Below are 113,646 nucleotides of genomic sequence, written 5' to 3'. Positions count from 1 at the left end.
CCTCACAATACCCCATAACCTTAGGACACCTGAGACAGGCAAATTTTGGCTTTATTCACCAAGGCTTTTAGAGCAGGGAATTCTTTATTTTGTCCTTTGTGTTCCCTTAACCAAAACGCAATCATAAAAGTGGATTCCACATCAAGCTGCCTCTCAAGCATGTGATTTACAAAAAAATACATTGACACCGTTTGTATTATATCCACTTCTATAGCTCCTCTGGCGCAGGGAGTTTGTGCAACATTCTTCACCTGAGGACCACAACCCCTTGGGGGATCAAATGACCCTTTCACGGGGCTCACATATCAGCTGTTCTGCATATCAGATATTTACATTACCATTATATTATTACATTATTGCGTATTATTACATTACCATTTATATTACATTACCATTCACAACAGCAACATTGCAGTTATGAAGTAGCAATGAAATAATGCTACAGTTGGGAGGTCACCATGACATTAAAGGGTCGTAGCATTGGCAAGGTTGAGAACCACCGCTTTAGCAACTAGAACCTGATGGAAGGTGGTTTCTAGTACAGTGGAAGCTGCACAGGAATACAGGTGTGTGGGCCTGGCAGGCTCTGGTACAGCAAAATGGTGTGCACTTTCTGGAGTGTGTGGCAGAGGGAAAAGTCCTCTGACATAGGGTCCCTGCCTGAGGTTTTTCTTTGTTTACCTGAGGTCCTGCAGGCAGGTAAATAAGAGACAGATGTGAGATTATCAACATGTGTTTTGTGTGCATACTTTTTAAATTACAAGTTAGTTTACCCAAATAAGTCTTTTTTTAAAATTATTATTTCTGAGTGAGAGGGTGGAGGGGAATTGGGTTACAGGAAGGAGATCAGGGAAAGTGTGATAAATACCGGCCTGTGAATAACAACTTGTTATGCAGATTTAAGTAAGTGCCCTCTTCACTGATAAGAATGAGGCCTTTTCTAATGTAAATTTCCTTTAGAAAAGGAAAATTGGTTCCCCGCTGGGTGGCATGCCTTGGGGGTTGACTTCCTATAGCCTTTAGCTCAAAGTAGTCTGATTGTTGAGGAGACCTGTGTTAGCTGGAAAGTCCTGACACACACCTTTAACCCCAGCCCTGAGGCAGGCAGATCTGAGTCAGAGGTTAGCCCGGTCTACAGAGTGAATTCCAGGACAGCAGGGACTACACAAAGAAACCTGTCTAAAAACAAAAAGGAGGTGTGTGTTGTGCTGGGTGTGGTAGACATGGCTTTAACTCCACTGTTCAGAAGTCTGAAGTGGGAGTTTCAGGCCAGCCTGGGCTACATAGTGAGACCCTGCCTCAAAAATACAAATATAGAAGATAAAGCTGTGTATTTTGAGGGTTTATTGTAGTACAGATCTGGGTGGGAGATGGTTAATTGTGTAATGAGACTTGAAAGGCTGGCTTTGCTGGAGGCCTGGAAGTAAACCAGACCAGACACAATGTGCCTCAAATTTACGGTGACTCCTCTTGACTCAAGCCTTGCACATACTGGTTCAAATTTCTTGCCGAAGTTGTCTTCTGTTTCTGATGTTGCCACAGGGCGCTTTAAGGCATTTGGGAAACTTTGTACAGGGAGGCAAGTCTGAGGATGGACACACGGCTAGCTAAGACTGATTCCTCTTTAGTTTGAGGACACATTGAGGCTTCTCATTTGGACCAGCAAGGCTCTATGTATATCAAGGCAGAACTTAGAGTTGGGTCTGGATTCTGCCCTCTTGGATACCAGTCCTGACTGAGAACTTTGAGAGATGGTAATGAACTCTTAGTTTTTGCTTCTGAAAAAGCTTTGCAATGCTACAAGAATAAAATGGGTCAAAGGTTGTAAAATACTTTCAACGGTACCTGAACATCACAAGACATCCAAGTATATCACGTTAACTACATTAATTATCTCCTGAGCAGCCCTCCTATGACTTACATGACTTGTCGGTATGCTGTTCCAGATCTGGCCAGTAGATGGCACCAAAATCCCAGTGCTCAAAGTGTCCTGCCCACCTTAAAGAGAAGCCTTTCCTTTCTGTGAGCTGCCTGTCTAGCCCTGGTAAGGGGGAACACCAGGACTGCAGCTCAGGTGGCTCCCCAAGGTTTTTTTCTGGCCTCAAGGTAAGAATACTGGAATGTTTTGTTCCGGTATGGGAACAGCAGAATGCATTTGGGAATGGTCTGACTGGAAGTCACGGGCTAAAGTTTAGGCAAATGTCCTAACGCTTTTTGGTTGGGTTTCTGAACTAAGTTTCAGTCTCCCCTCAACCCTTGCTGATATTTGGGGAATAAAACAGAAGGAGGCGTAAAGAATTACCAAGAGCCTCACAAAGGAGCGGCAGCAAAACTACGGAGGGAAAGAGAGTGAAGCGAGGAGACAGAGACGCCAGGCAAGAGAGGGCGCAACAGCTGAGAGCGTTTGTATTCTTCCAGAGGACCAGAGTTCAAACTACAAAGCTCATGCTGGACAATTTAACTATCTGTAACTCCAGCTCCAAGGCATCTTACACCCTCTTCCTGCTTCTTCAGACATCCATACATACACTCACACAAAAACATAAAGGTAAAATTTCAAAAAGATAGCGGCATTCTGGCAAGGGAAAGGAATTAAAAGCAAAATCAGTGAAATGGGGCACAAGAGGACAGACAGATAGATTCCGTCTGATTCCTGTGGTATAGCTATACCCCTCTACTGAATTTCTCATCTTTGTGTCCTGTGTTGTCTCATCCGTTCCAGTGGTAGGGTAGGCCTGAAGAGGGGGAGGGTGGTGGCATAAACCCTTTGATAAAGGCATGAAGAATCTCCAGCACACTGTGAGAGTGTGTGTCAGCTGGGCTCTACTTCCTTCCCCAGCAGCCTCCTGAATGCCCTCTTGACATCCTTGTTCCTCAAGGTATATATGAGAGGGTTAAGAGAAGGGGTGCCCACGGCATAGAAGAGACCAAAGAACTTGCCCCTCTCTCGGGCATAGGGATTTTTGGGCTGCAGGTAGACAGCAATGACTGAGCTGTAGAAGAGGGTGACCACAATGAGATGGGAGGAACAGGTCCCGAAAGCTTTCCTGCGCCCTTTCGCAGAGTTTATCTTCAGCACTGCCCTGGCAATGGCACCGTAAGAGACAAGGATGAGGCTCAGAGGCACAACCAAGATGAAGACACTGGCAACAGCCATCTGGATCTCATTATAGGTGGTATCTCCACAGGACAGTCGAATCAAAGCAGGAACTTCACACACGAAATCATCAACCTGATGGTGGGGACAGAAGGGCAGGCGAAGCGTGGATGGTGTCTGAACCACTGACTCCACCAGGCCAATGATCCAGGCCACAGCTGCCAGCTGCCAGCACAGGCGGGGGTGGATGATGGTGGCATAGTGCAGGGGCTGGCAGACAGCCACATAGCGGTCAAAGGCCATCACCGTCAGGAGGATGCACTCAGTGGTTCCCAAGGAGAGGAAGATGAAGAGCTGGACAAAACATCCCAGGAAGCTGATGGTCTTTGTGGGGCCCCAGAGGTTGACCAGCATCTGGGGCACACAGGTTGTGGTGAAGCAGAGGTCCAGGAAGGAGAGGTTGGAGAGGAAGAAGTACATTGGAGAGTGGAGCCTGGGATCCAGTGTGGACAGCAGGAGAATGAGTGTGTTTCCTAGGAGCGTGAGGAGGTAGGAACACAAGACTACCACAAAGAGAATCTTTTCGAGGCGTGGGTGTTCAGAGAAGCCCAGCAGGATGAAGCCCACTGGGGAGGTGTGGTTGACCATGGCCTTTTGTGTCTAGTTGAAGGGATTGAAGCTGTCAGATCAGTGTGATATAAGGGGCTTGATAAAGACTCACTCTGTGTCCTTATCAGAACACACAAGGTAGACTGATGTTTCTCAGGCTCCCTTCTGCAGGTCCCAGGCAGATAAGTGTCTGGTAGCTGAGAGGAAGCCAGGACTGTGGTTGAGAACAGGAGAATCCTCATTGACTTTCTGATTGAGGGAAAAGAAAGCTGATTTCAATAGCAGCTACCCATCTGTTGGCGTCTTTGTATACACCTAGTGACTCACAACCCACTTTCAAGCATCAACTAATGTTCCTACCAGCTTTCTCTTTCTAATTCGGTTATTCTCTTGGCAGTTCCTTTACTCTCTTTAATTTCTTCCATTTGCCATTGTTCCTCCAATTCTGTGTCTTCCTGACTTTCTTTCTCTTTCTCTCTTGGTTTTTCTAGACAGGGTTTTTCTGTGTATCCTTGGCTGTGCTGGAACTGGCCTGGAATTTAGAAATCTGCCTGCCTCTGCCTCCTGAATGCTGGGGCTAAAGCATGTACCACTACTCAGCTGTCGTCCTGACATTTGTTGGTCTCTGCATTTTTTTTCTCTTAAACTTTAAGGTGTCCACATTGTGCTATAAGGACAGGGTTTGGTCATTTGAAGGGGGCCAGTGAAGGTCTGGTAATCATTCCCCCCTTTTTTTTCTATCAATACGTTACACCCGTGGAGTGTTTCCGTGGGCCAGTTGTGGTACACAGCTCTCTGAACATCTCATTTCCATAGTATTCTTTTCATGATCTTACCAGTTTTATCCATGATTGAATTTTCAGGGTAAACAACTGTTTCAGGTCACTTATTCAGCAGATATTAGGACCAAGATTCCAGAGAACATTTCCCAGAACTGATATTCAGAGAAATGCAGAAAGAGGATTCTTGCTGTGGAATTGTGTCTGACCATGGTCTGCTCCTGTTCAGATCTTGAAGGAATGAACGAAACTACATGACCTTCTGATTCAATAGGGGTGATAAAAATTCACCCTGTTTAGGTCAAGCATGGTGGCACATGACTTTCGTGCTATTAGCCAGGAGGCAGAGGAAAGAGGATGGTGAGTTTGAGGCAGGTTGGGTCACAGAGTGATACCTTGCTTCAAAAGCAGAAATGGAAGCTGAAGAGTTGGCTCAACAGTTAAAAGTGGTTGGTACACTTCCTAAGGGTCACAGTTCGGTTCCCAACACCCATGTCAGGCAGTTTACAAGATCTTATAGACACAGCTCCAGGGAATCCAACGCTCTTTTCTGGCTTCTGCAAACACTGATACATTAAATGAAGGTTTTTTTTTTTTTTTTTTAGAAACCTTCTCAAATAACAATGCAACGGCAAACAAATGAAATCCCCTGGTTCACTTGCCTTCTAGACGAGGCTTGGTTATTGAATACATATCTGATATTTCACAGAAGAGAAACATTTTACTTACCTTCAACCAGAGAATATCCTCTTTGGCTAGTAATTGCCTATCACCAAACTCTCAACAGGTGCCTAGTCATTGGGAAGAATTTGAATATAAGGAGATTACTAGGCTCTGAATGGGTGGCTAGATCTTTAGTCTTAGTAAGAATTGCTTGTATTCATTAGTAGGCAGTTTTCTGAGCACATAAATACGCAGTGAGTTAGAGCTAGCTCATAGCGCCTCTTGATAGTTCTCAGGTTTTGTGAGTTAGCTATTAAGCCTTTGTTAGCTAGACTCTTCCTTGTCAGGAACATTTACATTATGTAAATGGAGCAAGTACTTCAAACTAAGGCTCTGCATCCCTCTAGTCAAGCTTGTTACTAAACATGTGTCCACACACTTATGACTATTCCTCACAACTCCACATAACTGCACCTTCTTAACATGAGACGCTGAAGCAAAGAAGGTTTAGATCAATAAGACTAGGGAATATATTTGTAAGCAATCAGAGTCGTGTAAGCAACCACAATCCACTGTCTATTCTATCGCACACATCAGGTCAAGAGAAGGCAGAGACATCTTCACCATCAAGGTTTTTACAAATGGCTTTCTCCCTCAGTGCATGGAGAAGTTAGCATCTGTTTTAGGGGTCCTGGTGGTGGAACACCTGACACGGTATTTGGTGGAGAAAAGGATCCCAGAACTCCTATCCTATGGAAAAAACAGCTTATTAATTGAGTCGAGACCCAAGGGTTCACAGTCGCAGACAGTTAATTAGCTAGTAACTATGCTAGAGAGGTAGGGGACTCTGGAGGGAACGTGGCAGCAAATAGTCCCCACTGCATTAGCCAATAGTTCACCCTCTCTCTCAGAAGGACAGTGTTTGCAATAACCAGTAGTCAATAGTTCACCCACTGCCTCTCTCTCAGAAGGACAGTGTTTGCAATAACCAGTAGTCAATAGTTCACCCTCTCTCTCAGAAGGACACAGTGTTTGCAATAACCAGTAGTCAATAGTTCACCCTCTCTCTCAGTAGGACAGTGTTTGCAATAACCAGTAGTCAATAGTTCACCCTCTGCCTCTCTCTCAGTAGGACAGTGTTTGGAATAACCAGTAGTCAATAGTTCACCCTCTCTCTCAGTAGGACAGTGTTTGGAATAACCAGGGCCACCTCCATTCCCTTCCACCCAGCATCTGTTTTTGTGCAAGTTGTTCTATTGCCAATAAAGACTCAGGCGTCAGATATTGGGGTGAAAACCTAATAGATCAAAGACGTGGAGAATGAGTGAGCAGCTGACCTTCTCTTTCTTAATGGAGGCTCCGGTAGCAGCTCTCTCTCCACACGTCCCAGATTAAAGAAACAGGAAATCTCCAAGTCCCTCCCTGCTCCTTCTTGTGTCCTCATTGTCTCTATTCCTGACTTCTCTATGGCTAAGTCTGGTCAGCTAGTTGCTGGCTCCACCCTCGAATTCAAAGTTATCTTTATTAACACAGTTTCGGGCTGTCACAGTGATATCACAGTGAGATCAAGTATCCTGCAACAAGCATCCAGACATTCCTCTTAATTCTTTCACTTATCCATATCAAACTATACTTTTTCTTTTTTCCCCAAGACAAGGTTTTTCTGTGTAACAGTAGGATTGTCCTGGAACTAGTTCTTGTAGACCAGGCTGGCCCCAAACTCACAGAGATCCACCTGCCTCTGCCTCCCAAGTGCTGGGATTAAAGGCGTGTGCCACCACCACTCAGCTAGAACTATACTTTTTTTTTTAGAACTATACTTTTAACATCTCTCAAATTCTTCCCTTTCTGCTCAATTCTTCCGAAACATCCCACACTGTAATAATACAGGATGATGAAATCCTAGATTTGTAGAAGACTTAGAGTATTTGTCTACCCCACATCTAATGTAAACCAAACACCATAATGGTAATATATGTTCCATTATCATAGTTCAAATGAAGGTGGATGTATCAAGGCCATGGTTATACCTGGATCTTAGTTTTGAACTCTGAATATGTAATTCAGATGTGTGTATTAAGTAGTTGCCAGGATCCCCCAGTGGTTCTTTAGTGTGTTGAGTGACAGTTGTAGCAGAGGTAAAAGCCTGAACCTACATCCTCTCTACAGAGACAGGAGAAGAGTATTGTAATGTAAGACTATCACAGTGCAAAAACACTGAGCAGGATGCAAAGATGGTTGACCCCATTACTTTAGCCATGTAATTAGCTACTCCACTCATCTCCAAACCTAGATGTATCTCAGAGGTGATGGAATTCCACCAAGGAAACTAAGGGATAGCTCCAACGGTAGTGGCGATTCCTGGTTTTCATGCCTGAGCCCAGATCTGCATCACTTTCTTTCTGCATCATAGTCTTGTACTGACTAGGCTCTTTTCAATGCTATCATGACTGACTAGGCTCTTTTCAATGCTATCATGAAGAAGGACCAGACTCAGGTTAGATTTACAGGTATGAATGTATGATGTGGGACTCCCCTCTGTATGCTGGGAATACCATTGATTAATAAAGAATCTGTCTTAGGCCTGGCAGGGCAGAATAGAGGTAGGTGGGGAAAACTAAATTGAATGCTGGGAGAAAGAAGGTGGAGTCATGGAGAAGCCATGTAGCCCTGCCAGAGATAGACACTGGATGGAAACTTGCCTGAAAGCCACAGCCACGTGGCAACACACAGATTAATAGAAATGGGTTAAATTAAGATGTAAGGGTTAGCAATAAGAAGTTAGAGCTAATAGGCCAAGCAATGATTTAATTAATACAGTTTCTGTGTGGTTATTTTGGGGCTGAGCAGCCGGGAACAAACAAGCAGCCTCCTACTACAGATCTAAGTTCACACTACAGTTTTGCTTCAAGAGTGCATCAGAACTCTTTCATAACTGTGTCCCAATGGGACATGGACAGTGTCTTTTCCTTCTGGCAAGCCAGCCTGAGATAGAGCATGTAATATATATTACAGTATATATATTACATGCACATTACACGTGTATACACACACACATATATTATATTTGTACTTTAACTTAGCCTTCTTCCCACTGTCTGTCCTTCTGTCTATTCCTCTTTTCCATATCATCCTCTTTCCCTTCTTGGTTAAAGGGTCTCCCTCTGTATCCAGGGATGACCTGAAGCTTGCAAGTCTTTCTAATGCTGATATCAAAGATGTGCACAGCATGCTTGTGTGTAATACTTCCACTGTGGTCAATTTTTAACTATCAATATGGTGGGGCTATAGTGGAGCACAGGCAGATGGATCTCTGTGAGTTCAAGGTCAGGTTGATCTGCAAAGTAAGTTCCAGGATAGGCAAGGCTATGTAATGAGACCTTGTCTCAAAAACAAGATAAAACAACCAAAAACAGCTAACCAACCAAACGAATAAACAAACCTTTTGATATGGTATGTCATAACCACATTGAAGTGGAAAGAAATACACAGTTACACAGTGCTGTCAGTGCATGATATAATATTTTATAGTCTAGAAGACATGGATATAAATAGCCAAAGAGCATAAATAAAACAACTGGGAAAGCATGAGTTTAAATATTTATTATCTTTGTTTTAATAGAATTTATTTCAGTTTGAGTTTGTATAAATTAATTTCTTAATGCTGTTTGGATAGATTTATTATAATAATTCTATTCTTTTAAATAATTAAAATAAGATTTTTTTACTTATATGTATGTTGTGCAAGAGGGATGCCTACAGAGGCTAGGAGAGGATTCCTGATCTCCTGGGGCTGGAGTTACAGGGCATTGTGAACTGCCTAACGTGTGTGTTGGAAACAGAACTTGAGTCCTCTGGAAGAGCACTTTCAATTGCTGAGCCATTTCCCCAGCCTTGTGCCCTTTCCCTCCTCCTCTAGGACAGAGGAGTGATGTGGTAGTCTCAGGGCATCCAGTGTTTCTTCCAGCCTCTGAGGACTCCTGCACACACATGGTTTGCATATATACATTTTCTAGAGATTCCCTATACATATGCAGGCACACATACATGCACACACACATGAATACACCTATATTACATGAACCCATTGCATGAAACCAATAGCAAATTTTCTAACTTTTCAGAAACACATTTTCAATGATCCATTAATCAAAAAAGTTTAAAAGCTACACAAATATTAGTCCCCCTAATATTTCAAAGAGATTTCAGTCTATCCATTGATTCAACATGGTTTAAAATACATGTAGCGAAACTCATTGCTTAAATTTGATTTTAAATACACATTACCTAAAATACACATTATTGCTAAAAATAAAACATTTTACTTCTATTTTTAAGAGTGAAATTAGAAATAACACCCCAAGACTTATTTTAATAAGACTTGTTGATAATCAGCCTGTTTATAGTTTTCAGAACATTTCCTTCATGATGTGAAATTTTTGAGAATCTTATACAAAGTAATTTCAATCAGGATCTTCATCACTTGTTTGTAGAATTTGCCACAGGGAGTATTTTCACAGGACTTTGAAAGTATTAGCTACTACTGACAATTACCTAATCTTTAATCATGATTGAGTTTAACAACTGTTTTCTAGAATTCCAGAAAATTTAACCATCAACTTAATTGAAACTGTACTGGTTAAGCAGAATCAGCCAGGAGGGGAGTGTACAGGAGGCATTTATGATAGTTCAGAGAGTGGGGAATAAAACCCATAGAGATCTAGGGTGCCTCATAATTTTGAAATTGTTAGGGATCTGATAGTCTGGACCCTGACGTGACATCCCTTCAGAGTAAGGGCAAATTCTTGTGTTCACATTTAACACCACTGGTAGTTAATCTACTAATGCTTTGACCACAGGGGAAGCAGATTTCAGTGATGGGCTTCCTTCCTAGAACCACTTACTGCTGACAGACTGGACCTCAGAGCAGAAAAGGGCTGCTGTACCAGGGCATTGCTGCTTTGCACATCTGACCCACCAGGCTCTGGAGTGCTCAAGTATCAGTGGTGGGGAGGAATCCTTGGCCTCGAGAGTTCTTGGTCAAGGTTACCTCACAGTTGCAAGAAAGGTACCCATTGTTTCAGGCCTGCTAGTCACTGAAACCTGTTAGAGACAAGGCTCCCAACTGTGGGATATCTAATGTCCGCATGGCTAGAAATGTTTACCATGAGTGGCTTTCTGTCAAACCAACTGAAAGCTGCAGTAGGAGACTGCGCATGGCTACAACACCCTTCACTATAATCTTGAGCAGCTGTACATCTTGTAACACAAGCAGAACTGGAGTTGAAGCAAGACTCAGGTGCCCATCGGATCTCTCCTGTTGTACACATCAACTCATTCATGCTCCAATTACCAATTTCTCCCTAATGTTGTTCAACAAGTCTTAATATATCTACCGTGTGGGCCTGGTATTAATCCTCCTGCCGTAAGTGTTTCTCTGTTAGGTATTTTTGGAGTCCCCATTTTTCCCCAAAAGCCTCCAGAATGCCCTCTTTACTTCCTTGTTCCTCAGGGTGTAAATGAGAGGGTTGAGTGTAGGCGTTCCCACGGCATAGAAGAGGCCAAAGAACTTGCCCCTCTCTTGAGCATAGGGATTTTTGGGCTGCAGGTAGACAGCAATGACTGAGCTGTAGAAGAGGGCAACCACAAGGAGGTGGGAGGAACAGGTCCCCAGAGCCTTTTTCCATGCTTCAGCAGAGTTTATCCTCAGCACTGCCCTGGCGATGGCGCCATAAGAGACAAGGATGAGGCTCAGAGGCACAACCACAAGGATGACACTGGACACAGCTAACTGAATCTCATTAAAAGTAGTGTCCCCACAGGAGAGTCGAATTAGAGATGGGACTTCACATAAAAAGTCATCTATCTGTCTATGGGGACAGAAGGGCAGACGGAGGGTGGGGGGTGTCTGGACTATGGATTGAAGCAGCCCCATTATCCAGGCCACAGCTGCCAGCTGCCAGCACAGGCGGGGGTGGATGATGGTGGCATAGTGCAGGGGCTGGCAGACAGCCACATAGCGGTCAAAGGCCATCACCGTCAGGAGGATGCACTCAGTGGTTCCCAAGGAGAGGAAGATGACGAGCTGGACAGCGCATCCCAGGAAGCTGATGGTCTTTGTGGGGCCCCAGAGGTTGACCAGCATCTGGGGCACACAGGTTGTGGTGAAGCAGAGGTCCAGGAAGGAGAGGTTGGAGAGGAAGAAGTACATTGGAGAGTGGAGCCTGGGATCCAGTGTGGACAGCAGGAGGATGAGTGTGTTTCCTAGGAGTGTGAGGAGGTAGGAACACAAGACCACCACAAAGAGAATCTTTTCGAGGCGTGGGTGTTCAGAGAAGCCCAGGAGAATGAAACCCACTGGGGAGGTGCGGTTGACCATGGTCTGTTTCTGCTATGAATCCAACTGGAGTTGCTCTCCCATCATCATGGATCAATGTGTCATGAAGTTCTGCTATTTGGACATTTCTGCCTTTGTCTTCTTGGGCACATGTCCCAGCAGCTCCTTGTGTTCTCCTCCTGCCCCTGGTCTTCTCCTACTGCTCTGGACAAATGTCTAGGGATACCAAGGAAACCCAGAACAGATGAATCCTTGTACTAGATCCTCTGATTGTTTGGTTATGGGCAAAGAAGCTGATAAAAAACATAAATTCACTAATTAGTTTTCATTGTCACTACAGATAGTTCCTAAGCATATGTGATGATCAGAACACTGGACTGTTGAAGTTGTTCCTTCTGTGTGGTATAAATGACAATGAATTGTGTGGCTGATTGTTGATCTGATGATAAATATTAGCAAGGATTTATCCTTATTTTGTGGTCACATTTTGTTCTATTTAGTTCATATTGTTGAAGTTTTACCAGAGATTTATATATATACATACATATATATATATATATATATATATATATATATATATATATATATATATATATATTTTCTCATGCACATAAAATTAAATTTAAATAAGAGCAATCTTTATGGCTCATAAATCTGGAACAAATATTTTACCATTAACTGAAAACCTTTACCTCAACTTATCAATATACATATGTGGAAAAATTTAAGAAAAAATTGTTATATCTACAATGACTGTCATATGATACTATATGACATAATTTCTTAAAAACTGTAATCATGGGGCTGGAGAGAGGACTAAATGGTTAAGAGTATAAACTAATCTCACAAAAAATTTGAGTTGGATTCCCAGCACCCATGTTGGCCCACTCACAACCTCCCAGATTTCCTGTTTCAGGGGATCTGACTCCTCTGGGTTCCTCAGTCACCTGTACACATGTGTGCATACTCAAGCACAGACACACATAATTAAAAACAATAAAAATATTATTTTAAAATATCAAAAAGAAAAAAAGAGAAGATACAATCCTGGCATTGGTCTGTCTTAGGTAGGAGGGCCTGTGAGTTTGAGACAGCCTGGCTACAAACCGAAACCCTGCCTCACAAAATAAAACAAAAAAAAATGACCAAAAACCACTTGCAGTTTACTAATGAAAATCTAAAGTAGGTTCATTGAATTATTTTCATTTCATATAAGTCATAATTTAGTATCTTAAGTACAATTTACTCCTCCCTGCTTCCCTCACTCCTTCCTTTCCTCCTGGTCTCCCTCCCTCCCTCCCTCCTTTCCTCCCTCTTCCTTCCCTTTATTCTTTGAAATGCAGGGTATTGTTCCATTGCAGACTGATGTAAAACTGACTATGTAGTCCTGAATGAACTTGAACTTGAGATCCCCCTGTCTCAGCACCATAATGTTGAAATATGGGACATACAAAGCAGAGTTTGGTTTTGCATAATTCTTGGTTAATAGCATTCAGATACATTTTAAAATATTTTATTTTGAAGTAAGATTATGTATTCATAAAACTTACCTGAGTGTTTTCCTCTCACACCGTATTTCCAGAAAACTTTTTTTGTTTGTTTGTTTGATTTTTGTTTTTCAAGACAGGGTTTATCTGAAGCTTTGGAGCCTGGCCTGGAACTAGCTCTTGTAGACCAGACTGGCCTCAAACTCATAGAGATCTGCTTGTCTCTGCCTCCTGAGTGCTGAGATTAAAGGTGTGCGCCACCACCTGGTCCAGAGTCCCATTTTATTCTGAGTATTGAGCGCATGTTGCTGGCGTCAAGGTCCTTTCCTCCTCCATATTTCATTATGCATTGGCTACAACAATGTGGTCTCTGAAATAAACTGTACAGGAAGTGAATTCAAAGAATTTATTTTTTAAAGATATTTTATTTTATGTATATGAGTGCTCTACCTGCATGTATGATTTTGTGCTAGAAGAGACCACCAGAAACCCATTAGATGGTTGTGAGTCCCCATGTGGTTGCTGGGAGCTGAACTCAGGATCTCTGGAAGAGCAGCCAGTGCTCTTAACTACTGAGCCACTTCTCCAGCCTTGAATTCAAAGAATTTATCATTGATATAGTACTGTTACCTCACAAACACCCCATATTCCAAAGTTGTCCATTGTTCCAATACCTTTGGAGGTGTCTTTGTTAGGGTTTTCATTGCTGTGATAAAACACCATGGCCAAAGGCAACTTGGGAGGGCAGGAAAGGCTTATTTCAGCTTACAGCTCTCAGGTTACGTTTCACTGCTTAGAGAAATCAGGGCAGGAACTGAAGAAGAGACCATGGAGGCGTGCTGCCTACAGCAGGCTTGTTTTCTGTGGCTTGTTATTCCTGCTTTCTTATGCCATCCAGATCTACCTCCCCAAGGGAGAGGAATGCCTTTCCTCCGTTAATCAAGAAAATGCCTCATAGACTTGACTACAGGCAAGATGAGGGTGGCATTTTCTCAACTGAGGTTCCTCTGCCCATATAACTCTAGCATGTGTTAAATTAACCAACCCAAACCTAAGCAAACAACCAAACAAAAACCAACCAGGCCAATAGGATTTCTTTTCACATAGGATCAAGTCAAATATCACATACCATTTTTAGTTCACCAGGTTACTATAGCAGGCCACATTAAGTCACTAAGCTAAGAAACTGCTTCAAATATTGGACAACGTGAATAGACCATGTGCCAGAGCTCACAGGCTGGAAAGGTGAGTGGTCTCATGCATTTGAAAAATCCAACAAGGCATTCAGCATCCTCAGAAGCCATGTGCCATAGGGTAAAGTTACTGAGTCATGGAAAGGCAAAGCTATAGAGAGCAGTGTTGCGTCCTGAAGGAGGTGATGCTACTGTTTGGAAAGAGAGAAGATCTGAGGCACTGAAGCCCCCCGGAGAGGTGGCAGGCAGTGACAGCCACTGTGACAGCTGAGAGGCAATAGGTGTGACCTGTGGAGAGAAGATGGTTGGCTGTGTCTCCTCACGGGTCCCTTCTTGTAAGTTTAGCAGTTCTGTGCCATCTGGGTGTGTTCGTGCACGCCTTTAATTCCAGAACTCCAGAGGCAGAGGCAGGCATATCTCTGTGAGTTCCAGGACAGCAAGGTCTATAGAGGGAGACCCTGTCTCAAAGGGAAAAATATCTTTGTTGTCTTTCCTTGTCCAGCTTAACTGAATCTTTTTCTGCTTCCTCCTCTTCCTCCCACATTTCCTCTCTGAGGGAAGAGCTTTCAGCCAAGTTATCAGTGCTAATTGTTAATAATCATTGCAAAAGGCTGTTTAAGTTTGAAAAGCCCTTTGCATGCCTCTCCTGCTCACACTCACTTCCTACCCCTTAAGAGGCAATCACTCTTATTTATAATATGTTCTCCTGTGTTGTTTTGTAGCACTGCATTCTTGTGTTACTAAAAAGCAATTCAAGGACATCTTCCTCAGCTGTAAACCCTTCAGTACCCTTCCTGCATCCCTGGTTGTCTTTCTCTCCTGGTCACTTTGTGTTTATTATTTTCAAGCTTCTCAATGTTCACCATCCTTTGTCTTCCTGGTTGTTGTTGTGTTTCAAAACATTCCCCCTTTTACCTGATCTTCTAATTCTGAGACACCACCAAAACTCAAATACTACCTGATAGTCTTCCAGTTACGTCCATTTTCATGGATGTCTCCTTGTTTTTACTGATCACTAAAGACCTATTCATGTATTATAAAGTACATGGAATGGGTTGCCATATCTGCTCTTGATGGCTTCCACATCCCGACTCTGTTACCATGTGCTGAACGCTTTCTGCACATCTGGTCCCATGCTACATTTCTAGAATAATCATGGCAATATTCTCTCTTTACAGAGGAACAGTACCTGAGCATTGCCCAGCACTACACAGCCAATAAGACCAGGCCTGGACTCTGGGCCCTGTTTGGCTTTCTATTAGGTATCTAGTACTGTACATCAATTGTGCAGCCCAGATACAATGGCTGCATTCTGCCTTTGTTTAAGGATGAAGAGAAACACAGAGAGGTTAACAATTTGTTCAGGATAATACAGTGTGTGCCAGATGTGGCTCCACTCTTGAAGACATGGGGTATTTTGATGGACTATAGGAGAAGAAAAATCCCAGGACTTACCATGATCAAGTGAGAATCTTCTCACTTTTGACACCTAATGCTTCTTCATGATGAGGAACTTCTGGTCTGAATGGAGTATCCACTTAATAGTCACAGCCTGAAAACTGAGAGCAAATTGATGGCTTGTGCTCCTTTGAACGCACTGGCATTATGGCTCAGCCGTAGTGAGCTGCGAATGCCATGCTGTTCTTCAGAAAGTACGTTACATCAACGGCATTACATGAATACAACTACCATGTTTTGCCTTTGATTTCCAGTGAAGAGATGGATGCACAGACAGGCTAAGCAATTTAGTCAGGATAATATAAAATGAGTTTACACTTGAACCAACAGAGAAGGCCTCCAGGATCTGTCACTCACCACATCTCACCACTATTCAGCCAAAGTCAGGAAGTCGCCTTCCCTTTCACTAGCACTGGAGGTAGAAGGAGAGATCCCTGGACTCCCATCCCGTAGGGACACCTGCTCATTAGTTCTGCCAGGACTCTGGGGCCTCTGCCCACTGATGATTAATTAGCAGCTATTGACAATAATAGTTAAGAGTGGAGTGGGTGGAGGTCAACATTCCATTAGACTATTCCACCCTCTGCTGCTTTGTATCAGTAGGGGGCACGATGGCATGATTTTATCTAAGTTGTCCTCTTGCGTGTCCCATTATTTCTCCTAAGTGTTGCTTCCGCCCTCTCAATACTCAAGTATTCTATTTTATTTTTTATCTTTGTTAAAATTCAAGTACAGTTTACATAAATGAAGTACTTAGGTTAAAAAAATATTATCATGTATTCATTTGTACATTGAGTTACATTATATTGTGTTCACACATGTGTGGAGGCCCCAAAAATGTGAGCCTATTTCCACTTTGTCTGAAGGCAGAGAGTTTGAGGTTGCTCAAAATTGTTATTAATCAGGGCTATGCATTCTGACCTAGGGTGTGGTTACTTGTTTCTTTTGACATTAAGATGACCCATACAACTGGTGGTGGAGGCACATGGTAAGGTTTGCTGAAGGAGGCAGAGGCAGGAGAATCATGAGTTTGAGGCCAGCCTGGGCTGTTAGGAATTTTTTTCCTAACACGAGCTCTCTGCAGATGCATATTCCCAATCAAGCCAAATCAAAACAAGCCAAATTAAGAAATATCCAGGTTTAATGGGATTCCTGTGCTCTTGGGTGGCCTCGAGGGGGAACTGGGAGGCCACGAAAGGACCACCAGGAGGAAGGAAAAGGGACCACGTGATCCTCTTTTAGGAGTTCACTTAAATGCTCTTTGGGAGTGGCATCCTGGTATTTGGAGTCCAGACCAATACAACTCTCAGGCCCGGGGGCTGGGGGCTTTGCTTCCAACTTAACTTAGGCTACATGTTTTTGCCAGGTGATGGTGGAGCATGCCTTTAATCCCAGCACTCTGGAGGCAGAAGCAGAAGGATCTCTGTGAGTTCGAGGTCAGCCTGGTCTACAATAGCTAGTTTCAGGACAGGTTCCAAAGCTACAGAGAAACCCTGACTTGAAAAGCCAAAGAGAGAGGTAGGGGACATATATGTAGATCCACTCCACTCTGACCAATGTTCAAGATAGTCAAACATACTTCTCCTTCTTTTGAAATAGAAGGCTTGCCTTGGGAGTGGCTGCCTTCAGGATACTTGATCTATGGTGGGTTCACTGCATCAACAACAGAGTGCTAATGACTTGATGTCTCAAAGTACTGAGCACATAACTGTTCTAGTTCTTTTTTGTAGCATGTTAAAGCAGTCTTTTCTATTCTTCCCCCTGTTGTAGTGGGGTATAAAAGTGTATGGGAAATTAAAGGCAGGGGAATTTCAGTATTCACTAGACTCCGTCCTGGAACTATTCTATGTTTTCTGTTTATTATTTTCACTCCTGTCTTTGTTCTCTTTGCTATTTTTCTAACCCCCAAGCCTTACCCTGGTAAGTAGTATTTTTGTCGAAGCTGTTCTCCAACACATATGTACGCAATGTATTTTGATTATATTTCCCTCTGTTACCTTCTCTTGTTCCACTCCTTCCATTTTTCTCTTCTTTTCCCCATCTATTTTCATGTCCTTTTTTGGTTGTAACACAGTGAGTTACATTAGGTTTGCTTACAGCATGGGCCCCTCCTCTGTGGCTACACAATTGAAGGCAATGTCTCTTTTCTCCTTCTCAGTCTCATTATATATAAATGAGCTGTAACAGCAGACAGTTTATTATTTATATACTTCAAAAAGGATGGCACTGAATCAGAAGTATATGATGGCAATAGTGTAGATATAGCCTCTGTATTGTCAGGAGCTGTGGGGTGTAGGCCAGAGATGCTGCCATGCTGCTTCCTGCAGCAGCCTGTGGAGATCTTTTCACAGACTTCTACATAAGTGAAGATGGGATGAGTTTGGTGAAGGCAAGAAATTCAGGGAGAGCCAATGTGAAGCAGAGCTTGATTTTCTGAGGAAGAAACCCTCTACAGACTCAAGCATCGGAGATGGGGTACTCAGAGCAGGGTAGAGCACACAGAAAGTGTGTGTGTGGACTTCTCAAGAGAACCCTCTACAGACTAGAGTGTTGGAGATGGGGTACTCAGAGCAGGGTAGAGCACACAGAAAGTGTGTGTGTGGACTTCTCAAGAGAACCCTCTACAGACTAGAGTGTTGGAGACGGGGTACTCAGAGCAGGGTAGAGCACACGGCAAGTGTGTGTGTGGACTTCTCAAGAGAACCCTCTACAGACTAGAGTGTTGGAGACAGGGGTACTCAGAGCAGGGTAGAGCACACAGAAAGTGTGCCCTCTACAGACTCAAGCATCAGAGATGGGGTACTCAGAGCAGGGTAGAGCACACAGCAAGTGTGTGTGTGGACTTCTCAAGAGAGAGTTCCCCTTTAGTTTCTCAGTAGTTGCTATTATTTTGGCAGCCCTCAAATATCTCATAAGGTTTCGAAGAATATTTCCCCCGTCTTTTTGGTTTTCACTGCCTAGGGGACCAACCTCCTGCAGCACAGGGCTCAAAGGGAATCCGCAGATTTGATGTACTATTATTGTTTTTTATCTGAGGGAGTAAGGGGGAAAGACACTCACACACTCTCTTGATGGTTTCCTTCAGACCTTTTCTACCTTATTCTTTTATATTCTCTTCTCTATTCTTATCTCTATCCAGATATGTCCATTCTATCTCTTTTGATATTTTCCTTCTTGCTTTCTCAATATTTTCCTTCTTATTCTCTCATTCTTGATGTTTTCTTCTCATTTTCTTGATTTTTCCCTTATCGCTCATATACCCTAACAAAATCTTTCAAGCTATATAGAAATTACAATGTGGTTACATTCTGTTCTTCAAGTAAATGATAACAAGGAATACAAGTAAAAAAACATGTTTTCCATACATCTTAACGTGATTAAACATTTTATGTATTACAGGGGAAAACCAAGTTGTCCCAAGGTCCCATGTGCATTCATATACAAGCAGCTTTCTATACATTGACAGAGTGCAAGCAAGCAAGGTGTTTCTTCTCAGCCAGTTCTTTTCCTGGCAGACTCCAATTTGTGATTACAATTAAAGGATGAACCACTTTATTAATCATCTTGAAAGGTAATCTTATAAGGAATCTCAAATCTAAACTTTTATATATGAAAAAGAATCGGTCAGCTCTACTTTATACCTTTAGGGTGCATGAAGAAGGACTCTTATAAGAAATCCCACACTAGCTCAGAATTGAGAACAATAGAGGGTTATTTAATTAAGGGTAGACTCACAGATCTCAATCCACTGCTGGAACGGAGAACAGCAACTGAATCCCGCAGCAGGGAAAGAGGCTGGAAGCATGCTTTCTGTCGGCATATATAGTATAAGAGGCCACGCCCAAGTGGGCAGGTAACTAAAGGCTACTGTACTGGTGGTAGGAATTCCTACAGCACATACACACTCATCAATGGCTTTTTATATCAGGATATTGAGGGCAGAAATGGGTATAAGGAATTAATCATCACCTTTGGTATCAACCAATCCTAGCAAGAATTCCTTACAGAATTCCTCACTCAACTATGTGCCTTTCTAAAACTTTAGATTATCTTCTTGGGTTTTCTCTTCAAAGCTATTTAACAAACACATCTTAGTCTAAGTTTTGGTTATTTTAAAAGCTTTGTTTCAGCTGTGATGCACTCTGAAATCTGTAAACATATCTCTCAACATTAAGATTAAAAGAATTTAAGCTATCTGGACTGCTGGTACTCAATTGTTTTCCTTAATCATTAACCTAAGCCACAGTCTCTGGGGCTCCTCAATAGAAACTCATGTGTTCTAGCTGTGTGGCACTTCCTTGTTTTATATGTTATCCTCAAAACTCTATTTAAACTAACATTATTATTATCAATCAGACAGTACAACTTAGGAAGAAACCATCTTCATAATAATCCATAGGTTGAAACACCCAGCAGAAACAGGATGTATCCACGAGATAAACACACTATACTGTAGACACTGGAGGTCTCCCCACACCCATTCACACCATGTTAGACACCAGAGAAAGATGGCAGCGGCAAACATGTAAAGGCACAACAGAAGCTAAGGACATTCTGGAGTCTGTGGTTTCTGGTCTTGCCTATCTGAGATTCACCCATCAGGGATTTGCCTCCTGGTGGGCTGACACCTTGAGCTTTAATCTCCACCTGCTGCTCCTCTGGCATGGCCACTGGCATTTGTTCATTGAGATTATAAGCTAACTCCTCCTTAGGAGTCTTGGGTAGGAATACAACCTGATAAGACGAAAGCACATGTGAAAAGGGTTGTTTAGGGGCCTAAGACCTGTCTTTTATGACAAATGGAGGTTCTTGTGAGATTCCTAGAAAATTGCAAGTTTATAGCTGGGAGAGGAACGTGGTTCCTGAAAGTAGTGTGTGCTTAAGCCACGATTCATTGCTGTTTTAACATTCATATTTGAAACTTCTCTCTATGTAGACAACGTTCATAACACATGTTAACCATGCTCCAATTCTGGATTCTCAGCTGGCAAAGGCTTCAAACTGATTCTGGGGTAGGGACTTCTTTCTTTTCCATTTCCCTCGATTTTCTCAGTCTGTCTATTCTGTTCTAGTTTTAGTGACTTTTGCTGTTGCTAGAACCATAACCTGACAGGAATCAGTAAAAGGGGAAAGGATTTATGCTCATAGATTGAGGGGATGCCATCCCTCATGATGGGCAAACATGGTAGCAGGGTATGAGCGACAGAGCAACACTGGATTCACAGACGGAAGCAGAGCGAGGATAAACTGTGGCCGTGGCTCTGTAAGCTCAATGCCTGCCTCAGTGACCCACTTCTTCCACATAGGCACCAGTTCCTAAAGGTTCCATCACATCCCCAAACATTTCCTTACCTCTGGACCAAATGTCCAGATGCATGAGCTTATAGTGGGCATTTCACATTCAAGCCACAACCTCTGTCAGGGGAGAAACAGTTCCTGGTTGCAGATAGCTCTCATCATGTTGCTGTATCCTAATGTTATGGGGCAGTAGGCCTCATGCTCTTCCAGAAAGGGGAGTCACAAGGAAATGTCTCATAACTCCAAGAGACAAACATAGACGATAGATGACAGATAGATAGATAGATAGATGATAGATAGATAGATAGATAGATAGATGGATAGATAGTAGATGGATAGATTGATTGATGTTAGATAGATAGATGATAGATGATAGGTAGATAGATAAATGATAGGTGATGGATAGATAGGGGATAGAAAGATCCATGATAGATGGATAGGCAGAGATGTAAGAAGTCACTAGATTATCAATTCTCTTCCATTGTAAGATGATCAAAGGGCATCTTTTTAAATTTCAGATTTGTTATAACCTAAGGCTTTGCTTGCATGGCACATGCTGATATACAGATGGAACAGCTTTGGAGAGAAGATAAATCAAGAAACACCCAAGTTAGAGTTTGCAAATTTTTGGAAACAAATGAAATAAAAATAAGATGGAAAAGGGAGGAGGAAATATCAAGAGTTGATAACGTTTGAGCTTAAGATCTATTAAAAAATGCATGTATCCTCTCTCTTCCTCCCTCCCTCTCCACAGTCACACCGTTCTACTACAGTGGCTCAGGTGTGTGGCTTTGGAAGTTGATCACTTAATTTTTTCCAAAAGTGTATTTTCATTGAAATAGAATTATATTGATTTCCCCTCCCTTTTCTACCTCTAGCTCCTACCAGATTCCCTCTCTTCATTTCTCCTCACAAGTCTTTTCTTTCTCAAGTTGACAGCTTCTGTTTCTTTTATTATTCTTGTTACATAATATGCACACACAAATATATAAATACAACTTACATATCATGAAGAAACTTTTTAATTCAGAAAGCATTTTGCCCTCAGCTCTCCCCAGATTCCCCATCCTTCCCCAGCAGCCTCCAGAATGCTCTCTTGACCTCCTTGTTCCTCAGGGTGTATACAATAGGGTTGAGTGTAGGAGTGCCCACTGCATAGAAGAGACCAAAAAACTTGCCCCTCTCTTGGGCATAGGGATTTTTGGGCTGCAGGTAGACAGCTATGACTGAGCTGTAGAAGAGGGTGACCACAATGAGATGGGAGGAACAGGTCCCAAAAGCTTTCCTGCGCCCTTTTACAGAGTTAGTCCTGAGCACTGCCCTGGCAATGGCACCGTAAGAGACAAGGATGAGGCTCAGAGGCACAAGCAGGAAGATGACACCGGCTACTGCTAACTGAATCTCATTAAAAGTCGTGTCCCCACAGGAGAGTCGAATTAGGGATGGGACTTCACATACAAAGTCATCTATCTGCCTATGGGGACAGAAGGGAAGTTTGAGGGTGGGTGGAATCTGTACTATGGATTGGGCTAAACCTATAGCCCAGGCCACAGCTGCCAGCTGCCAGCACAGGCGGGGGTGGATGATGGTGGCATAGTGCAGGGGCTGACAGACAGCCACATAGCGGTCAAAGGCCATCACCGTCAGGAGGATGCACTCAGTGGTTCCCAGAACCATGAAGATGAAGAGCTGGACAGCGCATCCCAGGAAGCTGATGGTCTTTGTGGGGCCCCAGAGGTTGACCAGCATCTGGGGCACACAGGTTGTGGTGAAGCAGAGATCCAGGAAGGAGAGGTTGGAGAGGAAGAAGTACATTGGAGAGTGGAGCCTGGGATCCAGTGTGGACAGCAGGAGGATGAGTGTGTTTCCTAGGAGCGTGAGGAGGTAGGAACACAAGACCACCACAAAGAGAATCTTTTCGAGGCGTGGGTGTTCAGAGAAGCCCAGCAGGATGAAGCCCACTGGGGAGGTGTGGTTGACCATGGCCTTTTATGTCTAGTTGAAGGGATTGAAGCTGTCAGATCAGTGTGATATAAGAGGCCTGATTAAAACTCACTAAGGAGTTTCTCAGGACATACCAGGCAGATATTTTCCTTCTTCCTCTGGTCTCCCAAGCTTCTTTTCTAGGCTCATCACCAAGTAGGTCCTTGTCTTTGCTTGTTTCTCTTGGTCAAACATTGTCTAGTGGCTATGAGGAAACAGAGAATGTGGTGGAGGCCAGGTAGGTCCTTACACTGCTCCTTTGACTTCCTGGTTAGGGGTAAAGAATGCCAATACGAGACTGGTTAAACAAACCATTCACTCATTGGCAGAAATGTGTTGGGTGCCCTGTGTTCTCAAAGCTTTTCTGTTTTTTCTCTGTGTTGTCTCATGCCTAGCATCTCTTGGAGGAACTAGTTAAATACTGTGTTTTAGGGCTATGGATGTGCCTCTGAGGCTGAAAACCGCCAACCATGGACTGTGGTTTAGACCTGTAGTTTACAAACAAATAAGTAAATAAAGAAATAAAATAAATTTAAACTAATTATTTTTAATGAATTTTCATTAAATGTATCTCTGTAAGTTTCACAGTATCATCATATATGTGTTGACTTAATGAACACTTATGGGCATAACTAGAAATATATTTCATTTACTTTATGCATCTTCTTATGTAAGATAGTTTATCAGAGACAGAATGAGTCTTTTTGTTTGTTTGTTTGAAATACAGTTTGAGGTATAGGCTGGCCATCTACTCCAGGCAATCTTCCTGTATCACTTTCTGGAATGCTGAGACTATAAGTCTGAGCCACCAAATCTGGCTCAGAATGTGTTATGTATATGAGACATTTTCTTTCATTTTAGGAGACTCCATTCATACATAGCAGATAATTTCATTTGTCTTGGCTTCTTTACGATCTATTATTAAATAGCTGCCCTGGCTAGGAAGTAGCTTTGGTCCAATCACTCAGTCCTCATGAAAGTTAACAGCAGGAGGCAAGAGAGACTTGTTAAAAATTGCTGTGGCTCACAGTTGCATTATCAAAAGACTCAGATATAAATACCAACCATGCAGGTGAATGAAAGTGCCAAATTTATAAAGGGAAGGAAAATTTGGGGAAAATTTCACCTGCACAGACTCCATCAGTGAGGGGACTGGAAATATTGGAGCATAGCTGGCCGGATCATTGATAGATGAGGGAGGTTGCAGCTCCTCTGGAAGCTGAAGTGAGGACACAGGGTTCTCTGCCCTGGCAGATGACAGGAAAGCAATGGGTGGGTGGGGCGCAGTCAGAAGTATTCTAAAATGGAAGAACACCCACGGGGCTCTCACTCACTGCACCGACATTCCTTCCATAACCTGATTTCCTTTCCCCTTTGTTTTTGCATCTTCAGAGTATGTTTCATTATTATTATTTTATATTCAAACCAAAGTATAAACAAAGAAAATTTCTACAGTATAAATAATAAGGAATTCAACCTCTAATGTATCCAGTAATCAGGTTAAGGTTTTAAACAGACATTCCAGGTATCTGTGAGCCCCTCCCTGGCTTCCCATTTTCCACCCTCAAAGATGGAAACTTTATCAACTTTACATGAACTTTTTCCTGTCTTTTCCTGTCTTTTGTTGCTTTAAAAATACATTGCACAGCGACAGGAGAGAGAGAGAGTTCAGCTGTTAAAGGCACTTGCTCTTTTGCAGAGGACCCTATGTCAGTTCCCAGCACTCAGATGGTGTCTTACAACCATTCCTAGTTCCTGAAGATCTGATATCTTCATCTGATCTTTGTAGGTGCCAAGCCATATACTGAACATACACACATGCAGGGAAAATACACATATATGTGATATAAAATAAAAAAAAATCTTATTAAGATTCATTGCATTCATTTTTGTGTGTGTGGGGGTGTGTGACACCATTTGTGTGGAGGTGAGAGGGCAGCTGTGGGAATTGTTTTCCTTCTATCATGAGGATACATGGGATCAAATCCAGGTCATCAGGATTGGTGGAAGCTGGTTGCCTGAAGGGGTAGTCATCTTTCCTTTTTGCTATTAGTACTTTACAGCTGTGAAGTGCATCACTTGTGCCAAGTATGGTAAACAGCTTCCTGAACATCTGGTTTCCATAGTAGCCCTGCAAAAATCTTATCAATTTTACCATGAATTTTTTACAGTGAACTGTCTCAGGCAAGTAAGGGTTCTCAGGTCAGCCACTCAAAAAAATGTTGAGACCAAGAGACTTCCTGAGGGAAAACAGGAGAACAGACTGTGGCCTTTTCCTATCCATGAGGGAGTGAGGCCACCAGATCAGCATCATTTAATGTGGTTGATAAAACTCACCCTGTTTTGCAATATCTAATGCCTATTATCTTGGCAGTCAAGAGGCAGCAGTGGGTGGATTTTCTTTGGGATCAGCCTGGGGGTACACTTGCCTTAAAAGCTAAAATCAACCCCCAAAGTAATCGATAAATGCAATCAGATAAAAGCCCCTCACCCATTTTAACTTCCCATCTGGGGCTCTATTGTTGAGGACACATGGAAACCAGCATTTCATGAGAGAATAGCAAGTATTCTACTTACCCTCATCTGGTTGCCTGCAATTGCCCATGTTGAAATTCTTAATTGGTGCCTAGTCTCTGCAGGGGCATCAAGAAGGAAACTTGAAATTAGGGAGAAAGGTGGTCTCTGAAGGAGCAACTAGATCTCTGGTTGTAACAAGAATTGCTAAGCTTTATAGCCAGGCTCTCTTTTGAGCACACACTCATGTGATTTGTTAGAACAATCTTATCTGATTCTTAAATCCTCAGATTTTATGAGAGAGCTTTTAAATAATAATTACCTAAAATCTTCCATGGCGGGAGTGTTTGTACTATGTAAACGGAGCAAACACTGTAAATGAGGCTCTGCATTCCTTCATCCAAGCTGCTAATCATTTATCCACACACCTCTGATTGCCTTTTATAACTCTATGTATTAGTGTCTTCCTTTTTACATGAAGACATCAACAAGGAACGTTTAAACCACTAGGCTAACTCAATATAGTGGTAAACACCGGAGCACATGTGTAAACACTAATGAACTGACCTTCCAACAACCATTGCCTTTTCTATTGGGTAGATGAAGCCAAATAGGGCAGAGGCATCTCTTAACTAGCAAGCTTTAATCTGTAGAGAAGTTAGCATCTCTTTTAGTGGTCCTGGTGGTGGAAAGCCTGACGAGGTATGTGATGGAGAGAGGGATCCCAGAACTCCTATCCTATGGAGAGAAACATCTCGTTAATTCAGCTGAGACCCAAGGGTTCCACAGCCCACAGACAATTAGCTAGTAATTGTGGTAGAGGGGGCAGGGGACTCTCGGGAGAAAGTGCGCCAGCGATAGCCCTTTCTAGAATAAGTGACAAGGTCACCCGTTCCTTCTTTGTTAGTAGAAGTGACAAGGATCACATCTGCTCCCCTCCACCCAGCATCTAAACATTCTGATTTACCCACTCAAGTCCACATTGCATGTGTTTGTGTATACGTGTGTGTGTGTGTGTGTACACTTGTGTATGTGTAGACAGGCAAAGACATCTATTTACCCCTCATTTGACATAGGCAGGTATCTATCAGTCATCAGAGTTAGGATATGGTGTCCACATCCTCACAGATGGTTCAGATCTTTGGTCATACCTGACAGTCATCTCAGCCCTCTGGATGTGTAATTTCAATATTCATATTTTCTTAGATTCTACATTCTCTCCTCCACTGTGGCAGGAAATCCAGAACAATGTTATAACTCAAGGATATTGCAACGAAAAGATTGAGTGGATGCTATCTGTAAAAGATGGAGGCTTGGTTGTCCCTGTCAGCACCCATGTAATTATCCATTCTAATGAACACAAAAATTTGATAGATCTTGGAGATAACTGGAATCACACAAATGGAGTCAGGAAATAGCTCTAACCCTGGCTATCATGTCTCATTATTATGGATCCGCTGTGATCAAAAGATAGACAAACCTTTATCCAAACTAGCTAAAAGGCAGAGAGAGAACAAACCAAATTAACAAAACCAGAAACAAAAAGGGGGTATAACAACAGATGCTGAGGAAATCCATAGAATTACAAGGACAGATTTAATCAAAACCTATAAGCTGTCAAATTGGAAAATCTTAAAGAAATGGATAATTTTCTTGATAGATACCACTTACCAAAAGTTAAATCAAGATCAGATAAATAAATAGACCTATAGCCCTTAGTGAAATAGAAACAGTCAACCAGAACAAACAAACAACAAAACAAAACAATAACAAAACTAAGGGCAAGATGGTTTTAGGGCAGTTTCAAACAAGAGTTAATGCCAATACCCCTCAAATAATTGCACAAATTATAAACAGAAGAAACATTGGCCAATCCATTTTATGAGTCCACAGTTACTCTGATACCCAAACCACATAAAGACTCAACAAAGAAAGATAATTACAGACTAATTTCTCTTATGAACACAGATGCAAAAATACTTAAAAAAAATCATTCACCATGATCAAGTAGGCTTCGTCTCAGAGATGCAGGGATTATTCAATATTTGAAAATGAGTAAATGTAATTTACCATATAAACAAAATAAAAGAAAAAATCCATATAATCATCTCATTCAATGCAGAAAAGGCCTCTAACAAAATCCAGCACCCTTTCATGATAAAAGTTTTGGAGAGCTTAGGTACACAGGAACACACCTAAACACAATAAAGGCAATTTATAGCACCACTAAAAAATGAATATTATAGTCAGCCTTCACCTAATGGATGACAACCTCTGATATTTTGTGCTTATTTGTTGAATTTCTCTTGTGGGCAAATTCTGTAAAATTTGTTTTCTTTGCTGTGTGTAGCTATTGATAGCTCTACTTAGAGGTAACTCAACTTCTAAACATTATTTTATATTTTTATTACTGGAAATTGAGCCTAGGGTCCCAAGCATGCTAAGCATATGTTCTATCTATCGTGAGTTTACACTCTCAGTTTCTATTGTTTACTTTGACACAGAGTCTCTTACATGTATGAACCACCATGACAAACCCAAATTACGTTTTTAAGGTGGGCTTCTTATGGATTTCCCCAGGGAAACAAAGCTAATTTTGATCATTCGGTTGTTGGTTGGGGGTTTTGTGCATAAACTCTCTGAACCAGTATGACTTCACCCTTTTCTGGTAGGCTTACGTGTAACCTGGGAAATGCTTTCCAAGTTCAGGCAGCTTACAAGTCTTTAATGGTTTTTCATCAAGATAGACTGCACAAAGTATTTAGCCATTCCAGACACCAGAGTTATGCTGAGCTGGACTAAAGCTTTGGTTGACTTATTAGAACTTGCTGTTTCATGTCTGGCTGACTTACCAGTCGGTCACTTGATCACAACAACCCTGCAACCTCAGATCATCTCCATGTTGACATTTCCTAGTTGTTCTCACTGAGGTGCTGCTTTTGTTAACCTCCAAGTATGTATTGCCTTTTCCCCCCTGTCTGTTCCAAATAAAAGCAGCTCCATCCTCACTAGAACTTCTGACCCCTGTGGTCTGCCTGAATAACCTGGTTTCATGTTGTCCATGGAGGCATGTTGGGACCAGCTCTAGACTAGCATGTCCGAGGCTGTTCTTTCTCAGGTTCAGGAGAATTTTTTTTTGAGTAAGTAGAATTTATTATATTCCTTTGGCTTATTTTTAGTGTCTTGAATTGGTGGGTTTTACTTAGTTTAGACATATTGATGATTTTCAGGGAGATTTTCCAAGATTCTCTCCCAGTCATTCTGTCTCCACTGAAGAGAGGATCTGGCTTCTGCATGCACTTGCACACACTTGTGCATGCGTGTGCATGCGCGCGCACACAGACAAATACACATAAATAAAAATAAAATAAATATTAAAAAGAATTCACTGTAGGTTTTAAGCAAAACATTTATTTATTAGATTGTGTGTGTTTAAAATTTATTTGTTCTTATTTTGTTTTTATGAACATTGACTGAATGTATGTAAATACACTATGTGGGATCCTGGTTCCTAGGGAAGCCAGAAGAGGGTGTAGATTCCCTTGGAACTAGAAACAGTTTTTAACCACTAGTGGGTGCTGGGAACTGTACCTGGGTCCTTCTGCAAGAACGTCCAGTGCTCTCTACTGCTGAACCATTGCACCAGCCCCCACAGTAGAGTTTATATTGAGCTTGCTTTGCATTTCTAGAACATTCTCACTTTCAAACCTCCTACAAATTCCCTCATGAACCTTAATTCCTGGAAGAAAGAAGGCTTTTCTCTAGGGAAGACATACTGGGTGGTTTGACAGCATCTGGGATATTCCATCAACTTGGAGTAGGATAGGAGGTGCAAGGATTTCTATGCTTCTCTTTCCATCTCCGTAACCCACCAAAATTCCTGGAATCGAAGTACTACTTTATCTGTTTTTTTGTCTTTATTTATTCTAGAAAACAAGATGAGGAAGAGTTATGATCCAGAACAAGATTATCCCTCTGGCTCTTTCTCAGGAGGAAAGGATGTCATTCTCAAGGAGAGCTCCTTTCCAAAGTTACCAGTTAGGACACTGGGGTCTCTGAAATAGTTCTATCTCTGGTTTGACCCTGAAAAAAATTCCATGTAGGGAAGGACAAGAGGAGGGAGAGAAATCACATTCTAGATGTGTTTATCCCATTTCTAAAAGCAGTACCAATTCCCTGAATGTTCTTGTCTTTGAGTAGGAAAGTCTCTGGATTAGGGTTTTTCTTGTTGTTATTTTGTTTTTTAATGGGATTATTCCTGGCTTCTTTCTAATTATACAGTGGAGAAAACTCCAGATTCTGGGGGTTATGTCTGTGTTAAAGCAGCATTTACCCAGTACGTGCGAGACAGAAGCAGAGGGATATTGTGAGTTTGATGCCAGCCTGGTCTGCATAATGAGTTCCCAGTTAGCCATAGCTACATAGTGAGACTCTGTCTTGAAAAAAATAAAAATAAAAAATCAACAACCCCCCCAAACCACCAAATGAAGTATAAAGTAATGATAAAGACAATTAGAAAAAAGTGGACTCAGAGAATTGAGAATCTACAAACAAAATAAAGGCAATTAAAAACTGAGTGGAAAAGGAAATAAACGTAAGTAAATAAATATTAACCATATTTTGGATATAAAATAAAGATGCCTCCTCTATCTCTATCTGTCTGTCTGTCTGTCCATCTGTCTGTCTACCTTTAGCTCTGTCCCCCTCTCTTTCCTCTCCAGAGAAATGAGAATAAACCCTAGATAGGGCACCAAAGGTAGGGCAAACAAATTATTCCACCCAAGTCCAGCTTGGTCATCTAAGGAGTTTATTGTGGTTTCTTACAGAGCAAGGGAGATGTATTACAGCTGTAGCTCTGCCACTGAAAGCCTCATTTAAGCATGGATAAGGACTCATGTAAGTTGTCTCATTGGGGTATGGTGTATAACTTGCTTGCTGCTGGGTTTCCAGAGAGGTTTCTGTCTTCCAATTGTTTACAGGTTGTGTCATCTCAAGGAGGAGTCACTGGAGTCCTGTAAGTTTCATGGCCTTCCTGGGTTTTGTAAAAATTTTTTCCTTTTAAATTTCTTGAGCTGCCTCCTTGATCAGTCCAGGTAGGAACACTTCAGTTTGGAAGAAACATCTAACACTCTTCCTCTTCCTCTTCGGCTTCTCTACTTCTTACTCGCTAGGCTCACTATTGTGACTTGGATAGGTTTGAAAGAGTAAGTGGACTTGGGAATTCAATTTTTTTCACCAAGGCTCAAATTCGTTTTAATTTGGAAAGCATGCTATTTCTCCCTCAGCTCTCCCCAGATTCCCCATCCTTCCCCAGCAGCCTCCAGAATGCTCTCTTGACCTCCTTGTTCCTCAGGGTGTATACAATAGGGTTGAGTGTAGGAGTGCCCACTGCATAGAAGAGACCAAAGAACTTGCCCCTCTCTTGGGCATAGGGATTTTTGGGCTGCAGGTAGACAGCTATGACTGAGCTGTAGAAGAGGGTGACCACAATGAGATGGGAGGAACAGGTCCCAAAAGCTTTCCTGCGCCCTTTTGCAGAGTTTATCCTCAGCACTGCCCTGGTGATAGCACCATAAGAGACAAGGATGAGGCTCAGAGGCACAACCACAATGAAGATACTAGCAACAGCCATCTGGATCTCATTATAGGTGGTATTCCCACAAGAGAGTCGAATTAGGGATGGGACTTCACATAAAAAGTCATCTATCTGTCTATGGGGACAGAAGGGCAGTTTGAGGGTGGGAGGTGTCTGAACTATGGATTGGATCAAACCTATAGCCCAGGCCACAGCTGCCAACTGCTGACACAGGCGGGGGTGAATGATGGTGGCATAGTGCAGGGGCTGGCAGACAGCCACATAGCGGTCAAAGGCCATCACCGTCAGGAGGATGCACTCGGTAGTTCCCAAGAACATGAAGATGAAGAGCTGAACAAAACATCCCAGGAAGCTGATGGTCTTTGTGGGGCCCCAGAGGTTGACCAGCATCTGGGGCACACAGGTTGTGGTGAAGCAGAGGTCCAGGAAGGAGAGGTTGGAGAGGAAGAAGTACATTGGAGAGTGGAGCCTGGGATCCAGTGTGGACAGCAGGAGGATGAGTGTGTTTCCTAGGAGTGTGAGGAGGTAGGAACACAAGACCACCACAAAGAGAATCTTTTCGAGGCGTGGGTGTTCAGAGAAGCCCAGGAGAATGAAACCCACTGGGGAGGTGTGGTTGACCATGGCCTTTTGTGTCTAGTTGGAGGGATGAAGCTGCCGGACAGTGTATCTCACTATGTTTTGTAGCATCTTACTTTGTGTACTTGTCAGCACACTTGAGGTGGATGCTTCTCTTCTTCCTCTACTCTTCACGTTCCTTTTCCTGGCTCACCATCAAGTCCTTTCCTCTTCCCTCGTCTTCCTGGTCAAATGTTTTCTAGTGCCTACGAGGAAACCAGAGATGTTCTGGAAAATGGATGGATTCCCACACTGACCTCTGGCTTCTCAGCTGAATAAAAAAAAGAAAGCTGATGAAAAACACGAATTAATTAATCACTGAGTTTTCATTGTTTGAATAAACATTTATTGACCACAATGTATGATCTGAACACTGTGTAGATATTGACTTTGATCCTTATGGGTATTGGCAGTAATGAGGAACTATGTGGTTGGATCAATGATTTGATGGCAAACAGTGTAGAATTGATCTCATTTTGTTTGAAAGGCTGATTTTTTTTTCATGTGTCTTTCAAATGTCTCAAAGATTTAAGCCTTACTATTCTATTCTAGTTGTGGGTTACTATCTGAAGGATAGATGGCTTCTTTGTATCTTCTTTTTATCTAATAAACATTTTTCATTTATTTTACATACCAACCCCAGTTTTCCCTCTCTTCTCTCCTCCCATTCCTCCCCATCTTTTTCCATTCTCTCCCCCTTTCTTCCCATATCCTCCCCTGCCCATTTCCTCTATCCCCTGCCCATCCACTCCTCATGGTCTTATTTTTAAAGTGTGGACATGGATTTGTTGATGGCTCATATTCTGTCTCCAGTACACTTTTTCAGGAGATTCACTCAGAGGTCTGTCCCGTGGTTGAGATTTTTCCGTACATGAAATGACTCAATTCCCAGAGAGATCAATCGATTTATTTTATTCATTATCAGAAATGATAGGAAGGTGAGCATCCAAACAGCCTAGGCTCCCATAAAGCCAGTACATGCAGTAGGTTCAAAACCCAGTGCCATTGTCCTTGACTTCTCAGCAGCCCTCATTGTCCACCATATTCAGAGAGTCCAGTTTTATCCCATGCCTTTTCAGTCCCAGTCCAGCTGGCCTTGGTGAGCTCCCAATAGATCAGCCCCACCGTCTCAATGGGTGGGTGCCCCCCTCAGTCTTGACTTCCTTGCCTGTTTGGATGCTCACCTTCCTAGACCTGGATGGAGTGGGGAGGACCTTGAACTGCCCACAGGGCAGGGAACCCAGACTGCTCTTCAGACAGGAGAGGGAGGGGGAGGGGAATGGGCCGTGGGGGAGGGGGAGGGAAAAGGGAGGCGGGGAGGAGGTGGAAATTTTTAATAAAAAATTTTTTAAAAAATAATAAATAAATAAAGATGAAAAAAAGAAAAAAAGAAATGATACGCACATTCATGGTGGTATGGCTGTAGACTGATTTTACCCTTTAAAAGAGGTTTTTATGAATTATTAAATTGAAAGCAAATGTCTTCTCCTCACTTGAAAACCTCTGTCCTCAACATTTTATCTCACAAATGTGGAACAAGCCAGGATAAACACAGTGTTGCTTCTATGTGACCACTGCCTACTTATGTAATTACACAGTTCCTTAAGGGCGTAGAATTCTAGCGCTGGACGGGCTCAGGAAGGAGGAGCTGTGAGGATGAGCAGCCCGGTCTCCGTAATGAGGTCATTTTTTTAAAAATTAAAACAGTAGAAGCTTAGAAATAGAGAGTTGAAGTAGCTGTGTGTTTAGTAACTTAAACACATGATTTTTCTCTCTTTGTTTTGAGGTAGTGTTGCATTGCTCTTGGTACTGATCGCATTTTGACTATGTATCCCAGGCTAGCCTGGAACTTGGTACTGATCTCATTTTGACTATGTATCCCAGGCTAGCCTGGAACTTGGTACTGATCTCATTTTGACTATGTATCCCAGGCTAGCCTGGAACTTGGTACTGATCTCATTTTGACTATGTATCCCAGGCTAGCCTGGAACTTGGTACTGATCTCATTTTGACTATGTATCCCAGGCTAGCCTGGAACTTGGTACTGATCTCATTTTGACTATGTATCCCAGGTTAGCCTGGAACTTGGTACTGATCTCATCTTGACTATGTATCCCAGGCTAGCCTGGAACTTGGTACTGATCTCATCTTGACTATGTATCCCAGGCTAGCCTGGAACTTGGTACTGATCTCATTTTGACTATGTATCCCAGGCTAGCCTGGAACTTGGTACTGATCTCATTTTGACTATGTATCCCAGGCTAGCCTGGAACTTGGTACTGATCTCATTTTGACTATGTATCCCAGGCTAGCCTGGAACTTGAGATCGTCCTGCTTCTTTGTTATTATGCTTAATTTACTAATCCAACCAGAAGCACACACTTCTGGTTTCTCTTAATTCTTGGCTAATTTCACTCATATTAAAATTCAAATCTTTTATTTTGAGGTAGGTTCAAATTTACAATCAGGCTGCAAGATAGTTGCAATGAATCCTGTATCACTATCATTGCCATTAACAAATTTTTAGTGTTTTTGTTCATTTGTACTCTGATTTCACCCCCACCTGTCTTTTAGCTTTTTCAGTACAGAGTTTCTCTGTGCAGCCCTGACTGTCCTAGATCTCACTCGTGGCCTCAGACTCAGAGATCCACCTATCTTTTCCTCTTGACTGCTGGGATTAAAGACATATACCACTGGTTTCTCTTAATGTGTTTATATATTATTTTTATTTAGCATTATTTAGGAAACCATGCTGTTTTCCTCCATCATATTTCAGAATGATTTGCTACAAGATAGTCCCTCAATGCAGTAATTGAATTCAAATAGGACAATACAGTGTGTGCCAGACATGGCTCCACTCTTGAAGCATTTTGGGGCATTTTGAAGGACGGTAGGAGAAGAAAAATCCCAGGACTTACCATAGTCAGTTCAGAATCTTCTCATCCCGTGGCCGCCAAGGTTTGCTCAAGATAAGGAACTTCTGGTCTGAGTGGAGCCTCCACTTGATTTCACTGCATGAAAACTGAGAGCAAATTGATGGCTTGTGCTCCTTTGAAAGCACTGGCATTAGGGCTCAGCAGTAGTGTGCCTGGGAATGCCACGCTGTACTTCTCAAAGCACCTCGCGTCGGTGACGTTACCTGGATATAACTACTGCAATTTGTTTTGGTTTCTGATGAAGAGATGGAGACACAGGCAGGTTAAGTAATTTAGTTCGGCCAATATAATCCGAGCTGAGCCTCGAACCAAAGGAGACTGACTGTAGTCATTCCACACACACCATTTCCACCAACACCGTTCTGCGAGAGTCCAGGGAGTCAGTATCATTTTGGTAGCACCGGAGACAGAAAGGGCAGCGTGGCAGGGATCCCTGCACTCCCATCCCAGAGGAATACCAGTTCCTCATTAGTTCTGTGAGGACTCTGGGGTCTCTGCCCACAGACAGTTAATTAACCACCGGTGTTAATGATGTGTGAGTGAAGGAGAGGATCTAGACGAAATCTGTTAGCAGGCTCACTACCCAGTGTTAAACAAAGAGGTTACCATTTGTTCCTCTCTGTCACTGGATGGTACAATGATATTGTTTCATCTGTGTGACTCTTTTGGGTGTACCACACGCTTTCCTTCATATCAATTCATCCTACTTCATGCTAAAGTGTCATGTTTTCTGCCTGCCTTCCTTCCTTCCTTGCTTCCTTCCTTCCTTCCTTCCTTCCTTCCTTGCTTCCTTCCCTCCCTCCCTCCCTCCCTCCCTCCCTCCCTCCCTCCCTCCCTCCCTCCCTCCCTCCTTCCTTCCCTCCCTCCCTCCCTCCTTCCTTCCTGTTTCAGCTGTATTTCTAATCCATTCATCAATTGGTGCTGTTCTTGTCTTTAACATCCTAATTGCCCTTTTGAATTCTGAATTATCATTTTCAAAAGCCAAAGATTCAATTAATATTTGTCTGACTTTTGGATCCTATACTATTCCATTTATAGCTGAATTCAATCTTGGTTTAAAAAAATGTGTGAAGGCTTCTTTTGGGCCTTGTATAATTTTAGTATGTGACTGAGACATATTTTCTGATTTTCAACCTTTTCCCAAGCATTTAAGATTGCTAAATGACAAGGTGCCAAGGTGTGAGCATCAAATCCACACTGCCTTTGTAAATCAACACACTGACCTTCACCAAACAACTGCTCTTGGGAAATATCAACACCTCTAGCCCTATTTTGTTGTTCTATGACCCTAGCTTCCTCTTTCTTCCATATTATCCATTGTAATTGAGGACCAGCTTCCAATATTGATGTCTTAATTGGGGCTTAATTCTGTTTTGAGTTGTCCATGAATCTGCTTTACATTGGGTAAATGCATACTGTATAAAATGATTGCTTCCTTAAATCTAATATTTCTATAGGATTCCATTTAACTTCTGCATAGCCACAGGATGCCTATCATCTGCTAGTCATTCTTGTATAGTAACTGGATAAAATTCTAATAACCTTTATGTATGTGTTTGTTTTTTAGGCTCTTTTATCATTTTGTAAATTCACCCATATTATTTTGTATCAATTCCGTTAATCATTTTAATTACTGAGGATTATTTTTTTGTTTAAATATATTGCGATTTGGGGATGGAAAGATGGCTCAGCAGTTTAGAGTGGATGCTGTTCTTTGAGAGGACCAGAGTTCAGTTCCCAGAACCCATATCTGGTGGCTCACAACTGCCTGTAAGTTCAGTTCCAGAACATCTGACACCCTCTTTTGAACTCTGTTGGTATCTACATTTATGTGTACATACCTACATGTAGCCACTGACACATAAATAAAAATAAATCTTGAAATAGATCACAATTTGTTTATCCATTCATCCGCTTGTTGGTGGATATTGCTTTCTCTGATTTTAACATATGTTCCTGTTTTTTGAAGTTTTTCCTTTCATAAGATATTTTTTTTTTCTGTCCCTTTGAATGTGAACTGTATTTAGTGATCTAATATTGTACTGGGGGGTTTTGTGCATCACACAAAGACACAAGCTCTAGAGTCATCAGAAGAAGGAACCTCAGCTGAGGAAGTTCCTCCTTGAGATCCAGCTGTAAGGCATTTTCTCATTTAGTGATCAAGGGGAAGGGCCCAGACCATGGTGGGTGGTGTCATTCCTAGACTGCTCACCCTGGTTTCTATAATAAAGTGGGCTGAGCAAACCATAGGAAAAAAGCCAGTAAGAAGCCCCCCTCTATGCCCTCTGCATCAGCTCCTGCCTCCGGATCCTGTCCTGTTTGAGTTCCTGTCCTGAGTTCCTTTCGTGATAAACAACAGTGCTAAAGTGTAAGTCAAGCAAGCCCTTTCCTTCCCAACTGCTTTCTGGTCCTGGTCCTTCATTGCACCAGCAGAAACCCTAACTAAACAATTCTGACTCATAGAATGGGACAGAAATGGTGATGTGTGTCATCCAAGATCAAGCTGAGTAGGGCTGTGACACCCTCCTTGTTCTTTTAATTTTTAACTAAGAGAAATCATTCTAGTGTTGAATAGAGAGATGAGTTTTGAAAAGAACTAAAGCTATTTATTAACAACAAGCAGAGTGTATCTGGGACATCTTGTAACCCTCAACCAAGTCTTAAAACTATTCAGCCTTGTCCAGGCTTTCTAAGGTTGGCAAGTTGCTGACTTTGTGGCCCAACCTCTAGAGGAACCCTAACAACACATAAGTAGCAGTAGCTTCAAGGGCAGAAATGACATGTTAATCTCAATAGACACAGAAGAAGCTTTTGACTAAGTTTAATAACCATTCATGGTAAAAGCTATGCAGAAACTAGGAATAAAAAGAACATACTTCAACATAACAGAAGTTTTATATGACAAACTTAGAGCAAATACATTTAATGTGTGTGGGGTACTCAAAGCATTTCATCTAAAATAAAAATGAGACAAAGGTGCTCACTCTTCCTACTCTTAGGCAATATGATATTTGAAGTCTTAGCTAGAGCAACAAAACAGGAAGAGTCATAAAAGATACAAATAAGAAAGGAAGAAATAAAATTATCCCTATTCCTAGGTAATATAAGCCTATATTTAAAAGACCCTATGCACTCTACTCTACCAGAAAGCAAATTTGGTATGCATGTTCAGCAAAGAAACAGAAAATCCAGTAGTTTCCCAGATCTTGAAGCGATAAAGTTACTAAAGGAAAATCTTGGTGGCAGGGTCGACCAATTCCCTATGAGATGTTGGTCAGGGAGGCTCTGGGACCTTCCTAGCAATACAGTAATACAACAATACAGACAATTGCTATTGCTGGTTTGTGTTTATTTTTTTCAACTAAAACAAGAAGATAAGACTGCATTAGTAAGGATACCACACTGGTTACAAGCCATAGAGGAACTGAGCTGAACCTGAGTTGGAAGCTACCTTCTTGCTGGCTAGCCCTTATAGTGATAGAAGACTCCATGCAAACTAGTTTTTTTTGGGGGGGAAGAGGGTCAAGACAGAGTTTCTCTGTAGCATTGGAGCCTGTCTTGGAACTCACTATGTAGACCAGGTTGGCTTCAAACTCACAAAGATCCACCTGTCTCTGCCTCCCAAGTGCTGGAATTAAAGGTGTGCACCACCACTGCCGGGCCCCCATGCAGACTATTGAGGGAGAATTGTTATCAACAGTCTTATTCAGCTGTGAACCCTGCATGCTACCCTTCTGCCAGGCAAGATGTGTCTATTTGTGCAATAGTGGCAGGAGGTTTATTATCTAAGTAAACTAACCACTTATTTTCAGAGTTGAGGTACATTTCCACAGGAGGGAATTCATAGTGATTCTATAAACCTCAAAAGCCTGTGCCTGGAGACATCACAGGCCCTCATGGAGAAGTAACTGCTATTGGCGTGTTAAATGGTCATGATGTACCCATTTTATTACCTTTTATATAATTATGTTTATGCCTATGGAATAATGCCAGCTTCTTTTGGCAGTAGGCAGCTGTAACTGTTGAGACTCATAACTGGTCAAAATGCTGAGAATAAGTGACTGTTGAATGCTGCACTTTTTTTTTTTTAGCCAATTTTAGCTTTTTTTGCTTTTATATAACAATGATCAACTCCCCGTTTGGTAAGTAAAATATTAGTTTCCTGGTCATGATGATGCACATTTGTAACTGCAGCACTACGGAGGCAAAGGCAAATGGATCTCCATGAGTTCAAGGCCAGCACTGGCTACATAGTGAGACCTTGTCTTAAAAAATCTTTAGTGGGACATGCTTATTTTGATGTAGGGAAAGCATAGAATCACAAAAACTAACTTATATATAGGTAGTGAATTTTCTTTTTCCTTTCTTTCTTTCTTTCTTTCTTTCTTTCTTTCTTTCTTTCTTTCTTCTTTCTTTCTTTTTTTCAAGACAGGCTTTCTCTGTGTAACCCTGGAAGTCCTGAAACTTGTTCTGTAGTCCAGGGTAGCCTTGAGCTCAGAGATTTACCTGACTCTGCCTCCAGAGTGCTGGGATTAAAGGGGTGTACCACTCATTGTGGGTACTACTAGGAAGAACAAATGATGGCCTTTAAGGAGTTGACAGAAACGTTGAGATTTTATAGACCAAGGAAGCAAAGCTGCAGCTGTGACAGCGGCAGAGGAGGTGAGATTGCTCAGGTAGAGGTGTTGATTATAGCCCTGATTCGTCAGCGGGTTCAGGGGAACTTAGTTCTCACGGGGTGCAGCCTTGGTATCACAGCTGTCAGCCTCATTCAGAGCATGACGTCACCCTGGGCTATTTGCAAGGCTTGCTGTAGCACAAAAGTAGTTTCAGTTTCTCTACATAAAGATATTTATCGGTCAGTCCTGTCCTTCCTGGAATCCAACTTCTTACCAGAAGAAAGTGACTCAGGAGGAAAGAAAGCTAAAGAGGCAAACATAGAGTTAGTTAAACCCACAGCTGTTCCCTTTTCCACATTTAGTATGATATATACACTTTAAACATGATTTTTTCAGTTGCTTTCTCTCTATGTATTCATTACTTCAGTTATCTTGATATGCTTTGCCTTCACTTTTATTACAAATAATACCATATAAGTATCTCTTGTTTCATATATTACTAATATTTGTATGGAATTGCTAATAATAATATAATAATAATAGTATAGGTTAGAAGATCTGTACATAAATACATTTAAATTTAGTTTTATCACAAACTTTGATACCATAAATAATATATGTAACAAATTTGTAAACTTTAAAGAATATTAATATCATAGTGATATACCTATGCTTTTCAGTTTCTTTAAAAAGAGTTACTTTTTTTTTCATTTTTTATTATTTTTTGAGACTATGATATAAATTTCACCATTTCTCCCTTCTATTTCCTTTCTCCAAACCCTCCCATACACCTCTCCTTGATCTTCTCAGACTCATGGCCTCTTTTTTCATTACTTGTTGTTATCAGCCTATATATATATGTGTATCATATGTGTTTCTATATATAGTCTTCTCAGTCTGTATAATGTTACCTGTATCTCAGTTTTTATTTGGTATTTGATAATTGGTAACTGGTGTGTTCTTTTCTGGGGAGGATGACTTCTCCCACTCTCAGCATTTCTTAGCTGCTTGTAGTTCTTGGTGTAAGGCTGAGGCCTGATCTCTTCTCCGTCCTTTATCAGCTCACGTTTCGGTAGTCATGTTGATTAGATTTTATGGGTATAACTTCTGACATTACTCAGAGACACAGTCTCAAGTAAACTCTGTGATCTTCTGACTCTTACAACCTTTCTGGCCTTTCTTCTGCAATGTTACCTTAGCCTTACATGTAGCTGTTTCATAGATATATCCATTGGGGCAGGTTTCCACAACTCTGTAGGTGGATTGGTTCTGTTTTTCTATTATTGTCTCTGTCTGTTTCAAAGAGAAGTTTCCTTGATAAGGAGTGAGGACTGCACTTATCTGTGGATATAAGAACAAACATTTAGAATGTAGTTAGGGATTATTCTGATTTAGTGAAGTGGTGGTTGTTGGTTCTTCTCTGAGATCCATGATTTCATTAGCTTTGGGTAGTTGGTTAGGTTACCAGTTCCAGGCACCATCTCTATCTTGTTGAATGGGTCTTGTGTCCAACTAGAGGGCTGCTGGCTACTGCCAAAGGATACCATGGGAGGACCCTGAAAGCTCTACTGGTGGCAGAGAAAGAGGCAAGAAGGAACCCTGGTTCAGCATGACTTAGTTAGCCAAGCTGGGTCAAACTTCTGGAGTCTGAGTCCAAGTAGTTTCTTTTTGACATATGTAAACATAGAACAAAACTTTGGGAAAAGATATCCTCATGACAGTAATTACAATAAAGCTTAGGGCATGATTATATCAAAACTCCTTTACAAAACACATATCTTTTGCAAAGTACCCGTGATCTCTTCCACAAGAATCGTTCTAGTGACTAAGAAACAATATTCAGAATAAGAGTTGTGGTGGTTTGAAAGAAAATGCCCCCCAAAGGGAGCGGCACTATTAGGAGGTGTGGCTTTGCTGGAGTAGGTAAGGGTTTGTTGGAGGAAATTTGTCACTGTGGGGATGGGCTTTGAGGTCTCCTATGCTCAAGCTACACCCAGTGACCCGATTCACTTCCTGTTGCCTGTGGATCAGATGTAGAACCCTCAGCTCCTTCTGTAGCACCATGTCTGCCTGCACCCACCGTATACCACCATGATAATAATGAACTAATCCTCTAAAACTGCAACCTAACACAATTAAATGTTCTCCTTTATAAGAGTTGCCGTGGCCATGGTGTGTCTTCATAGCATAAAAACCCTAACTAAGACAGAAGTTGGTACCAGGGACTAGGATATTTCTGCGATCAGCCTGACTGTGTTTTTGTTTATAGGAATACGGACCTTGGGACTGTGGGTTAGAAAAGCAGTCGAATGCTTTAAGTTCTAATTAATGGGCCATCCTAGTGGGAGGATGGGAGACAGTGGTGCTGAGTGGGATTTGATGAACTGTGAGTGTCTTGCTCAAGAGGTTTCAGAGAAGACTTTTAGAATGCTGCCTACAGATTATTCTTGTAATATTTTGGTGAAGAATGTGGCTGCTTTTTGCCCTTGGCTGGAGTCTGCCTGAGCCTAAAGTGAAGAGTTTTGGATTAATTCCATTGGCAGAAGAAAATCTCAAAACAGCCTAGTATAGACTCTGTTGTATGTTTATTACTGTGAACTTTAATGAAGATATATTATAAAAAGGAGCAAGATGAGCAAAGAAAAAATTAAAAATGTAAAATTTGAGGAGAAAAGGAGCACCAGGAAGTAGAACGGAGCTAAATCCTGTGTTCAAGGAGATAAACAGATTAAGAAATGGAATAAAGAGAGTGGTGACCTCAGGGCAAGATCCCACCCAGCTAAATTTCCAACTTGTAAAAAGGAATTAAAGAAAAGCTTAGATCTGGGTGTGGTGGTCCATATCTTTAATCCCAGCCCTACGAAGGCAGAGATTGGTAGATCTCTGAGTTTGGGGTCAGCCTGGTCTATAGAGCAAGTTCCAGAATAGCCAAGTTTAGTCAGTAAAGGAAACCGTTGAAAACAGAAAGCTGGTGAAAATGTAATTGAATAAGTGGGCCATGTTCCAGACCCAGCAAGCAGCAGAACTTGGCAGCTTTGACTATGTGGATCTGACTTTGGTGTCAAGGGGAAACTAAGGAAAGCTGCTGAGGCCAGGTGTGTGTCAGGGATGTCCCCGAATGGAAGCCTAGAGAGGCCATTATATGAAGCTGTGTAGGTGAAGCCCAGGTGGCCTTGGAGACCCCAAGATGTTGGAGATGCCAGAACTGTGGGATGCCTGCCGAGGAGAACTGCTAACAGCGAGTGGAGCCAGCACAAGAGAGAGAAGTGTGTTGTAATCAATAAAGCTGAAAGAAGTTGGGCATCTGAAGATTGTTTTGACATCAGACTTGGAGATGCAGAGTTTGGAGTTTGCCCAGCTGGGTTTTGGTCTTGCTTTGGTATAGTATTTCCTCACTATGGTCCTAAGGTCATTCTCTGCAAGAGCAGTACACACTCTTAATTGCTGAACATCCCTCCCCAAATTTATTTTTAAGTTTTTAAGACCAGCTCTCACTGTATAACCTGGCTGGCCTGTAACTTACTATGTAAACCAGAAGGTCTTGAACTCACAGAGATCTCTTGTCTCTACTTCTGAAGTAATGGGATTAAAGTGTGCCACCATGTCCAACTACTTTTTTTCATGTGTTTTTTTATCTATGTTTTTAAATAGTCAATGTAATAAGAATTTATTTGCAAGACTAGGGCTGGGTAGGTAGTGGTAGAATAGTTGCCTGTTTATAGGAATACATGAAAGTGGAAAAAAATAGCAGAAAAACTAAAAAATAACAAAATTCCTGAAGAGAATCCACCTAATTCTCACTGTAGCTTTTTATTTTCCTGTTTTTCTATGGAGGGGATTAGTTCTACATGTGTGAATGTTAAACAAGAGCTCTATCACTGAGTTGCTCACAGCCTCTGGGCATCCTCTAGCTTGTACCCACATGTCTAGGGGACAGAGAGCGTCAACAGCATGTGCCAAGGGAGTGGACAGGTTTACTTTTCTTTGTGTTGCATGTTGCTCCAAAATGTTATGTTATCTAATCAGTCTGTGATAATTTCACTTCAGAATACTTGTTTTAAATCATAATATTACCTATTATAAAATTAAGTATACATTATATTTTTTGAGACAGGGTTTCTCTATAGTTTTAGAGCCTGTTCTAGAACTCTCTCTGTAGACCAGGCTGGTCTCAAACTCACAGAGATCTACCTGCCTCTGCCTCCTGAGCACTGGGATTAAAGGTGTGAGCCACCACTTCCTGACTTCATTATATTTCTTAAGCAATAGACTGCTTTAAAAACAGTAAATTGGTTATTGACAATAGCTTAACTCTGAGTAGAATAAGATGAGGAAATGTCAGCGTGACTTGGAGGCTTTTATTTCCTCTTTAATGTCTTCAAGTAACTCATAGCATTTAGATTCAGCTTCACTTCTGTTAGGGGGACACAGCCTGACTTTCAGAATATTTTGTCTCTTTCTCTATTTTAGGTATTATAGTTTTTCATGTTTTTTTTCATACAGTCTTTTTGGTCTTGTGCTCTTATCCATGAAATCTGATGATAAGAAGGAAGTGGTGGAGCTGGAGGGGACAAGAAGAAAAAGAGAAGGGGTCAGAGTCCAAATTTATTGTTTGTATTATTTGAAAAGGCACCATTTCTCAGAATCTAAGTGCTCTGGTGGGAAACTCCCAGGGTAGCTTCCTCTAGGAGTGTCCCAGATTTGCCTTCACAGTCTGGAAACCCCCAGCTGCAATGGGTGTTTTCTCTGCTCTTTCCTTCCTTTGGAGACAACAATAATGACTGGAAGCCAAGGACTACAGTGTCAAAGATGAGCACTGAAGTCTTACTGACTAGCTAGTACTTGAATGACTTTAGTGGGTTGGTGCTATTTATCCCTAAAGATACCAATACGTCACCACAATATGGAAGCAACAAATGAGATCATGTTTAATAATCTTAGGCAAGTTTCTGAAACATAAATTCTCACTAAATATTACTTTTTGTTATTAATTTACTAATTTACTCACACACTATATATTTATTAAGCATCTTTCTGTGCCAGATAAGCTGGGCATACAAGTGAACTAAAACACAATCATGGTCTTCATGAGTTACTGGGGATGTTAGACAAGCAGATGATCCTATTGCTAGATGAATAGGCTTTAAAAGACTTTAGAAGCAAGAATGGGAGGATAACCCAGAACTGGACAGAAGGAGTAGGGTCTCCTAGACCTAATAAGAGCTTCAATATACTTTTCATTAGGATTTCAAAGTATTTGAGTCAGCTTTTGGATAGCCTTACTATACACAGGTACTCTGTAAATCCAAGTTATTCAGAATGGAACCTTCTAGAATAAAATGAAATGGTTTAAGATCTTTCAGTAGGAGAAGGGGAATGATCCCACCCCTAACTAAGAAGCTATATGCAATTGATACTGCCCAACAAAGAGAAAAACCAGTTTTTTCCAATGGAGTCTCATTGGGCAAATTAACCATACTTTAACACAGGCAGACCCCATACTCAGAAGTAGTTTGCACACACAAAACTAATTAATTGGTATTTTTGTGGACTTTTTGCTTCATTTGCTTTATTTTGGCATATTCTGTCCCATTGGTCTTTTGCTTATTTGCTTTGATTCTTGTTTTTGTGTTGTTTATTTTTGTGAGTGTGTGTGTAGTAATATGGAGCGGCGGCTGGGCTGCGTCCCCAATACCCCAGCCGCCCGGCTCCGGCTAGCTTATGCCCCAAATAATTACACGGACACTGTATTCTTTTAAACACTGCTCTGGCCCATTTCTAATCATCTGTGTAGCGCCCCTAGGTGCGCTTACCGGGAAGATTCTAGCCTAAGTCCATCCTGGGTTGGAGCTTCATAGCGTGCGTCTTCCCTGGAGCAGGTAGCATGGCGTCTCTCTGAAGGCGTCTGCTCTGGAGAGGAGAGCTGCAGAGTCTGACCTCACTTCCTCTTCCTCCCAGCCTTCCCTTCTGTTTACTCCACCCACCTAAGGGTGGGCCTATCAAATGGGCCTAGCAGTTTCTTTATTGCTTAAACAATGAAATCAACAGATTGATATATGACACTCCCACATCACTTCCCCTTTTTCTGTTTAAACAAAAAAAGGAAGGCTTTAACCTTAACATAGCAAAATTACATATAACAAAACAGTTATCAAGTAAAAGTTACATCAGAAACATTTATACATATAACAAAATTGACCTTAAAATCCATACCAATGCAAATTATTCATACCTATATCATTTCCCCCTTTAAATGTAAAAGAACATTTATAAACAATATTTTGGGAACATGGGCGCAGGTTTTTCTCTCCAAACTGCTTCCTGCTGAATAGGGGCGTCGTTAATGATTTTAGGGTGTAACCTGTGTGCCAGGTTTATCTCAGTTGGCAGTTGAGCAAAGCAATTTTCTGAAGATGTTCACAGCAACCCTTCAGGAGGACGTGGTCCATCATACCAAATCGGAATAGAAGAAATCCATAGAGTCTCATCCTCTGTGAAAACAAAAGAAGACTCTCTCCAAAGCATCATATCCTTAGACCCAAATTCTGAAATTGTAATACCCTTATATCCATTCTGGTTTAGCTTGGCAGCCAATATAATGAAATATCTCTCTGTACTTAGCTCCTTCACAGTCAAAAAATTTAAAGAAAACACAATGTACATAATCCAGACTCTCTGTGAATTTTTTATCTTTACGCGGCTTATTTTTATTTATATCTATAACTATCTGTACTCTCTCTTTAAAGACTTTACTTTTACTTTTTTCTTTTTAAACCATTAACTTTATTCTCTATATTCTTTTTCTTCTCTCTCCCAAGCCAACGTACATTCATACAACAGTGTGATTCGTTTAGTGGTCTGAATCTGTCCTATTGTGAATCTGCAATTTTTTACTATCCAGGAGCACTTTTGATTTGTGCCTTTAAATCACTAGGCGCTAAGCTGCGACATTTCTAGGTTAACCTTTTGCTTTTTGAGCGCATATCTTTGACCTGTAATAACCCTGTAGACCAGGCTGTCTTTGAACTCTCAGAGATCCGCCTGTCTCTGCCTCCCAGGCATTGGGATTAAAGGCGTGTGCTACCACACCTTGAAGTCACAGAGGTCTATCTCCCTCTGCCTCCCAAGTGTTGGGATTAAAGGTGTGTACTAGGACACAAAACAACTCTCTTCCTTTTTTGTTTTTTGCTTTAAGAACTTCAACTTTCAGCTTGCATATATTTTTAACACACAGTAAATCATTTAAAATTTTGCTTTGTCTTTGACGCTCTCTTTACTGTATATCTCTCTTTTTCTGACCACAAGAGCCTTTAGTTTACCAAGCAATATTAGTAGGACTAAAGGCGTGGCTTTGCCGGCTGGATCCAGCCCATTCCTTAGCTTTCCAGCCTCATGGCTGATGTACAGGCTGCAGCCATGTTTATAGCATTTCAAGGTCCCTGCCAGCCAGCGAGCTACAACAGACAACACTCAAGTCCTCACTCTGTAGCCGGCCCTCCTGCCTCAAACAGTCAGAGTTTGCCCTGGCAGGATGGCCCAGAAAGCCGGCATTTTTAAACGGCGCAGCTTTTTTCCTGCTACGCCTGAAAACCGAAAAGCATGCGTTCAGCTTTTCGTCAACACCGTTTAAGTGTTTCGTGGCAGGACCTCTTAATGAGCTGCAGGCTTTGCAGCTAAAGCTGAGTCAGGAAGCCTCTTGGGGCTACCAGGTAGGAGCGGCACTCAGCACTTTAATTCTGAGACTGAGCGTGCAGCACAGAAATTCTTTTCATCCAAGTTACGTCCAAATCTGACACACAGAGCACTGTGCAGTCTGAAAACACGACTCTGTATGGCGGCAGGAATCCGCCACGCTCTTCCGCCTGCCTAAACCTGATTCTGCCTTCTGCCCAGGAGCAGGCGGGGAGCTCTGAGTCATCGTCAAGGTCTCAGAGCACTCTCCTTCTGATCCCAAGTGGGAACACACACATAAAGCCAGAGTTTGCACTGGCGGCACAGCCCCAGGAAGCCACGCTTTAAAATGACACAGCGTTTTTTCTGCTGCTGTTGCCGAATCAGGAAATCTCTCTACAGCACGCCACCAACAAACAGCAAAAATCTGTGTTAAACTCTCTCTCCATTATTTTTAAGACTTCTCAGGTTTTTTTAAGTGGGTTTAGTTAGCCACACGTCTGGGCGTCATTTGTAGTAATAGGGGCGGCGGCAGGGTTGCGTCCCCAAACACCCCAGCCGCCTGCCTGGCTCCGGCTAGCTTATGCCCCAAATAATTACACGGACACTGTATTCTTTTAAACACTGCTCTGGCCCATTTCTAATCATCTGTGTAGCGCCCCTAGGTGCGCTTACCGGGAAGATTCTAGCCTAAGTCCATCCTGGGTTGGAGCTTCATAGCGTGCGTCTTCCCTGGAGCAGGTAGCATGGCGTCTCTCTGAAGGCGTCTGCTCTGGAGAGGAGAGCTGCAGAGTCTGACCTCACTTCCTCTTCCTCCCAGCCTTCCCTTCTGTTTACTCCACCCACCTAAGGGTGGGCCTATCAAATGGGCCTAGCAGTTTCTTTATTGCTTAAACAATGAAATCAACAGATTGATATATGACACTCCCACATCATGTGTGTGTGTTATGTATGTGGGTATATTTTTTGAGAGACACACAGATAGAGAAAGAACATAAAGTTGGATGGGTAAGACGTGAGGAAGAGGATTTGGGAGGAACTGAGGGAAGGTTTCTCTTATGATCAAAAAAGAAGACAGAAAGAGAAATTTCAGTGGGTGAAGGTACAGTAAGTACATAGCCTCAGCAAACACAGAAAAAGGGAATAACTTTGAAATTTTACAGAATTCTTTGAAAAAAGCACTTTTAATAAACAATTTTGAAAATTTATTCCATGGAATGTCCTGAGAATTCAGTGACAAACTTGGAATATTCGGAGTGATTAAGTTTCCTGAGGACACACAGCTCAGTCCCATTCTTGATCTCGTTCAACCAAATCTCGAGAGCAAGAGAATGAGTGGCACCTTCATGTGTCTCTGAGCATCCAAGAATCACGGTGGGGAAACCCAGGAACTGTGGTGTGCGTATGGAAAAAAACGGGAGTCAGAATTTAACTATGGGTTTTGGATTGTTCTCAAGGAGAATGTTTGATTTGCAGGTCCTGAGTCAGGATTGACAATGTATTAGAGAAGAACCAAGAACCCAAAAAGTGTGTGTGTTTAAAATTTTGTAAGAAAGGTTTTTTAGAGGTAGGGAGACATTAGGAATGGCCTACACTTATCTAGTTTTATAGACCTATGTTTAAAGAGGGTAGCATATTTCCATGTTATAATGTATGTAGCAAGTGGTACCCCAGGACACCAAGTCATGACTCTGCAATCCAGGCTCAGTTTCTGCTGTATCTCATGCATGTGGGTTTCATACAGTCTTCCCCTTTAGTGGGAAAAGGCTCCGGACAGCCTGGTCAGTCAGCACCAATCCTACCTGTCCCCTCTGGGTATCCTTGTTCTTAGAGAGGCCCAGCACTCTTAAACGCAGTGAGAGAGGGCTACCATACATCATGAATTATCAAGCCTATGAGGGTCTAGGTTAGTGGCTGGGCAGTAACAAGGCAGGGTTAGGAGCCCGTATTATAAAGGAGTTATTTTATGTTCAGACTCTGGAGTACAGATGGAAAAGTTAAAGGGAGAAATCTGTATACAAAGAGTGTTCATTAGTAACTCCACCCCGGTGAAAGTGAAAGGGAAGTCTTGAGAACAAAGGTTGTTGCTAAACTGGACAACGCAGCAGTTTTGGGGATTTCCAGCCCAGCTTCTCACATATAAGCGGACCCGAGGACTCTTTTCTCACTTCGCCTCGATAGCAGACATGGCTTCCTGCATCTGTGTAAGTTGGGGTCTGGTAAAAGAATGGGAAGGGAAAGTATTTCCATGCATTGGGAATATAGTTCCACAGTGCTGGAAAGGTCAATGCCTGAAAGGCGAGGGGGTTGGGTGGGCACCATTTAGGAGACAAGGCAGCCATTGATGATTGCACAACAGAAGGAAGTACTCTAGAGAGAGGTTGGTTATTTGGCTTCTTAAACATTTATAATATTGTATGTATGTATTTATTATCTGAGTGCATGTACACTCAGGGCCAGGGTCAGAAGGTAATCTGCCATAGTTAGTTCTGTCCCTCTCCCTCCTAGGTCACAGGGCTAAGCTCAGGCGGTGAGGCTTGGTGGCAAGGGCCTTTCCCAGATAAGCTATTTTGCCAGCCAAACTGGAGAGAAAGGTGGGCATTGTGCTTCAACAAGGCTGGCAAGATGTGAACTTAGGGAAATAATTCAGAGTTCTCAACCTCAAGCTTTTCTCTCTTTTCAAAGAAAAATTTCACAAATCTCATTTGTTTTAAATCATCAGTGATCAAACACATTACCTTAAACAAAAATATGTCCTCATGAAGAGAACCTGTAACCAGGGCAGTCCCCAACAAGGATGAAACCTTCACTGAAGGAGCGTCTGAAACATCCAGGTTGGGAAAATGATTCTGAATGGAGTATGAGGAGGTTTGCAGACCTGATTTTCCCCATCTTCCAGAACTCTGCAGTGAATGAAATTAAACTCAGCTATACTTCGATTGGGATTCTGTTCTAATTAAAAGAGGATATCATGCTCTATAACAATAGTAATAAAAATACAAAATCACAGATTAACAACATTAAACACAGCATCACCACAACATGGGCGTTATCAGAAATTAACAGGGACATTAATAAGGTGGAGATTATGATTTAATCAGGGTTTGTTCTGAATTAGTCACAGAGGGTATCCTATGAGGTTGAGAGTATCCTATGAGGGTGCCAAATCTTGAAAATCTGCTTTGGAGTTGTTTAGGAACCTGTGTACATCCTTTGAAGCCCTGTAATGTCTTTACTTTTAATATCTGGCTTAGGAAAGGCAAGTTAATAAGGTAGGAAATTGATAGTTACATTGGAGATATATTGGATACATATCTCAAGAGGAATGAGACTAATGTTCTAATTTGTGTTATAACATGGGAATTAAACAAAAGTTTCAAGAGAGGGGAAGCTGCAGATTGTTGGGCAGGAGCTGGAGAGCCAAGCAGACAGAACAATGAAGGTGTGGAAAGGTAGCAAGCTTTCTGGCTGACTCTCTCTGCTTTCTTTGCTTAGATTGTCCATTCTGAGCAATGGCCATCAATGACCTTTGACACCACCGAGAGCGACAAAGTGAAGAAGATAAATGAACATATCAGATCCAAAACCAAGGTTTCTGTGCAGGACCAGGTCCTTCTGCTAGGCTCCGAGGTCCTCAAGCCCCAGAGGAAGCTGTCATCTTACGGCATTGACAAGGACACAACCATCCACCTCACCCTGAAGGTGGTGAAGCCCAGCGATGAAGAGCTGCCCTTGTTTCTGGTGGAGTCAAGCAATGAGGGGCAAAGGCACCTTCTCCAAGTTCGAAGATCCAGTTCAGTGTCCCAGGTGAAAGAGATGATCGAGAATGTGACCGCCGTGAGCCCCAAGACTCAGGTTGTGACCTGCAATGGAAAGAGGCTGGAAGATGGAAAGATCATGGCTGACTACAACATCAGGAGGGGCAGTTTGCTCTTTCTGACAGCGCACTGCATCGGGGGGTGACTGTGGATAGGTGGCGAGAGGATCCAAGCCCACTCCCCTTAGCTCTTACCAGTCACACCCTTTGATGATTTCCGAAAGCTAATGAGAATGAAATAAAGATTGGAGATGAGTGGGGTGGATCAAAACTATTTGTCAAGCCTGTGATTACTTGTTTCTGACAGTTCATTGTGTGGCAGGATTGCTGCCAAATGAAGAAACTGAAAGGTTAGTTGGGTGTGATGGTACAGACTTTTAATTTCAGGACTTGGGAGGCAGGGACAGGTGGATCAATGAGTAATTGTTGAACCAAATTGATTTCTACTTATAGAGATTAGAGAAGTAATGTGTTATGATTTTTTTTAAAACCCCAACAGCATCACAGACTAATAAATGATTTAGAAATTCATTCAATCATTATCCCCTCTTCTTATTTAAAGATAATTGGTATGGAATAAAATCTAGTACCTCCTCCACCTAACACCTAACAAAATGTTCATCTCTGGGTAAGGAGGGGAAGGGGTTAACTTCTGGTTTCTTCTGACGATAGAGCTTCCTTTGCTGTAGGATAACTTTCCCATCTTCTGTCTGTTTTCTCCTCTGTCTCTATCCTGGTCACATGCAGGTTTTTCTCACAGCCTGACCATGGCTGTCTTTACCTTCACCAAGTCTACTCCTTTCTTTTTTAAAACTAGTTAAAACTAGTTCACAAGCCATGCCATGCAGCTGGGATTCCCATCTTAACCAGGCCTGACACAATCGCCTTATACTAGCATATTTTTTTTATAGTTTTAAGTATCGAGTGTTCTGTGGTGGGCATTGGTTACCTGGCTAGTTTTGTATTAGCTGGGTTGGCTCCCCAAGAAGGGAAACCACATTCTGTTTCTGGAAGCTCTCTATGTAAGGTAAGACACTGGCCTCCTTGTTAACTTGAGGGACTGCACCTGATGGCTGAGCCATGGGATTTCTCGCGGTCTTTTGTATGGAAGGCTGAAGGTCAGCACTAGGTGTTCATCATCTTATCTCCATGCGAATTCTTCAGGGGTGGTTACAAAGTCTCCCGAGGATGAGGATGGCCCCCTCCTTTATCATGCTTCCCTTCAGTAGAAAGGCCTGGCATCCATTTACCCCATCACTATATATGTGTGTTTATGTATTTCAGGGATTTCCCCTCAAGAATCCAAACCTTAGCCGGTAAGAGAAAGAGATCTCCCTCTTTCTAATCCTGGACTCCTCGAGAACAAATTTGCAGATTCTCATGCAAAGGCAAACAATATGGGCATCCTAGTTCCGGTACCCTGCGCCTTTCCTAGTCCTCTCAGTGCCGGACCTGCAGCCTCCCCAGACTTCCCAAGAACCTCAGGGCTGCCCCCTTCACTTCTTTGTTGCGCAGTGTGTAGATGAGGGGATTTAGCGCGGGTGTGACTACCGTATAGAAGAGCGAGACGAACTTGCCGCGGCCCTGGTTGTAACTATGTGTAGGTTGCAGGTAGGTGTAGGTGGCCGAGCCGTAGAATAGGCAGACGGCGGTCAAGTGAGAGCCACATGTGCTCGCTGCTTTCCGCCGGCCCGCGCGGGAGCGCATACCCCAGACCGAGCGGCCCACGGCGGTGTAGGAGGCCAGGATGACCGCAGAAGGCACCAACAGGATGACCACCCGCGCGGCGAACATCTGGCGCTCGGTGGCGCTGCGGCCGCCACGGCAGGCTAGCTGCAGCAGCGCGGGCAGTTCGCAGATGAAGTGGTCCAGACGGCGGGCGGCACAGAGCGGGCGCGCGGCCAGCAGGGCGGTCTGCGCTGCGGAGTTGGCCAGGCCACCGAGCCAGGAGGCGCTGGCCAGAGCGCGGCACAAGCGCGGTGAGGCGAGGGCGGCGTAGCGCAGCGGGCGGCACACGGCAGCCGCGCGATCCAGCGCCATAACGGCCAGCAGCACGCACTCGGCGGAGCCCAGGGCCAGAGATGCGCACAGCTGAGCCATGCACCCGCCGCGCGGTAGCTGCAGCACCGGGCCGCACAGGCTGACCAGCAGCGGCGGCACCACACTGGTGGTGAAGCCCACATCCACCAAGGCCAAGTGGCAAAGGAAGTAGTACATGGGTGTGTGCAGGCGCGGGTCGCGAATGGCCAGCAGCACCAACGCCGCGTTCCCGGTCAGCGTTAGTAGGTAGCAGAGTAGGACCAGCGCGAAGAGGACGGGTTCCAGCGAGGGCCAGTCTGTGAAACCCAGCAGCAGGAAGCGCTCCGCTGAGCTGTGGTTAGCCTGAGGGGAAACTCCAAGAAAATTCGGAAGGATGAGACAAAGAAGTTTAATGCTAGTGGGCTTAGAGATTCAGGCCTTGTGCTCAGCAGGCAGAGCCTGGAAATCTTGGTGAGTTTGAGGCCAGCCTGGTCTACATAGTGAGTTCCAGGTCAGAGAGCTACACAGTGAGACCCTGGCTTATTGCTGTCCACTACAAGCAAGAATTTCCAGTGTGGGATAAACGGGGTAAGAGAGAAAAGCCCATGCCTAAATTTTAGCTTCATTACATAGCTCCATGATAGTATTCTTCACAAGTGCCTTCAAGGGAGGTAATGCCTCTGCTTAACAGATGAGCCAGTTCAAATTTTAGAAAGTCAAGTTGTCCTAAGTCCATTGCTAATCAGGTCTGCCTCCCTCGCTCTGGCTGCACCTCCAGGAATTAAAGAAGAGATTCAGTGTCTCTACCAAGGGCAGCTATGAAGGTATTGAAGGACAAATTCCGCTCTGATCTTTCCTCCCCCGTTTTCCTTAAAAATCTGCATGGTCTAAAAGTTGAGTCTGAATGAGACTAGATGGAGCAACATTGCCTTTTTTGTTTGTTTATTTATGCAACAGTTAAAGCTGAAGGTAGGAGAACCCAGAGCAGACAAGCCAGTCACACTTCACAGGTGAACCTAACTCTGCTCCATGTGCAAACCAAAGCGGAAGTGTAAATGTCTATTATGTAAAAACAGAATGTAATCTCAGCCAGTTAGGAGCAGCCAACAGATATATGTAGCTATAGACTTTTCACTGGAATAGACCAAGTATGATAACTGTAGTCATCAAATATTTTCTTTTACTTGATCCCTCTTCCCTCTCTTCCTCCCTCCCTGCCTGCCTCTCTGTTTCCTTTCTTCCCATCCTGCCTGCCCCCTCTCTCCATCCGTTTCTTCCTTTCACAGGCTCTTCAGTTCTGTTTGTAGCAGATGGAGCTCTTGAACTCCTGACCCTCTTGTGTCCAGCTCCAGAGTGCTGGGGTTACAAGCGTGTCCTTGACTTTCTAGAATGTGACCCTGAGTTGCAAAACCATTTATTCTTAGAGCAATGTAACAGACTTACCTTCATGTCTAACCTCTGGCCCTGTGTTTAGACCTCAAATTTAAGCTGGTGTCTTGCTCATGTTCTGGATTCCCTGGGTTTGAAATGACAGAGGGAAAGATCAACAAAAGACCCAAATATTTGTCTGTATTGGTTGCTGGAATGAATACCTGAGATCAGAGCCAGGCGCCTCAGGTTGAAGACAAGGGGTGGGTGCCATCCTGTTCAGCAGAGAGAAGATGCCTAAATTTGTGGGATTGCGGTACCGAGGCAGAAATGGGGACTTTACTGGAGAGTTCTGTAAGGGGCATAAACAGGTCAAATGCTTGTCTTGTTGTGGTAGCCAGTTAACCTTAGCTGGTGATTGCACTGAAAATATTCTTTTAAGATCTAATGGGAGAGAGAAAAATTAAGACTGCTGACACCTTCTCTCACTAGAGAAGAAACAAGAACCTACTTTCCCTGCTACTTAGAAGTGGGGTGAGGTGCTGGGGAATCTGTGTCCCACTCCCATAATTAGCCCTTCACGTGGAAGTGTCCAGAGAGACATTCCCCAGGGTGATGGAGAGGGAATCCTGGAGAGACTATCCCTTCAGGGTACCAGTCTCTTGCAGGCTCTGGAGGCTAGAGACCACATAATTTCCTCTTCCTGTTATTTCTAGTCATTCGCTGACTGACCTGCCAATCCTCAGCAAATCTGTTATGTCTGTAAAGCAGCCCTGATCTACTGGGGACACTGCAGATTTAAGACACAAATAAACAACATTTTAATGTATAGCCCAAGCTGCTGGGTGCCAGGATTCCTGGCATTGTTCCTCTCATCAATATCATCCTCAGCTGAACACTGGTTTTTATCACCTGCTACCACTGTGATTGCTGTTAACCCCTCCATCCCTTCGGCTCCTCTTTATTCAAGAATATATTATGTTTGGCCCACTCTTCACTCTTACTATAAATCTTAGTGAATAATTATTCCCACAGATCAAAACTTTGTCTCCTTCCATTTCCACGTTCAGTGATCTGGAAATTTGCTGCAGTTCCTCATCTTCCTCCTGTCTCCATGTCTCCCAGCCCAGACTGCCATCAGCCATTATAATTACGTCTTTGGGGCTGGCAAAACAGCTGATTGTCCCAGGACGGACATGGTGGAAGGAGAGAGCCGACTCCTGCAGCTTGTCCTCTGACCTCCACATGTGGGCTGTAGTATACACACACCCACACCTCACTACCACTGCACACACAAAACAAATGTAATAAAAGGTTTGAAAATAGTAGTTACCTCTTTGTAAACTCTAAGCAATAGTTTCACTTTTTGATATTCTCTTGGTTAAATTACTACCATATTTAAATTAAACTCTAATTTGATCCATTACCTATGCTTGTTTGGTTGGTAGTGACCAGAGAGAAACAGAGGTTTCACTTCATCCTGACTGTGAAGGGCAGGGACAAAAGCCATCTGGTAATGTGTGTGTGTGTGTGTGTGTGTGTGTGTGTGTGTGTGTGTACATGTCTATATGTAGTGTAGTTGTTTTTTTTTCAAGATTGGACCATCCGTTAAGGAGGATACAGGGAAACTCACATGGCTCATAAAAATTTACAAGCATCAAAGAGCCACATCTGGAGGCTATGTGGGCAGTGGCCTTGGTGAGGACGGGAGACTCCTCGGTGATGCAGCTGTCCCAAAGGTGTATAGGGGACTTCTGTGAGTCCTTAACCCATGCTCAGGTGGGTTTTTCTGAGGTGTGCAGTCACCCATAGCCCTGTAAATAAGCCCACCAAGGGGCATTGCTTCAATAAACTTCACTTGGGTGGAATAATTTCTTTGGACTGTTGTTATTCTTTCTATCTGGGGTGAATAAAATAGAACACCTAAGAAAAACTATGGAATGAACTGTTGCCCAAATGAAGATGGAAGAAAACCAAACATGAGTTTGGGAGGAACAGTTGCGTGGCTTCTACCACGGTAAGACAGGCAACTGGAGCTGATCCATCCAAGTGTGGAGCATCCTTGAGGGGAACACAAAGGTTGTTAGTTTATTTTATATAGTATAATATGTCATGGTTTTTGGTCAGGATTGTAGTCAGACTATGACTGACTACTTAGAGTCTACTGTGGTTGTTAAGACTAGCAACTGAGGTTGACCTGTCTAGAAAGAACCCACCCACGCAAGGAAGGAATCATAATGTGAAAACAGGGATGATAAGATAGGCATATTGTCCAGTCATGTTAACATTTCTCTCCAGCAGGCTTTGAGGAAGAGAACAAGTTAGGTCTGTGGTAAGAAGAGCCTTGCCTGGGATCCAAAATCTTGGAACTTGTGGAGAGTTAGACAGTAAGAAGAGAGAAAGCATAGAAAAGTGATAGGAAACATCTGAGGTTCAACCATTAATACAGAGGGTGGCAAAAATCTATGATTCAGAAAGCAGACAGGGCCTTGGTAATGACTCAGAAAAGGAAGCTTGTTTTCTGTCATTTATCGAGCCAGAGAATGGGAAGGAATGCTGGGAAATTCTCTTTTCTGGACATCACCTGGCTGTCGCACTTAGGAAATCACAGCAGTGGGGGTTACTTGAACAAGACCTGCAGAAGGCTGGGCCTATTAACATTCCTTGATGAAAGGAGGAGAGAGGCTCATGAAACCCCACGCCACCCTGAGGAGTTATAGGCAGCTAATGGCTGATAGAGGAGGGAAGTCATATTCCATAGCTCTGTAGTGCTGGTAAGCTGACCTAGTTCAAGTAATAGGTCCCTACCTATGTTCATGTAAGTGACTCTAATTAAATGTGATAAAGTATGCACACATGAAAAAGACATGAGGACTAGAGAGATAGCCCGGCAGTTAAGAGCACTGGTAACTCTTCCAGAGAATCTGGGTTCTATTCCCAGTACCCAAATGGTGGCTAACAACTGTCTATAACTGCAGTCCCAGGGGATCTGACACCTTCTTCTGGCCTCTGCAAGCATGTGGCAAGCAGGACACACAGATGTAAAAATAGACAAAATACTTATATACATTAAATAAGTAAATAAATAAAAAGATGAGAAAAAGTATTTGGTAAGAGGGGCATAAGAGAGGACAATGGAAGGGAATGAATTCAAAGTACATTATATGTGTTTATAAGAAACTGAAAGACAAAAGTAGAGACCAGATTTGGTACTATTAGAGTGATCTGGTCACCTTCCCTGCAGCCCCAGGCCCCTTTCCGTCTATCATTCCTGCTTCAGCAAGGGCAACCCCTGCTTTATGAGCCCCAGGTACAGTTATAACCCTGGTCCTTGTTTTCTCTGCCTTCCTGACTTCAGGCATATAGCAACCCAAAAAAATTTGAGTTTGTACAAAGCCATACATTGCCTTAGATCACCCACCCTCTCTAGAAACCTATAGTAAAGAACTCTCTTTAGTTGGGATTCAGAACAAACCCCTATTGCAGTGACTGATGTTACTAAGCTGTCCTTTCTACCTGAAATAAATATCAGCTCCTATTTATACCAAACTGGAATAGAATGCTTTGCTCATTTAAAACATCTGGGTGATCAGAAAATTAAAACCGAACAGAAGCATTTCTTGTCTTCTGTGGGACCAGGCAGACCAGAAACAGGAAAGAGTGATGAGCAGGAGAGGGCTGTACGGGCCACGCTTTCTTCATCAGAGCTTAGAGTTTCAGTGGAGAGAGTCTCAGGTGGTGATAAGGCCGGAGTGAACAGTCTCTCTTTTAGCCTTTCACCTGGAGACAGGCTTCCTGGGATGCAGTTCCTCTCATTGTCCTATGGACTCCTATAGTGTTTGTTCCCTGAATGCAGCATTTTTGCCTAGTCACTGGCTGATATGATAGTGTTTGTTCCCTGAATGCCTAGTCACTGGCGGAGGAAGAGCCATTGTTAAACGTGTGGTGGAGAGGGCCTTTTCTCTTAGATGACTTATTTGGACCAAACTCACTTTGTTGTGCTGTCTTTGGGATGCATTTAAAGTGACGGTTTACAAAAACTTTTACCTGATTTTTCGAGTCCAACAATTTCCTTTAGGCTTCTCCAAATCCTACTTCTTTATGAGTCTCTTGCCGGTCGGCAGTATAGTAGACGCGTGCTGCCACCATGTGGCTAAATAGTGCAACGACACATTTTACAGTTCTGGAAGGCTGGCTGTCAGGTCCTGAAGCTCAGCAATATTCTCTTGAGCTCAGTGACGCTCAGGGCAGTAATCGTCAGAGTTTTATCTGAGTTGTACTCATGGAATTCCTGAATAATCTTACGATTTTCATGTATAAGTTCTCTGGTGCTGATGCTGGTGCTGTCCTGATAGGTCCATAGTATTGATTCAACTGCCACAGACTCTGCCTTCCTCCCTGTAAAAGTTGATTATACTGTTGAAGAGATGGCCTGTCTCCCTGCAGGGCAATTATTCAAACTGTCTATCCCCCCTTTGTCATTAGGAAGGCTCAAAAGAGCCTGGGGAAATAATAAGAAGACACGAGGCTCTCTGCCACAGTTATCTTGTTCACTGGGTACAATGGGAGCATGGGCAGAGTTAGACTTGGTTCAGTTCTAACTTTGCAGAAACCCTTTCTGCTTTCTTTGCACCTCTAGCTATTCGTTTTTTGGAGGCAGTCTGTGATCAAAGTCTTGTCATGCTTGTTTTCCAGATCTTTCTCCCAAGCTAATGGTTTAAGCAATGAATCCTTTGAACAACTTAAAGTAAAACATGATCTGTGTTACAAATGTGACGCGTAAATCCAACTACACTTAATCAATAAAAACCAGGAGACAGATATGGGGGTAAAAACCTGGAAGACCAGAGAACTGGGAGCAGTCGCCAGTTGCTTCCTATGCGTTGTCTCCTTTCTGCAATTAAAAGGGTGAGATTCTGTCTTGTCCCACCTTGTCACTTCCTCTCTCTACCTCCCAAGTGCTGTGATTAAAGGCATGAACCACCACCACCACCACCACCACCACCACCACCACCACCACCACCACCACCTCCACCACCTCCACCACCACACCACCACCACCACCACCACCACCACCACCACCACCACCACCACCTCCACCACCACCAGGCTTCTGTTGTTAACTAGAGATTAGCTCCACCCTGGATCTCCAGACCAGTTTTATTTGTCAGAACACAAACAAAATGCCATACAACACAAATGGAAGGATTTTCATGAGTCTTTCAGAGGGGTATTTCTCACTTGACCAGACAACAGAGCTGATTGATTAGATCAATCAAATCATGCCTGATTTGTAGACCTACTATGTCTGGAGGCTGCATTCTAAAAGTCAGCTGAGGAGCTACCGTGTGTGTGTGTGAGTGAGTGTGTGTGAGTGTGTGAGTGTGTGTGTGTGTGTGAGTGTGTGTGTGTGTGTGTGTGTGTGTGTGAGTGTGTGTGTGTGTGTGTTACACCCAGGCATTGAGCTGAGACTGCTGTCTCAGAGGAGTTTCCAGATTCGAGGTAGGATGCTTAGGTGTAGCTCACAGACATGAGAGAGACAAAGAGTAGGAAACACTACATTCTGAAAAGAGGAGCCATCTGATGTCTTATTCTCTTAACTCTGATGGATCTTGATTACCACAAGACAGCACCTCCCTGGGTCTTAACTTGTGGATGTTTATTGTCTGCTGGAAGTCTATGTGAACCCAAGAAACAGAAACCTTTCTCCTTGCCTTCTTTCCTATCTAGGATCAGAATGAATATATTTAGGAGGTTTTTTTTTAAGGATTTATTTATTTCTTTATACAGTGTCCTGCCTGTAGGCAAGAAGAGGACACCAAATCTCATTATAGGCGGTTGTGAGCCACCACGTGGTTGCTGGGAATTGAACTCAGGACCTCTGGAAGAGCAGTCAGTGCTCTTAACCGCTGAGCCATCTCTCCAGCCCAGGACTTTTTTAAAAAAAAAAAAACCCTTTATTGACTTGTGTTTACTATGGAATCACATGGACAGACTTAAATTTGGCTCAGGACACATTCAGCATTTTCATCAGCAGGTGGGGGAATAGATTGAGGTCTCATGGGACACTACTCAGAAATGAATATGAATGGGCTGCTATACACCATAGTATGGATAAATTCAAAAGAGTTATATTGGGTTAAAGTAGTCAGACCAAAAAGACTATTCATGTAAAACTCTAGTAAAGGCAAACTGATCTGTAATGACGGACTGCAGAGGAAAGAGCGGGGAGTGAGGAAACTTTCGGCTGTGTGTGTCACAATTGCCAATAGATTCACGGTGCCTTTATATGTCAACACTTATCAGACTATATGCAATTTATTATATGTCAATGATGACGCCATAAATGATAAGAAAACAGTTATTGCCAACAAGGTGTGGTGGCTTTGTCTTTAATCCCAGCACTCACAAACTGTGAGTGCAAGACCAACCTTAGTTGTACAGCAAGACCCTGTCTCAAAATAGAAGGTGTTGAGGGCATCAGTAAGTCTGTGTTCCAAGTCTCTTCTCCTTTGATCCTCGGTAATTAGGAACCTGGAGTTCTGTTCAGGAGTCATCTCCCGCTCCTTGTCAAATCTCCGAGGGCCCCATTTTCTGGATACTTCTTTTTAGAGCGGCCTTGACATCAGCATTCCTCAGGCTGTAGATGACAGGATTGAGGATGGGGGTGATCACAGCATAGAAGAGGGACAGCAGGGGGTCCGTGGCTGGGTCGTAGCTGGCCTTAGGGCGGATATAGATAAAGATGGCAGTACCGTAGAAGAGAGACACCACTACCAGGTGGGAAGAACAGGTGGAGAAGGCCTTGCGGCGACCAGCAGCTGATGGGATGCGGAAGATAGTGACCAGAATCCGCCCATAGGAACTAAGGATGAGGCCAAAGGGACACAAGATGATGAGGGCGGCAGCCAGGATAATCTGCAGCTCGTTGAGCGAGGTGTCTCCACACACCAACTGCAGCACGGGCTGAATCTCACAGAAGAAGTGAGGGATAGCGTTGGGGCCACAGAAGGGCAAGGAGAAGATGAAGGAGGTGTGGCCCAGCCCCACTAAAGCCCCGCAGGCCCACGCCGCACCGGCGAGCTGCACACACACCCGCCTGCTGAGCAGCATTTGGTAGCGCAGGGGCTCACAGATAGCAGCATAGCGGTCATAAGCCATGGCAGCTAGCAGGCAGCACTCGGTGGCACCAAAGAAGAGGAAAAAGAACATCTGCAGAGCGCAGCCGGAGCGCGGGATGTGGCGCCGACCAGTGAGCAGATGGTGCAGCAGCAAGGGGACGGTGACCGACGTGTAGCAGATCTCCAGGGCTGAGAGGATGCGGAGGAAGAAATACATGGGGGATTGCAGCGCTGCGTCTGTGGAGACTAGCGCCACAATGAGGAGATTGCCTGCCACCGTGAGCAGGTAGACAGCCAGGAAGAGGGAGAAGAGGAGGCCTTGAAGATGGACCAGACGCGAGAAGCCCACCAGTACAAACTCAGTCACCAGGGAGGCGTTGGTGCCCATCTACCACAGCCTATGGCCAGGTAGAAGGGGAAGGCAAGAAACGCTACTGTGTGTGCTTGGAAGCAGGCAGAGATGACCTCTTTGCCTGAGAACTCCTTTTTTTCTTAAGCTATCAGGGCCTTTGAACGGAGGTGTCCACGCACAAGCCCATGTTACACCCTGGTCACCCTAAGAATGCCCTGGGTGTATATTTGTCTTTGATCTCTGCGCTGTCCCCACCCTCAGAAATAGACCTTAAATTTAGATTCTTCTGCTCTGGCTCCGGGCTGTTCTGCCCTCTCTCCCATTCTTCCTTATATTTTAGGTTTCAATTATATCTCAGGAAAACCTAGAACTCACTGTATTCCAAACCGGTCTCCAATTCATCTTGATCCTCCTGCCTCAGTTTCGTGAGGGCTGGGATTACGGTAAGTAAACACCACATCCAGCCGTTTTGTATTTCCCAATTTCCCATCCCTGCTGAGGTGGACATTTCCTTCTCAGATGAACACGATTTGATTCACATTCCTAGCGGGACAAATCCTACTCCAAGTCAAGGAGATTTCCTGTCCTGTTAAATCCTTTATCTTTCCTCCTCCAATACATTTCTTTCTTTTCTCCTCTCAATGCATCTCTTCTCTGATCCATTCTTCCCCACTCCCACCAGCCTCTCTTTACTTGCTATCATCTTACCTCACACAGAGTTCACAATCTCCATTTGGTAGAAAAGACTCAAAATAATCATCTCTTTCAGGCAGCTGCAGGAAATAAAGCTATTAACTAGTCAGCGGAGTGAAGATCTCTGTAGTAAAAGTGCGGTGGAATACGAGGCCTTCTTCAGCTGCTCATCTTTGCAACTTGGTGCACTCAGACTTGTCCTTTTGACTCTGGAGACAAACCTCATGGACGCATACAATAACATGTTACACTTCTAAATCTAAGCATAGAAGAGTACGCTAATAAACTCAGAAGCCAGATTCATCCACGGTCACAAATGTATCATATTATATGTACATATACAAACATCATTACAAACAACACTGAAAGAGACTACCTATAGTAAAAACATAGACACCCAAAAAGACAAACTTAAGTGGATACATACATTCAATGTAAATGTTCTTCAGAGCCACGAGCCCACACATCGGTCCTGTTGCAGTGCAGTTCTTTTTTTATTTCACCCTGGATCTCCCAGCATTGTCCTGGACATCATCTGTGCAGTGTTTTCCTACTTGGGAAAGTAGTCATTGATAAAGGCAGATAGTACCTGACGCCTGGCTTGTTTTTTCTTCCTTCTGCAGCATGGGTCCCTCACCAGGAGAATTTTCTTTACGTCTCTGAGGACTTGAGTCTCCTAGTACATTCTGCTTTCCAATTGGGAGAGTCTCAAACAATTAACTCACAATAATGACTAACGTTATTTTGGAGTCTTTTCTTAGATGGCAAGAAGCAGAGGCCGAGAACTTTTCACAGACAACATCAAGGGTTGTGGGTCTCCTTCTTAGCTCTCATGTACTATTTCTGGTCATTCATTTTTATTTCCTCTTTCCCATCGTTGTAGATGTCACTACATCCACAAAACCAGTAATTCTACTATTATTGATATAGTCCAATAATGAATTTACTGTGTGTGCTTGTGTGAGTTAACTGCATGTGGAGGTCAGAAGTTGATATTGTTATTTTTGTTTTGTTTTTACTTTATTTTTGTTTGTTTAATGGAGGAGTTACTTTCATTGGTTAATAAAGAAACTGCCTTGGCCCATTTGATAGGCTAGCCCTTAGGTGGGTGGAGTAGACAGAACAGAATGCTGGGAGAAAGAAGCCGAGTCAGGCAGTCGCCATGATCCTCCCACTCCAGACAGACGCAGGTTAAGATCTTTCCTGGTAAGCCACCTTGTGGTGTTACACACATTATTAGAAATGGGTTAAAGCAAGATGTGAGAATTAGCCAATAAGAGGCTGGAACTAATGGGCCAGGCAGTGTTCAAAAAAATACAGTTTCTGTATAATTATTTCGGGTAAAGCTAGCCGGGTGGTGGGAAGCGGCCTGCCGCTCTTATTACAACAGTTTATTGAGATATAACCTCACTGTATGGCTCTGGCTGACCTTTATAGACAAGGCTGCCCTTAACTCTTCTGAGGCAATTCACCACTACCACACCACTGAACAAACTAGAAGGGCAGGGAACCTCTTTACCAGTGTTTGCCACCAAAATTTCAAACCTCCTTCTTAAACTATATTTTTGCGGCATGCTAGACTTCCTTTGGCCTTCTTTCTTTTTTTCTCTCTCAGTCCATTCCCTTCATTTAACCCCAATTTCCTCTTTTTCCAGCCCAGGCTGCCTACAAATTCTTTATGTAGCTGATAGTGATCTTGAACTCTTTTCTGATCAAAGCCTCCACCTTCTAACTATTGGGAGTTTAAGCATTCGCCCTTATGCTGGGCTTCAACAATCTAACTTTTTAGTGTGACAAATATTGACAGATATAATCCACAAAGATTTCACTCTTAGTGTGCCTTAACTCGTTGAGAGTTGTGTGAGGCTCTCCTGACTGGAAAGCAGAATGTGCTGGGAGGCTCAGGCCCCAGAGACTTAAAGAAAATCCTCCTAATGAAGGACACATGTTGCAGAAAATAAGCCGGTCATCAGAAACTATTTCCTTTATCAATGGCCGTTTTCCCAAGCAGGAAAACACTATACAGGTGATGTCAAGTAGGGAGTTTGTATTACTATCTCAAAAGATACAGTTTTGAATGTCATAATCACAAAAGTTTAAATCTTTAAAATATAATTCTGGGAGTATTTTAAAATTGCTTTAAAGACATTTATTTAGATTTTCAAGGGAGTATTTATTCAGGAAACATAAAACATGGGAAAACCGGCTACTGTATCTCACCAGATAGGCAAATGTGTACAAATTTTTGCATGCATAGCACTCAGCTCAGGTATGCTCATGAAGCATAGATATACCAATTATGAGTGCTATATTAAGGACACTAGTCAATAAGCAAAATTATGAACATACTTCAATATGGCTGGCAGCTGTGCGCATGGGGTTTTATACCCACAGTTACCTGATGAAGTTTATGACTTTCTTAGACAGTAGATGAAAAAGTACATGGGAGTGTGAAGTCCATCCAGGGCCACAAGGAGCATGACAAAGGTATTGCCCAGAAAAGCATAAGGAGACAAGGAGGAAGAGGGAGAAGAAGTTGGATACATCACAAATTATAAAAACCACGGAGCAATGAATTCTGCAATGTTGTTTGTAACCAAACCTCCATCGTTCAATTTTACCAATAAAGACTCAGAAGCCAGATGTTGGGCTAAAAGCCTGCTGGCTCAGAGAGGCAGAGAAAGCACCCAGCTGTCCTTCCTCCTCTGCTAACATCCCAGAGAAAGAACTTTTCTCCTACTCCATCTCAAACAAGACTCCTCAAACTCAATGTCCCTCCCTTCTACTTCCTGTGCATCTCTGTCCATTCTCCTGAATCCCTCTTACTCTCTTTTTTTCTCCCATGAATTGGTTGCTTGCTTTGCCTCTTGACCTACAGTTGACTTTATTTAATTCTGTTTATAATATTGAAGCAGAACGCTCTTGGATTAAAGGTGTGTGTCTGAGTCACACTACAACTAGAAATAGGTTTTTCCAGTAAATAATACAATCTTGGGGTTCATAGTGCTACCAAATATCTCACAACATTCCTCGTTTTGACTAAAATAAAAGGTTTAAACACAGTAAAACTATTTATAATAACGAAGCTATTTCTGCCCAGCTTTCCACAGTATCCAGCTTGGTTATACTTAGCAGTCTTAGGATTAAGTATTTTTGAATTCAAAGTTCTGTAAAATGTACATGTCAGTCTCATATGAACTCAGCAACTCAAATGCCCTGAGCACTTTGTAGTCTGAAGTTGATCTTTGGGTGGTATTTGTTAGCTTAGTGGCAATCCTAGCTAGGCAGAATGCAGCAGTTAACCAGAAGGTGTACAGTGTTTGTGCAGAACAGTGGTAGTTATCTGGTGGGAAGGGGCAGTCACTTGGGCAAAGATGGTGGCACGGGTACAGGCTCTAGTCTGTGGATCTGAGCTGGGATTTCAATCCAGTCAACTGGAGGGGGGCAATACCCCTTGGCCAATTTACTCTTTTTCTTGGGACATTGATGATCTGTCATTTTTCTTCAGATGTTTCACTTGTCCAATGTTCTCCAGATTCCTTAGTGGGATTTTTTTTTTTATTCTCCTGTAAAGACAAAAACAAAACTGCCCCAACTCCAACTTTGGGGAGTTTTTTTTTTTTGGCTGTCTTGCCTATATGATGCTGTGGAACAATGGTCTTGTCCCCTATAAAGATTTGTCACTTGTATTGGTTTAATAAAATGCTGATTGGCCAGTAGCCAGGCAGGAAGTATAAGGGGGTAACCATGCAGGAAATATAGCTGGGGTGACCAGAATAGGAGAATTCTGGGAAGAAGAAAGGCTCAGTCTGTAGTTGTCATCCTGACACAGACGATGCAAGATGAGAATGCCTCACTGATAAAAGGTACCAAGTCACATGGCTAATACAGACAAGAATTAGGGGATAATATAAGATGTTAATTAATAAGAAGTCTGAACTAATAGGCCAAACAGTTTATAATTAACGTAGGCCTCTGTGTGTTATTTTGGGGACTGAACAACTGCAGGATTGAGTGGGAAAGAAACCTCAGTCCACAATATGAGCTATATTGATGTCTTTGTAGGTTTTGCTAGATTATGCCATTTCCATTCATGCCCCCTATTACAGTATATCTTTGCCACTTTCCTGCTAGTTAGGATAGAGCAGAGTCAGGTGAATTTGTTGGTGAGTTACTGGAAAGAGACCGGGAGTTGATGGTAAGATTGCCTTGGGGAGTGCAGAGTATTTTTCCCTAAGGGGATGGAAAGGAAGATTTCCTGTAGCTCTTTTAGTTTTTGCTCCAGTTTTGGTCAAGCCAACATTCAGGAATTCTCTAATAATGATGATGATGCTACCCCGCAGTAGGCTGCTTCATCTTGTTCATTTAAGGTTGCCCTGAAGTAAATCTGTAATTTGTTCTCAAGGGCCTCTTCTGCCAGCCTTCCCTTGTGATAAAAGGGCTCACAGTGAAAGGGCAGGACGATTGGGAGCTAGAAGAGGGCATGAAGGTCGGAGAGAACAGTTTAGAGATGGAGAGAGGCAAGGTAGGCGTTTCTAATCAAGATCCTGTATTATTTCAAGTTGAGCTAAAACCTGAAGGGGCTGAAGTTAGGAAATCCAGCCATTCTGAAGTCTTCAGAAAACCTTAGCCTCTCTTCTTTAGCTTTGTCTGGAGAGAACAAGCTGTTCTATAACACTTCCCAGGTAAACTTCCATTTCTGTATAAAGTTTCCCAGATTTGTTCATAGACCTTTAAAAAAGCTAAAAGGTTGGTTTTGACAGCTGTTTTCCTCTAATTGACCTAGAGAGCCCAAAAGTCCCTTTGTGGCAAGCATTTCAGGAAATCCTGTTTGATTCCTTCAAGATCCTGGTGTTGAGGTTTCCTTCACTGGATCCTTACAAGATGATTCCAGTCTCTCCCTGTTTCCCTGGTCCTTTACAGAATGGGGTGGGCACTCCTGCCCCCAGGCTCTGGTTAGTGTCCTACGATAGACACACAGCCAGTGTTCTCACCTTCATTCTCATGTATGGGAAAACTTAAATATGCTTAAAATTGTATGATTTTTTAAAAAGTCTTTGAAATGTATCTATCATTTGACACTCATAAAAATAAAATGTTTAGCAGATATTATAAAATATATAATAAAGTAACATTTTCTTGTTTTAAAGATAAGTTACAAATTATAATTTAGCATACATTTCTTTAAACACGTGTACTTGGATGTTATTCGAATTTATTTGCCAGAAGTGGTGATGGTTTCAGCTGAGGGCTCTCTGCTGCCTCGGAGTCTGTGTAAAATGGGAGCTGCAGCTCTAACCCAGGGTAGTCTGGGAGTCATTGCTCATTAGAAAATTGGACAGATATTTTTCAGTATTCTCATTTTCCAATAAGTTAGTAAGACCAAAGTAATCTTGATTCTAAAATTGTCCTGCATACATTTTCTAACTTCAGAGTCAGCCATCCTCCCATCCTGGAGGCTGTACAGCGACAAATTCTTTAGCTTATGATAATTCCTGTTTCTCATTTCTCACTCCCTTGCCTCTGCTATGTCTGTCTCGCTTTTCTGCAGTCCTAGAATCTCACTACTCTCCTCTTCTTCCTAACTCCCCACTCTTCGAACAATAGGGTTGGTTATGCCATCTTCTGAAAACCCTAATGATCTTTTTTTTTTCTTATATGAAAGCAGACTTCAAGTGGAGAACTCTTTCTCCCCCATTCAAGAGATTTATTGGGAGAGAAGAATCCAGGAGAGTGAATGCCTCTGCCTGGGCAGAAGAAGAGCAGCCCAGGTGGGAAACTTTTAAACACTAAATATCAGGATTGTGCGACCTTGTTTGGGTTGGTCAGTATCCTTACCTGTGTCCTGCTCAGGGACAGCATAGAGAGATTGTAAAGTACAGATTTGTTTTAGTGCAGATAAAATAATCAGGACGTTACAGAGTGAGTACACAGAATGGCAGATGGAAAAATGGGCAGGGAGGGTCCTGGGGCAATGAGCAGCAACCCCAATAAAGGGCAGAACCCCAGACTGGTGGAGCCACAGATGTAGGTCAGAGGAGAGGCGGTTTTACATCTCAGATCTTTGTTGTTCACTATGGTAGATTGAAATTTTATCTCCTGTAGGGTGTGTGGTGGGTGTATGCTTTTAATCCCAGCACTTGGGAGGCAGAGTCCATCCTGGTCTACATAGCAAATTCCAGAGAAGCCTGTGCTGAATGCACTTGCTTTGGGGAGAATGGAAATTATAAACATAAAACCTGTGACTATGTCTTTACATTTCACTATCATCTAGGTGAGTTCTCTCTCTTTCTCTCTCCCTTCCTCTCTTCCCCCCGCCTCACTCTCAATTCTCATTATCTTGGATTTAGGTTTTCCTGATGCTGTCGTCTAACTTCATGGGGACCCTGTCACCATACCACTCTCTGTCTTAAAAGCCCGCGCTCAGCCAGGCTTTGAGGCCAACAGGGCGGAGTTGTAGATACAGCTCGTGACCAGCAGAGGGGGCCATGTTCCATTGCTGCCCTCCTCTCTGTTTTATTCATCTGCTTTTTAATCGTTCTCAACCTTCTTAATGCTGCGACTCTTTAATGCAGTTACTTATGTTGTGGTGAATCCCACCCTCACCATAAAAATCATTTTTGTTGTTACTTCATAACTGTAACTTTGATACTGTTATAAATCTTAATGTAAATATTGGATATACAAGATATCTGATATGTGACCACTTGTGAAAGGGTTGTTTGACTTCCCAAGAAGACATGGCCCACGGGTTGAGAACCACTGTTTTGATGCTCCTTCAGAGATGAACTTCCTTGATCACCCTTGGCTACTTAACTCTGCAGCCTCTTTTTCACCCTCACACACTGTAACATTTCTTGCCTCAGAATCTATCCACAGCTTTTTATCTGGAATACCCTCATCTCCCTTACATTTTCCTCAGCCATAGCAGGCTACTCAGCACCTCTTCTCGCAGAACTATTTCATTCAGGTTTAATTTACCAACTTCCTCTCCATGTGCTGCAATCGCCTGCTGTTGTGTGCACCTGTTACATAAGGTCCTTAAAGCCTGGTTTTATTTGACTGGGAATCCTAAAGATTTAAAGTAATATCCTCTATATAATCAATATATGATTACTAAAGAGAAGAGTGGCTAGTCACGGAGACCCCGGGGGAGACATGAAACTTAAGCTGTGCCTCTCTATCTCTGAGGAGGTAGCACTAGTGTTACACAGAAATAGAAAATGTAATTCCATGCAATACACAGATTTGGCCTGTGGCAAAGTCACAAACATCATGCAGTCTCCTGAGCCTCTTGGCCCCGAGTCACTCAGTTTCACCCTCTTAGACAGCTGTTGTAGGGCATTTGTGTTAAACAATTTCATGTTATAATTGATACGTACTTTTATTACTATTATGGAGTAGAAATGGTTTAAATCCTGTGAGAATACGTGTATGGCTTGTTCTTGCTTTCTCCTCAGCCATTCTCCTTCATCCCCAGACACCCTACATCTACTCTCTGCAGTGAAAGCATGTGAAGAAGTCCTGCCTGCAGGACAAGGATCTCTTCAGCTCTTCAGAAGCACTGTGCTCCCTCAAACCTCTGCATCCACAAGCTTTTACATCAGGGTAACATTGCCCACTCCACTGTCTTTTGGCTGGCCCACTGTTATCTGGCCTTCAAAACTTTGTTTAATATAGGCCAGTATCTTATAAGACAGTAAGTTAAAAGCTACTGTCTTCAGGAAGCTGCCCCAAACTTATTCTCACACCATCTATCCCACAACTTGAGTCTGGGTTTCTTTTCCTTCTGCTCTCACAGATCCTACAACTTCTTGATCACCATCATCTATTATACCACAACCAAAACCTCTAGTCATCTAAAGAAATTGTACTTACAGAGGTCATTTTGATAAACATTTCTAAAAAACCAGAGAAAAGAAGGGCCATCATAAACACATAGGAGTGGAATATAGAGGAAGAAATGCTAGGAAATTAACAAAATTGATGAGGAAAGTGACTGTGTGAGGAGACCAGAGAGGCTGTTGAAGTAAAGATGACTAACCTTTACCACAGGATTCCAGCAGAACATTCCAATCTTCTGCAGCATTGTTGGCTGTGGTTGTGAAAGGTAAAAGTTTGTTGTTGGAGGACACGCACGGTGGTCACTACAGAAAGTTTTGGTTTTTATTGAAAATTTAAATATGGATAAGCTCTCCTAGGCCATTAGGAATATGCTACATTTAAGAGCATGGGAAAGGAAGAGCCAAAGTGGAAACAACTAAAAGAAGGGGAAGATGGAGACTCGTTTGATCCCTCCTCATTTTACGCACTCTGTCATCTTGTTTCAGCCCTATCAATCTTAGAATTGCAGCAGACCACAGAGACACACTAGAATTTCTCTAGCTACTGTCAAGTCAAGCAGAAAACTGAATGATCCCATGGAAAGTGTCTCCACAGGAAACCAAACTGTCACCGAGTTTGTACTTCTTGGCTTCCATGAAGTCCCTGGGCTGCACCTCCTGTTCTTTTCTGTTCTTACGATCATCTATGTCTCCATCATCACAGGGAACATGCTTATTGTAGTGGTGGTGGTCAGCTCCCAGAGGCTTCACACGCCCATGTATTTCTTTCTGGTGAACCTGTCCTTCATTGAGATCCTCTATACCTCCACAGTGGTGCCCAAAATGTTGGAGGGCTTCCTACAGGAGTCTGCCATCTCTGTGGCTGGCTGTTTGTTCCAGTTCTTCATCTTTGGCTCTCTGGCTACAGATGAGTGTTTTCTTCTGGCTGTGATGGCGTACGATCGCTACCTAGCGATCTGTCACCCTCTAAGATACCCAGTCCTGATGGGGCCTCGATGGTGTCTGGGGTTGGTGCTCACAGTCTGGCTGTCTGGATTCATGGTAGATGGCCTAGTTGTTGCTCTGATGACCCAGCTGAGATTCTGTGGCCCCAACCAAATTGACCACTTCTACTGTGATTTCTCACCTTTGATGGTCCTGGCCTGCTCAGACACTGGAGTGGTCCAGGGGACTACGTTTGTTCTCTCTGTTGTCTTCCTGACTGTCCCATTTGGGCTGGTTCTGGTCTCCTACGCTCAGATTGTGGTGATTGTGCTGAGAGTTCCCTCTGGGGCCAGAAGAGCAAAGGCTTTCTCCACTTGCTCCTCCCACCTGGCTGTGGTGTCCACATTCTATGGAACACTCCTGGTCTTGTACGTTGCGCCCTCTGCTGTCCATTCCCAGCTCCTCTCCAAGGTTGTAGCCCTGCTCTACACAGTGGTCACTCCAATCCTCAACCCTGTCATCTATACCTTGAGGAACCAGGAAGTGCATCAGGCACTAAGCAGGTTTCTCTACTGCAAAGCACCTGAAATGTGACCTAAGGGGGATGAAGATTTCTTACTGGACTTGACTGAAGTCTCCCACAATGGGCTAGAGATGAGAACTTTGTTCTTTCCCCAAATTTCCCTTTAGATCTTCTGAATTATGCCCAAGGGGAAGATAATGGTCTAACAATTCTCAAATGCTAGTGTTGTGGTTTGAATGTCAGTGGCCACACAGGCTCATAAATTTGAATTTTGGTCATCAGGGAGTGGCACTATTTGAAAGGATTAGGAGGTGTGGCCTTGTTGGAGGATGTGTGTCACTGGGGGTGGACTTTGACCTTTTGAGAGCCTAAGCTAGGCCCAGTGGCTCTTTCTCTTCCTGCTTCCTATAGATCTGGATGTAGAACTCTTAGCTACTTCTCCAGCACCATGGCCAAGTGCACTGCCAGGCTACCTGCCATCATAATGGACTAAATCTCTGAAATTGTAAGCAAGCCTCTTTGATAAGTGTTGCTGCAGTCATGGTGTCTCTTCACAGAAAGGGAACACTGACTAACACAGTTAGTGTAAGAGATTATGTAAACTAATATGGGTTTTTGAAAATTGAACATGCCATAAATAGTGTGCTGTTTTGATCATCAAACAGGGTAGACATGTACTGATGTGTTACTCTGTAGCCCATTGCTGTATATAGTGCTACTACTACTGATTAATGAAAAGACAATTAAAGAAAGAAAATATCAATACTGAAACAAATTTAGAATTAATCCTCACTTATATTACTGTAGTATGACATTTAAAGAGTTTTTACTCTTGGGTGTGTGTGTGTGTCTACAGCTTGTATAGTAGAATTTGCAACTTGTTTTCCCACTGAATAATACATCATGAACAAATCCTATACTAACTATCATCCACTTCTTTCTTCTTTTAAGTTTCTTCATATGGCTAACCATAATGGAATAGTTTAAATAAACTTCTGTTGTTAGGAATGTTTGGCTATACTCAGCTTTTAAAAAATATCTCAACTTTTTATACATCTATGTTTTTTATAATAAATTTTAGAATATAAGTTGCTAGGTCTAATGATATGTGCATTTACAAATATTAAAGTTGACTTTATTTTACTTATTTACTTTGTGTCTTCTTTTTATTATAGAAACATACATAAAATAGTGTACAGTGTATTGGTAATGAATGCATAATTACTGTGAACTTTTAGGGCTAAGGATTATGCTATTCATAAATTGTGTATATATTTCACATACAATTTTTTTTATTATACTTTCCTATTTCTATTGACAGCTTTTCACTAGGCTTCAATGGATGGTTTGATATCCATGATCATCACACAGACCCCCTTGGTTAAAGGCTCCAGTGTGTAGACCCATACCCTTAGTCTTACAAACTACCTTGGTTAAAATCTCCCATGCATAGCCTATGCCTAAAGTCATAAAGACTGCCTTGGTTAAACTCAGTGGGTCTCAAAACAAAACCAAAAGACATGATTGTGGGAAGTGGATTTGTAGGGCAGAGAAGGGGCTAATGGGGATGGGAATGAGATAAGAGATAAGAAATGAGAGTAATTAGAATACTTCATACACAAACGTGAATTGTAGAAAAATAAATTTAAGTTGGAATATAATTTAAAATGTAAAGATACACACAAAGAACAACAATAAAAAGACAGTTTTTAGAAGCATGCCCAATAGGGGCTTGAGAGATAGCTTAGCAAAATGGTTACCTTGTAAGCACAGAGACTGGAGTTCAAGCCCCCAGAACCTGCCTAGAAAAATCCAGTGGTTGTGGTACTGTCGTGAAATCACAGCAATGGGAGATGAGATAGGCAGACTCCTGGGGCTTGCTGACCAACCATCCCATCTTATCTGACAAGCTCCTGGTTAGTGAGAGCTCCCTCTCAAAAGGTAAAAGAAAGACTGGTTTTCTGCCTGCACCGTGGCTGCTCCGAGTCTGCTGCTGCTTCAGCCCGTAACTGCAGTTCCACGGTTACTGGCCCAGATGTCCGGCAGTGGCCAGGCAGGACTTTTACGTTTCACCAGGTTTCCTCCTGCCACTGCCACCAGATGTTTTTAACTAAATCTCTATTGTTCTATTTACCAATAAGAATCGGGAGTCAGAGACTTGGGCGAAAACCTGCTAGCTTAGAGAGGTTGAGTAGCAACTAGCTGACCTTCTTTGCCAGCTTCTCTGAAAGAGAATGAGTGTCCTTCCTCTCTACCAAACCAAAAAAGACCGCCACACCCAAAAGCCCTCTCTATTACTTCTGTGTGTTTCTCTATCCATGTTTCTAGCTCCTATGGACTCTCTATGGCTAATGTTGGTCAACCATTTGCTGGCTCCACCCCCTGATCCAAGGTTAATTTTGTTAATGCATTCTTGGGGTTTCACAGTGTCATCAAATTCTGTCAATAGAGGACAATGCCTGAAATATGATAATATGATTTCTGGGGTTGTCCTCTGGCTTACACATAACTTGCAAATAAATATGCATACGTGTCTGCATATCCATGAACACACACACACACACTTGCAGGGGTCTCTCCAATGCTCATGGATTGACAGAATTAATATTGGTGAAATGACTGTATTATTGAAATCATTGGAAGTCTCCATTCAAATCCTAATGTTTTTATTCACCAAATCAGGAAAAAAAATAGCATTTGTATAGAGGCACTAAAGTTCATCAATAGCCAAAGCAGTTCTAAGCAGAAGGAAAAATGCTTGAGACACCATTAACACAAGAACTCAAATTATATTACAGAGCCATAGTATCAGAAGTAAGAGTTATACTAGTATAAAACAGGAAAATGCAATAGAAGAGGACACGCATGTGCTCCTTCACATATGCAAATATGCACACTAAAAGCACATCTACCAGGTATGTTAGAATACATAACATAATTTTCAATATTGCCTTCAGGACTGTTTATACAATATAATTCCAAATTTCTCTAATGATATTTAAGCAACCTTAATTAGTACTGAGACAAAACACCTCGTGTTAGTGTGGTGTTGATGCTTTTTTTGAGACAAGGTTTCTCTGTGTAGCCCTAGCCACTCTAGTCTAGAGTTCTAGACTAGCCTTGAACTCACAGAGATCCACCTGCTTTTGCCTCCCAAGTGCTGGGATTAAAGGTGTGCACCACCACGGCCCAGCAGCCATGTACTCTTTTAATACCTGACAACAGGTACTTAGTTGTGACTCTTAGAGGTCATACATGTAGGACTTATCCCAATCTTGTTCCTTTGTTAGAGCATTCTTAGACTATCAGATCTACCTTTTATTTTACTTTACACCATAGTCCTAATATGGAGGATGCCTTCTACTGTTCTGTGAAGTATTTATGAAGGTTTAAAGCCAATGTTTGTCTCCATCACAAGACAATATGGACAGTATGAAAGAAACTGAATGTGAATTTCTTCTCCACAGTACATCTGGTGTTCGACATAAAAAAGGCAGCAAACATTCATCATGAATTAGATAAATAAGCTAAGGGAGACTGGAGCAGGTGTGGGCAATGCCTTGTCTTCCTCTGTGGTTCCTTTCCATTCCAGCATTTCAGGTGTGACCGCTATTCTTGGTTGTCAAGTCACAGACTTGACTATGTCTGGAGTTAGCTAAAACACAAGTAGTTGGGTATACCCATAGAGATTTTTCTTTTTATTTTTTTATATTTGGTTTTTATTTACTCTATATTTAAAAAAAACAATCTTTTTTTCACAATTTTTTATTTTCGAACCTCACCTTTTGCTTGCCAAGGTTTCTTATCCGCTGACCTTCGGGCAGGGACTTTCTCTGCTTCTCTATACTTTCCCGGTGGCTACTGTGTTACTTTTGCCCCAGCCATTTCTGAGGACTGGAATGTTTTACAAGAAATAGCTTACACAAGACACAAGATGGAGGCGGAGGACACGGTGAAGGAACTTTCACTCTTTAGTTTGATGCATTACAGATCCATAAATTCTGTTTGTGAAAAAACAGGCTGATGATCGAAGGAAACTGTTATGTCCCTATACGTAAGGTTAGGTCCCTTGGTCATGTAACTTACAGAGTTAATCACAGGCCCCGGTATACACCTTGAAAAAAAAAACATTGTGAAAGATAATTAAATGACCCTATTGTGTGTAAAGAAAAAGAGATGACTAACTGACTGCTTGTTTAAAGTGTTTTTGGAGTAGAAATAGGATAAGAATCTACTACACAGAAATGGCAAGCACCTGCCCTCCAGTACAAAGGGAAATAATTGAAATATACTTAGCTTGCTTAAAACTTTGATATATATCTATATTGCTTTAGGGTGAAGAGAAATGTTTAACCTCTTGTGGACTTCTAAGAAAAACAAGTAGCTTGTAATAATAAAGTGATTTCTATCTGTGTAAAGATTTTAATTTGTTTTTGGAAAATATGTAACTTGTGGTTGTGAGGTAATCTTTTCTTGTATAGAAATTTTTGTCTTAGGCCGGGCGGTGGTGGCGCACGCCTTTAATCCCAGCACTCGGGAGGCAGAGGCAGGCGGATCTCTGTGAGTTCGAGGCCAGCCTGCTCTACAAGAGCTAGTTCCAGGACAGGAACCAAAAGCTACAGAGAAACCCTGTCTCGAAAAAACAAAAAAAAAAAAAAAAAAAAAAAAAAAAAGAAATTTTTGTCTTAGAAGGTATAAAAGGGATAAGAAAAAATAAGAGAGGTAAAAGGAAAACATCAGGAAAGACATAGAAGGTAAACATCAGGGAAGATATAGAAGGAGGACAACTGGGAAGAAAAAGGAAACATCAGGGTAGAAACAGAACAGAAAAACAAAAACAAAATAACAAAAGAGAGTAGGAACAAGCAACAGAAAGAGAAAAGTAAAATGAAGAATTAAGGTTTTGCTCTCAGCAAAGTCTCCTGAGCGTGCATGCAGTTGCACAGACTCCATGCCTACTCTTCATGCTGAGGGCGGGTCCCATGGCAGTGAAGTGTCTTCGTTACTGTTCTATTGCTGTGATGAAATGCCATGACCAGGTAACTATAAAAGGAGGCATCTGGTTGGGGCGTAGCTTACAGTTTCAGAGAGTGAGTCCGTGATCATCATGATCCAGAGCATGACAACAGGCAGACAGGCATAACACTGGAGCAGCAGCTGAGAGCTAACACCCTGATTCACAGGCAGCAGGCAGAGAGTGAGACACACACACGCACACACACACAAGCACACACACGCACACACACACAAGCACACACACACAAGCACACACACGCATACACACACACACACACACACACACTAGGATGCACGCACACATACACACACTCTGGAGTTTATATACCTCAAGGCCCATCTCCTACTGACACACCTCCTTCAACAAGATCACACCTCCTAATTTTTTCTAAACTGTTCACCAACTGGGAACCAGGCTTTCAAAGCTATGAGCCTGGGGGGGGGGGCATTCCTACTCAACTCACCACAGGAAGTCGCGAAGTGAACTGCTCACAGCCTGACTCCACAGTCAGGAAATGAATGCTGCTGCCCTGTTCCCTTTTACTCTCTTAGTTCAGAGCCCCAGCCTGTGAGCACTAAGTACTCACACTCAGTCAGGTGTTCCTGCTTAGTAAAACCTTTCTGGACATACCCTTCACACACACATCCAAGGTGTGTTTTTATGGTGATCCTAGATTCTAGCAAACTGACAATGAAAATTATTGCAACCCTAAAGCCTGTAACTCAAGCACATCACTTGAAATGGCATTCCATCTCTGTTCCCAGTGTTCATCTCATAATGCAAAATTCAGCCCAATTTCACAAGCCACACAGCCTCTAACACTGTCAGTGACATTCAAATTCAAAGTCCAAAGAGAGCCTTTATAAACAGGAAAACAAGTTATGTATTTCCTACATAGAATGGCACAGAGTAAGGGTCCAACTGTCTCCTAAGGGAAGAATAGGGGCACAGAAAGAGAGGCTGGCTCCAGTCAACATTTCCCCAGCAGGTGTCCCACAGTCCGGGCATCTCTAATATCCCCAGGTCTCCATCGTAAAAGGCGTCACCTTTGACCTTTCAGGTTCTACTTGCAGGCATTGTGGCCCTACCTCACATTGTTCAAATACAAAGAATGTTATCAAACATCAATGTGAACTCAATCTAAGCTCACAATCCTGCATTACCTGAATGTCTTTTCATGGGTACAAAAGCTGAGGTCCCACTGTGGAAAAAGGTTTGACTTTTGTTGCTTGACTAATTGTGTTGTTACAAAATATTCAGATAGATAGAGAAGTTAGAAACTTTCTTTATAACAGAGTGCTTCTCAATAATCAGAATTGACATATTATATATATATATACCAATTGAAATATCACACATAAGTCAGAAATTATTTGCTTTGCTCTGTTCCCAATTGCTCTTCAATATTTGAGGTGTGGTGCAACACCAATTATGGAAATAGATAAATATACAAACAAATATATGTGTGTACATGTATATATATATATAGTATACGGATTATCAGACATTGTGTTTGATACTTAAAACTAAACAGTACATATTAGATTTATGTATGGAAAATCTATGGTTTGAATAGGAATAACCTAAAAATTTCTGCACCCCAATAAGCCTCTCCACTGACTCAGTAATCCAAATCAGATTGAATCAAACTGAATTGGAGAAAGCCCAGGTTTAATGGATAAAAATGCTCCTGGACAATTTTCTTGATCCCCAGAGAGGAGATGGGGAAGGAAGACTGGAAAACCACTGAAGCACAATTAATTAAAACTCAGAGACAGAAATTGGGGTTCAACCTGAAGGTCTGAAAAACAAAACAGCCAGCCACTGACTCTTACCTCTACCTCAGTCCTAAATGGTGATCCTGCCTCCAGCAATCCCAGAATGAGACCACGATTTAGAGTGGCCTCCTCCCATTTTATATTCCTCTTAAGGGCTGGGAGTAAAGGTGTGTGTTACCACTGCCTGGTCTGGAAGGCTGGCCAGTGGGACTGTTTTATTCTCTGATCTTCAGGCAAGCTTTATTTACTAAAATACAAATGAAATGCCACTACAGACCATGTGTCTGTTTTCTGGGGAGCAATTTAAGTATCCTGTGGGAGTGGTCTTAAGCATCTCTGGGGGAGGATTCATCATTTGGCAGGCTTTCTGAGATGCAGCAGGGTTTGAAGAAAGATGGGGGGGGGGCGCTTGGGACATAACTTCCACATGAACATTCAGGATTTGGGGTATGTGGATGCCAGGGGTTGGGGTGAAGCTTGCACCAGAACATAACATTCAGTGCAGCCACTGAATAATCCCTTGCACAGTTGTTCTGACTGACAGCCCAGGGAGACAGTACAAAGCCTATCTAAGGGTAGCCTCCTCCTTTAGATGAGTATATATTTTAATATTAATAATGGGCAGTATGGGTAAGCTCAAATTCTTACTCCTAGTAGCTGTGGGAGCAGTAAATAGTATTAAATTTTCCACTTATTTATAGTTGCTACTAAGTGGCCAGTAATAAGTTATGGATTTCTTATTCTCTAAGTAAAAAATAATCACCTCCTCACAGAATAATTATGAATGTTAAATATGGTCATTCATTCAGTGTGTAAGATTTTACATAGTATACAATAGTAAAATGGTTGATATTATTTTATATATGTGACTTTTGCTAACCTCTTAAATAGTAAAGTGCGAAGAAGGAAATGCTATTCTATCTGTTCACACAGAGGTGGAGCAAACCTGATTTTGCACATGCTCTAGGGATCAAACCCAATGTCTTATGCTTGCTAGTTGAATGCTCCATCGCTAAAAACATTTAGAAGCATGTATCAGATATAAAACTCTCAACCCAACAGACAGGACCAGTTCCATATTTGTAGATCAAGCAGCAGAAGAAGGATAAAGATAAGCTTTAAGTGGGTGACGTTGAAAGCGCAGGGATCGTACCACAGTGTTTTCTAGAGCTGAGAGCCCCAAAGCAGTCCTTGTCTCACAAGCCATGGCAGAGAATGGAAAGTTTGCATAAATCCTTCAACCCTTGCTTTCTTATGGTAGCACAGGGAATAATTTTAGTATTTCTTTCATTAGGTTTTCCTGAAAATTAAATGGGTGAATGCATGTTAGGAACTAAGCACAAGAACTAATGCATAAGAAACTCAAGGAGAACATTATTTGTATTATATTTTGTGCTTATAAAATATTGAAGGCTGGTTAATGTGTGACAGCACTCTTAAGTACACAGGAACAAGAATGAAAACACAATAAAATGGACAAAATGTTTAATTTTTATCTGTACTTAGACTCCTTCCATAAATTGCTTATGTATATGCCTTATATTAACAAACTGATTTCCTTCTTAAATAAGGGCTATAGCAAGAAGTGAGGGGCACATTGTAAAAACAAACATCATGTCCCTCAACATGTAAGCTCTGGCATCTCAAAATGAGAGTAAATAATTTAGTGTTGTTATCATCAGTGGAGAGTCAGTCTAAAAGAAATAAAAACGTGGATAGCATAGAAATACATGAGTGGAATATAAAAAAAAAGGATGACCTTTCTGTCCTGTCGGTGTGACATGAAATTGACTAATTTTCGTCTCCAACTTTTCCTTTCACTTAAAATTCCAGGGAGCCCTTAGGAACAGGCAGTGAAGTCCCACCTCTATCTGAGGAAATGAAGGGAAGTATGGCTAAGAAAACTTATTAAGCCGTGGAGACTTGGATTGCCCATTGTTCTCAATTAAAGACTGATGATAATTTAAGAATAAGAAGCACAACAGAAAAATAGTGTTTTCATAAGGCAGCTACTGATTACTCTTGGAGTAATTCTCAGCATCAGGGGACAAGCTCTCTCAGGGCTTTCATTCTTAGTCCCATGATTTTTGGAGCCAACAGATTTTTCAGATGGTGAGGAAGGATTTTCAGACAAATAATTTATCCTTTTGCTGAGCCCATTTGTTTAACATGAATATATTTCCTATTATTTACAATCACGAACAGCAGGGCCCTGAAAATGCCTTTCACCTGTCCAGTCAGGTAAGAAAACGAAACCAGAGACAGGCTGGGAAGTTGCCCATACTTTCTGTGTAGTGACCTGTCTCTTGCTGGCATGTGAAAAAGCTGTTTAATATTTAGAACCAGTTTCCTACTTTATGATGACACATTCCCTGTTGTCGTTAAAGCACATTCTTTCCCATAGTTTTACTGTCATGTTCTATTTTCAGTTCAATATGCCTGATTATCTAGGTCTCATCCAAGACAAATCTGTACTCTCTAAATATTAAAGCAATAGTGAAATAAACCATGTCAAAGAGAGAAGTGTGGCAATCAGTGTTCTCTGAAACCCAGAAAAAAGTTGGTATCTTGTATGTTTGATTGTTTCTTGATTTTTTTCCAATATATTTTTGATGCAATTCTATTTTGTTGGTCAGAAAAACTTAAAGGATGGTTAGTGTTTAGAAGACTATTTGTATTTTAAAAAAGCAGTAGCAAGGATTTTAAATATATTATGCCTAGCTACCAAAGAAAGTTACCCTGATTGTTGGAAGGAGGCCTTTTGTGAAGGTAGAGTAGGGATTAGTTCTAAAAAATCATCTCCAAAGTAAGGCTAAAAGTGCCTAGAAGTTTCCCTAGTTCATTTCCTTTTCCATCTGGTCACATCAAATCTACTTCCTCTTAGAACTCCAATCATTTAATTTCTCAGGAGGTGACTCCGCGTAGGTCAGTGTCCTCAGATTTCCTTCCTATCTTATTCTCTGCCTGTGCACCCCACTCTTCAAGAGTCTTACATACCTAGCTTAACTTTCCTAAGATGTAAATACTGCCCATGGCACCTATCTAAAGAAAAAGAGCAGAGAGGGAGCTAGTCACCAATCCTATCTGCCGTTGTCAGTACGGCCAACGGTAATGCTGGAACCTTGCTAGGAGAGCAAAAAGAGTGCTTGTGGGGCAGCCATCAGGGCAGATTTAGTTCTAAGACATGTCTTACAATGAACTGCTCATTTATGACTTCTAAGTAGTTAAATCATTCACTGAATTAAATGTTTTTAGGTCAATTCAACAAAAATGAAGACAAATGTATTTCCTTCCTAGAAGGCAGAGTTTCTTGCTATGGAAAGTAAGGTGAAATAAGGCGAACACATTTTATAATCCAGAAGAGAGGCAGCTTGTGGCAACTTTGAAGAGAGTTGGTACGAAGCAGACAGACAGATTACTATGGCATGATATAACACAGATGCCAGAGGCCTACCAGAGGAACTGTAATGAAGGTGAGTTCAACTTGGAATATATGTACATAGCTGAGGGGTGGACTTATTTCTGGTTAGATAAAATGATCCAAAAATCAAAAATATTATTAAATAAAATTATTTACACTATACCATTAAACAAAGTAGAATTCTGGAGACCAAAGGCATAGACAAGTTTTGATGAAATAAGGAAGAAACTTGAGCTTACAGAAAGCAGAAGTTTTGTGTTTAAGGATCTGAGAAGAAAGTCAGAACACAAGTAGACAACAGACACATAGCAACTTTTCTTATTGAAGATGCCATTTGATTTCCTGTTTGAGGAAATGTTCAGGTTCAAAGTATTGTAAGACAGTAAGTTCTTCATCTACCATAGCAATAAAAATTTCAAAATACCTCAGATTAACACAGATTATTTAGTTTTGTTCTTCCCTCCCACTTCCCATCAAATAGGGTTCCTTGACTTTATTGGGTATGTGGGCCAGGAAGAGATGAATAAAATAGTATCTTCACATTAGTAATCTAGGGACAAGTGATTACTGCTATTTTAGGGCTTTTCTACTTCTTCAGAGACTTTATGATAAAATTGTTTCATTCCTGACTCTTATTCTTAAAAAAATTCAAGAAGTATCTCGTTAGAGAAGCCTGATAGAGCAAAATTTTAAAAAAGCAGCGTATCACAGAGATGACTTAGAGATGAAAGTTTTATTGGAAAGTAGATGTTCATAGCCAGAGAAGACCATGCATGGACAAAATGCTGCAAACCTCTCAGAGAATAAAAGTGTTAATGAGGAATCAAAATTTTAAAAATAGTTAAGTCACAAACCACAGCTGTACAAGATCCAAACATCCAAACATTCTACAGGATCTGAGGCTGGCTTATGCAAAACAATCATTCTTCGTCAGACATCTTATCCTCCTCCTCCTCCTCTTCTTCATTTTGCCAAGTAAATTCTAATTGAGAAAGGTTGATTGATATCATGCCAGGTTGTGTTCCACAAACTATGTCATCTTTTTTTTTTTTTTTAGGTGATGTCAAATCAAACCTCTGTCACTGAATTTTTCCTTCTTGGAGTGACAGACATACAGGAACCACAACCTTTTCTCTTTGCTGTTTTTATCACCATCTACTTTGTCAATATAACTGGGAATGGAGCCATCCTGACGATCGTCATTTCAGATCCAAGACTCCACTCACCTATGTATTTCTTCCTGGGGAACCTAGCATGTCTAGACATCTGCTACTCCACCGTGACAGTGCCGAAGATGCTGGAGAACTTCCTCTCCACAAGCAAAGCAATTTCCTTCCTGGGGTGCATAACCCAGCTGCATTTCTTCCACTTCCTGGGTACCACAGAGTCCCTGCTGCTGGCAGTGATGGCATTTGACCGCTTTGTGGCGATCTGCAAACCACTTCACTATTCTGTCATCATGAATCGCCAGCTCTGTGTCCTGATGGCTGTCGCCATCTGGACCATTGCTTTTCTCCACGCTCTGCTTCACTCTGTAATGACATCTCGTCTGAGGTTCTGTGGTTCAAATCAGATTCATCATTTCTTCTGTGATGTTAAGCCTTTGCTGGAACTGGCCTGTGGGAACACTGAGCTCAACCTCTGGCTGCTCAATACTGTAACAGGCACCGTTGCCTCAGTCCCCTTCTTTCTGACGTTTCTCTCGTATTTCTACATTATCACGTATCTTTTCCTCAAGACCCGTTCTTGCAGCATGCTCCACAAAGCACTGTCGACTTGTGCCTCTCACTTCATGGTTGTTATTCTGTTCTATGCTCCTGTTATCTTCACCTACATCCGTCCCAGCTCAGGCAGCTCTCTGGATCAGGACCGGGTCATTGCCATCATGTACAGCGTGGTCACTCCAGCTCTCAATCCACTCATCTACACCTTGAGAAACAAGGAAGTGAGGAGTGCGCTGAATAGGAAGATGAGAATATGGCTCAGACTTGACAAAATCTAAAGAACTCTTCTGAGGCATAAATAACCAGGCAATGAGAAATTAAGATATATTCTAATGTAAAAAAGATGTACACATATATAACTGAACCAATTGAGTAATGGAAAATATATGGGAAAATATGATCTAGTTATATTAAACTATTACAGTAAGGGAAACTTGAACTTGTGGGGCTTAATCATAGACTCTGGTTGCTGAATTTGCTTTTGGCATATTAGTTGATAACCTTGACTTATGACATACTCTAATACAACTTGTATGGAACTGGATATAGAAATATGTGCATGCTACCCATGTTTAGAATAAATAATTGGTACTTATGGCTGTTTATCCGTCAGCACATATTAGTTGGGTGATTACCATTATGCTCTCTTATTCTGAGGAATTATTAAAATTAAGGTTACTCAGTTGGCAAAGTTAGCTGCAAGTCACAATTGAGTTACAGAAAGACTTCAGAGGCAAACTGTTTTTTTTAAAAACCTGATCCTGATCTGCTAATATTAGAATTTTTAAGGTTGATGGGTAAGGTTTTAGTTTTTAAATTGTATTATTTATTATTGTTTTTGAGACAAGGTCTCCTACAGCCTGGGCTGGCTTTGCATTCCTTATGCCATTGCTACCTACCACCTTTCAGTTGCTGGGCTTATAGGTCTATTCTATCACACCCGGCTTTCAATTGCTGGGCTTATAGGTCTCTTCTACCACACCCGGCTTTCAATTGCTGGGCTTATAGGTCTATTCTACCACACCCGGCTTTCAATTGCTGGGCTTATAGGTCTATTCTACCACACCCAGCTTTCCAGACAGTTTAGACAATATGTTACCAAGTCAACATACCACATATATATATCAGCATGAGGATGTTTAAATTCTTCAAAATCAGGGTAGCAACTTTTTATATTGTCCGAGCAACATTTTGAATGCTTAATAGCCTTAGCTATCAGTCTTCACTAAGTGATGGGATAAAGTCAAAGGTGAGAGTGCTTCTTGTGTTTAGAATTATTTCAAACAGATTTTCCTTTATTAACTATTTTATTCATTATTCATGGATGCATATAATGTGTTTGGATCTAATCTCCCCCCATTCCTCTTTCTGCAGCTCCTCTCTGTATACCTTCCTGCTTCCCACCCATCTTTATGTGCTTTCTCTGATGAGGAAGCAGACTTCTGTAGAAAGACAGTGTTGGCTGGATATTAGACACTAGAATGCAGTTGCACACATGAGCTCACAATGGCTGGGGCTGCACGCACAAGATCTCACTTGAACAAGATCAAACCAAACAAAATTCCATGAATTTCCACCCCTCTCTGAGGAGCTTGGACAATTGGTAGCTACTGGGAGAGGGAGAGTCACTTTCTTCAGGAATGTGGGCCCTGAGAAGATATCCATGCTCTAGTGTATGAGCCCGTATCTATGCACAGAAAGGCAGTATGAAAAGGATTCAATGTGTATTCAATCAGATTTTTTTTCTGGAACCTTGTATTTTTCCAGAGTCCATGGCCTTGCCCCTCCAAACTAACTAACTAACTAACTAACTAACTAACTAACTAACTAACTAACTAAGCAAAGATACTTTAAAATGATAAATTTTATGATGGAAAATATCTTTGTTTTTGAACAAAGCTGAAAAGCTCTCTCCCTCAGTTCCTGAAACTGGAGCACAGGCTGTAGAAGCTACAGCTGAGTCAAGGAGGCCCTTTGCTGACAAGCTAGGGCAGGTCCCATGTCACCACTGTGAGCTTCTCACAACCAGCGAAACCTTCCATGCTGAGCCTGAACTCTCCACAGCTGTAAAGATTTGAGGCATTTCTCAGAATCATTAAGTGAACATGCTTTGCTGTCCTGCTTTCTGGTCATTTCTGTTTGGATCTTGTGCAAGGAACAAGAGCTGATTCTGACTAAGAGGTTGCACCCATATTAGAATTTCCTTTTCAAATAAGTGCTATCCATTTTTTTAATAATCTTTTTAAAGGACTGGGGAGATGGTACATTGTTTAAAAGCACTGACCGCTCCTACAGCTGAATGTGTTTCAATTCCAAGCACTGACGTGGTTTGGGTTTTCCTAGATATCTTAAGGGACTCACTCATTTGCTCCAATTGTTTGTTTATGTTTTCCTGGATTTCTTTAAGGGATCTATTCACTTTCTCCCTAAGGAGCTTTACCATCTTGATAAAGTTGGTTTATGGTTGTTTTCATTTGCTTCAGCTGTGTGACTACTCAGGGCTTGCTGTAGTATGATAGCTGGACTCTAGTGGTGAGATATTGGCTTGACTGTTGTTGACTGTGTTCTTATGCTGGCCTCTAGGCATCTGAATTTGGAATGCTTAGGTGTTGTATTAGTCAGAGTTCTCTAGAGTCACAGAACACACTTCCTCCAACAAGGCCATACCTACCCCAGCAAGCAACATTTCCTAATATTGCCACTCCCAAAGAGCTTATAGAGGTCAATTACATTCAAACTATCTCAGGTGCTGAATTCTGAGTTTGTTTTTGTTCAATGGATGTTTTCAATCCCTTCATTTCTGTTTCCTCTCTGGTCTTCTGGCCTGAATGGCATGTGGTTCTGGTAACCAGCAAGACTTCTGGTCTAGTAGGGTGCCTACATGACCTATGGGGTTTGGGGTGTCAGCCTTGCCTCTGGGGTTTTGGATGACAGCATTGCCTCAGGGGTTTTGGGAACTGGTGTGGCCTCTGGGGTTTCTGGTACTAGTGTGGTCTCTGGTAGAGCAGGGAAAATTTATTTATTTATTTATTTATTTATTTATTTATTTATTTATTTATTGTGAGGCTGCCTGGTGAGTTGGGTACCTCTACTTACTTCTCGGGGATTCCATGTGGTTTAAATTTGCCCATTTTTGGGAGATTTCTGGGTGGTGCAGGATGCACATCTGCATACTGTACACAGTGAAGGAGTAGGTACCCCGGAGTTTCTTGAAGAAGTTTGTTCATATTGTCCTTTTTACTAAAAGATATATGCATGATTTATATTTACTGTGGCCAAGACACTCTGGTGCATAGCTTTCGTTGTTCTGTGAAGTGATTACAGCAAAAATGAAACCTAGAAAGGAGCTATGGGTGAGGTGGGGAAGATGTTTAAATGGAGCAGGAGGCAAGAGTATGTAACGGGAGAGGAAAGGGAAAATGTCGCATATTTTATCTCATAAGTACTATAATTAATTATATATACATGAAAGCAAAAGGAAGGACTCTTTGGGAGGAGAGAGGGACCAATAAGGGAGGTGATTGGGAGTGGTGTAAGGGATGTGGGGGACAAAAAGTGAGGAGATATAATGATATATATGTATTTAGTTGTCTCTATGAAACCCACTTTTGGACTCTAGGGAGGGGAGGCTGTGGTCTGGATGTCTGAGAGAAGAATAAAGAAAAAGAAAGAAAATGTGTTAAAGAAGACAGCTGATTATGGGAGAAGCTCAGCTATGTACTTTTTAACAGCACTAGTGTGAAAATGGCCATATTTCCCAAAGCCATGTACAGAGTTTGTATAATTCTCATCAAAATCCTAGGGGCATTTTTGGCGGAGATAAAAGGAAGGAATGTCATATGAAGCTTGAAAAGACCCCGAAGAGTCAACAAGGAGAAGAAAGAACAGTGCTGTGCTCCAAACTGCAATATTATGAAGTAATTGCTCAGCTTTCTTTCCATGAGTGACTTATCAGAGCCAGGGGTCCTTGGTAAAGGTTAAACTAAGATTCAAGACAATTTTGGCATTATTGCTTTGCGAATAAGTGTCTGTTCTTTGCTGTAGACTTTGCTAACTCCCTTTCTGGTTACATATTTGGGGATTAATCCCAACAGTTCAGAACTATTTCCCCCTAGTTACATGTGAAAACAGTTGCGCATTGCCAGGCCTTCATTCCTCTCTGTTAGGTACGTGCAGAGATCTGCCCTCCTGAAATTATCTTTATCAGCAGGCATTGGTCAGTGCTTAGGGCTTAAAGATGAGCATTTCGTCTATGATATTCGCAGATAACCAAGGACGTAGAATTGTACTTGCCCAAGCTGCTGCTTTGGTTTTACCCCATGACCACAACGGCAATAATAACATTCCCTGGAACTGATAAGACCTAGGCCCCTTCTTTGTTCTACCACCCAGAGCAAAACTCCAGACCTAGGCTCATAGGAACTACAGTGTCTATGTGCTATCTGATCAAAAGCCATGACTTCTCCCTGACTGTTTACATAGGTTGCTTGGTTACCCAATTCTATGCATGCTGGGAGAAAAGAAGTGGCGTGCTGATTTAAACAATCTATGCCCTATTCATAATTTTACTGAAAATAAACCTTTTAGCTTTTTCTAACCACCTAAAAATGTGCTCTAACCTCCTCTCTATAATCCTCCGAGGATTTAATTCCTTTCTTAACTAACTTTCTCCACTAAGGAGTTCACCAGATGTGCACTAGACTCTCCCACCTTTGAACTGATGATTATGGATCTGTATATGTATGTGAAAACCCTTATCTGATTTTTATGGGGCAAAATAATTCCTGCCCTGAAACCTTCTAGTGCTGTGGAACTGCTGGTTTTAGGGATATGTATGACTGGGAATGGGTAGAACAAGAAAGAGCAAGGGAGAACAAGGAAGAGCAATGGGGAATAGAGAATAACAGAGAAAAATCAAGAAACATGGACAGATGTATTCTGTTGTGAGTATACTTCTTTACCCTCAGATTTTTAGCCCCCCTTTAGCTTATTGTGGGGTTTTTAGTTGAACCCTGAACAGAGAAGCCTTAAAGGCTAGAACTTTAAGGCTGGGGTAATGCTGGAGGTGTTACAATGTTTGATTCAAGCTACTCTCTAGAGAATTAGTAGCAAAGAAGTTACCAACACAAAAACAGAGTCAGATCAAGGAAATATAATTGAGGCCACAGAATTAAATTCACACAGCTACAGACATTTGGTTATCTTCCTTTTTTTGCACACATGTATAATACATGTTTGCTTGTGTGAGGTACATGTGTCTTTGTGTTTGTGCTTGTGAAGGCTTGAAATTGACATTTGGTGTCTTCTTCAATTGGTCTCCACTTTGTTGAGGCAAGACCTTTCACTGTACCAGAAGCTCTTTGATATGGCTGGTCCAGTTAGCCAACTTTTCCAAGGGATCCCATTTTTGCCTCCTGAGTGCTGGCATTTTAGGCTGTCACCGTGAAAGTCTCACTTTGAGGTGAGTCTTGGGAATACGAACTATGCTTCTCATGCTTCCACAGCAAGTGCCTTATCCACTGAGCCATCTCTCCAGCCAACACTGAAGGTACCAAGACAGATGTTGGAGAACAGAGAGACCATTTAATAAGTGATGCTAAGGAAACAGGATATTCTCCCATAGAGGATTACTAGATCCCCACTCAGTCATGATGGTATATCTCTATATTTCTAGAACTTGGGAGATTGAGGTAAGAGGGCAAAAAAAAAAAGATTATTCAATAACATCATCTCTTTGCAAAAACCAAAATGATAAATCTGACACTCATTAAAAAATCTTTTATGTACAATTTTTCTTCAATTAAATGACAGAGCATTTCTAGGAAGTTGCCTACGGGAGGGAGTGAACTCAAAACTCTAAGGAGATGAAAGAAAATTGATTATGATAATATACAAGGCCACCAAGACCTGTGTTGCTCATGTACCTGAGACTAAGGAACAACAAAGGGTAAGAAAACTGGAAGAAAGAAAACAAAAGGAGCATAGAAGAATTGTCCAGGGACTTTCTCCCCATTGAAGGTGGGTGAAAACACCCTGTTTATTTTCACATCTATCCTGCTCAGCACAAGGGACATGCTCCCTCGGGATTTTTATGTCTACAGCTCCATCTCTTTGAATCTGGCAGGATTTCAGAATTTCAGAGAGGTTTTCATAGATTTATAGATGAAGACTGCAAGACAGAGGCACAACATGAACTGTCACTTCAAATGCTTCACAACCTGTGCAATTTCTGGACATGCTTCTGAAAACTGTTTTTTGCTTGTTTGTTTTTTGTTTTTGGCAGTCAGTCAGGTAAGAGAATGAATTAGGACATTAGGACTAGAGTTTCCTGTTATTCAGGGGTGGTCTGCCAGTTGGCAACATTACCAATAGGCAGGATTAAGGCTGGTTTCCTCTCTTCTGACAGACTCCTCACTGTGTGTGAGGATAATAAAGGTTCTTCGGCTTCTGTATTTCATGTGTCTCATCTAATTTCATTGTACTTGGTTCTCTAAATGAACACAAATCTAAAAACTCCAAATATTGAAAGTGTAGTGAAAAAGTCAGTTCTGATTGTACAAAGCAGTTAGAGTGATATTTTTCCTTAATTGATAGGTAAATATTTTCGCCATAAATGTTTTGGTGCTATTTTGATCTCTGGTTCAGAGAATTATAAATTAATTTTGCTATGGGGCTAGATTTTAAATAGGAAAGTCTGTTGTGTTTATAAACACAGAATATGTATCACTATCAAACAGGCCTCCCTGATTGTTTGAAAGCAATGTCTCGCAGAAGTACACTAGCAATTGCTTCATTTCTCAGACTGTCTTCCAGCTATAAAGCTTAGAATCCCATAGGATCCTTAAATTTTTCCTCCAGTTCATTAATTTTGTTTCTTTAGTGTTACAAATTATTTTCTTCCTCTAATGATTTCTCACAGCTTGAGTAATTCCCATCTTGTAGGGCTCACTCCAGTGTCAGCCTCTTTCCTACTCGAGTGCAGCCTGGGGGTTCTCTCAGTGCCTCCCAGCAACACGGGCCTTCCTCACACTGATTTTAATTCTTCTGTGCACAGAGTGAACCCAGCACATCTTTAAATAAAAGGAAACAGAGGAAACTACTTCTCATAGCTATGTCTGCTCTGACCAGTGTACCTTAGAAAATTCATGTACTTTGCTAAGAATGGAGAAAGCAACAACTCAAAAAGTCTTTTAGTATACTTTGAAAGTGTAGAAAATATTAAACTTTTTACAATTAATTTATTCGTAATTACTTAAGAATTTTACTTTCATTGAAAGAAGGACTATTATTTTAATTACGCAATTAAAAAGAAAAGGACACAGTCCTTATAGAAACAGGACTTTGAAAGAAAAGAATTGAAGGATTATATTTGAAGAAAGGAAGATAAATAAATAAAGCATGTTTTTGATGAGAGAAGAGCTGTACAGTTTCAGCATGTGGGGAGAAATCTGAGATGAGGCATACAGACTTCTGGGATCACAGAAGACAGCAGTGAGTGAGTCTCATTGATGGAGCTAGAAGAGAAGAGGGAGAAATCTCTGTAATATCTGAGCAGTGAGCTTATTTTAAGGTAAGTGGGAAGAAAAGCCCAATAATTAAGATCACAAGAGAAGATAGTATTTCCAGGGTACTAAAGGGCATTCAGCAGTCTCTTCTAGTGAAACGAGGGAGGGACTACTAAGCACATGACTGCTCTGATCCTGGGGCTCTGGGAAAAAACAAATCCAAAAAATAAAACTCACGGCATCTAGGTGAATAGAAGAACAATAAAGCATAATTTATGCCCCAAGAAGTATCTTTGGTTGGTTATAGCAACACAGGACTATAATCCCAGTCCTTGGAGGCTGTGGCAGAAGAATTGAAGCAACTTAGAGACCAACATTGAGACCCTGTCCCAGCTATATAGCAATGGAAAACAAATGAAAAAAGGGGTCTGGGGAAAGGGCTCCATCTGTTACGTGCTTGCTATTCAAGCATGAAGACCCAAATTCAGATCCCTAACACTCAGTTAAAAAGCTGGATGTGGCGATGTGTTTGTAAACTCAGCTCTTGGGAAGTAAAAGCAGGAGAATTTATGGAACTCTCTGTCAAGCCAGCCTAATTGAAAGGGTGAGCTCCAGATTCAGGAGGACACACTGTCCCAAAGAATAAGATTGCAGACGATGTTTGATGTCAATCAATCACCTCCACATGCACTCACATACAACTAGGAATCTATTTTGGAAATGTTTAATGGCCCAGACTGTAGGAAACATGAAGCTCAACATCAAACACAGTAGTGGACAATAAGCATAAATACGGCCGGCCTCTGTCGCTAACATGACCATCTGGCTCCATGGTGTTTCCTAGCTTGTGTGTAAGAAACAAGTCTATACAAGGACATCTCTACCTTTTCTACATTTTAAGTAGAAAAATATAGACACTATTATATTAAAAAGCCAGCTTTAATTTTTAATTATTATTATACATTAAAAATATTTTTCTTGCTAAATTAGCTTACAAGGTAATTCCCACATAGGATTTTCAGACATATTTCATTTTGGTTGATTCTGCCCACCTCCACACCTCCTGTCTTCTCCCCGTCCCCTCTTCTTCCTGCCATACCTATTGGTCCCCAGTATTTCCCTTCCACATTGTTCCATATCCCCCACCCCCTTTAAAAAACTTTTCTTTCTCCCAGTCATGTGATCCCCTTTCTGGTTTTCTGTTCTTTACCCATGTTCACAACCACTTGGATCCACATATTTAACAATGAGAGGCTGGGACTGAATTTAAGACAAGGAGCTGGCCAGTGGTGGCTCACGCCTTTAATCCCAGCACTAAGAAGACAGAGGCAGGCAGATCTCAACGTTCAAGGCCAGCCTGATCTATATAGTGAGTAGAATACCAGGATCAGTCAGGGCTACACAGAGAAATCCTGTCTTGAAAAACCAAATTGAGAGAGAGAGAGAGAGAGAGAGAGAGAGAGAGAGAGAGAGAGAGAGAGAGAGAAAGAGAGAGAGAAAGAGAGAGAGAGAGAGAGAGAGGATAGTATTTATCTTTCTGTGCCTGGGTTGCCTTGCTTAATATCATACTTTTAGTTCCATATATTTTCCTGAAAGTTCATAATTTCATTTTACTTTACAGATGGATAAAATTCCATTGTTTATATGTACCAAATTTTCATTATGTTACTTGGTGAACATCCGAGCTGATTCCTTTTCCTGGCTATTGTGAATACAGTACACAGACATGGATGTGCAAGTATCTCTGTAGGAGGATGTAGAGTCCTTTGGGTATATCTCAGGATCAGAATAGCTGGATCACATGGTGACTCTTCTTTTAATTTGTATGGAAATAACCAGACTGATTCCCACAGTGGCTGCATCAGTTTACATCCCCACCAATATTCTCACCAGCATTGGTGCCATCTGCGTTCTCAATGATGTCTATGTTGTCTAGGGTGAGATAAATCTTGAAGTAGTTTTAATTTCCATTTTCTTGATACCTAATGATGTTGAACACTTTAAAAATATTCATTGACCACTTGTGTCTTTTCTTCTGAGAAATATCTGTTTAGGTAATTAGTTCATTTATTGATTGGTGGATATTTTTTTGTGGTTAACTTTTGCAATCCTTGACATATTCTAAATATCAACCCTTTGCCTGAAGCATAGCTGGAGAATATTTTCTCCCATTCTGTAGCTCTGTTGATAGCATCCATCTTTGCTGTGCAGAATATTTTAATTTCACGTAATCAATCACGTTGGTCAGTTTTTGGGTGGGTGCTATCTTTGTTTTTAAAGAGCCAGTGGTTGGGAGCAGTCTATCTACTCCTATTCTCTCAAGCTGAAATCTTTCAAGTCTTTTTTCTTGCTAGGAGATGTCTGCCTGGTGGAACATTTAAAAGATGTTCCCCGTTAGATCCAACTTAAGAAACGAGAAAATTGGGTCAAAATGTAAATGCTCACAGCTAAAAACTGTAGTAGACTGGTGATTTACTCAAAATCACTAAAGAAAAAAAGAAATGATTCGTGATAGTGTAGTAAACTAAAGATTTTTTTTTAATCACAATCCACAACAGACTCTTAGGATTATTATTTAACATAATAATGGGCAGATATTAGGAAAATTTGAGGGGATGCCATGGAAAACAATGTCTCACACTCTCAAAATACTTTGGTTTTGAAAAGAAAAATCTATGGTCAGAATGAGTGGTCAGCATGAAGAACAGTGTTGTACAATAACTCTTTCCTTTTAAGTGATGTCAAACCAAACCTCAATTACCGAATTTCTCCTCCTGGGAGTGACAGATATACAAGAACTGAACACAATTCTCTTCGCTATTTTCTTCACCATCTACTTTGTCAATATAACTGGGAATGGAGCCATCCTGACGATCGTCATCTTGGATCCAAGACTCCACTCACCTATGTATTTCTTCCTGGGGAACCTAGCATGTCTAGACATCTGCTTCTCCACCGTGACAGTGCCGAAGATGCTGGAGAACTTCCTCTCCACAAGCAAAGCAATTTCCTTCCTGGGGTGCATAACCCAGCTGCATTTCTTCCACTTCCTGGGTAGCACAGAGGCCCTGCTGCTGCCAGTGATGGCATTTGACCGCTTTGTGGCGATCTGCAAACCACTTCACTATTCTGTCATCATGAATCGCCAGCTCTGTGTTCAGATGACTGTTACTATCTGGACCACTGGCTTTTTACATGCCTTGCTTCACTCTGTAATGACATCTCGTCTGAGGTTCTGTGGTTCGAATCAGATTCATCATTTCTTCTGTGATGTTAAGCCATTGCTGGATCTGGCCTGTGGAGACACTAAACTTAACATTTGGCTACTCAATACTGTAACAGGGACCATTGCTCTCAGTCCATTTTTTCTGACGTTTCTCTCCTATTTCTACATTATCACGTATCTTTTCCTCAAGACCCGTTCTTGCAGCATGCTCCACAAAGCACTGTCGACTTGTGCCTCTCACTTCATGGTTGTTATTCTGTTCTATGCTCCTGTTCTTTTTATTTACATCCGTCCCAGCTCAGGCAGCTCTCTGGACCAGGACCGGGTCATTGCCGTCATGTACAGCGTGGTCACTCCTGCTCTCAATCCGCTCATCTACACCTTGAGAAACAAGGAAGTGAGGAGTGCGTTGAATAGGAAGATGAGAAGATGGCTCTGACTTAAACAAATCTGAAGAACTCTTCTGAGGCATAAATAACTAGGCAGTGAGAAAGTTTAGAGACAGCTACATTTCTCAATTTTAAGAAAGTATATTTTTGAAAATATTGGACAACTGGAAATATGTAGGAAAACTGCGTGGCAGTATAAATTAGTATTTTCTCAGATAATGCAAGGGAAAGTTGAAACATGTATGACTGTAGCTACAGAATCCTCCTGAATCTCTTTGAGAATATCAGTTGATAATCTTGGCTTGTTATATATTCTAATACATTTTCACACGTAATTGGGCTTAAAAATATGTGTTTACCACCCATTTTTAAAGTAAATAAACAGTACTTATTCATTTATCTGTGTGAACGCTTTTAGTTAATACATATTAGTGAAGAGAATAAAAGCATTACATTTTTTGCTTCTTATTAAAAATAGATTCTTTTTTCATACAATATACCCTGATTATAGTTTTCCCTACCTCTTCTCCTCCCAGTTTCTTCCTCCCTTACCTCCATCCAGGTCCACTTCATTTCTGTTTCTCATTAGAAAAGAACATTCTTCTAGTGATAACACCCAAACCTCCCTATAAGATATAACAAAACATCACAATGAGACTGGGCAAGATAACCCAACAGAAGGAAAAGAGCCCCAAGAAAAGTTACAAAAATCAGAGACTCATACACTCAGGAGTCCCATAAAAACACTAAGTCAGAAGCTATAATATATACACCGCAGACCTAGTGCAGACCCATGTAGGCACTGTTCTTGTTGTTTCAGTGAGTTCATATGAGTCTTGCTTACTTGATTCAGAGGGCCTTGTTCTGGTGTCCCCCGTCCTCTCTGGCACTTATGCTTCTTCTTCCCAGAACTTCCCTGAGCTATGAGTGGACAGATTTTGTGGAGACACTCCATTTGTAGCTGTGTGTTCCAAGGAAACATCCTTTGCGTATTGTCTGGCTGTGGGTCCCTGTATCTGTTCCTATCTGCCACGGAAAGAAGCGTCTCTGGTGATGACTGAGAAAGTTTCTCATGTATAAGTACAGCAGAACATCCTTAGGAGTCATCTTATTGATTATTTGCTGTAGATCAGTAATGTTTGGTTTTACATCAGGTCTCTAAGATATCCAGTCTCTGGTTCTTGGTCACCTAAGCAGTGTCCAGTATGAGTTCTATTTTGGGGAGCATTCCTTAAGTCCCATCAGACATTGCTTAGCTATATCCACAAGTTCCATCCATTTGCTTGAAAATTTCGTGATGTAATTTTTTGAACATGTAATATTCCATTGTGTAAATGTATCAAATTTTCTTTATCTGTTCTTTTGTTGAGGAACATATAGATTGTTCCAGATATTGTTAAAAGAGTAGCAATGCACATGGTTGACCAAATGTCCTTGTGGTAGGATGTATAGCTGAATCCTGAAGGAGATTGATTCCCAGTTTCCTGATAAATCACCATATTAGTTTCCATAGTGGCTGTATAGGCTTGTACTCCCACCAGCAATGGAAAAGGGTTCTCCTTTGCTATAAATCAGTGCCAGCATGAACGGTCACTTGGGTTATTGATATAAAATATTCTGAAAAGTATAATATGGAATCCCAAAGCAGTTTTGAATTTAATTTCCCTAATGGCTAAGAATGTTGAACATTTATTTAAGTGTTTCTCCACCATTTGAGCTTCTTTTGTTGAGTATTTTCTGTTTAGATCTGTACCTAATTTAAACATTAGATTATTTTTTGATATCTAGTTTCTTGTGTTCTTTATAGATTTTAGATATTAACCCTTTATCAGATACGGAGTTGGTAAAAATCTTTTCCCATTCAAAGGCTGCTGCTTTGTCTGAAGGATGGTGTCCTTCGCCTTACAGAAGCTTTGCAGCTTCATGAGGCCCCATTTATTAATTGTTGATCATAGTGTTGAACTACTGGTGTTCTGTTCAGAAAGTCTTCTCCTGTGCCAAAGCATTCAATGTCCTCCCTTTTACTTCCTGTGTATCTCTTTATCTGTCCTCCTGACTGCCTCTTACTCTCTATGGTTTCTTCCTGTCAATTGGTTGCAAATCTTGACCTAAGGTTGACTTTACTTAATGGTGTTTGCAATATACAAGCCCAAAGCTCTTGTATTAAAGGTGTGTGCTAGGGCTGAGCTACACCACAATTAGAAACCCATTTTTCCAGTAAATAATGCAATCTTAGGATTCACAGTGTGACCAAATATTCTGAAACAGGTAGCTTTCCTTCTGTTTCTATTTTATGGAATAATTTGAAAAGTATTGGCATTAACTCTTCTCATGTTTGGTAGAATTCTGTGCTAGAGTCATCTGGACCCGGGTTTCCTTTTGGTTAGGAGACTTTTAATGACTGTTTCTATTTCCTTAGGGGTTATAGGCCTATTTAAATTGCTTGTCTGATCTTAATTTAACTTTGGTACCTATCTAGACAATTATTCATTTCTTTAAGATTTTCCCATTGGTGGAGTACAGATTTTGAAAGTGTATCCTTATGATTCTCTATATTTCCTCAGTGTCTGTTGTTATATTCCTATTTTTAATTATGATTTTGTTAATTTGGATATTCTCTCTATATATTTTAGTTAGTTTGGATAAGGGTTTGTCTATCTTGTTAATTTTATCAAAGAACCAACTCTTTTTTTCATTGATTTTTGTATTGTTCTCTTTGCTTCTATTTTATTTATTTCAGCCCCCAGCTTACTTATTTCTTTCTGTGGGCACTTAGTGCTATGATCTTGTATCTTAGCACAGCTTTCATTGTGTCCTGTATGCTTTGGTGTGCTATGTAATCATTTTATTGAATTCTAGGAAGTCTTTCTTTACTTTTGTCTTGACCCATTTTTTATTCAGTGGAGAGTTATTTAGTTTCCATGAGTTTATAGGCTTTCTGTTTTTGAAATCTAGCTTTTATCCATGGTGTTCTGAAAAGTTGCAGGGAGTTATTTCAGTTCTTTTTTTTTTTTTTGTATCTGTATAGAATTGCTTTGTGCCAGAGTATGTGGCCAATTTTTAAGAAAGTTCCATGAGGTACAGAGAAGAATGTATATTCTTTTGTTTTGGTGAAATGGTCTGTAAATATTTGTCAGGTACATTTGGTTTGTCTGTTAGCTTCAGCATTTCTCTGTTTAGTTTTTGTCTGGATGACCTGCCTATTGGTGAGAGTGGGGATTGAAATCTCCCACTATCAGTGTGTGAGAGTCAATGCATGCTTGAAGCTATAGCAGTGTTTCTTTTACAAACTTGAGTGCCTTTGTGCTCGGAACAGAGAAGTTAAGAATGAAAAGGTATCTTGCCAACCCTAAGATGGCTCCCTTAATTAAGATATGTGCTTCCTTGCTCCCCTATCCAACCTTCCTTTATCCCAATCCCAATGTCCCAATGAGGAGCAGAAGGAGGGAGAACGTGAGCAAAGAAGTCAGGATCACAAGGGGTGCACCCACCCACGGAGACAGTGGGGCTGATCTATTGGGAGCTCACCAAGGCCAGCTGGACTGTGACTGAAAAAGCATGGGATAAAACCGGACTCTCTGAATATGGCGGACAATGAGGGCTGCTGGGAAGCCAAGGACAATGGCACTGGGTTTTGATCCTACTTCATGTTCTGGCTTTGTGGGAGCCTAGCCAGTTTGGATGTTCACCTTCCTAGACCAGGATGGAGGGGGGAGGACTTTGGACTTTCCACAGGGCTGGGAACCCTGACTGCTCTTCAGACTGGAGAGGGATGGGGAGAGGAGTGGGGGGAGGGGGAGAAGAGGGGGAGGAGGGGGAGGGAAATGGGAACCTGGGAGGAGGCGGAAATTTTTTTTCAATAAAAAAATTAAAAATTAAAAAAAAAGAATTAAAAGGTAATCTTGGTGGATTTTCTTTTGACGAGTATGTATTGTGATTCCATATCTCTTTTGGTTTGAAGTCTATTTTGTTAGATATTAAAATGGTTATACAAGTTTCCTTCTTAAGTCCATTTGCTTGGAATACCTTTTTCCATTCCTTCACTCTGAGGTAATGTCAGTCCTTGATGTTGAGGTATGTTTCTTGTAGGCAGAAAAGTGATAGATTCTGCTTTCTCATCCTTTCTGTTAGCCTGTGTCTTTTGTTGAGGAATTGATTTCATTGATATTGAGAGATAGCAATGACCAATGATTGCTGATTCTTGTTATTTTGTTGTTGGTAGTGGCATGTGTATACGTTTTCCTTCTTTTAATGTTGTTAGGGTGAGATTATTTATTCCCAATGTTTCCATGGGTGTAGTTAGCCTTCTGAGTGAACTTTTCTTTTCTTTTTTCTTTCTAGCACCATCTATAGGGCTGGATTTGTAGATAAATCATATTAATGATTCTTAGAATATCTTATTTTCTCCACATTTAGTGATTGAAAGTTTTTCTGAGTATAGTAGTCAGGACTGGTATCTGTAGTCTTTTAGAGTTTGCAGGACATCTGTCTAGGCCCTTCTGGCTTTTAGATTCTCCATTGAGAAGTCAGGAATAATTCTAATAGGTCTGCTTCTATATGTTACTTGATCTTTCCCCCTTGTAGCTTTTAACATTCTTTATTTCGTATGTTGGAAATTAAATGCAAGAGATTTCTATACTCACTGGAACTTCCTCCCAGTACTAGTCTATGCTTTCTGTTTTATTATTTTCACATGTGTCTTTATATTCTTTACTAATATTTCTAAATCTCTGTGCCCCTACCCTGGCAAGAGGTGTTTTTGTTGAGGCTGGCACCCGACAGCTGGCATGAGACTAGGGGGTTGAATCTAGAGGAACAGAAGGAGAGGGTAAGTTTTATAAACAACCTACCTGTTTATTTGGCGAGAGTGGTCTGTGGGTTAGCGGGGAGTGCCTGCTGGAGTTGGATCCTGTGATAAGGCAGCAAGTTGGGAGAGAAAGGTTAGGAATTAAGGTTTTGGGATCTACAGGTGTGTGCAGAGCAGGAAGGAAAGCTTCATCAGATGTACTATAGCAGAGACAGGGATGGATCTTGGGGATTGTGTTTGGAAGACAGGAGGGAGCGGTGAAGGTCTTCAGTTAGCTTACCTGTTTTCCGGGCCTGACCAACTGCTGTGTTTATAGGAAATGCCTGTTTGTGTTGGAGATTGGAGTGTGTTGGGGGAAGGAAGGTTGGAGGGGAAGATCTTTGTGAAGAAAGGGAGACTTCAGCAGGTTTTCTGCTACAGAGGTGGTGATGAGACTGTGGAGGGGGGTTGGATTTGGAGGAGTAGAAGGAGAGGTGTCAGCCTACTGGTTGCACAGCTGGAAGTGGCTCTTGATTTAGCAGCAGATGCCTGCTTGGCTTGGGGGTTGAGACAAAGCAACAAGTGGGGGGAGGAAGGAAGGAGAGGAAGATATGTGGGAACCTCAGGAGATGGGAATCCAGAGGGACAGGAAAGGTTGCTAAAGAAGTTCTGCTGCAGAGCTGGGAATGAGATTGAGGGATTGGATCTGGAGTTACGTCTTGTGTTCAAGGAGACAAACAGATTAAGGAATGGAATAAAGGGAGTGGTGAGCTCAGGGTAAGATTGCACCCAAATAAATTTCCAACTTGTGAAAAGAAAATATTAGCACTAACAATGGTGGTACACACATTTAGTCCCAACACTCCAGAGATAGAGGCTGGTGAATCTCTGAATTTGAGGCCAGCCTGGTCTACCGAGCAAGTTCAAGGATAGTTAAGCTTAGGCAGTAATGGTAACAATCAAAACCAGAAACTGGTGAAGATGTGGTTGAACGAGGGACCTATGTTCCAGCCCCAGCGAGCGGCAGAACTCACTAAGTTTGACTACGTAATTCTGATTTTAGAGTTAAGGATAGAACAAAAGGGCTATGGAATTTGCCCTGAGTCTAAGGAAAGCCACTGAGGCCAGCCATGTGTCAGGTGTATTCTTGAATGGAGGCTGAGAAAGGCCATTGTGTGAAGCTGTAACATTGGAGCCTGGATTGCCTTAGAGACTCCTAGATGTTAAAGATGTCAGAGCTGTGGATACCTGCCAAGGACAGCTGCTCACTGAGAATGGAACCAGCCCAAAGGAAGAGGTGTGTTGCAGCTAACATAGCTGAAAAGAGTTGATGTCAGACATGGAGGAGATGCAGAATTTAGAGTTTGCCTAGGTATTTTTCAGTCTTGCTTTGGTTCAATATTTCCTCAAGCTCCCTTTCTATGTTCAAGAATAGTAATATATATTCTGTGACATTATATGTAGAAGTATGTGATCAATTTTTTGATTTGATTTTATAGGAGATTACAGTTATGAGATTGTATGGATCTTTGAAGAGACTTTAAATTTTAGACTTTAAAACATTGTTGAGACTGTTACAGACTGTGGAGGATTTTGAAGTTGGACTAAATGCATTTTGCATTATGATATGGTTACAAGTTTTTGGGAGCCGTGGAGTGGAATGTGGTAGTTTGAATGTAATCGGCTCCCATAATCTCATAGGGAGTGGCACTATTAGGAGGTGTGACTTGTTGGAGTAGGTTTAGCCTTGTTGGAGGAAGTGTGTCATGTGGGCGCAGGGTTTGAGGTCTCTTTTATTCAAGCTCTGCTCAGTGTGACTCACAGACCATCTTTTGCTGCCTTCATATCAAGATGTAGTTGGCACCATGTCTGCCTGCGGCTGACATACTCCACACCATGATGATAATGGACCAAACCTCTGAAACTTCCTAACCCTTTCTTGGTTTCCTTTGTCAATATTAACTGCACCTATACTCACAACTGTTCACATATATACATGTATACATTATAGGCTAGGCTCTTTGACATAGCAAACATAAAATTGTCCATGTAACAAATGGAGAATGACAACATTTGGAGGACTAAGGGAAAAATGAACATGAAGGGTTCCATGCTAAAAGTATTACTGAAAGCCTCAAGATGGTGTCCATGAAGCAGTAAGCTAAGCTGGGGGCTTGACTGATGTGACTCATGAGGCAAATTCCCATGCTGCTTGTGAAAAGTGGGAGATTGTATAGGAATTGCCCAAGATTATGCCTTTTGCAAATTGGGAAACGTACCCTGTTTATTTTCACACTCCTTCTACTCAGTACCAGGGGACATGCTCCCTAGAGGCTTTAGGTCTGCAAGCCTGTCTTATTAAAACACCAGCAGAACTGTGGATGGCAAAGAGGTTTTTGGAGAGGAAATGTAGGCCAGAACCACAACATGAGCTGTCACTTCAAATATTTTACAACCTGTGCAATGCAATCTGTGTACATAAACCTGAGAATACTTGTTACTTTTGGTCTTTTGCTAATTTTGTACTTTTGACCAGGTAAGAGAACACATTAGGAATAAACTTGAAAGTTTCCTGTATTTTCTCTTCTTTAGGGTGTGGTCTGTCTGTTTGCAACATTAAACATCAATACCTGGGGATCAGAGTAAGTTCATTGTCTTGAGATGGACTTTTCTCCCTGTGTGAGGATAGTGAAGGTTCTTTGATTTTTGCACAGGATTATTGCATCTCATCTAAAGACATATTACTGTAATACCCTCTAAAGCCAACCTGAAATCCACAAACACTGAAAGTGCTGAACAAAGTCACTGGCATTGACCATTCTAATCACTATTTTTCCTTAAAAAAATAGGCAAATAGTTTTTTGATACATGTTTTTAGAACTATTTTGGTTTTTGGTCCAAAGACTCCTAAGCAATCTTGGTCATATGGGTTGAATTTTTAAGAAAAATGTCTGTTGTGTTTATAAACAGACAAAAATAATCACGACCATCAAAAAAACTGCCCTGAGTTGTTTGAAGGCAAGCTTTCAGAGAATTACACTAGTGATCATATCATTTCTCAGACTGTCTTCTAGTTATCAAGCTTAGAATCCCTTGGGGCCTTTACAAGTTTTCTCCAGTTCATTAATTTTGTTTCTGTAGATGAACAAATTGTTTTCTTCACCCAGTGCTTTCTCATACCTTGAATGACTCCCTTTTGTAGGATTCACCCCAGAGTGAGCCTCTGTGCAACTCTACTGCAGACTGGAAATTCTCTCAGTGTCTCCCAGCAACACGGGCCTTCCACACACTGATTCTCACCCTTCTCTTCTGTGCACAGAGTGAACCGAGCACATCTTTAAATGAAAGGCACCAGAGGAAGCTACTTCTCACAGCTATGTCTGCTCTGACCAGTGTATCTCAGGGAGGTAATTCAGGTACTTTCCTAATATTGGGAAGAAAAGCAATTTTAAAAAGTTACTTGTGTTTTAGTAAGTGCTGATTGCACAATTAGATATGAAATCATTTATAATCAACTTATTTATAATTCTTCAAAAATTTTGACATTCATTGAAAAACACTGCTATTTTGATTGTGTTACTAAAATGAAAATTATTTATTTCTTTAGGAAAAAGTAAGACTTTATTTGGCAGGAGGGAACACCAGGAGTTAATTTATAGAGAGAAAGGAGTCTTAAAATGAGGAGAGCTGAATATTTTTGGCAACTTTGTAGTAGGTTGATTTAAAGCAGCCTGACATTTGGGATCATAAAACACAAGAGAGTTACTTATCATGGTCCCACTAGAGGTCCCATCTTCTCAATATTTGAAGAATTAGTTTAAATAAGTAACAGTTTAAATAAGACAAGATTTCAAAGAGACTAAAGCCATTGACAGTTCCTTCTGATGAAATGACGGAGGGACTGCTGATTCCACAGAGGCAGAGGTTTTCTTATTCAGACACTTTGGGATCTGGAAAAGGTTTTCTTTAGTCTCAGGATAACCAAGAGAAGAGAGAAAGTCATAAAGTATAAAAGTTAAACTGCACCCTATAAGAAAAATACGCATTGAAATAATGTAATAATAAAGGCTTAGCCACTTGCAGGAGGCCAGTGGGAGCCGAGTTTAACTTATTGATTTGAGAACTACAGCTAAAAAGGTGTTGGGGGGGGAGCAAAATATTGCCTTTACTGTTTTCAGATAATAATGACTGTTGTCGCAAATTATAAAATTTAATTAGCTATATAAATGCCAGAGAAACAAATGGTACACAATTGTCTTGATATCTTTCCAGAAATTAGTCTTTTAAAATAAATTTGCCATATTAATCATCTAACAAAAAAAGTTATACTGCAAAAAGTGCAAAAAGTGTCTTTGGTCAGCTTGGCAATGTGACTATAACTCCAACACTCAAGAAACTAAGGCAGGAGACTCTTGAATCACCATGGTCTACATTTAGTGACTCTGTCTCAAAAAACATCTTAGGAATCTATTTCTAGAGTTCTTAAGGGCTCAGATTATTGGAAGACACTAAACCCATCATCTGCTATAGCACATGTGTTGTCAGACTCTTGAGATTAATATGGTCATAGTTCTTACCTCTTACATCTTCTGGCTTGATCATGCATAAGAAACAAATCAATACAAGGACATTCTACTGCTTACATGTTCTTAAGATGATTTGGAGTTACTATGTTTTGATAAAGCTGTCTATACTTTCTATAAACTCTGTGATTGAAACAAATCCCTGCCTATTTTCTTCATGTTAAAGCTCTTCAAGAGTGTTCTTACTTCTCAGAGGTTGTCTGCCTGGTGGGATGATTTAAAAGTTGCTCCATGTTAGAGACAATTTAAGGGATGAAAAGAAAGTTGGATCAAAACGCTCACAGCTAAATGTTAAGATGGTACTTTCTCTGAATTATCAACAAAAAGACATTATTAATGAAAAATAATAAAAGATATTTGAATAGCAATATATAACAAAAACATAGACTTAATATTTAATGGGCCGCTAGACAAATATTATATAAGATCTTCACAAGTTCTTTGTGTCATTATAGAAAACCACTCTCACAAACTATGTATTGACAAGAAAATTATTGTCTAGAAAGACTGATGGACATGAAGGTTAGTGTTCCACAAACTATCCTATCTTTTCTTTTAAGTGTTATTGAATCACACCTTAGTCACTGAATTTCTCCTCTTGGGAGTGACAGACATAGAAGAATTGAACCCTTTTCTCTTTGTCACATTCCTTACCATGTACTTTGTCAATGTGGCTGGGAATGGAGCCATCCTGACGATCGTCATCTTGGATCCAAGACTCCACTCACCTATGTATTTCTTCCTGGGGAACCTAGCATGTCTAGACATCTGCTACTCAACCGTGACAGTGCCGAAGATGCTAGAGAACTTCCTCTCCACAAGCAAAGCAATTTCCTTCCTGGGGTGCATAACCCAGCTGCATTTCTTCCACTTCCTGGGTAGCACAGAGGCCCTGCTGCTGGCAGTAATGGCATTTGACCGCTTTGTGGCGATCTGCAAACCACTCCATTACCCCTTCATCATGAATCGTCAAGTCTGTATCCAGATGGCTTTCACCATTTGGGCTATTCCTTTTCTCCACGCTCTTCTGCACTCCATAATGACATCTCGTTTGAACTTTTGTGGTTCCAACCATATCCATCATTTCTTCTGTGATGTCAAGCCATTACTGGAGTTGGCCTGTGGAAATACTGAACTCAACAGGTGGCTGCTTAACACTCTCACCGGGACCATTGCCATTGGTCTCTTCTTTCTGACGTTTCTCTCCTATTTCTACATTATCACCCACCTGTTTCTCAAGACCCGTTCTTGCAGCATGCTCCACAAGGCACTGTCCACCTGTGCCTCTCACTTCATGGTTGTTGTTATTTTCTATGCTCCTGTTCTCTACATCTATATCAGTCCTGCTTCAGGGAGCTCCCTGGAAGAGGACAGGATCATTGCCGTCATGTACACTGTGGTCACTCCTGCGCTCAATCCACTTATATATACTCTAAGGAACAAGGAAGTGAGGGGTGCTTTTAATAGGAAAATCAGAATACAGCTTTGACTTGAAGAAATATAGTAAATTCTTCTGAAACACTGAAACACAGAAATTAATATAAACACTGAAATGTGAAATTAGTTGATTCTGCAATTGTTTGTGATATGTATAACAAAGATGACCAGGTAAGGGAATAAACATATAAGAAAATATATTTCAATTGTGTGTAAAATTGCAATCTATATATAAAAGGGAAATTAGAACAAGCCAGGAACTCAATATAAATGGCAATACTGAATTTGTTTGGGAGATAACAGTTGGTGAAAATGACTTGGTATCATTTTATATATGTTTGTATATAAAACCAAGTATGTAAATATGTATGTATTGCCGATGTTCTGAATAGATGGATAATAACAGGTACATTTATCTATAAGGTTACTTTAACTTATAATCCTATAATGCGATTAATAAATTCAGTTTAGAAGGCAGTACTGGGAATTGAACCCAATATTTCACACATGCTATGCCTATACTTTACTACTGAATTATCTCCCTAGCCCTCTTTTCTGTTTTCTCTCCTCCTCCTCTTTCACCTCCTCCTCCTCCTTTGTCCTCTCTCTCTCTCTCTCTCTCTCTCTCTCTCTCTCTCTCTCTCTCTCTCTCTCTCTCTCGGGTTTCACAAAATCTTCCAGGCTGGCCTGGCACTGACTGTGACCTAGGAAGGCTTTACTTATGCTGTTTTCTAGGTCAGCCTCTCAGTTTGCTGGGGATACAGCCTTTGTCGTTGGGCCTATCTATGGCCAAGAAAATTATAATTCTTAGAACTGGATGGGTAAAATAAGAACAAAGTATAATGATAAATGCTTGTGAAGAAATCACAATAAAACATTACTTGTACATTCAAAATTGTGATGACATTATAATGATTTTATATTTTGAAGATTTTAATGTAAAGTCACTGTTGTCCAACTAGAAATATAAAGCTAAATTTGATGTGGAGTTAAGGGTAAATTTAAAAAGTATGTCTAATTTCATTTTTTTTTCAAATGAGAAGGCAGTTAAATAAATGAGATAAGTGACAGAGAGAACTTTAAAATGGTAGATATCAAGTAATTCCCACATATTCACAAATCTGAGGCAAAGTACCAAGTGTTAGCACTCAGGGAGAGGTACATGGTGTGAAGAAATGGGAGAACAATAATGAACAGAGAGCAAATAGATCCACAAATGTTGAACTTAAGGTCCGAAAAAACAAAAACAGACCCCAACACAGGATGCTAATCAATGGGATGGGAAAGGGCACGTTTCTCTTCACCAGTGGAATTTTAAGCAAAAGGCTAAGAAGAAGCCTCCTTGGGACTCCACAGGTACACTATCTGACACTACAAAAACATAATTTAATAGGGAATCGCAGATCCATTCAGCAAGAATATGCAGTACAATGCGGCTGCAAGCCTTCCTAGCTCGCTCACTGGTGAGAAGTCTTACAGTAAAAACTTTTGACTAGGGAGAACAAAAACCCCTATATTTTTACATCTCCATCCTCCAAAGACCTCCAGAGGTCTTCAGATTCTCCACTCACTATGTGAAAGTCAGGGTGGGCCTAGGAAACTCTGTGGTGTGGCTTAGATTCACAGATAAAATTCTGTGTGGCTGGAATTGCAGACTATGCTGCAGAGGGAAGCTGCGTGTAGTTACATTTGGCAACAGCGGATCAACTTCTGGGAGGAGGAGAAAGAACAACTGTGTGGTTCTATCTGTGGGGTGTGTAGGATGGTGACAGAGACAGTCACTGAGTGATTGTGAATTCCCTGTAAGCCTGTACGACTTCTAAAGATGAACCATCACAATCCATCCCTTGTAAACATGACACCATGCACATCATTTTAAACCATAGCATTCCACCCCAGCCCCTGAAATCTCATATTCATTTTATAATGCAAAAGCACATTTCTGGGGACGTTGAGAGTGTAAGAAATCAGGCCACTGGCATGAATATATGATTTTCAGGGAAAGGCACTGTTTTGGGAGGCTGTGGACGCTTTGGGAGGTCGAATGTGGCTTGAGGAAGTAAGTTTCTAGAGACGTGCCTTTGATAGTCATTCGGGTTCCTATTCTCTCCTTTTTGCTTTCTGTGGCCACGAGGTAAGAACTTCTTCCTTCACTCTCCTTCTGTCACAATAGTTTGCTGAAATGACAAAACCAAGAAACTACACCCTGAATCCTCTGAAACTGTGAATCAAATTAAATTCTTCTTCTTCTTCTTCTTCTTCTTCTTCTTCTTCTTCTTCTTCTTCTTCTTCTTCTTCTTCTTCTTCTTCTTCTTCTTCTTCTTCTTCTTCTTCTTCTTCTTCCTTCTCCTCCTCTTCCTCCTCCTCCTCATTATAATTATTTACCAGCTCAGGATACTAAGTAACTTTCATTTACTACCGGCTGAATAAACACCTTCAGTTATCACAAACTCTCTTTGGAGTCACAGGAATAGATCTGTCTGGGGCATGGAAAGAAGAATCCTGAATCCACATGTAGTGGAGAGCAAAGAACTAGAAAGTGGATTGCTTTAATATTTCCAGAATATTTGATGAGCTGACAGATATAAGTAAATAAATGTGGAATATTCCTTTATGCTGTGAGAATATATGTAACTGTGATTGGTTTAATAAAGAAGCTGATTCTCCAATAGCTGGACAGGTAGGGGTTAGGCAGGAGTGGCAGACAAAAAGAGAGTGTGAAGAAGAAGAGGAGTCTCGGGAGTTGTGAGGAGATGCAGAGGAAGTAGGAGACGAACTTGCCCTACTGAGAAAAAGTACTAAGCTACATAGCAAAGCATAGATAAGAAATATGGGTTTGTTTAAATGATAAGAGTCACTAACAAGTTAGTAACAAGCCTGAGATATTGGCTGAACATTTAAATTAATAATTAAAGTCTCTGTGAGGTTATTTTGGAGTTGGCGGATGGGACAGAAAAGACCAGCTGCAATAAATAATAATTAGTCTGAGCTATTTAAAATGAATTATGTGGCTTGTAGCTAAGAACATAACAAGAAAACCTACTTCCCTTCTCAATGATTCATTTTTCATTTTATCAACACAGAGAGAAGATGAAACTTCAATGAGCTGTAGCACTTCTAATTTAGGTTGTCCAATTTATAACAGTTGTAAAAGCTTCCCTATCATAGCCACAGCTTATCTTTGTAGAAGGGAATTCTTCAAACACTCTGTTAAAATAACTTACTTTTTATGACCTGGAACAGCAGTCCCTTCTTCAGGGATTGTTTCCTGAGGGGGAGGACCAAGGATGAAGGAGGTCAAAAGATTTTTCATGACCAGATGGCTCATACCAAGTAAGTTTAATAAGAATTGTAACATATATAACATACTTCTTGCAAGGTGAAAATGGGACAGAGTCAGAAGAAAGGTATCACATAATAGGACAAAGTCAGAAGCTAACCAAGCAATGTTGCACCAAGAAAAGAGAGGATATTACAGGTACATCAAACATACAGTAGCCTTGGAACTGCCAGCCACAACTCTCCCTCAGGGAAAATAATCAGATTTCTAGGAACTGAACCCTATCTTCTTAAAGGCCCTGGCCCAAGCCCCAGACGGGACCTTGCCAAGTCTATTTCTGGGCAGAAATCAGTGTTCGCCTTGTCCTTTCATCAGTCAAGGCCTCTGGAAAAACTTTGGATTGGCCTGACTTCCAACTTTTTAAACTCTGCATATAATTCAGCAGCTTATGCATGGGACATTTTCTTTTCTTCCCAACCTAGTATCTAAGTCACTGAGTCCCTGCTTCTATGGTTCATTGTTCCCCTAGGCTGCCTCCCATGCTGTGCTAAAAGTGCATCAAATAAGATTTGCACATTTCCTTCCTGTTAATCTGATCAAATCAATGTGATTCATGAACTCAGTTGTTTTCATAAGAGGATGGATGAAATAGGATAATTATTGGCACTTCATGGCTCTATCAGGTGCTTGTATATGTTCAGAAGACACAGGAGGTCATGGTCTTGGGAATGCACCAGCTCTTCTCGATGCTGCCAATCTCTGGATATAGTTATTAGAGAGAAAAAGGGACTTTTACTCATTTTACATGTTGTCTTGGTAGTCCCTAATGGTTAAATATGATTCCTAGCTGACATCAATGAATGGTACACTATAGAGCTGTTTATGGATTGTGAAATTCATCATCAAACATGGTAAAATTGAATGAGAGATGATTAGAATGGATCTAGAGTTCTCACTTAGATAGAATTAGGTTTGCAATATTGTCAGAATCTAAAGGTAAGTGATTACTGAGTAGGACAAATGTTTGAATCTATATTTATTTAGAAAAATGCAATGTAAAACTCGTACATCAGTTAGAGTGGTTCTTCTTAGAAACCAGGAAATATTATGGTCACATGTTCACTATTCAAGTTTTCCTTGGTTAAGAAGGTAGACCAATGACTAGAAATAGATCATGAATTTTAAATATTTTTCTGATTTCACATCCGAATCATGGTCAATACTTTACAGCAGTTTAATTAGCGATTCATCCTCCAAATACATCAACAGGCAAATTTCTCAATGGAAATTTACTACAGATTTTCCACTAATGAGTAACTCTGGGAACTGGCTCTCAAAGGCCAGGAAAGGTTTTTTCTATAGGCAAACCTTTTCTGATCCCAAGAGAGGTGCTAAAAATGATGCTGAGTTTTCAACTGCCTTCACCTCTACTTTTATATATGGTCTCAGCAATGTAGGCAAAGGGCAGGATGCTCTTAAGTCTAAGAATATTGGAGGAGAATGAATACTTCTGAGTTTATCACTTATGAGAGAACATTAGTGATCTCAGAAGGTAAGTGTGAAATGTGATATTTTATGGAGTAAAATGAGCTCATATTTCAGACTGAAGTATTCAAAATGTAGTATAGGACATCCCATTCTGTTTGTATGTTAGTTTCCAAAGCTGCATGTAAATAACTCCATTTAAAAGAAAACATCTTTCACAGTAAAATTTCTCTATGAAGAAATATTTTATATATACATATAACACACATGTATATCATAGATACATATATGCATCTCTCTCTAAATTTATCTATCTATCATCTATCTATCTATCTATCTATCTATCTATCTATCTATCTATCTATCTATCTATCATCTATCTATCTATCTCATTTAGAGTTGAGAAAAAAAGCCAGAACTGAAAACTCGAAGAAAACTCTTGTTTACAGATGAAACTGGAAATAGAAAAAAGTTACAAAAATTAACTTAAAAGAAATTTAAAACAGGAGAAGACATCAGATAAGAAGGCTGAGGATGAGTCAGAGAGATCACTGGAAACCAGGAGAGTGTTGTGGGTAATTTGGAAGTCAGACAAAGAAAGAGTCTGAAGTAAACTAACAAAGATTTTCTATTGAGCTGTCTTTTTGAGAAATAACTTAAGAACTGCAATTTAAAACTGACATTGATGAGAGTTATTTGGGGAAATACAAGTATAAGTTCTTGCTTTAAGAAGTTTTGAGAAAGCACAAAGGTGGAAGTATTGATTAGAAAATAAGTAGTGGTTGAGATGGGAGTTTTGCATGAATGTGTCATAAGAAGTAGAGAAACGAGGCAATGGTGCTACAAGCCAAGGAACTCTCTTGTTCCCATGCAGCTCGTCTGAAGCTGTGTCTTTAGACACAACCAGAGATGCTGAACTAGTTTTCAGACACCCTGAGTACTGAATCTCATTGCTCTGAGATCTAATATGATCTATTTATGTTATGGATAGATAGGTTTGAGATGAATACAATAGCAATGAAAGTCCCTAACATGGGGAGTGACAGCATGAGAGGCGTGTCGTTGCCTGGTGGAGGGAAGGATTGGCCATAAGAAACGAGCATGTAAGACTGGACCTCACTGTGTATGGGAATAACCTCCTAATTCCCAATACAAAGGGGAAATGGGATGGGAGGGAAAGTGAGTAATGCGGGAATGATTGGCAGAACACCGCATTTTTTAAATTCAATGCATCAGCATGTTGGAACCACAGATTCTCATACCTCACCACAGGTCTCCTCTGTCAGTATCTCTGGGGTGGAGTTTGACACCTGTGACTTAACCGCATCTCTAGGTGAGTGCTAGCTGTGTGGACGTTCTCATTTAAAAACATATTGGAATAACTCGTGTCTCCTTATTCTAAAACATCTATCCATTAGAACATCTACACACTGTGAGCAGCCAGAAGTTAAACAAAAAATGGAAAAAGAAAATGCAACAGGAATACTGTGGTCATATCTACATGAATCTTTTGTCTTTTGATATAGTTCATCATTTCCAGTTAGCATAAAATGACCCAACTCTTTTTTTTAATTTAATTCTGAACCTTTTATATACCTTTACAGCATGAAAGCACAACTAGAAACAGCTAAAATTACATCTTCCCATTAGGACTTAATTCCTCACATAGCTTGAGTGAAGAATGTCAAAATCCTCCTTTGTTCTTCTTTATAGTTTTTAAGAATTTATCTATATTTATACCAATTCAAACACTTACATATGTACATTAAAAACTAGAATCTGCATTTGAGAAAGAATATAAGCTTTCTGTTTTTCTGAGTTTATATTGCTCCATTTACCATAATAAATTTCAGAGACATTCACTTCCTTGAAAATTTTATCTCATTATTTTTTGTAGTGATTGAAATCTCATTATACACATGTACCATATTTTCTTTATTTTTTTAAATTGAAAATAGATTCTTCTTTCATACAATACATCCTAACCACAGTTACCCCTCCCTCCAGTCTTCTCCCATTTCTCTTTCCCCTAGACCCACCCCCTTCTATTTCCCTTCAGAAAGGAGCAGGCCTACAAGATACAACACCCACACTTGACAAAATAAGATACAACAAGACAAGGCAAAAGTCCTCATATTGAAGCTAAACAAGGCAATCAAATAGGAGGAAAAGAGTCCCAAGAGCAGACAAAAGAGTCCAAGACACACCTACTGACACTGTTAGGAGTCCTACAAAAATAGCAAGCTAACAACCATGACATTGATATTGGTGTTCTGTTCAGAAAGTTGTCTCCTATGCTAATGTGTACATGGTTATCCTCCAGTCTTCCTTCTATCATTTTCAGTGTATCTGGGTTGGTAAGTTTTTGATGTACTTGGACTTGAGTTTTACGCAGGGTGATAGATATAGATCTATTTGCATTCTTCTACATGCAGACATCCTGTCCGACTAGCACCGTTTGTTGAAGATGCTTTCTTTTTGTTCAGTGTGTATTCCTGGCTTCTTTTTTAAAAAAATAAAAATCCAGAGGTGTGTGGATTCATGTCCAGAACTTCAATTCCATTGGTCAACACATCTGAGAAAATTTTCCATTACTTTTATATTTTCTAATTTGGTGGAGTAAAGGTTTTAAAAGTATGCCCTTATGATCCTCTGAATTTCCTTGGTGCCTGTTATTATGTCCCCCCTTTCAATTCTGATTTTGTTAATTTGGATATTCTCTCTTGATCTTTTAATTAGTTTGCATAAGGGCTTGTCTAGCTTGCTGATTTTCTCAAAGAACTAATTATTTGTTTCATTGATTCTTTGTATTGTTTTCCTTCAGGCCTCAGTTTGATAATTTCTTTTCATGTACTCCTCTCTTGGGTATGATTGCTTCTTTTTGTTTTAAAGATTTTGGGGGTGGCTGTCATGTTTCTAGTATGAAGTCTTTTCAATTATTTTTTATGTAGGCTCTTAATATTGTGAATTTTCCTCAGCACCACCTTCATTGTGTTCCATAACTTTGGGTATGCCATATATTCATTTTTATTGAATTTGAGAAAGTCTCTGATTTCTTTCTTTAATTCTGTCTTGACTTATTGTTTTCATTCAGTAGAGAGTCACTCAGTTCCCATGAGTTTGTAGGCTTTGTCTGTTTCTGTTGTTGATGATATCCAGCTTTAACCTGCGGTTGCCTGATCTGATGCAAGAAGTTATTTCCATTTTCTTCTATATATTGAAACTTGCTTTGTGTCTTCTTTAAAAATAATATTTTATTGTAAAATACATGTGTGTGTACACATGCATGAGTGTCAGTGCCTGCAGAGGCCAGAAGAGGGTGCTGGATATAAGTCATAGGTGTTGTGAGTCATCTGACATGAGTGCTGGGAGCTGAACTCAGTTCTTCAGGAAAATCAGCAACTGTCCTCAAGTGTTTTTATCATTTCTCTAGCTCCAAACATTCTTTCCTTTTGTTGTATTACATAGAAAGACAACCTCATTGTTGGTAATCAGT

At 41.4% G+C, this 113,646-nt stretch overlaps 11 protein-coding genes across 12 annotated transcripts; 5 read left to right on the top strand and 6 right to left on the bottom strand.

Moving 5' to 3' along the window:
- Positions 1 to 2,812: 2,812 nt before the first annotated feature.
- On the bottom strand, positions 2,813 to 3,745 carry LOC142853593 (olfactory receptor 2H2). Its single transcript, XM_075978756.1, has one exon. The coding sequence runs from the start codon at positions 3,743 to 3,745 to the stop codon at positions 2,813 to 2,815; it is 933 nt and encodes a 310-aa protein (XP_075834871.1).
- A 6,843-nt stretch (positions 3,746 to 10,588) lies between these two features.
- On the bottom strand, positions 10,589 to 11,527 carry LOC142853592 (olfactory receptor 2H1). Its single transcript, XM_075978755.1, has one exon. It carries the CDS (start codon positions 11,525 to 11,527, stop codon positions 10,589 to 10,591), a length of 939 nt encoding a protein of 312 aa, XP_075834870.1.
- A 10,438-nt stretch (positions 11,528 to 21,965) lies between these two features.
- On the bottom strand, positions 21,966 to 22,904 carry LOC142853591 (olfactory receptor 2H2-like). Its single transcript, XM_075978753.1, has one exon. The coding sequence runs from the start codon at positions 22,902 to 22,904 to the stop codon at positions 21,966 to 21,968; it is 939 nt and encodes a 312-aa protein (XP_075834868.1).
- Positions 22,905 to 30,699: 7,795 nt separating this feature from the next.
- On the bottom strand, positions 30,700 to 31,638 carry LOC142853590 (olfactory receptor 2H2-like). The gene has a single exon (XM_075978752.1). The coding sequence runs from the start codon at positions 31,636 to 31,638 to the stop codon at positions 30,700 to 30,702; it is 939 nt and encodes a 312-aa protein (XP_075834867.1).
- A 17,339-nt stretch (positions 31,639 to 48,977) lies between these two features.
- Ubd (ubiquitin like modifier D) lies at positions 48,978 to 51,211 on the top strand. 2 transcript variants are annotated; one of them, XM_075978750.1, is made up of 2 exons: positions 48,978 to 49,062; positions 50,354 to 51,211. In XM_075978750.1, the coding sequence occupies exons 1-2, from the start codon at positions 49,045 to 49,047 to the stop codon at positions 50,819 to 50,821; spliced, it is 486 nt and encodes a 161-aa protein (XP_075834865.1). In that variant the 5' UTR covers positions 48,978 to 49,044; the 3' UTR covers positions 50,822 to 51,211. The 2 variants fall into 2 exon arrangements, with proteins under 2 accessions (XP_075834865.1, XP_075834866.1); XM_075978751.1 differs by lacking the exon at positions 48,978 to 49,062 and adding an exon at positions 49,610 to 49,692.
- A 904-nt stretch (positions 51,212 to 52,115) lies between these two features.
- Positions 52,116 to 53,320, bottom strand: Or2i1 (olfactory receptor family 2 subfamily I member 1). The gene is given in 3 exon segments (XM_075978717.1): positions 52,116 to 53,064; positions 53,066 to 53,088; positions 53,090 to 53,320. Coding segments are annotated over 3 exon segments (1,203 nt in total).
- Positions 53,321 to 60,632: 7,312 nt separating this feature from the next.
- On the bottom strand, positions 60,633 to 61,571 carry Or10c1 (olfactory receptor family 10 subfamily C member 1). The gene has a single exon (XM_075978749.1). The coding sequence runs from the start codon at positions 61,569 to 61,571 to the stop codon at positions 60,633 to 60,635; it is 939 nt and encodes a 312-aa protein (XP_075834864.1).
- LOC142853586 (olfactory receptor 12D2-like) lies at positions 61,488 to 83,737 on the top strand. The gene is made up of 2 exons (XM_075978748.1): positions 61,488 to 61,591; positions 82,793 to 83,737. Exon 2 carries the CDS (start codon positions 82,796 to 82,798, stop codon positions 83,735 to 83,737), a length of 942 nt encoding a protein of 313 aa, XP_075834863.1. The 5' UTR covers positions 61,488 to 61,591; positions 82,793 to 82,795.
- Or11a1 (olfactory receptor family 11 subfamily A member 1) lies at positions 70,649 to 71,596 on the top strand. Its single transcript, XM_075978747.1, has one exon. It carries the CDS (start codon positions 70,649 to 70,651, stop codon positions 71,588 to 71,590), a length of 942 nt encoding a protein of 313 aa, XP_075834862.1. The 3' UTR covers positions 71,591 to 71,596.
- A 9,965-nt stretch (positions 83,738 to 93,702) lies between the features above and the next one.
- Positions 93,703 to 94,629, top strand: LOC142853584 (olfactory receptor 12D1-like). The gene has a single exon (XM_075978745.1). It carries the CDS (start codon positions 93,703 to 93,705, stop codon positions 94,627 to 94,629), a length of 927 nt encoding a protein of 308 aa, XP_075834860.1.
- A 9,974-nt stretch (positions 94,630 to 104,603) lies between these two features.
- On the top strand, positions 104,604 to 105,437 carry LOC142853583 (olfactory receptor 12D1-like). The gene has a single exon (XM_075978744.1). The coding sequence runs from the start codon at positions 104,604 to 104,606 to the stop codon at positions 105,435 to 105,437; it is 834 nt and encodes a 277-aa protein (XP_075834859.1).
- The last annotated feature ends 8,209 nt before the right edge of the window (positions 105,438 to 113,646 follow it).

This window comes from Microtus pennsylvanicus, chromosome 7 (assembly GCF_037038515.1).
Source record: "Microtus pennsylvanicus isolate mMicPen1 chromosome 7, mMicPen1.hap1, whole genome shotgun sequence".
NCBI lineage: Eukaryota > Metazoa > Chordata > Mammalia > Rodentia > Cricetidae > Microtus > Microtus pennsylvanicus.
The sequence above is the reverse complement of the archived record's forward strand: the minus strand, read 5'-3'. Positions and strand labels throughout refer to the sequence as shown.

Coding starts and splice junctions, on each gene's coding strand:
- Or10c1 (XM_075978749.1), bottom strand. CDS start 61,571: ATGGGCACCAACGCCTCCCTGGTGACTGAGTTTGTACTGGTGGGCTTC.
- LOC142853590 (XM_075978752.1), bottom strand. CDS start 31,638: ATGGTCAACCACACCTCCCCAGTGGGTTTCATTCTCCTGGGCTTCTCT.
- LOC142853584 (XM_075978745.1), top strand. CDS start 93,703: ATGTCAAACCAAACCTCAATTACCGAATTTCTCCTCCTGGGAGTGACA.
- LOC142853591 (XM_075978753.1), bottom strand. CDS start 22,904: ATGGTCAACCACACCTCCCCAGTGGGCTTCATCCTGCTGGGCTTCTCT.
- LOC142853592 (XM_075978755.1), bottom strand. CDS start 11,527: ATGGTCAACCGCACCTCCCCAGTGGGTTTCATTCTCCTGGGCTTCTCT.
- LOC142853586 (XM_075978748.1), top strand. CDS start 82,796: ATGTCAAATCAAACCTCTGTCACTGAATTTTTCCTTCTTGGAGTGACA.
- LOC142853583 (XM_075978744.1), top strand. CDS start 104,604: ATGTACTTTGTCAATGTGGCTGGGAATGGAGCCATCCTGACGATCGTC.
- Or11a1 (XM_075978747.1), top strand. CDS start 70,649: ATGGAAAGTGTCTCCACAGGAAACCAAACTGTCACCGAGTTTGTACTT.
- LOC142853593 (XM_075978756.1), bottom strand. CDS start 3,745: ATGGTCAACCACACCTCCCCAGTGGGCTTCATCCTGCTGGGCTTCTCT.